The sequence below is a fragment of the Culicoides brevitarsis genome, chromosome 1 (assembly GCF_036172545.1).
Source record: "Culicoides brevitarsis isolate CSIRO-B50_1 chromosome 1, AGI_CSIRO_Cbre_v1, whole genome shotgun sequence".
NCBI lineage: Eukaryota > Metazoa > Arthropoda > Insecta > Diptera > Ceratopogonidae > Culicoides > Culicoides brevitarsis.
In genome coordinates this window covers 4,735,423-4,842,176 of record NC_087085.1, presented here as the reverse complement: position 1 = coordinate 4,842,176, position 106,754 = coordinate 4,735,423, and the positions used below count along the sequence as shown (strand labels likewise).

Sequence of the window (106,754 nt, the reverse complement as noted above, 5' to 3'; positions counted from 1 at the left end):
TTTTTCCTCGTGATTTATGAACTATCGATGCATATTATGCAAATGATTGTCACTCAACTTACTTTACGATGATGGCATGTCTGAGCTCTATTAAAAATGGAAAGTGCTTCTTCGTCACCGAACAATACTTAGAATGAAACGTTCCGATGCGGCAATTCAAGAAATAAAATTTTTTTTCGTTGATGGAAAATTATAATCGGTACCTACTGCATCAATTTTTGTGTTTTTAAATCACTTTTGGCACGTATTTTTATATTTTTTGCTTTTTTTTCTTTGACATTGATTGTTTTTGTAGTTTTTTTTTTATTTGGTGTTTTGAATGTTGAAATTTAAATCAATATGATGTGAAGTGCATGTTTGTAAATAATATTTTTTTTTAATAGAAGATTTTCAATTTTTCGAAAAAATTTCAAGAAAATGTTTTAATCAGCTAAAAAAAATTGAAGAAAAATTGAATATTGATAATTTCATGAGAAAAATTGAATTTTGTTCGACATATCGGTCGAATTTCATTCAAAAATTAAAAAGAAAATGAATGAAAAAGCAGTTTAAGGACATCTATTTAGTAGAGAGGGTTAAGATTTTCTTCAGTTTAATTTTTTTCTACAATTTTTTAATTTTTTCCATTGTTTTTTCGTATGAATAATTTGATTTTTTGTCACGCGTCAACATTTTTTTTCATTTTTTTGCGTCTGCGAAACCTTAAACTTGTCTTTTTCCTCGTGAAATATCGATGCATATTATGCAAATGATTGTCACTCAACTTACTTTACGATGAATGTCTGAGCTCTATTAAAAATGGAAAGTGCTTCTTCGTCAAAAATGAAACGTTCCGATGCGGCAATTCAAGAAATGTTGATGGAAAATTATAATCGGTATCATCAATTTTTGTGTTTTTAAATCAACGTATTTTTATATTTTTTGCTTACATTAAATTTTTTTTGAATGTTGAAATTTAAATCAAATTTTCATAAGTGCATGTTTGTAAATTTTTTTTTTTAAATTTTCAATTTTTTTTTGATTTGTTAAGCAAAAAAATTTTTTGATTTTCATGAGAAAAATTTTTTGTTCTTATCGGTCGATTTTAAAAATTAAAAAGTTGAAAAAGCAGTTTAAGGACATCTAAAAGACTAAATATGAAAATTGATTTTAAAATTTTCATAAATTTTTAAAATTTTTTTCTTTCAAAAAAAAAAAAATTATTTTTTATGTCGCATGAGGATTTTTAAAAAAATTAAAAATTAATTTTTTTTACTACTTTTTTGACGTTTTTGAACGTTAATCGTTGATTGAAGACATTAAAATAATTTTTACAAAAAACTTTAATATAATTTCACAAAATAAAAATTTAAGAACAAATAAAAAATTTCTTCACGTGACTCAAAAATTTTTTCATCAAATTTTCGATAGATAATGCATTTTTAAAGCAAGTTAAGTTCATATCTAATATAATTTTAATTTTTACTGGACATTATTATCGTTTTTTAATCAAAAAGTACCAAAAAATGTCAAAATTTTTCCTTATTTTTTTATTATTTTTATTTTTCCCCCTGAATTTTTTCGGCAAAATCGGAGGGGGGGGCGACATAAAGTGAAATAATTAAATTTAATGGCCTTATTCTAATTCGTTTAAAAGACTCCCAAAAATATTTTTCAACATTTTTAAAATTTAAAAAAAAAATAAATAATTTTTCTCATTTTTAATATAGAATAATTTTATTTAATTTTTTTTTAATTTTAATTTTTTATTTTTTTTATTTATTTATTTTTTTTTTTTGTATTTATTAATTTATAAATTTTTCAAGAATTTTCTCAAAAAAAATTTTTTTTTGATAATTTTTGATGAATAATTTTAATTTTTTTTATTAAATTTTTCTAACCCATAAAAAAAATTTTCAGGAAAATCCATTCCTCTCTAAAAATTCAACGGAAATTTCTCTCCAAACCGAAATTTCTACGAAAAATCCATCGTCGCTGATAATTCTTCTTTGAAACTTACAAAATTTCCCTTCTTCGTGCAAAAACGGAATAGAAACATACTTTTACACTATTTTTTTACGTTTCATACTCAAAGCCATCTAAATATGAACAACATTCATGTTTGATCAATACCTTCGAGCGCATAGAATTTCTCCCCCGAAAGAAATTCTCGATTTATTTTGCAGTGAAGCTTCGAACCGACACACGACGACAACAACGACAAACATTCTTTCGCAAGAATTTCACCTGATTTTGTGTCGCGCAGCAAATTCCTCAAGATAATTTGTCGAGAATTTTTAAAAATCCGTGCAAAAATCCCCTCATGAGAATGTCAGACGACGACGACGACGGTGAGCATTATTGTAAGTAGACCTAAATAGACTTTTTTTTGTCTGCAGGCAAAAAAAAAAGTTGCGGAAAGTTATTAACCCCATTATCTCATTCACATACCACACTCACTCACGAAAATAGTTTTACAACCAGTTAAGGGCTACAACATTGTCGAGAAAATCAAACTGGCGAATGAGCAATTGTACGAACTGGAAATTCCTTACAAGACGAATAAACGGTCCAAAGTTCAATTTCGCGAAAATTTGGTAGATTTTGAACCTGATTGTTCATCGGATGATGGGTGAGTTATTAATTTTTATGAAAAAAGTGAATTAAGTGTTAAAAATTTTTAAAGAAATTAATATTTTTTTTTAACATATCAAAAAATGAAAAAAAAAATCAGAATTAAAAAATTTCTTAAAAAATAAATAAAAATAAAAAATTATAAAAAATAAAAAAAAAAAAATAAACAAAATAAATAAATTAAATAAAAAAATAAATAAATAAAAAAAATTAAAAAGAAACATTTAAAAAAATTAATTTTAATTTTTAAAATAATTTTAAAAAATATTTTTAAAATTGCAAATTAAAATATTTTTAATGAAATGCAAATAAAAAAAAATTAAAAAAAATTTAAATAAATTAAAAAAAAATTTGAAAAACAAAAAAATTAACTTAAAATAATTTAAATGATTTAAAAAACAAATTAAAATATTTTTAGTGAAATGCAAATAAAAACAATTAAATTATAAATTAAAAATAATTTAAATAAAATTAATCTTTTTTAAACAAAAAAAAATATTTTAAAATCTAAAAATAAATGAATAAATTTTTAATTATGTTGAAAATTATTTTTTAAATTTTTAAAGAATATTTAGAGTCAATTTAAATTTAATTTAAATAAAAATTAAATCTCAAAATACTAAATTTTTATAAAAAATTATAAATTTTATCAAAATTGAAGCATTAAAAGCCTTTTTTTTCAAAAATTAAAACTTCTCATTAAAACTTTGTGTCAAAATAATATTTTTTACAATTTTTTATGAAATTTTTCAGATATGGCGAATCAGCTACAAGCACATCAGATCACGAACCAAAGAAAAAAGGAAACGACAAACGCTCTTACGACGAACCATGTGACTTGGAACGAGAATTAGACAATTTACGATGTCCCAATAACAATGACAGCAGTAACTGCAAGAAAAAAATCATCCAAAATCCCGAAAGTGACGAAGAAAGCTCCGTCGAAGAAGAAGAAGCTTGTACAAAATGTCTCTCATCAGACGACGAAATCCCCGACGAAACAGTTTGTGACTCAAATTGTGAAGAAGAGGAAGACGACGAAGACGAAGAAGACTTTGAAGAAGAATGTCACGGCGAATGCAACGAAAAAAAATCAAAACCCCCGTCGAAAGATTGTTCGGAATGCGAAATGGTTGAAAAAGTCGTTGCGAATCTCGTGTTGGAACAAGTCAAAAAAGACGAGGAAGAAGCGAAAAAACCGCCGCCTGAACCGCCAAAGAAGAAAAAACCTTTGTACAAATCGAAATTCGGGCGATACGGCAGAGGCAACAACGAAAACGCAACTTTTGAGGTAATTGAGACGGAATTTGGGCGTTTTCGAGGATGTTGTCGACACAAAGTTGAACATGTCGAAGGAATGCCCGGATATCAAGGCGCCCGATCGTTGTACGGATTGAGTGAGGAGCAATATCAGAAACGGGAGGAAAAATTACAAAAGCTGGAGTTGCTTGAACAACAAAAAATCGCCAAATTGAAGGAGGAATATGTGAAAAAGTCGAATGAAACGGAAGATGCGTTTGCTCAATGGTTGAAACAAAAAGCCAAAAGCAAACCGAGTCGCATGAAAAACATGTACGATCAAAAACCGCAAGTAAAAACGACACAAAAAGTGCTCAGAAGCCAAAAAGGACCAAAGAAACTTCTTCCTAACAACAATAGTTCAAAGATTAACAACAATGTTGAAGATACTGCATCGAAAAAATCCTAAATTTTGTTGTAATTTTACCACATTTCGACGAAAAATACGGTTTTATGCTTGAGGAGTACAAAAATGTGAAATTTGTGATGATTTCAAATTATGAGAAGTACGAAAATGTGAAGCTTGATACATTTTTGAGTACAATTCGACATGAAAATGGAAATTTTGAGAAGTTTTAAGTTAATTCATTCAGCAAAGAATATCAAAATTGTACAAAGAGGAGCACAAAAATGTAAAATTTGAGTGTTTTGAGATAAAAAGTTTATGAGGAGTACAAAATTGTAAAGTAAGATGAATAAAAAAGCTTGAAAAAAGACTTGAAAAAAGTTAAAGTTTCGAGTATGAAAATAAAATTATATGAATTTGTGAAAATTTTTCATATTAAAGGTTTTTAAATTCCGTAAAAAAGAAAAAATAAATAAAAATGAGGAGTAAGGAATTGAGAAAAAATTTTAAAAATTGATATGAAAGTTTTAAATTATAAAGTTGAGAATTAAAAAACATTTAAATTTTGTTTAATTTTACTTGAAAAACTTTAAATTTAAGAGAAAAAATGGAAATTCTTCGAGAGGAGTATGAAAATGTGAAATTTTTGGGGTTATGAGGAGTAACAAAATGTAAAATTATAAAAAAATGGGTCTATAAAATCGAAATTTGGTTTAGTTGGTCAATATCGTTTTTTGTTGTACAAAAATTAAATAAAATAAATAAAGTTTGACTAAAAAATAACGAAATATCACAAAATTTTTTTGTTTGCTGAACAAATTTTTGCTTAACAAATATTTAATAATAATTTGTCTAATTAAATAAAATTTTAAATATTTTAATTTTTGTTTAATTAGGGGATTCAACTAAACAAGGAAAGTTGCAAACGGTTGGATGGTAAACTTTTTGAATGAAAAAAAAAATCTGGCAACCCTAATCGAGGAGTAAAGCACAGTAAAAAAGCAACATCAGTCTCTTTCCTTCATGAGAGTCTCACAGTTTTCATCGCAAAATGTACAAATAGCGCTTCGAGTGAGGCCAAAAAAGCAACTGTAAGTACAAAAAAGTGGCGTACGAGTCAAAATTTGACGAAAAACTCTTCGTAGAGGAACAAAATCCGATCTAGATTGGAGGTGAAAGTTTTTCCATCGTCCACGAAGGCAAAAAAAAACAACAAATCGAGTACAACAACAAGCAGAAAAAAGTCCAAAAATGAACAATAATTTCGAAGATCACCTGAATTTGGGGAATGATGTGCATCCGTTGAAGCTCGGATCTTCTTTTAGTAATTCACAGGCGCGAGAAACTTTCCATACAATCAAATGTGAGTTTTTTCCTTGCTGTCAGTTGTTGACCTTTGTGACGTTCGTCAAATTTTCCCTTTTTTCAGACGATTTCAAGCCAGCAAGTGTCGATACGAGTAAACCGGGCAAACTGGATGTCAGTTCAAATTATCAGGTAACAGTAACGGTGCCGCATCTCGATGGCTCGGGCGTTCCAAATACCGTTTTCAAAGGCCCGACACGCGATTACTCGAAGAAAGACTGCCTGCTGATCATCAATCGAGACACAAATGAAATCACGTTGGAACGACTGACGTGCAATGTGAACGTTAAAAAGACCCGGAGCGAAAATACGAGCAAAACGACGGGAAATCTTCCCGTGCCACAAAATAACGCAGTACAATCGAAAATGCCGACGTCGTCATCGATGGGCTTCGAGAACAATACGCAACGACAGAGTTCCAAGACGAAAGTTTCGACGGGATCTCGCAAGCAGGCAATCAGTTTCAGGCCGAAACACTCACCGATCCAAAGTTCGCCGTCGTATCCGCATAAAAGTCCGTCGAATGCGAGTGCAAGTACGTCGTCGAACAATTCGAATACGGCGCCGCAGTGGCAACCGAACAATCATTTGCAAACGTTGCCGAGTATTCCGATCATTGGAGATGACTTTGAGCCGCTTCCGTCGAGCAAAACGGCGAATAATAGTTTACCAATGTCGTTGACGCAACCATCCGCAAGTCTTGGAGGACAAACAATGCAAAATAACTCACATAACAGTCATTCAGAGGTGAGTTTTTGCACGAAAATTTCATTTCTTTTAAGAATTTTTGATTTTTTTTTTAAATTAGAAGTTAAAAATATTTTTTTTTAATTTTTATTTTTTTTGAAAAAACTAATTTTAATTTTTAAAATAAATTATTTTTTTATAAATTTTATTTTTAAGTTTTTTTTTAATTTTAATGGTATTAAAAAATAATTTTTTTTTTAATTTAAAAAAAATTAATTTTTTTTTGTTTTTAAAATTCTTTTAAACATAAAATTTATTTATTTTAATCAAAAATTTTGAAAAAAAAAAATTAATTTAAAAAAAAAATTTTTTTGAAATTTTGTTTAATTTTTTATTTATTTATTTTCAAGCAAGGTTCAAAAATTTTTTTTTTAAAATTAAAAAATTATTTTTTCAGAATTTTTGATTTAAATTAATAAATTTTATAGTCGTCGAGAAAAAATAATTAAAAATTAATTTTTTAATATTAACGATAATAAAATTTAAAAAATTAAAAAGTTTAAAAATGAAGGAAAACAAAAATTACCGTAATCTACATAATGCTAAGAGAATTTAAAAATCTGTTCTCTTAACGAAAATGGAAGTCAAAATTCGTTCTCTTAAAATTTTTTTGTTTCAAATTCTAATTTTTGAAAATTTTTAACTAAAATATTTGAAATTTCAACTAGTTTTGTACTTTTATGTATTTTTTAAAAATATTTAAAAATACAACTAAAATTTGTTTAAAAAAATATTTAAAAATGTTAAAAATTTAAGAGAAATTGTTTTCTCTTAACTTCAAAATTAGCCTTCTCTTAATTTATCTACATTTTTTCGTTTCATTTGAATTTTAACGGTTTTTTTTCTCTTAGCATTATGTAGATTACGGTAATTAAATTAAATCATCAATAAAATTTAAAAAAAAAACTTAAAATAAAAAAATTTAAAAATTAAAATTATTTTTTTCAAAAAAAAAAAAAAATTAAAAAAAACTTTTATGCATTTTAATACCTAGTTTTTTAAATTATATTTTAATTTAAATTATTTTTTAAATATTTTTATTTTATATTGAATTTTTTTTAAAAGAAAATTTTCGATAAAATTAAACTTTTTCAACAAAAATTCAACTTTTAATCGAATTTTAACCAAAAATTTTTTATTATTTTATTACAGGTTGGTGTCTTAAGCTCTTCCGACTCCTCATCATCTGGATCTGATTCGAGCGGATCTGACAGCGGTTCAGATTCTGATAGTGACGATCAACCAACTCCTGTTCAGAAACGTAAATTTTTTCTAAAAATCGCATAAAAATCCATTTTTAATCTCAATTTTTTTTCATTTTTAGAGCCTGCCCCAGTTTTCTCCAACGGAGCTGCCTTGTTGAACGAAGACTTGCGATTGTCTGATTCAAATTCATCAGATGACTCTGACTAAACTCTCTAACCTTGGCTGTTACTTTATTCAATTTTCATTCAAAATCGACACATTTTTTTATATAATTATACCGCAGAAGAGAAAAAAACCCCGATGATGAATGATGACCTAACTTATTCTTATTGCAACTCTTATCAGCACACTTTTTGTACATAATTTTCTACATAAATGGCATAGAAAGGGCAATTTGCTTATATTCTTTGTAGAAATATTTGAAATAAATAAATAAATGAATTTGTTGTAATATTATTAAAAATTATTATTGTCAATTTTTTTCTCTTAAAATCTAATTTTGTTGGACAAAGAATGAAATCAGGAACGTCAAAAAGACGAAGAAACAGTTTGTGCGGAGAGATAAGGCAGCGTTGTCATCGTATAAAGAGGATTCTTGGGGCGATGAGTCGAAATAATTTGTCTCGATGTCGTTATATTGCGAAATTTCTGTTGGATATGTCGATGGTTGACCTGAAATTTTAAAGAAAAAAAATTGTAAAAATTTTTAAAATTATTTTTGAGTCAAAAAATAAATAAAAATGTTTAATTTTTAACAAAAACTTAAATAAAAATTATTTAAATAAAAAAAAATAAATTTTTCTTCAAAAATTTTAAATTTTTTTTTTTGTTAAATTAAATTTTTTTTCATAGGTTTAATTTTTTATATATTTATCTATTTATTTTATTTTATTTTATTTAATTATTTTTTATTTTTTGAAATACTTTATATATATTTTGAATGATAGTAAGAAAAGAAATTTTTGTGTATCAATTTTCACACAATAAAAAATATTTTTTTTTTCAAAAAATTTAAAAAACCAATAATAAAAAGTGAAAAATTTTCATAATTACTTCGAAACAATAACAAGAAAAATTTTTTACCTTCATATCCCGTGTGAAATTTAATAATTTTACTGATATCACTCCATCCAAAACGATTTCTGGAAGCAACTGCCGCTTCATAAACTGTTCCCGCCATCAATCCTCTCAACGTATAGCCGATACTGTGTAATGGACCATCTGTCGTTTCTCCCGGAATCGTAAGTTCTTTCCATTTCGTGTCATATCCGCGATTTTCAGGTAAAATATTGCCACTTGGTATCTGACGGAATTTCAAACTGTACTCAATTATGGGCGAAAATGACTCCGTTCTGCAAAAATTAATTGATTAAAAATAATTTTTTGAGATTTTCATCAAATTTTACTCACGTCCATATCAAATTGTGCGTCGTAGGTAACGAAGCAACAGGCGATTGTTTGAAAATCGAAGGCATTGGTCTTCCTGCGAGTTCAATATGTGCACTTTTTAGCCCAATTTCATTCTCTGCCTTGCATTCGTACATCCCGAGTTGCGTTTCGTGAACATTTTTCAGTGTCAACGTGTGTTTTTTGTGCGAATGATAGTAAGCTGCTGTCCGATTTGGATTCAAATCCGCTGAAGACATGGCAAAATTGCGCGAATCTGCTGTCACAGGAGCATTTCGATGGAACCAATAGACTTTTGCGGGAGGCGAACTCGTAACTTCACATTCGAGAAAGGCGCGCATTCCAACTTTTGTGTGAACGAATCGCGTAACGGCACGAACAGTTGGCTCAACTAAAAGAGAAAAAGTCGTAAAAAATCAAAATTCGTGGAAAAAATTATTTTTTCGACTTACAAAGAACAACAAGGAAAATTCCCGCAACAGCTGGCTCGCCAACTCCGTTACTCGCAACACATTCCAAAGGTCCCGAGAGACTATTGCTGTTCACTTCCATCATGTAACGCGGCGTATTTTTGAATTTTTCCGTCACATTGTGATCTTCGCTGCGTCTCCAGTAGATCATGGGCGGCGGAACGCCACGTGCTTCGCACACAATATCAAAAATCGAGCCAATTTTCACTTCTACCATGCCCGACATCGACGAAATTACGGATGGGGGATCTGTTTAACAACAAATAATAAAGAAATATCATGAAAAATACCGACAAATTCCCGCTAAACGAATTAATTCTCAACTTCCTACACACAAAATTTCTTTCTATATATAGGAAATTGATGAACTCCGTCAAGTCATTATGTGTCATTTAAGTCTCTTTTTGTTACAACTCGCGTTCTCATCAATAAAAATCGTTAATTGATACATTTAAGAATGAGAAAATAAATATTTTGAACTCATTTGTAATCATTTACTTACATTGCACTTCGATTGAATGGAATTGTGAATCGAGCCCAGCATCTGTCATTACTGAAAAATAATTTTAAAAAAAATATTAGATTTTGATTTTTTTTTTAAGAATTAAATTTTATGAATTTGGAAAAATTATTATTAAAAAAAAATTAAAAATTTTATTTAATTTTTAGTAAACTTAGTCAATAATTTTTTTTAATAAAAAAGAAAGAAATTATTAGAATTTTTTCAATAAAAAAATATAAAAACTGATAAAAATTCATTTTAGGCAAAAATATTTTTTATTTTTAAACTTTTTTTATAAACTCAAATATTCAAGAATTTTTTTTAAATTTTTTATTTAATTAATTATTTTAATTTTTCTTGAAAAAACTTAATTTAAAATAATTATTTTCTCTCTAAAAATTATTTTATAATTTAGGTATTTAATTTTTTTATTTATTGAAATAAAATTAAAAATTATTATTATAAAATTATTTTTAATTAAAAAAAATATATAAAAAATTTTAATTAAATTTTAATTTTTTAAATATAAAATTGAAAAAAAAAATTTTAAATATTAATAAATTTTTATTTTTTAAAGATTCAATTATTCGAGAATTTCATTAAAATTACATAAATTATTTTGTAGTTAAAAAAATTTTTTTAATTAATTAAAAGTGAGCAATTCTTGCCTTCTAAATTTTATTTTAATATTTTTTTTATTTATTAAAATAAGGCTTATTTTTTTTAAATTCAAAAAAATATTAAAAGTTTAAATTTAAAAAAAAATATGAAAAATTTACCTTCGCACACATATTCTCCCGCATCGCTGGCTTTCACATCGTTAACTTGCAAACTTCCATTTTGCCAAATTGCATATTTCTCTGAACTGGATTCGTCGCGTGAGTCAGCAATTACTTCATCTTCCAAAAACCATCGAACATAATGAGGAGGCACTGAAAAGAGAGCAAAAAGGTAATTTTCCGCTCGTTTGACAAATGTGCTAAATTCGTTTTCATCTCGAAACCTCAAAAACACAAAGTCAACTCCCAACTCGAGAAGTTATTGGAGTATGAAAATTCTTTTTTTCTACTTGATTATCATTTTTATCAACTTGTTTTGAAATTCAAATCTCAAATTTTTAGTTTTTTAATTCCACACAAGACGAAATTCACGGAAGTCCGATTAGCTTCGCTGTGAACTTTTTTCTTTTGCTCTCTCCTTTTATGTTGATTGAACATGATTCAGCATAAATTTCCTTTTTTTCTTTTGTTGCGTAAGACGACGTGTGACAATAAATAAAAAAAAAGATTGATTGTTCATTCAAATTATTTCAATATATTTAAATGTGAGTTTAATCAACTTAGAGGGCCATGCGAAGTTAACTGATGAGAAAAAATAAGAAGCATGTTACGGTTCAATGTAAGTAAAGTAAATTTTTTCGAAAAAAAGAAATTTTTTTTCCTTGATATATATTTTAATTTGAAAAAAAAAAATATTTAAAAATTCTGAGAATAATAATTTTTTAAAATTTATCGATTTTTTAAGTTTTTAATAAAAATTTCGAATTTATTTATTTATTTTTTTATTTATTTAATTTAATTTTGTATTTATTTATTTTTTTTTTAAATAATTTATTACTTTCAATTTTTCGAACTAATTTAATATCCCAATTAATTTTTTTTTTCAGAATTTAAGAAAAAAAGATTTTTATTAAATCATTTTTATGCTTTTCCATAAAAAAAATATTTTATATTTTTTTTTTTATTTTTTTCAAACATTGAATTTATATTTTTAAAAATATTTTGCAAATTTTTTCATTTTTAAAAATTATTTTAAATTTTTTTTAAATTTTTAAAAATTATTTTAAATTTTAATAATTTTTTGTTAAATTATTTTTTTTAATTTTCACTTTCCAATCTTAAAAAATATTTTTTTCAATTTTTTTAAAAATTATTTTTCATCACAAAAGATTTTTTTCTGTAAAACAAAATATTTTTGTTTGTTTTTTTTATTTATAATAATGTTTCCTGTTAATTTATATCCGTACAAAAAAGTCAAAAATCTTGACTTCTCAACTGACAAAAGTCACTCATAAATCACCGAATTTCTTTAAATTGCCGTTAATCACATTAGAACACTTTTTTGTCACTTGTTCTTTCGAATTAAGTCACTTGTTAAACTTACAATAATATTCGCAGGGCAGAATTACGCCTGTGTCATTTTCCGAAGCTCTGACCGTCGTTGGAGGACTAAAAAAATTACTATTTCTACTACAACTAATTAGATCACAACTTAACAAACTTATTAATAAAATGATTAAAATTGATGATGATGAGTCACTTAAAATTGACGCGATTTTATTTTTTATCATATTGTTTCTTTTCCACATTTTTTTCTGATTTTTTATTTTATTTTTTTTTTAATTTATTTTTTTTAATTGAAATTTTTAATTTTTTTACATTTTTATTTTTAATTATTTTTTTAATATTTAATTTTTAAATAACGGCAAAAATCGCGCGCAGTTCCAAATGCAATGTTAATCCGAACGAACGACAAATCTAACTGACTGTACGATATGCGCGTCTCTTCTCCCGGAGGCATGAAAGAAAAGGCAAAAAAATACAATAACAGACAAAAAAACTGTATAAAAAAATACCACGACAATAATATGATTTCGGTTAATTGAATTAAATATTTTTATACGCTGTGACGTGTGTTTGGATGGAGTGTCAATATCTACAGGAGAGAAGAACGACGACGAAGAAAGATATTTTGTTGTGTTATTATTACATCAATGATGTCGTCGTAGAATTAGAATGACAATAAAAGAGCATACATCGTACCAGATGGCACGTACGGAGAACGGTAAAGCACATAAAGACGACGTCGAAGGGACTACCTCATAAAAATATTTTACACAAACACACAAAAGAAAACAATAAATACTCTTTTTATGCAGTTATTTATTTTTTTCTGCTTAGTTGCCTCGATTTTTCTTCCTCAACCAGAACACACATATCAAGTTGCACGATCACGTTCGCATCACGAGAAGAAAATTCTCAGAGATAATGAACCGCCAGACGATTTTTCGGACACTAATTGCTCGATAGGGGCGATCAAATATGCCAAATAATTTCTAAAATAACGAATTTTTTTGTATAAAAAAATAAATTTGTTACTTTGTTTCACGACAAGGAACCCTTATGAGCTCAATCAACCGTGAAAGAGACAATTTGTTTAGTTCGAATTTCCCGTAACAACGTGAGGGCACGCAATTCACAACGACGACAAAAAGACCAAAAATGCACTTTGCGAACGACCGTTGATGAAGTCAATGAGCAAAGTCATCAAAAAAATGTCATTTAATTGACGATAGATTAACCTCCGATGGCCTTTCTTTTGAAATTTAACAACTTTATGATGAGATGATTTTTTATTATTGATTTTTATTTTTAAATTATCGTTCGCTTTCAGTCAATTATAAATTCAATATGACACCCATTTATGGAAACAATTAAAATCTAATCAACGAAATATGCTAATTTTATGAGAGAATCAGTCTAATTAGTGATAATTTAATGACCATTTTAGAAAAGGGCAGATTCCGCAATTTCTCTCATTTATCTTCATTTCAAGTGCATTCTAAAAATTTAAATAGAAGTACAATGGAAGAAGAAAATTTTTATTTTTTAAAAAAATAATTTTTTAATCGAATAAAATGAATTCTATTCTTCTTTAGTTTAAAAAAGCATCTTCACTTGTTGACAATTGGCCTTAAATCTAAGTAGTGAAGAACATGAATCTGGTCTGTTGTTCGTCATTTATTATTATTTTTGATGATTTTTTGGGCATTCTTAAGGAAATTTGAACTCTATTATGGAGTTGTTGTCTGTCTGTTGAGTATTATGAAAAAAATCGATATAAAAAAAATTTTAAGAACAGATTTTGTTTCAAATATTGACGGGACATATTCTAAAAGTTAGAAAAAGTTAAAAATTATTTTTAAAAAAAACTTCAGAAAAAGATTTTGTCTAAATATTTATAAAAATTTAAAATAATCGGTAACTCCGAAGGTTAGAATAAATTGAAAATTCTTAAAAACTTCTATATTTTAATTTTGATTCTATAAAAAAACTAAAGGTCAATATGAAAATTGTAGAAAAAATTATAAATTAAAAATTTTTAGTAAATTAATAGAGGAACTGTCAATGAAAAGATCTATTGTCTTTGGATGAGACTTTGTTCAGAAGAAAATTTCAAATCAATGGTAGATGATTCATGTAAAAATGTTCGTATTTTAAGTTTGACTATTTTCTTAAGAATACCTTAAAATGAAGTAAAATATACCAATAATTTGTTCTTTAACAAAACAATTTTTTTGATCCATATATTTGGGCGAAACTTTTAATAATATAAAAATCCGAAGGAAACTGCAATAGCGTTCAATGTTCAGGATCATATGTGCTTTTTAAATATTCATTGCTGAGTAAAATAAGAAGAATTGCCATTCATTTGTTAGAGAATGTTCGATAGAAGAAATGGCTCTGGTTAAAAAGATAGTTTGATAAGATGTTCAGGAACTGCGATTGTGTTATCTGAAATTTACCATTAACCACAATTTAGTTTAGTTTGGTTTTCGCTGATTTTATCGATGAGTAGTTGTAAAAGCAGCAGCTTAATAGATTATTGAATGCTCTGAGCTATAATTTATTGATACTTTCCCAAATATTGTAAGACTTCGAGTATGTAACTTATTTCAAGGCAGATGAAAGCGTTGTTAGATAGTCATTTAATCCATAACTTTGTTTTAATATTCGATTATCTTATCTTAAAACGTTTTGCAAGCTAAAAAAACGAAATGAAATAAAATTTTCTTCCTTCAGGCGAGGTTTCAGGCTTAAAAGCTAAAAGTAAAATCTGAAATTAAAAAAAAAATACATAAATAAAACTTACCTTCTTAAAAAATTTTTTAAGCTTTAACTTTCATCAAAAATAATTTTGTATTCAAAATGCGCTCTCATCGTTAAAATCTTCATGTCAAGACAAGTTTCATTTTTAATTCTAAACGTGTGAACAATTTTCGGGGCTCCACACAATTATCAAGTAACATATTCTTAAAGTAGTAAATCGACATCAACAACTCACAAAACAATCTAAAAAATTAAAGACGTTCTACTAATGTAATTGTAATGGCTCATTAAGATTGTTACAATGGTGCGTTAACGATCATCTCCCCTTAACTCGATTGTTTGCTTGATAAAACCTTAAAGTGAACGACAATAGCCCGAGATTCTATTGATAAGAACTTGTGCGAGCGAATGAAACGATGAAAGGTTTTTTAAAACAGATTTTTTTTTTGCTCTCAATTGACATTCATAGGTACATCAGCGACAAACGTAATAAGGGCAGTGAAATGGAGTGTATTTGAGCGTCGTCTTCGTAACATCGTTCCAGTAGTTGCTTTGCTCAACCACTGTTAGACGACGGTAATGACGGAGTGTTCGGAATAATTGTCAGCTTCTTTTGTAGAAATCTCTCAAGACAGCGCGAAATTTGCACGAAACATTTTTCGAAACTTTCCATGCCAACGTCCTATAAAAGAAAAAATTAAAAAAAAATGTTTTTTGAAAAAAATTAATTTTCTCACAAAATAGGGATCCCGTATAATGCCTTCGTTCAATGGATCGTACTTCCATAACATCTCAACTTTTGCTTTTGTGTCTTTCGGAGCGCGTTCCTGCAAATCCCGCATGTTCGAATGATCCATACCAAAAATATAGTCAAATGTGTAAAAGTCATTTAAGCAAATTTGTCGCCCCAGATGATCTGAAGTCATGTTATTTTGCCGCAAAATTTCTAAACATCGATCTTCCGGCGCATATCCGACATTCCATTCAGCAATTGCTGCACTATCGATTTGCCATTGAATTTCTACATTTTTTTCTTTTGCCGCTTCTTCGAGTTGTTTTTTCAGAATTGCTTCTGCCATTGGGGAACGACAAGAATTTCCTAAAAAAAAAATTTTTTTTTCATTAAATTTAAATTTTGAAATAAAAAAAACTCACCGACACACACAAACAAAACCCTCAGTTCGTTCGTTTTTCCCAAAGTGGTCATTTTAATTGTTTGCAATTGTTCTGTGACAAGACAGATGATGAATTTTTTTGTTTTCAAACCAAATGATGTGTAAGTAAAACATTCTATTTTTAGAGTTTTTCACGCAACATCTGACGCTATGCGCATGGCTTTCAAAAAATTTAACGGTTTCTTGTTTCAATCAAGCCTTCAATTGCGAGAAATGAGCGGCAGAACGAAATTGATGGACAACTTTATAAACAAAAACATTCTCACGCCCTTTAATAAAAAAGTATCCATTGATCTTCTTTTAATTTTTCGAAAAATAACAAATTAATCGTTCATGAGACCATTTGAAAAAAAATGAGAAATAAAAGAAAGAAAGAGTTGTAGACCTAAAGTTAACTAATTAAATAATTTTTTTAATTGAAAAATTGGTATTTACGTTTACTTTATGATAAATGAATGGATGACTCAATCAAACATGATCATAGAGAAGTTTTTGAAAAATATTTTGTTTTGTTAATTTTAGGCTGTTTCAATTTTTTTTTTTTAAGTTTTTGTTCACTTTTTTAATTTTAAAAATATTTTTTTAAAAAAATTTTGAAAAAAAATTTTTTTTTTCAAATTCAAAATTTATTCAAATATTAAAATTTTTTTATTTTAAAAATTTTTAAATTTTTTGTAATTTTTTTTGTTAAAATATTTTTTTTTTTTATTTTAAAAAAAATTTTTTTTAAATTTTTTTTAATTTTTTTTTTAAAAAAATATTTTTTTTTTTAAAATTTATTTTATTTATTTAAAAAAAAATTTAAGATTTTTAGAAATTTTTAAAATGAAAATTTTAAATTTAAAATTCAAATTTAAATTAATAAAAAAAATTGAAAATATTTTTTTTTTCGTTAAAAATTTTTTTTTTAAATTTATTTTTTTTTTAATTTAATTTTTTTTTACATTATTTTTTTTTAATTTCATTTTTTTATTCAATTTTTTTTAATTTTAAAAAAAAATTTTTCAAATTTAAAAAAAAATTTTTTAAATTTTTTTTATTTTAAAAAATTTTTTTGTCAAAAAAATATTTTAAAAAAAAAAAAAAATTTTAAAAATTAAAAAAAAAATATTAAAAAATTAAAACTTATTTAAATTAATTTTAAAAAATTTTATTTATTTATTTTTTTTTAAATATAAATAAAAAATTATTTTGATGGAGAAAAATTAAAAATAGAAAAAACACTTGAAAGTTAATTTTTATCACTAATTTTACTTTATTTCAATTTTATTAAATTTAATCCTTAAAGAGACAGTTACAATCAACAATTTTTAATAATTAATTTCCGTTTCTGTCCTTTTTTCATGAAAATATTGATTGTGAGATGAGAATTTCTTTTTCCAAATTTTCTGATATTTTTTTCATTAATTACAATATCTTTCAAGAAATATTTTTTTTAAAGAAAAAAATACAAAAAATATTCAATTATCACTTTTATATTATTAATTATTTTTATTCTTTCATTGTTTAACGTTGTAATTATTTTTTTATATTAAATATTTATTTATCAACTTACATTTACAATTATTATTTATTACTTTATTTTTTTAGAGGACCAGAATTTTGACAGAATTTAATTTTTTTTATAGTTTAAGAATTTAAGAGCTTTTCCAATCTTTTATTTATATTTAGATTTAAATGCATATTTCGAAAAATTTTCGATTTAAAAAATGGACTAACTCAAAAAAGATTTTTTTTATGATGAGGGATTGTTTGTTTTTATTATTTTATTAGTTTTTGGTGGATTTCTTGTCTCTCACGTTTTTTATGTAAATTAGTAATAAACAAATATTTTTATAATATATTTATAAGTAGATGGGATAAAAAGCCTTATTACAAATAATTTTGTTTGCTAACTATGATTTCGTATTTTTTTCTGTTCTAATCGAAAAAAAAAATTCTAATGACTAATTTTTGTTCACTACATTCAATGTAACGTAATTTTTTTTTAATTTTTATATAAATGTACAATAAATAAATAATAATAATAATTAATTCTTGTATACCGAAGAAAATATCATTTTATATTAAATATTATTATTAATTAATTAGGCAAAATTGTTTCGATCATCTTTTGCAAATATCGTTTTTTTTTAGTAACACCGTGCGACAAAACAAACAAAAAGTTTTCAAAACTTGTAAAGGGAGTAATTTGGTGATGTTGACAGAAAATTTGGGGATTTTTCATAAACGAAATGGCAACTTGCACCATTTTCATCGTCTAATTGCTACAAACTAAAACTACAGATATTTCTACATGGGATTGTGATTTGTTGTTGGAGGGGAACTTAGCAAGTTAATGTTGTTCGTATGCGACTCTCAGAGTGAATTTGTGTCGGAATCTCGTTCCTGGATCACAGAAATACTCTGTTGCAAGGCATTTGGCGTCAACCATTCTCTGAAAAAGGTAAAAAAAAGTTTTTTAGTTAAAATGTTTAAAATTTTTAAAGAAACAAATTAAAAGATTAATTTTTCACAGTTAAAATATGTTTATAATTTTTTTGAAAAATTTTTAAATTTAAAAAAAAATTAAAAATTTAAAATTAAAAATTAAAAATTTAAAAAAAATTTAAAAAAAAAATTAAAAATTTCAAATTAAAAATTTATATATAAATATTTTTTTTATTAAATTTTTAAACTGCTATTTTTTTTTAAAATTTTTTTAAATTTTAATTTAAATTTTATTTCAAATTTTTTTAAATTTTTTTTTTTTTAAAAAAAATAAATTTTAATTTTACGGAAGTTTTTAAAATTTAATAAAAAATTTTTTTTTTAAAATTTGAAGAAAAAAAAATAAAAATAATTTTTATTTAATTAAATTTTTTCAAAATTAAAAATTTATTAAAAAATTAAAAAAAAAATATTCCTAATATTTGAGTCAAAAAATATTTTTTTTTAAATTAAATTTAAAATTTTCTTTCTTAATATAATTTTTGAATCTGTTATATTTTTTTTTATTAAAATATAAATTTTAGAAAAAAAATCAATATTTTTTGTTAGAAAATTCATGAAAATATTAAAAAATTTAAAAAATTTTTTTTTCTAATTTTTATCAAAAATTACTCTTTAAGGTTCAAAATTTATCTAAAAAAAAACTCACTTTGGTAAACACCTTTGCAAAAATGGCACGCACGAGCTAAATTGCGCTAACCGATTAACCCAACTTGGAATCTCCTTTCCGCACAAAATCTAAAAAAAAAAAATTCATTTTTCAACAAATTTCATTAAAATTCAAAAAAAAAAAAATCTCTTACCTGTGTGACGCCTTGTGAGAAATGATTACAATTATTATTCATCAAATGATACTTGTCGCCCCGAAATTGATTTCCCAACTCTTCGATAATTCTCCGCACCTCCTCATCCGTAAAGTCTGTCGTTCCAATTTGAATACTTTGTCTACGAAAAAAAAACACAAAAAAAAATTTATGCGATAAGAAACTTGACTTGCGTGTTGACTTTCTTCGCCTTCGCTCGATGACTCACCTGAATTTAAATTGTTCTCCGAGTTCGACGTCGTCACGCGGAGCAATTTCGAAAATTCCTGTAAAGGGAAACGGATGTCCTCCGTAAGCGTATTCGACGCCGTAGATTTCGACACCTGAGTGATAAACGCCTAACCCGAGCGAATTTGTGTAATCATTGATCCAATACTGAAACATACGGAAAAAAATTAAAAAATTATTTTTTTTTTTTTTTAGGATTTTCAAGAAGAAAATCTTACCATATCGTAAACATTCAAGATGACAGGCTCCTGATTTCCCATCTTTGGCAAGAGTTCGTCACTGCCACTGTCTTTTGGTATGGAACGGAAACAGCTGGGAAATGGCAAGTTACATTGTATGCCGTTCGTGAACATCGTAAAAACGCAGAATTAATGCAGGAATCGATAAATGATAAAAGGTAGTGAAGGTTTCGTGCGAAAAATACACAAACATCGATGCAGCGCAAAGTTAATTTTTCCTGAAAAGCGTCTTTTTCATCTTTGGTCTCGTTTTTTTCTTATTTTTCCTCTTGCGAAAATCTTCGTTCTTTATTTTTCTTGCTGAATTTCCTCCTTTTTGCTTTTTTAGAATGATCTCGAGGTTGATGTCGGTTGAAAAATGGACTTGAAATGTTCGAAAATTTCCTTTAAACCTGATAAAAAGCTTAAATTAGGCTTAATTTTCCCGATTTTCACGACTTTTGTTATTGTGATACAGTGAGACGAATGAAAGTGATAACTCCAATGCACATTTTACGAATTTTTAAAGCCCAATGCGTAATTGGAAATGTGTCTCGGGTCATTTTATCAATTTCATTCGTCTCAATGAAGGAGCGCATAAAAAGGAAATGCGGCAAAAATCAGAACTAAAATTCGAGTATTTTCGTTTTGACAGCTTTTGACATCACTAACACATTAAGCAAAAGGGACGCCAACTTGTATTAATAAAAAATAATATTTGTGATTAAAATCCAGGCCAAAATCAGAGAAACTCCCCGAAAAAGCGTGCGCGTTCCCGAAAGACGTCACACGGATCGAAGAAAAGTGCTCAAAACTGCAGCAAAAAGTGTGAAAACGTGAAAAAAATCAATCCCCTCAAGTATAATAATTGATGGGCAATGTTATAAAATAATAGAGAGAGAAAAAAAAATAAATTTTCCTGATTTGCGGTAAAGGCGGCGAGCGAATTGCGGGATTGCAATCACGGAAAATTGCACAATAGCGGAAAAGGCAGAAAAAGCAGGAACGACGAAGTAGCGGAAAAATTGATCATCGTTTATCGATTTTTGTTGATGATATTTTCATCGCGGTGTGTGCTGTATTGTTACAAAATTACTGATTCGCGTCAAGTGTTTGTGCAGCAACAAGCCGAAGAATGGTCACACTGACATGGTAAAGCGATGTTGAGCCGTGGATTATGCATTCGAGGCGAATCTAAGGGCTTTCTATCTCAGATACCGGGAAAAATATGTTAGGTGAGTGCCAAAAAGTGCAAATTGTTGATTCTCCATTGCCATTCGTCGTCGTGCGACGAGACATTAAGCATGCATGAATAAACAAAAATTTTTTTTTCGCAATTTTTCTTTTTTTCAGGAATAAGTCGACGCGGAGTCAATACAGGACCATCATTAACACTGGAGGATCCAGCGGCAAATTGGAAGGGCACTCCCACGGGAGGCCCCGAATCTCAAAACAACGGAAATGTCAATAATTTCGGCAATAATGCAAATCCCAATTTTAGCGGGCCCGTTTTTCCGCCAGCAGGCACAGGATCGCCTGCGCCAACGGGAGCTCCGAATTATCAGCCAGCGCCCGGTTCAAATACGCCACAATATACGGCATCGCCGGCGCCATCGGGATCATCGACGCCGGGACCTCAACAGAATGTCGGAAATGCGGGATTTCCGCCGCCAAATAATAATGCGGGTCCGCCGTTTCAAGGAGGCCCGAATGCGGGAGGTCCTCAAATGTCATTTGGATCGCCTTCGGGCGCAAGTACACCTTTTGGAAGACCAGGTAGGTTGCGGAAAGTTATTTTGAAGCATTTGCGATGAGCAGAAATTTTTCATTTTTATTCGATTTTTTTTAAATTTTGAAATTTTCAAAAAAAAAATTAACAAATGATTTTTTTGATGAAAAAAAAAATAAATTTTTAGTCGTCGTGAAATAATTTTAATTAAAAAATGAGGAAATTAATTTGATTTAATATTTATTAAAATTAACATGATTTTTTAAAATTTAATTTACATTTTAAAAAATCATATTTTAGGCAAAATTCATTCAAAAATTTTTTAAAAAATATTTTTTAATATTTTTAATCATAAAAAATTTTTATTCACTTTCAGGAAGCAAATTTTTTTAATTTATATTTTATAAATTAATTTTTTTATATTTTTTTTTATTAAAATTTTAAATTAATTAATTTTTAATTTAATTAATTTTTAAAATTAAATTGAATTAATAAAAAAAATAAATCTATAAAAAATCTTAAAATATTAAATAAAAAATTTATAATAAATTAATTTAATTTTGAATTAAAGAAATTTTAATTAAGAGAATTTTTCAATCGAAAAAAAGAAATTTATTTGTTTTTATTATTTTTTTTTAAAATTACAATTTTAAATAAAATCATCAACAAATAATTATTTAAATTTATTAAAAAAAAATAAATAAATTAAAAATAAAATGATCAGAAATTCAAGAAAAAAAAATTTTATTGAAAATTTTTTAACCAAAGTTATCAAAATAATAAATAAATTCTTTCTCTTTCAGGTCACTTTCCATCTCCGGGCCCAGCAGGTCCGGGCAATTTCGCCGGAGGACAATTTGGAATGCCGCCTGGATCGCCGTTTCACGGACCTGGACCTCATCCAATGCAAGGAGGTAAAAAAAATCTCAAAATTTTCAATTTTCTGATGTTTAATGGATTTTTTTCAATTTTTTTAAGGAATGGGTCCCGGTCAAATGATGGGAGGTCCTCATCCTGTAGATAGAATGGATCAAGGGTAATATCTTCTTGCAATTTAATAGTTTTAATAGATTGTAATCGAATGAATGTCGTCGAATGATACAGTTTTAATTACAGAGGCATGAATGTACCGCGGAGAAACACGTATTTCGGACAACCCGATTATAGAATCTACGAGCTCAATAGAAGGTTGCAACAGAGATCAGAGGTAAATTGCGTCATTTTTTGATTTAAAATGATTTTTTATTGATTTTTGTTTCAATTTTTTAGCAGGAAAGTGATAATTGTTGGTGGGATTCTTTCGCAAATGAATTTTTCGAAGATGATGCGACACTAACTCTGTCATTTTGTCTTGAAGACGGGCCTAAAAGATACAGTAAGTGTCATTTTTTTCATGAAAATACTTAAGGAAATGATTTTAAATTAAATTTTTTGTTTTTTTCAGCAATTGGAAGAACTCTAATTCCCCGATATTTCCGCAGTATTTTTGAAGGAGGTGTAACAGAGCTGTATTTTACAATGAAACACTCGAAAGAATCATTTCACAACACATCCATCACATTAGATTGTGATCAATGCACAATGGTGACCAATCATATTAAGCCTGTGTACACAAAAGTAAGAAATTTTAACATTTTTAATCATTTAAAAACAAAATTTAAAAAAAAATTCAATTTAGGTCTGTACCGAAGGAAGACTAATACTTGAATTCACATTTGACGATTTAATGCGAATAAAATCATGGCATTTGGCTGTGAGGGCACATCGTGAATTGATACCGCGATCAGCTTTCGGCATGCATACGCATCAACCTGGCTCAGATCCGACAATGTTAGAGCAACTGTCAAAAAATATAACCCGCCAAGGCATTACAAATTCAACGTTAAATTATCTTCGCGTGAGTTGGTGATACCGATATCTTAAAATTTTTAAGATTTTTTCTCGAAATTTTATGCTAAAATTATTTTTTTCTTATTTTTTGCAGTTGTGTGTAATATTAGAACCCATGCAAGAGCTCATGTCAAGGCACAAAGCTTACGCGCTGAGCCCCCGAGACTGCCTAAAAACTACTTTATTTCAAAAGTGGCAACGAATGGTAGCTCCTCCAGGTAAATTTTTGCTTTTATTTAGTTAAATGAATCAAATTAGGATGAAAAATTTGTAAAAAAAATGTTCTCGACTTCAAAAAAATTTTTTTTCGCAATTTCAAAATTTTTTTTCAAAAGTTTTAATTTTTTAGATTTTTAATAGAACGCATATTTTTTAATTTTTTTAAATTTCAAAGAGAAGAAATTATTAATTTCTTTTAAAAAAATTTAAAAATTTTGACTTTTGAACTTATTTTAATGAAAAATTTTATCATTTTTTAAAAATTATTAATCAACAAAAAACAAGAAATTTTTAACAAAATTTTTCAAAAAAAAAAAAAAAAAAAATTAATAATTATAATTTTTTAAACAATTTTTGAAATGTTTTTGAGAAATTGTATAAAAAATGATTAAAAAACATTTTTTTAAAATTTTATCGAAAAAAAAAATTTAAAAATAATTATTATAAAATTTTTCATACACTTTCTTAAACTTCAAACCCAAAACAAAAAAAATATTAAAAAAAAATTTTTAAAAAATTGATTTAAAATTTTGAAAGTTAAAAAATTTTGTTTATACTTTGAAATTAAAAAAAAATAATTAAACGATAATAAGATTTTTTATGAATTTTTTTTTAGATAAATTTTTGCAAATGATAAAATTTTACGAATTTATCGCAAATTCAATTCAATAATCTTAAAGAAAATTTAATAAAAAATATTTGAAAAAAATTGAAAACATTTTTATTTACTTTAAAACATTTTAAAATTTCAAAATTTTCATTAAAAATAATTTTTTGTTACTTTTTCAGACACACAACGACCTGCCAATAAACGACGCAAACGAAAAGGTTCAAATTCCGGAGCAAATGCAATTCCCCCCGTTCCGAAGAAACGATCTCCCGGACCAAATTTTCCCCTTGCGTCGCAAGTGACTGTAAGTTTCCTCTTCAAACCCCTTTTTTCAATCAAATAACTAAAAAAATTTCCATAGGACGTCATGGTTGTCGGCGAACCATCGTTAATGGGCGGCGAATTTGGCGACGAAGACGAACGCCTGATAACGCGTCTCGAGAATACGCAGTACGATGCAACAGCAGCTCTCGACTCCGAGGGCCACACAAACTTTGGGCACGCAGATTCGCCAATGACAGGAGGACCCGGACCGAGTTGGCAGATGGATCGCAGCGGAAACGGCGTTGGCGGAAGCGCAGGACCCTCGAGTCAAGATTCTGAAAAGAAAAGTCCGAATGTGTCGCAGTGACATGCATAATATTAGGTTCGCCATTCGCCATTTTATCGACAGAATCGCAGAAAAAGTCACAATTTTTGCCAATAAAATGGAGATTTCGTGAACCGAGAACGTTTATAGTGACAAATTACTTGATGATGATACTTAAAAAGAGAAAAAAATCGGCAAATGACTTGAAATATCAATTATTCGTATGATATGACGACCATAAATTTATACAGAAAGTGAAGAATAAGCGTGAAATTTTATATAAATGTGAAAATTTTGATTGTCGTCGTTGAAAAAAAAAATGAGAGATGCACCAATAGCTTATTATTTTCATAGAAATTAGAAAATTCCAATATATTCATTCAAGATTCGCTTCCGTTCACTTCCATTGATTTACCATTCAATTTTTTTGATAATCATAAATAAGCCATAGTTATAGAAATTTCCAATATAACTAGGTAAAGAAAAAACAATCACGTGTCATAAAATATTGCAATTTTATTGCTAATTATCATTTTTTGTTTGATCATAAAAAAAAGTATTTATTTTTGGCCTTCTCGTGATAAATTACTCGTATTCCTATTTAATTGCATATTTTTTACTTTTAGTTCGGACCTTTCACTTCTGTAAATATTTATAAATAAAAAAATATAAATTTCGACAAAAAAAGGTGCAAATTTTGTGCACTTTGTTTGAACGAGAGAAAGAAGATGGAAAGAATTTACTTAGATGTCCTTGTGAGTTTAAGCGCAGAAAAAAAGGAGAAAATTAAAAAATTATAAAAAATAAGTAGCAAAAAAAAACAAACAAAAAATCTTTAAACTGTAATTGTACTATATTAATGTATCAGTTGTGTAAGGTAAAAAAAAAGTAAAGATATGTAATCTATTATTATTATTATTATTGATCGATATGATTGTATCCTATATAAAAAATAATCTAGTTTATTATAAAAAGTAAGAATTTGTAAACGTAAGTAAAATAATGAGAAAAAAATCAAGGATATTCATTTCTTAAGATAAAAACTTAAAATAATAAAGAAAAAATTCAAAAATTTTACAAAAATATTTTCATGTTGAAATATTTTCAGGAAAGTATTTGAAGCTGTATGAAGTATGAGAAGCTAAATGAGGAAAAAAATCATCAAAAAATGGATCAAGAGACATTTGGAAGAATTCAGAAGACAAATGGCGGAGATACTTATCGATATACTAACACGAAATTTTTAAAAAATAGAACATATCTTTTAAGATTTGTTCGATTTTGGGGCGCAAATTTTTTTTAAAAATGATTTTTTTAAAGCAATTTTAAGTCTTTGAGTATTAAAAAAAATATTTCGACCAAAATTTTTTAATTTTTGAAAAAAAAAAATAATAGAAAAGACATTGAAGACAGCTTGTTGAGTATTATAAATACAAATATTGAAGAATTATTCAAAAATTTCAAGATTTTGGACATTTTTAAGCTCTCAAATAGAAAGAATTTAAAAAAAAAATTCGACGAAAATTCGAAGAAATATTTTCAAATTTTATTTTCGAAAAAGAAAAAAGTTCTAAAAAAAATTCAATTTTCTTTTAATTTTAAATTACAAAAATTCAAGAATTTTTTTAATTTTTTAATTTTTTTCTTCCGGAATTCCGGCTGCATTCCGGCTGCATTCCGGCTGCATTCCGGCTGCATTCCGATATCAATTTTCAAAAATTTTATTTTTTTTCTTTCGTTTTTAGCAAAATTTTAACATGAAAAATTTTCTTTTTTTTATTCCCATTTTATTAAAAGTTTTTTTCAAAAAAAAAATTTTTTGATATTTTAACGAAATCAAATTTTTTTTTCTGATTTTAATTTTGTGATTTTGTAAAAAAAGTTTTTAAAATTTTTCAAATTTTTTTTTTTTGAAAAAAAAGTTTAAACGGCCTTAATTTTAAAGAAAAATTTTTTTTTAAAGAATTTTTTCAATTTTTCATTAAATTTTTAAATAATTTCAATACCTCTTCGACACTCAAACTATTTTAAAAAATAATTTTTTAACAAAAAATATCATTTTAAATTCATTAAATACGAATTAATTTATTTCCTACTAAAAACTTTGTACATCTAAGAATTATTCCTTTTTCCTACCAAACGGATCTGACCAAACTCTCATATCTAAAAAAATTAAAAATTATTCAAAAATTCAAATTTAAAAAAGCAAAACTCACTTCCAGGCTGAATGTCTTCTTGTTTAATTCCCGCTCTGGTTTTCTTTTGAATTTCTTTATATTCTTCGGGATTCATCATCTAAAATCAATTTAAAAAAAATAAAGCATGAGTTTTGATAAAATTCACAAAAAAAAACTTACAGGATAAATAATTATTGGATAACATGCCAATCCAATGAGTCCCACTATTGATCCAACGAAAACCCCAAATCGCCATCCAACTAATTTAGGTCCTTTAACTATTTCTAAATTAGGATCTCTCATTTTTGTGTAATTTTTTCCTTGATTCATAACACCGAAATCCAAATGTTGACAAAATTTCCGTGTTTCGATGAATAAAAGTTTCAACTAGATTTGTATTCGATGGAATTCGACAATTGCTTCAAATCCATTGATTCATAAAAATAAAAAATGTTAAAATAAATTTAAGGAACAAAATCAGTATTTATTCAGAATTTCAGGGAAATTCAGGTGAGTTCTTTAGATTTCAGAATTTCTCGTGATATTTTTCTAATTTTTTGGTTTTTTGTCATTTTAGCGAGGAAATTTTCACTTTCTATTCCGTACCTACACGAATACACGACGAAGCACAAGAAAAAAAGACGAGATTTAAACATATTCAAACATATGGACATGCACTTCCTGTGTACTTCACAATCATCATCGTAAGCGACACACAATGAATTTCGAGACACTGAGTTTGGGCGCTGGCATAAGTGCCATGGATCGGATAATTTGCATTCTCGAGCGCGGAACGCTAATAAACAAATTCTTTTCACGCAAAAAGCCCGAAAACAAATTTTTGATTTTGCGACGTGAAACGAGGCAATTGCTGTGGTCGAGTGTGAGTCAAGACAATCGTTCGAATCACGAGGGATGCATGGAGCTGCGAGAAATTCGGGAGATTCGTGCGGGAAAGCAAAGCAAGGAATTTGACAAATGGCCCGACGAAGCGAGACGAGTCGATGTGAAATGTTGCTTCGTGGTGTATTACGGGAGCGAATTTAAGCTGAAGAGTTTTTCGGTTGCGGCGATGACGGAGAAGGAATGCGATTTGTGGTTGAAGGGATTGAAGCATTTGACAGCAGATACGATCAATTCGCCGTATCCGCTGCAAATTGAGCGATGGTTGCGGAAGGAATTTTATGCTTTGGAAAATTCGAAAGACACGTAAGTTCAATTTTGAGAGAAATTTTGATGAAATTTTAATTTTTTTCGTTTTTAGAGTGACATTGAAGAACGTAAAAGCCTTTCTCTCAAAGGTAAATTGCAAAATTAACACCGTCAAATTGAACGAGCTGTTTCAGGAGGTAGATAAGCGTCACCGTAATGAATTAAGTTTTGATGACTTTGCAAAATTATATCAAATTATCATGTTACCATCAACTGTAAGTAACGAAATTGTCAATTTTTTATGTTCAAACAGTGACGGAGGTACATTTTTTCAACCCAAATTCTAAAAAAAATATTTTTCGTTGAATTTTAAGCTAAATTTGGATCATTGAAGTAGTTTTTATGGAAATTTTATAAAAAATTTATTTTTTTTAATATTCGGGACCTAAAAATTGTTAAATTTTATGCTTGATTTGGATTAATTGAATAATTTTTTTAAAAATTTTTTAAAAATTTTGATAAATTTTCCTCTTTCCAAGGTCGGGACCTGAAAAAATGTAAATTTGTCACTATTTTCACATCATATAATTACTCACCCCATTGATTATTTGCAGCTCATTAACGACACATTCGGCGAACTTGTGCAGAAATATTCGAAAAATCGTGAAATTGTGACGTTACAGGAATTTCAACGATTTCTCTTGGATGAACAAGCGGATCCCATGGCAAAAAATCCGTCGGTTGTTGCAAATTTCATCAAAGAATACGTTCAGGATGTGCAACGCGACATCGCCGAGCCCTATTTAAGCGTACAGGAATTCATTGACTTTCTCTATTCTAGTCAAAACCAAATATGGAATAAGAATAAATCGAAAATTTATCAGGATATGACGCGCCCGCTCTCTCACTACTGGATCGCATCGTCGCACAACACTTATTTGACGGGCGATCAATTCTCCAGCGAATCTTCGACGGAAGCGTATGTTCGTGCCTTGCGTTTGGGCTGTCGTTGCATCGAACTTGACTGTTGGGATGGACCTGACAACATGCCGCTCATCTTTCATGGACATACGTTCACGACAAAGATCAAATTTCGCGATGTGATTCAAACGATCAAAGAACACGCCTTCGATGTCTCCGAATATCCCGTAATTTTGTCAATTGAACAAAACTGCTCGTTGGCACAACAACGAAAAATGGCACAAGCGATGCAAGATGTCTTCGGCGATATGCTGTTGACGCAACAAATCGAGAAAAATGAGACGCAACTTCCATCGCCGTACCAGCTGCGACGAAAAATCATTTTGAAACACAAAAAATTGCCCGAGGGATGTCGAAATGGCGCCTTGACAGATGATAATAGTGCAGGAACTATTGATCGGAGTACTTTGGTGAGACAGGAAGACAACGAATTAGACATCCGTAATACGATAAAGAATGGAATTTTGCATTTGGAAGATCCCGTTGACAAAGTTTGGAATCCGCACTTTTTTGTCTTGACGCAACAGAAACTTTTTTACACGGAAAGTCACAAAGCTGAATGTGAAGAATTGCGGGATGATGATCAAGATACGGATTCCATGAAGGAAAATGCAACGCACGAAGAACTGCATTTCGGGGAAAATTGGTTCCATGGCAAACTGAAAGGAGGAAGAGAAGAAGCTGAAAGGTTATTACAGGTGAGTTTTTATTTTAAAATTAAAAAAAACAATAAATTTTAAAATTTTTTATTTTTCAAAAATATTAAGAAATTTTTTTAAGATTCTGACAGAATTAAATAATATTTAATTATTTTTATCAAAAAAAAAAAAAAGATATAAAAAAATTGCTAAATTTTAAAAAGAGAAAAATTTAGAAAAAAAAAATTATTTTGAAAAATTTATTTATTTTTTTTTTTTTATTTTTTTATTAATTCAATTTTTTAATATGATTTTTTTGTAATATTGCTTTAAAATACAAATATTTAATTTTTTTTTTTTAATAATTTTTTACCTTAAAAATTTCTTTCTCAAAAAACATTTATATTAAAAAAAAATTTTAAGTTAATTTAAATTTTTAAGTTTCACGAAATTAAAAATCATAAAAATTAACTTCCAAAATTTATTAAGTAAAAAAACAATTTGAAAAAATATAAAAACAAAATTTTAAAAATTTTTATGTTTTAATATTTTAGTTTTTTACTTAAATAAATAATTTTTAATAAGAAAAAAATCTCTAATTTTAAAAAAGATATTTTTGTCTAAAAAAAAATTATAAAAATTAAATATTAAATATATATTAAGTCAAAATTAAAAAAATTGAAGAATTTAATTTTTTTTAAATTCTTTTTTTGCCTTAATTTTTTTCAAAATTATTTTTTTTTATAAAATACCTATTTTTTTTATTTTATTTTTTTTTGTAATTTTAAATTTCACGAAAAATATAAAAAAATTAAATTCAAAAATTTTTAAAGTAAAAATTAAAATTTAAAAAAATATGAAGTCTTAAAAACTATCATAAGTTTAAAAATTAAAAAAAAATTTAAATTTTAAAAATTATCTAAAAAATTTCAAAATTTTTTATTCTATTTTCTTTCAGATATTTTTTACTTTTAATTAATTTTTAAAATTATTTTTTGTAAATTTTAATTGTTTTTTTTTAACATTTTTTTAAAATTTTAATTAGGTATTTTTTAATTTTTTTTTTAATTAAAAAAAATTTTCAACTTGATAAAATTCGAAAACTAACAAAATTCATTCTCTATTTTTAGGAATATGCACATTTGGGCGACGGAACATTTCTCGTACGCGAATCCGTAACCTTCATCGGGGACTATTGCTTGTCCTTTTTGCGACATGGTCGTCCAAATCATTGTCGAATCAAGCTGAAACACGACAACGGAGCGACAAAATATTATCTCATCGAGAACGTGATGTTCGACAGTTTGTACAGTCTCATTATGCATTATCGGAAAAACGTTTTGCGCAGCTTCGAGTTCACCATAAGTCTCAAAGAGCCCGTTCCGCAGCCGAAAAATCACGAGAACAAGGAATGGTATCATCCGACAACGACACGCGAACAATCCGAACTGATGTTGCAACAAATTCCGCAGGATGGAGCCTTTTTAGTGAGACCCAGCGACAATCGCCCGAATTCTTTCGTGATTTCCTTCAAAGCGTATCAACGGGTGAAACATTGCAGTATTCGTGTCGAAGGCAGATTATATCTCGTGAGCGGCATGGAGTTTGAAAGTTTAATTGATCTGATTACTTTTTACCTGAAACATCCGCTGTACAAAAAAGTCAAGTTGCAATACCCGGTTTCGAAGGACATGTTGAAGCGCATTAACAGCATCATGCCACGCGGCGGCGTCGTCGAGAGCGATTACAATCATTCGAGTTACATGGATCCGACGGCGACGCAATCTCGGGTCACGGTAAAAGCTTTGTACGATTACAAGGCGCAGCAAGATGACGAGCTGTCGTTCTGTAAACACGCAATTATCACAAATGTCGACAAAAAAGGCGCTTCAATGTGGTGGTCTGGCGATTATGGAGGCAAAAAACAGCATTATTTCCCCGCGAATTACGTCGTTGAGATTTGCAATCCGGATCTCGAGAATGACGAAAACTCGAGTGAATGTCTCATGTTGGGCAGTTTACAAAAAGGATCCTTGGATTTGCGAGGCGCCGTAGTTGATATCGTTGCGGGACAAATTCCGGGACAGCTAAATGGACATGATTGGTTCCTCCGGATACAAAATCCCTTTATGCAAAACGCTTTCGAGATTGGCATGAGTAGCAGAGAAGAAGCAATTGAATGGATGAAAGCCGTTAAGCAGGCGGCGCAAACAGCAAGTGTGTTGGAGGATGAGAGGAAGAAGATGGAAAGACATTCGAGAGTTGCGAAAGAAATTTCTGACTTGATTATTTATTGTCGCAGTGTTCCGTTTCACACTTCCGATTGGGTTTTCTATGAAATGTCGAGTTTTCCGGAGCAAAAGGCGGAAAAATTATTTTTATTGCAGGATTCGCAGCTGTTTTTACGATATCATCGTAACCAAATTAGTCGCGTGTATCCCAAAGGACAAAGGCTTGACTCGTCGAATTTTAATCCTGTTCCGGTATGTAATTTTTTTAAATGAATTTTTTGAATATTTTCGATTTTCAAGACATCCAAAGGTATTTTCCATAATTTTTGATGAATTTGAAAACCATCAAATGAGCTCTCAAGAAGAAAATTACGTATTTTTTAAATTTATTTTTGCGCAAAAGGCATTCAGACCTATTGTAATTTGTAGCTTTGAATCATATCTTTCAAACGAATGTAAATTTGACCCTGTACGATAAGTGCAAAGCTAAAAATATCAAATTTTAGGATAGGTATAAAATACGTAAAAATACGTAAAAAATACGTAAATTTGTTTTTGGGCTCCTATAAATTTATTTTTGCGCAAAAGGCATTGAGACCTATTGTAATTTGTAGCTTTGAATCATATCTTTCAAACGAATGTAAATTTGACCCTGTACGATAAGTGCAAAGCTAAAATTATCAAATTTTATGATAGGTATAAAATACGTAAAAATACGTAAAAAAATACGTAAAAAATACGTAATTTTGTTTTTGGGCTCCTGTAAATTTATTTTTCCGCAAAAGGCATTCAGACCTTTCTTTTGTAGCTTTGAATCGTTTTTTTATTTTTCAAAGTTTTTCAAATTTTAAAGGTATAAAATACGTAAAAATACGTAAATTAAAAAACGTAAACTAATTTTTCTTTTCTTTTTTTTTTAATTGACAGTTTTGGAATGCTGGCGCGCAAATGTGTGCCCTCAACTATCAAACGCCCGACAAACCGATGCAAATAAATCAAGGAAAGTTCATGGACAACGGCGGTTGTGGTTACATCTTGAAGCCAGAATTCCTCTTCAAGGAAGATTTTGATCCGAACGACACTTGCACACTGCGCTGCGAGGCAAAAATGATCGAAATTCGGATAATTGGTGCTCGACATTTGTATCGATCAGGTCGAAATATCACGAGTCCCTTGGTAGAAGTTGAAGTTTTAGGTGCTATTTACGATTCAGGCGTCAAATTAAAAACAAAAGCTATTGGTGAGACAAATTTTGCATGAAATTTTAACAAAAATTAATTTTTTTTTATTTTAATTTTAGCTGATAACGGTTTCAATCCCATTTGGAACGAAAGTGTCGAATTTTTCGTTATAAATCCCGAATTTGCCTTATTACGGTTCGAAGCTCTCGACGAAGATATCTTTGGAGAATCGAATTTTATTGGACAAGCAACGTATCCTGTAAGGAAAAAATCTAAAATTTTCTCAAAAAAATCGATTTTTATAATTTTTTTTTAATTTTTAGATAAATTGCCTTCGAACAGGATACAGAAGTGTTCCATTAAAGAACAAATATAGCGAGGATTTGGAGTTGGCAACGTTATTGGTGCATATTAACGTTAAACAAAACTAAAAGAAAATCATTCCATCGGTCAATTTGATGCATTTCTATTCCTCTGACGTGCATTTATGGCATGAAAAACGCACAAAATACCCAAAATTCTGAAAATTTTTTCCTTAAAAAGTGAATTTTATGAACTCGAATGAGAATTTTCGAGAAAAATTCTTAAAATTTTCTTAAAAAATTTTATTTTTTCCCTCAGTTTATTGAATTTAGAGGAAAAATTTTAAGAAAAATCGCACAAAATATCAATTTTGAACCCGAAATTCTGAAAATTTCCTTTGAAAAGTGAATTTCATCCCAAATTTTATGAATTTTAAGGAAAATTCTTAAGAAAAAGTTAAAAATATCAATTGTAAAGTCGAATTTCCTTTAAAAAGCACTTCCATATCACACCACAGAGCTTCTACGGACAAGAGACAATCAATGTGCCTTCAATTTTGATCCTTTACTACTTGAAATCAGGTGACAGGTGTGCCTAAAAGTATAAATTATATAGAAAAATTATGTGTGTTACTATAAAAAAAATATTAAATGTTGGAAAATATACTAAAAAAATTATATTTCGTGACATTTTTGCTTAAAAACACATAATTAATGATAAGACACGGAGTTTAATGTTTTTTTTTTAAGAAAGAAAACATTTTTTGGTTCGTTGTTAGAGTCTCGTGTTATCCGGCGGCATCGAATTCAACATTTCATCAACATCTTCGAAGCTGATGTTACGAATTGTCTCAACCAGCTCCCCGTTTTGCTGCAATAAGGCCTTAATTTCGAGCAAATTTCTCGAAAGAACGTTCAAATCACATCCATAATTATTGCTTTGAGGTCCATTTTTGACGTCGGCACTTTGCGTTTGACTCGTTTTCACTTTTTTCCGCAAACGAAGCAGCACTTCCTTAATTTCCAACACAGATTCCTCGTACACGATCACATCTTTTTGCAAAATTTGCGTTTGCAGGTACAACGTTTGCGCCATTTTGTACCAATCAGCCAGCGCTTCGGCTTGCAAATGAATCGCCGGTCGAACATCGTCAGCCAGAAGCGATTTTATGCGTTTTCCGACTTCGGCAGCTTTGATTTTTTCCAAGGCGTGAAATTGTTCGTCGTTGTAGGTTAAAGAGCGCGTCGCTCGATCACGGAGTAAATGTTGCCACGAATCCCGCAGACGATCAACGAGATGTTTGGCACGGAAATTGCTGCGACTCTCGAGAGGTCCGTTGATGGTTCGTGTTAAAGTTTGCCATTCGCGCGTAATGGAGTCGTCGATGATGCACCGGTTGTGAAGTTGCAAAATTGCTTCGGAAATTCGCGTGAATTCGCGATTGTGTTGCATGAGATCGGAATGTGCTTGTTTGAATTCTTCAATGTGAGCGAGATTTGTGTCGATTAGCATGTCGATGGAGTCAGCGAGATCGATTACGGTGCTTCCCAAGTCGTCTAAATGTTGCGATTTTCTAAAAAAAAATGAGAAAAATTGAAAAAATTGTAAAAAAAAATTTTAAGGTAAGTTTTTAAAATTGGAGAAGAAATTCTTTGAAAATTGAGCTTTAACCAGTTTTGTGTTCAAAAATGTAAAAAAAATCACTTTTGACTTTAAAAAATTCATACGATGAACAAAAAATCAATTTTTGAGGTTATGAGAGGAGGGGGTAAATTTCATTTTTAAGCAAAAATTTTACAAAAATTAATGTTTCTATGAAAGTTTAAGATTTCAATCAAAATTAAATTAAATTTAAATTATTTTTGTATGAAAAACATTTTTAAAAAATATAATTTTTATGAAGATTTTACAAAAAAAATGAAAATTTCCTCCCCCCATTTCATAACCTCAAAAAATGTTTTGTTCGTCAAATCTTATTTTCTTAAAATAAAAATGTAAAACTTTTACATTTTTAGATTCAAAAGCATGAAATTTTAATTTTAGAAGAATTTTTTCACTCCAAAGTCGAATTAAAAAAAAATAAAGCAAAAGTAAAAAATATTAAAAGGTTAGTTTTAAAAATAAAATTTTGAGAAAACATTTTTAAAAATTATTTCAATTTTTGCCTTTTTATAATCAAAAATGTAAAAATTTACACTTTTGACTTTAAAAAAAATATTCAACGAACAAAAAAAATATTTGAGGTTATGAGAGGAGGGGGAGAAATTTCATTTTTAAGCAAAAAATTTACAAAAATTTATATTTTGTGAATAAGTCGAAGCAAAATTAAATTTTGATTTAATTGTTATGAAAAATATTCAAAAAATTATTAATTTTACTGAAATTTTTGCTCAAATAAGAAACTTCCCCCCCTTTCATAACCTCAAAAAATTTTTTTTTCGTTAAATCTTATTTTCTTCAAATAAAAACTTTAATTTTTTACATTTTCAAATTCAAAAGCATAAAATATTCAATTTTAGAAGAAAAATTTCCCTCCAAAGTTGAATTTCTAAAAAAAATCATGTCAAAAATCAAAACTTACAATAACAACTTCGCAAGTGCCGTATGTAAAAGCTTCGTAAATTGCTTCACGCCTTTCCCATTGAGCTCATCAATCTTCGTAAACGTTTCAATTCGTCGTCGAATCTCGTGTCCCACGCTACAAGCGACTTTAGCAAGACTTGCATCCGCTTCAACTGTCACCGCACTCGAAAAACTCGGAAATTTCGGAAGATCGAGCTCCGTTGGCAACGAAACGTTATTGTTATCAATACTATAGAGCATTATCGGCTTCAATTCTGACGTTTCCGGATATCCACGAACGGAAGAATTTGCTCCCACGCGATCTTCGAGCAATTCGTGATCGAGCAGAAGTAATTGTGCTTGTGGTTGAACCTCCGTTTGAAGTCGCAAATGTTCCTTGAGGTTATCCAGAGACTCGTCAGGATCCATATAAACTTCAATACTCGTTGCTTTGTTGATGTAATAAAAGTGCAAGACGCGTTTCGTCAAAATATTCGTGACTTCGTTGAAAAATCGATCAAAAGACCACATTCGCTTCTGACTTTCTTCCAATAAACCTGCGAGAAGAGGCGTTACGAGATATTTTAGGCCCGTTGTGAGCTGACAATGCGGCGGAAGTTGACGAGACCATTCAATTGGCCCATTTTCTGTCGTTTGAATCCCTGAAATTACGCCGGGTTGCTTCTTCGTCGTAATCTGATGCATGGTTTCTTTGTTTTTTCTGCCTCCAAATGGGCGAAAAGGGAGATTTCCCGTCGCGACGTGATATAAAGTCACGCCAATCGACCACAAATCGACATTTGCCGTAAAACTTCGATTAATTGGCTTTCGCAGGACCGCTCTTTCATACATATCGGGATGTAAATACTCCTCGGTGCCATATAACGAGACAAATTGTTGATTTTCATCCAATTCTCGTGCTGCCCCGAAATCCGTGAGTTTGTAAATCGTTTGTCCGTCTTCGCTCAAGTACTTCATGATGTTGCCGGGCTTCAAATCGCGATGCACCAAATTGTTGTCACGCAAATGTTTCATTCCCGCCGTCAAATGTTCGAGCACCAACAAAAATTCCTTCTCCGAAAGGCCATAAGTGTTCTCCGGATCATCGAGAATGTTGAATAAACTGCCGCCCGTACACAATTCCATGACAATAACTTTTCCCCGGCCCTCTTGATCATCCTCGATGGCGAGCAATTTGACGATATTTTTGTGTTTGACCTTTTGCAGCACCTCAAATTCGCGCATTTGCACGTCATACGGTCGCATATGACTCACTTGATTGAAAGTTTTTACCGCAACAGCTTCGCCATTGTGCTGCAAATTGTCAAAAGTTAGCGTCGCACGAGAGATAATTCGATAAATATTTACCTTGTTAACGCCTTGGAACACAGCACCCGTAGCGCCTTTGCCCAAAACGCTCGTTGTGCACCACACGTAGTTCAGGGAACCGCGCAAAAGAGACATTTTTAGTTGCGTTTCGGAGAAAATTCCTTATCTCAATGCCAATTCTGAGTATTTTTCAACTGCAGTGTGTCAATGTCTTGCCTTTTCACGTTTTTAACACGATTTATTTTATGATTTTTATGCAATTTGCACTCTTACATGCATTTCTTTATCTTATCTCGACAATTTTTTGTCTTTTTTGTTCGTCTTTTGTTCTCTGAAGTAAATAAACAAATGGAAAAAGTGAGTTTGACAAGTTCAGCTTGACGTTTGTTTGAAGAATTTTACGATTTTTGTTCAAATATTTTTTTCTCTAATTTTACGGTAAATAATTTTTTCTGCATTTTTTTTTTGTTTAAAGCTTCGTTAAAGAAATTTTTGCTATAAAAAATAAAATTTTCAACAAAATTTAACGAAAAATACTTTTTTGCTATAAAAATGAAAATTTAAAAAAAAATTATAAAATTTTGAATGATAATTTTAATGAAACTTAACAAAATTTTTTTTTTTTTTTTTAAAATTAAAATTTTAAATGAGATAAATAAATTTAACAAAAAAATATGTTTTGCTATAAAAACTTTAAACTTAACGAAACATGATTTTTTATATAAAATTAAAATTTTAACTTAACGAAAAATTTTTTTTTAAATAAAAATTTTCCAATCAAATTTAAGGAAAAAAAAAATTTAAAAATAAAACTTTTAAAAAAATTTTGAATGAAAAATAAATCGAATATAAAATTTACGAAATAGATATTTTTGCTATAAAATTTTTAATTTTGAATGAAACTTTTATAAATTTAACAAATTTTTTATTTGTTATAAAAATTAAAATTTTAAATAAGATTTTAAACTTAACGAAAGAAAAAATCCAATTTCAAAATACAAAAAATTTCTTGTTCGTTAAAAAAATTTAAATATTAAGTGAAAAATTTTTTTTTGCTATAAAAAATAAAATTTGCAATTAAAAATAAATTTAACGAAAAAATTACTTAAATTAATTTTTGAAAAGTTATTTTTTTTACTATAAAAATTTTAAACTTTAAAATGTTTTTTTTATTTATATAAAATTTCAACTTAACAAAAAAAAAAATAAAAAAAAAAAATCTTAACGAAAAATATTTTTTGCTATAAAAATATATAATTGAACTTCCTATAAAATTAAAAAGAAAAAAAATTTGCTATAAAATTTTTTTATTTTGAATGAAAAGTCAAGGAAAAAACTTAAGGAAAATTTTCATGAAATTTAGAGAAAAATATGTTTTTGTTATAAAAAATTAAAATTTTAAATAAGATTTCAAACTAAACTTAACGAAAAAAATTTTTTTTTGCTATAAAACTGAAAAGTTTAACAAAATCATAAAGAAAAAGAGAATTTTTGCTATAAAAGTGAAAATTTCAAAAAACATGTAAGAAAAACTTAACGAAAAATTTGAAAAAAAAATTTTTTTTTGTAAAATCTTCCAAAAAGATTAATTTTTATTATTAAAAAAAACAATTTTTTATCTAAAAAGTATTAAACCGATCGCTTGATTGAAACATTTGGTCAACCATCGCAATTCTTTGCTTCAACAAAGTCTGCGTTTCTTCATCTAACTTTTTAACATTCGATTGCGCCAACAGAAAATGATGAATGAACAATTTCATGCTATCTTTAAACGAACTCAATTTCTTACTGAGTGCAACTTTACTGAAAACATTCTGAAAAACTTCATCTTTTTCAACCAAAAGCAGTTCCATCACAATTTGTTTCACGAATTTGTGCGTAATTTTATCCAATTCCGAAAATTCAATGACTTTCAACACCGATAACGGTTGCCCTCCTTGCTGCACGACATAACTAATGAACTTTGCGAGATTTTTGTTACTTTCCTTCGTTTGTGACGGCAATTCTCGAATTCGATCCCACACGGCGTATTGCACAGCAAGTTGATATTTTCTATCGGTATCGCAGAATTTTTGTGTCAGCACGGCGTAATACGGATTGAATTGTTTCTCGGCCAGACAACAATGGATAATGACTGTGATAATAACTCGCGGGTCTTTTATCGACAAATGCATGAGTTTTTCAAAGGCATCCATGTAATCTTCGGCACTCATGATGATACAAAAAGTTTTGCGACGATCATCGGTGTTCATGCGTTGTTTGCTTGCCAATTCAAGTAGTTGGGCGGAAAATTCACCCTCAGAACTCACAAGTCGGGCATTTTTCTCGCCTTTTAGATCATTTCCGGCCCATGCTGAGCCAACCAACCACCATTTTCCGCGTTTATCGACATTTAAAAGGTCATCCATGGAGATGTTTAATGTAGCTACGTGCTTCCCATCGTGCGTGAGACTCTTCAAAAGCTTCCCAAAATGCTCCGTGAGACTTGGATCGTAGTTGGGGATCTTCGTCATGTTATTATTTTTGATTGCCAACAGGATATCGAGCATAAATTTCACTCTGACGTCATTTTGTAAGTCTTTCGAAGCATCATTTGCCTTTTTTTGTATTTTTAGGATGAGATCTTTCAGTGCCAAGGGATCATCTTTTCTCAATTGGAAGCCAATTGAACGTAAAACTAACAAAATACACTCGACCGACTTCTCGTTGAACTCTTCACAGAGCTTATCCAAGATGCTGTAGATCAAATTGTGTTGAAAAAGCTTAAAAGTGTACATATGACAAAGCATAAAAACATAATTGTCCAAAGTTTTGTCCTCAACTCGTAAATTTTTCAAGTCCTGAAGCAAATTATTGAACTTTTGGATCAAATTTTCCAAGAAAAAGGCACCTAAAAAATTTTTTTCATTAAAAAATCGTAAAAAAACAAAAAAAAATGGATTTACCGATTTCACTTCCGATATTTGCATGTAAAACAGCAACAACGAGCATGTGTTCCAACACCATTCGTTCCTTGGCGATGACATTACTGACCAGGGCAGAGCATATCAGCTCCGATAAAGTCGTGTTCATGTCGTATCTGGCATTTTGCATGTAAAGTTTCTCAATTTCGATGGTAATTCTTTGTACATTTGCTTCCGTTAAACGATTAATTTGACCTTTTAACTGTTTTTTCAGGCGATCCAACTGTTCTTGCTTCTTCGGATCGATGGAAGTTGATTCCGCGAGCAGTTTGGCGCGCAAATGGGGAGGCACATATTTCGTTTCTGTGGATTTTTCTTCGATTATGTTGCCTTTTGCGTCGCGTTTCCTTCCGTAAATGTCTTCTCGTACTTTGTCGACTTTCGGGGTTTTGGATTTTTTGTTTGCAAATAATTTGGCGAGTTCGTCATCGTCATTTTCATCAGAAAAATCACCCGTTTCAGCATCCTCCTCGTCAAAATCATCTTCTTCTACTTCGTCATCTGAACTTTTTGGAGCTAAAACGAAGTTTTTACGTTTTTTAGTTGATTTTTCTTCATTTTCTTCTTCTTCTTCGTCACTTTCGTTCGAATCTAAGATGTCAAAATCGCTGTTTCCGTCAGAATCGGCCTCTTTAACGCCTTTGAAAGACACTTTTTTGTCTGTTTTTGCCTTTTTTCGTGCAGGTTCTTCTTCTTCATCCGAATTTTCTTCATTTTCATCGAACTCGGAGTCATCGCTGTCGCCAATTAAGTCCTCCAAGGCGATCGTTTCCGGTTCTTTATCCTCCCCAAAGTATTTTTCCTCGATTTTTTCCAATTTTTTGTTCTTCAAACTTTTTTTCTTCTCCTTGGCTTTGCCTTTTTTCGTTAATTCTTCGATTTCATCGTCAGAATCGTTTTCGTCGTTTTCGACTTCAGCAGCTTCCTTTGCCGCGTTGTACATTTTTTCGATGCTGTCTTTTGTACAAAGCTCTAAAATGTAGTCCAAGCCGTCGTTGAAGTTCGTTAACGAGTCTTTTTTGCCCTTTCGCTTGTTAATTTTCAAAAGTTTCTCGTATTTGCTGATAATTTTGTCCTCTTCTTCGTTCGCTTGTTGTAATTGCTCGATTCGACGTTGTTTCAAGCCGTCTTCGTATCTTTGGAGTTTGTTGTTTTCCTTTTCGCGGGCTTTGGCGAGTTTATCTTCGTATGCGGGGACAGGATTTTTCGCAGGTTTTTCTGTTTCAGACTCATTTCCTGACAATTCGTCGGAATCAATTTCTTCGTCTTCGAAATCTGAGGCTTCTGGATCGAAATTTAAGAGTTCAGGAGAGATTTTTGAAGGAAGTTTGAGCTTTTTGTTGCTTTTGACTGAAGATTTTTTGCCATTTTCCGGCTTTTCGAACTTTTTTTGGTTATTTTTTCCATTTTTGAAGGGAAACTTCTTGTCGAATTTCTTAAATCCGTCGTTTGAATCGTCCTTCGAGTTTGAATTTTTATTCTTCTTGAACTTATTTTCACGCCTTTTTTGCAGGAATTCCTTTTGTTTGGATTTTTTCTCCATTCGCATCTCTTTTCGCATCTCCTTGCGACTTTTTACGACATTTTTTGGCTTTTTTCGTTGAACACCCATCGTGTTTTTGTAAAAATTTACTGAAAATCACTCGAATTCGAACTCACGTTGGTTTGTTTTGATTTTTTGCTTTTGACAGTTCACTGACAGTTTTATCAACAAGCGAAAAATTGTTTGCCGGATGAAATTGAATCCTGAAAAATCCTTGAATTTACGATGATTACGGAGCAATTAGTCACAGGATTGGTAATTGTGGCATGTTTGGCGGTAATTCTTCAATTGTCACTTCACAAAGTTGAAGAAGGTAAGAAAATTTCCAATTTTTTGTCAAAAAAATTATTTTTTTTTCGATTTTTTTAGGACATGTCGGCGTTTATTACAGAGCAGGAGCCTTACTTCCTGTAACTTCGAAGCCCGGAATTCATTTGATGCTCCCTTTGCTCACAGTTTTCAAGAGTATTCAAGTTACTTTACAAACTGACGAGCTAAAAAACGTTCCTTGCGGCACTTCAGGCGGCGTAATGCTCTATTTCGACCGAATTGAAGTCGTAAACATCCTAAATGTCGACTCCGTGCTCGAAATTGTCCGAAATTACACTGCCGACTACGATCGCGCGTTAATTTTCGACAAAGTTCATCACGAATTGAACCAATTTTGCAGTCGACACACGATGCATCAAGTGTTCATCGACCTTTTCGGCGAAATCGATGACAATTTAAAACTTTCCTTGCAACGAGATTTGACCGAAATGGCTCCCGGCTTGAGAATTCTCTCCGTGCGCGTCACAAAACCCAAAATCCCGGAAGCAATTCGACGGAATTACGAATTAATGGAGTCTGAAAAGACAGATTTGCTCATTTCCGTGGAACATCAAAAGGTTGTGGAAAAAAATGCGGAGACCGATAGGAAAAAAGCCGTTATTGAGGCGGAAAAAGTTGCTCAAGTGTCGAAAATTCAGTACGAACAGAAAATCATGGAACGAGAATCGCAGAAAAGGATTGAAGCGATCGAGAATGAAATTCAGGCGGAAAAGTTGAAAACTCAGACAGACACGGAATTTTATAGAGTTCAGAAGCAGGCGGAAGCGAATAAGTTGCTGTTGACGCGAGAATATTTGGAGCTCGTGAAATATCAGTCGCTGTCGAATAATAACAAGATTTATTACGGCGAAAAAATTCCAAATATTTTTGGAACGTCATTTTTGAGTGATTTGAAAGAAAAGACTCCCAAAGACTAATTAATTTAAATAAATGTAAAAAAGTGAATTTTTGTAAGAATTTACAAAATTGTCAAAAAAAAATTTTTTTTCTGAAAATAAATGTGAACGTACTTATTTATGATTTTTTAGTTTGATTCGATTTAAAAAAAATTTAAAATAAAAAAAAATTAAAATAAAAAAAAAAATCATGTTTAATTTAATTTAGGTAATTTGAAATTTAAAATCTTTTTTAAAGCAATAAAATTTTTGAATTTTAAAAAATTTCTTTAATGTTTTTCACCAAAAAAAAAATAATTTTTTAAAATTTCAAAAGCTCAAATTTTTAACTGAAAGTTAAAAAAAATAATTATGAAAAATTTTCAAAATTTATCAAAAATTTTGACTGAAAGAAATTTTTAGTCTTTATGTAAAAATTTACAAAATTATCAAATGAATTTTTTTTGCAAAACATTTTTAGTTCAATTCGTTTAAAAAAAATTTTTCTTATTTTTTTAAATTTTAATCTAAAAAATAATTTAATAATATTTTATTGAAAATTTCATAAAATTATTTTTTTTTATAACTGCAAATGCCATCATTTTAAATTTTTTGATTTAAAGTTTTTAAATGGAAATTTCATAAATTTTTTTTAATCTGAAAAACTTAAAATTTTTAACTAAAAATTTAATTTTCGAACAAATTTTAGCTTCAAAAAGAGATTCAAAAAAATTTTCATATTTTTTGAGCTCAAAATAAAAATAAATAATTTTAAAGCTTTTTTAAATTTAAATTTTGAAGCCATTTAACTTTTTTAATTTGAATTTCAAAAAATTTCGAAAATAAAAATTTTCAACTGAAAAATTTTTTTTTATGAAAATTTTGTAAATTCTTATAAAAACTCACAAATTTATAATGAAATAAAATTTATTTATCTCTCTTTTTAATTTAATTTCAAAAACAAAATTTAAACTTCGACATGTTTTTTGAGCTCTTTCCTTCCAACTTGTCGATAAATTTTCGTTTTTTGATGTTCCTTATTCATTTTCTTGAAATATCCCATGCCACGTTGTCCCGCTCTCCTTTCAGGCTCCTTGAATTTGTGTCCCATCTTCAAATCCATCGCGGGCGGCGACGTAAATCCAAAACTTTTCGCTACTTGCAGCAAATCGAGTGTGCTAATATTGAAAATATCCTTCAAGGCATGCGAGTCATAAGCCCGCACATAAGCCTTAAACGCCTCTTTCGCCGACTGATGCAAGAAATAATTTTTTGTTATCAAATTCTCAAGTTGCAACTGAATATCGGCGATTTTATTCCACGAAAACTCAAATTCGTTCAACGGCACTTTGGCGTGCTTCAGATATCGCAGAAATCCTAATTCTTCGGGTCGGAGAATGAGCAAAGCGTGACCTGAGGTGCCTTCGCCGCGAGCTGTTCTGCCAACGCGATGGATATACTCTTTGGGGTCATCTGGCGGATCAAATTGCACAATCCAGTCGACAGCGGGAATATCGAGACCTCGAGCTGCGACATCCGTACACAACAAAATCCCCGATTCAGCATTGCAAAATTGGAAGAAAGTTGTCGTTCGTTTGGTTTGTTTTTGCTTTCCGTGGATCGAAGTGACAGGTAAGTCGATGTAGTTGAACAGCTCGTGATGATATTTGACGGACATGCAACTCGAAAAGAAGACCATGACCTTCTTTTTGCGATTTTTCTTCAAAAATGTGAAGAGAACGAGCAAACGTTTGTCCGACGGGCAAACAATGTAACCTTGTTCGAGTCCCGAAACTGTCGCTTCTGCCTTTAAATCGTCGACTCCGACGTAAATTGGCTCCTTTTTCAATGCAAGCTTCGATAGAGCTTCAGTTTTTTCGGTTTGTGTCGCCGAAAAAAGCATCGTTTGACGTTTTTTGGGCAACAAATTGATAATTTGCTTCATATCTTCCTCAAAACCGATCTCCATGATACGATCAACTTCGTCGATAATGAGACACTGAAGGTTTTTGTACAAAAAATCGTTCGTATGTTGCAAATGATCCAGCAAACGACCCGGCGTAGCAACCACAATATTCAATCCTTTACTCAATTTTTCTGCTTCAACGGTGCGATTCGCGCCTCCCATCAACAAGCCGTATGTGTGATGATGATGTTCCATCAATTCCTTCAAAACCCCGAAAGTTTGCATCGAAAGTTCGCGCGTTGGCGAGATTATGATGACACCCGTGCCGTTTCGCGGCATGAATTTTAGTTTGTTAATCAATTCGATTGCTGGAATGAGAAACGCAAGAGTCTTTCCGCTTCCCGTTTTTGCTGAACCAACGAGATCGCGACCTTCGAGCAACGGAGGGATGGATTTTGCTTGAATTTCTGTCATTTTTGTGAATCCCATGGCTTCAATGGCTTTCAAAGTTTCGTCGGAAACTCGTCCTTTCAACGAAGAAAAGCTGTGATCGCCTAATAAAGTTTCCAAAACACCCGAAGATCCCGGAAGTTGAGCTTCGACTGACGTTTCTTCTTCATTTTCGTCATTTTCATCGTCTTCTTGTTCAGATTTTACTTCATCTTCGGGTTCAACTTTGGATTTTTTCTTCTTTTTAGGTTTTTCGACTTGGTTTTCCTCATCTTCGACATTTTCTTCACAGGCAATGACTTTATTTTTCTTGTTTTCTACAAAAAAAATAAAAAATTTTGGTTAAAATTTTAATTTTTTGATGAATTTCGAAGAAATTTTTAAAAAAGACTATCAGATATCTGTTCAAATGTCTTCTCATTTGAGCAATTTCGAGACTCAACTCATTATTTTTTTTTAAAATTTGAGGAATCACACCCAAAGCATCTCAATTTCGCCTTTGAATCATCATTCAGTCAACATTTGAAGCATTTTAATGCTTTGAAATACTTACTTTTTGCTTGTTTTTCTTCTTGTTTCCGTTTTTTGTTCACTCCATTTTGAGTTACGGGCATGGAAACTTCTGGAATCCAAAAAAAATGTTTGTTAGAAAATTTTTTTGGTGAATTTTTGATTAAAAGCGTTTACCTTCATCCTCTTCTTGCTCGTTCAAGCTATTTTTACGCTTCTTCGCTACCAATTCTTTACGTTTTTGCTCCCGTTTCTTGATTTTTTGCATCAAGAGTTGCTCGCGAGTCTTCAACATTTTCTAAAAATAGGGAAATTAATTGAAATTTTAATGAAATTAATTTTAAAGATGAAAATTCTTACCTTGAAATGTTTTTCGCTGCCAAATTTGAATTGATTTCTTTGAAATTTATCAGAAAAACGAGGAGGAATTGTTTCGCAGGCAACAAGAACACACGTGAAACTGTTTACGAGTGAAACCAAGCTGATTTGAGTTGATTCGAGCGGTTTACTGTCTTTCACTGAAAAGAAACTTTGAGGTTAAGTTTTAATTTTTCATGAATTTTTATGAAAAAAATATTTTTTGAACAATTTTTTGTTGAAAAAATATTTTTTTAAGGAAATTTTAAACGAAAAAATTTAATTTTTAATAATTTTTTTTTAAATTTCCAGATGATGTGTGTTAATTTTAGCGGAAAACAGTAAGCCGCGCCACACCCCGCGGCGCGAGTCGACTAAATCGGTCCTTTTTGTGAGTTCTTTGAAAAGAAACACATGTCGTATTAAAATTCTCCGCAATTTTAGTCAAAAAAGCCCGTAAAAATGTTCATGCCGAAAGCTCACCGTGTCGCAATCTACGAATACCTGTTCAAGGAAGGTGTTTTGGTTGCGGAAAAGGACTTCTATGCGGCAAAACACGCTGAATTGGAGAATATTCCAAACTTGCACGTCATTAAGACGATGCAATCTCTCAAATCGCGCAACTTCGTCAAGGAACAATTCGCCTGGCGTCACTATTACTGGTATTTGACGAACGAGGGCATCGAATATTTGCGCTCATACTTGCACTTGCCGCCAGAAATTGTGCCCTCGACATTGAAACGCGCCACAAGATCCGAAGCTCCTCGTCCCCGTGGAACAAGTAAGAAATTTTTTGACATTTTTCGTGTACGAGAATCCATAGAAACTCACGTATGAAATTTTTTTTAGCTGCCCCAAGATCCGACAACAAGGGAGGAGAAGATCGTCAACAATACAGACGTGCTCCGGGAGCTGACAAGAAAGCTGATGCCGGTGCTGGCGGAGCTGATGTTGAATTCCGCGGAGGATTCGGACGTGGATCAAGACAACAACCTCCTCAATAAGCGAATCGCGTTTATCAAAATTCAAGTGAAAACAGCAAAATAAATCGATAATTTTCCAAGAGAAATCCCGTTTTTGAGATTTGCATCCAAATTTTATCCTGTCAATGAGTTAATTTACGTTTTTGAGGAGAAAAACTAACAATTTATTTAAAAAATTGACTTGAAATTAAAAGTTTTGAGCAGAAAATGAGAGAAAAAAATATTAACAATAATAGAAAAATTTAAAAAAAATATTTTTTTTCAATGAAAATTTTTTATGAATTTTTTTAATTCACATTTTTTACTTTTTTCAAAAAATTTAAAATTTTATTAATTTTTTTCTTTTTAAAAATTAAATTTTCATTTTTGACTTCTAAAAAAAATTAAATTTTTTTTTTTCAAAATTTGCAGAAGTTAATTTTAGATTAAAACAAAAAACTCTAAAAAGTTTGAACCAAATTAACATTTTTTTCGAAAAAAAAGTTTCAGAACTTTCAAAAAATTTCATAAAAATCAACTTTCAAATTTTTTTGTACAATTTTAGTCAAAAAATTAACTTTAAATTTCTTTAAAATTTAGGTCTAAAATTTTTTTCTGGATTTCAAATTTTTTGTGAATTTTTTTTGAAATTTTATTTTTTGTGAAATTTTTTAATTTTCACAAAAAATTCTCAACTTTTCAAAAAAAAAAAATTATTCAACAATTTTTTTAAATTTTGAACGAAATTTTTTTAAAAATTAAATTAAAAAATTTTTTTTCTTTAAAAAAAATTAATAAAAATTCAACTTTTTATTTTTTTATAATTTTCGTAAAAATTAATTTTTTTTTTCAAAAATTAAATTTTTGACTTTTAATTTTAATTTTTTTTAAATTCATTTTTGAAAAAATGTTTTTGTCTTAAAATTAAATTTCTAACAAATTTAAAGAATTTTCAAAGCTAATTTTAAAACTAAAAAATAATTTTAAAAAATTTTTTAAATTTTGTTTAATTTTTTCTAAAATTTTACCTTTTTTCTTTATTCAAAGAGAAATTCAAAAATTTCAAACTCAATTTTTAAGATTATTAGCCAACTTTTTATTGTTTTTTATTGAGTTAATTTTTATTTTTTAAGGAAATACTCATAATTTGGTTATTTTTTTAAATAAATTAAACGGCGATCAGTGATGTTGGGCCCGAAACGAGTGACGCGGGTTGCAAACTCGGCGCCTTTTTCTCAATTTCGTCAAATTCATCCATTTGATTCATCCGCAATTCGTGCAGTGTTTGTGAAAAGTCTTGTTGATTGTTCGGATGCGCGAGACTATCGGCAACATCATACACGTAAATCTTTCCTGCTTCGTCACCAACAACCAAATGAAGTCCCGAGGGAGTCCACGAAACGCGATTTAATGCCGGAGCGCCATCAACAACTAACGAAACTGTCGGCACTTCAGTGTCTTGATTCAAATTCCACAAATCGAGTCTTCCGCTGCCATCGATGCCAGCAAAGAGAGCGGGATTAATGGGCGACCATGCCACATCCATGACGTAATCGGAGTTGTCTTCGAAGGAATAAATGGGTTTCGTGTCCTTCAAACTCCACAATTTGATGGTCCAATCGATGGAAGATGTGAGGAACAAATGCCCGTATTCGTGCATGGGATGCGTCGAAATGCCCGTGACAGGTCCGAGATGCTTTTCGTACGTTTCGCCGATACCTTGACGATTTCCGTGACGCGTTGCCGAATGAACGTAACCATCTTCGCTGCCAAGCACGAAATTGTTCACTTCGTTATTGGGGAAAGTCATGCAAGTAACAGCAATCGGCTTGGATTGACGTTGTTGCAATTCGAGCGTGTCTTGAGGCTGCGACAACATATCCAAACTCCATGAACACAGCTTCCCATCGGATGAAATCGAGATGACGTTATGGGCATTTTGGGTGCCAACCATCGAAAGTGAGTAAACGGGATGCGTGTGAGCCGAAGCACTCAAGGGCGAACGTTGAATGGGCGTTCGTTTCTGTACACGATTGTCCCATAAGACAATTTGCCCGGAATACGTGCCGCCCAGAATCAGATTTGGATGAAATTTGGCAAAGCACGTTGACATGACGGCACTTTGACAATGAAAAACATCTTCGGGCGTTTGTTTGCGATATTTTGTGTTCCAAACGATGACGACGCCATCAGGTTCATTGGGGCTTTCTTCGTTGTTGTGATACGAGGCGACACACAACTCGGGGAATTGCGTTGACCAATCGAACGAAGTCACACAACGATTTTTAGACCAACGATCACAGTAAAAAGTACGGTTTAGCGATAAACGGGCGCCGGATTTGTCGTCACTGTAAAGAAAAAAAAAATAATTTATTTTAATAATTTTCTTAAAATGTTTTTTTAAAAATATGTTTTTGAATTTTTCTCTCTAAAAAAATAAAAATAATATAAAAAAAAATTAAAATTATATTTGAAAAAAAAAAATTTGACTTAAAAAAAATTAATTTTTAAAAAAATTAAATTGAATTTAATTTCTCATATTTTTTTTATTAATTTTTTATTCAAAATTGAAATTAAAATTATTATTATTATTATTATTTTTTAAATAAAAAATATTTAAAACAATTTCTATTAAAAAAAAAATTATTTAAATAAAGAAATTGAAATTAAAATAAAAATGAATGTATTTTTTAATTGAAATTTTAAAAAAATAAATTTTTCATAATTTTTTTTAATTTTTCATTTAAAATTAAAATAAAATTTGAAATAATTATTTTTTTAAATAAAAATAAATTTTAGGTAATTTCGATTGATAAAAAAATTAAATAAAGAAATTGAGATTTAAAAAAAATAATTTATTTTAATTGAATGATAAAAAAATTATTTGAATCAAAAATTTTAGGTTTTCAAAAAAAAAAAAAAATTAAAATAAAAAAAATATTTAATTAAATTTTTTTGATCATCTTTCAAAATATTTCATATTCAAGTTGATAAAAACTGCAAAAATAGTTTTTTATAAATAAACTTAAATTAAAAAAAAAATGAAAATTTTTAAAATTGAATTTTAATTTTGGAAAATTTTTGTTTTTATGTAAAAATTTTGAAAAAAAAAATTATTTAATATTTTACTTACGATGTTTCATCTGTATCCCCTCCGCCAATATAATCAGTATAAATATCGACAGCTTCACATAATGCACGTTCCATGATTTTTCCGCTCCGAATAACGAACTTCTGGAAGTCTTCTGACAAGATAATCATCTGTTTTTGCTCCTCCGACAATTCCTTGACTGCAATTTTTCATTATTTCAAAAAAAATTCATCCAAAAAAATTAAAAAACCTTACCAATTTTAGCTTCATCCTTCTTCTGTTCTTGCGGCGTAACAGCAGGAGCAACAGCCTTCAATGTTGGCAGTCCCGGAGGTAAAATGCCCGGCGGAAGCTTCGATTGGAATCCGTGATCCAAATGCGTCAACGAGCTGTCTTCATCGTCACCTTGACCATCCCCAAAAGTAAGCACTGTATAAGTAATGATAAAACCAACAAAGATACTAAAAGGGGTCTAATCACACAAAAAATAATAAAAAACGAAGTTAACTATGAACTAAGTAGTAAGATTAGCACATAACATTCTTTTTACATCTACACAAAACTACAGACAATATTTTTTTTTTGGAATTCGGAGAGGAAACTTGGGAAAAATTTTTTTTTTGTCTCTTCGTGCTTTTATGAACGGGAGTTTTTTTTTTAAAGAAATTTGATAGTTGAAATAATTTTGGAAAAATTAAATATTTTTTTTTTTAACAAAAACTGACAAGTTTTGATAAAAACTAACATTTTTATCTAACATTTTTTTTATTTAACAATTTTAACAAAATTTTGATAAAAAATTTAAAAAAATTATCAAAATTTTGTAAAAATTTAAAATTTTTTAACAAATCAATGAATTTTTCATAAAATTTGACAATTTCTTAGAAAATTTAAAAGTTCTAATAAAAACTGACAACTTTTACCAAAAAACTGACAAATTTTAACAAAAATTGACTAGTTTCTAATTAAAACTGAAAATTTTAAAATAAAAACTGACAATTTTCGAAAAAAATTTGAAAAATTCTGACAAATTAAAATTTTATGAAAAAAAAATTAAAAAATCAACTATCAAAAATTCTTTCTTCAGACTCAGGACCTTAAAGTTAATTTTTTTTGACATGAATTGTGTTATTTTCACTCCATTTCCGATTTTTTTTTGAATTTTCCTCCAAAAAAAAAAAAAAAAAATCGGTATTGAAGTTCTTCCTTGCAAGTAATCGACAAGGTATGTGCTCGATGTCTAAGTAGTAAATGTTCCTTATTCATTAAATTAATTCTATTTTTTAACATTTTTTCATTTTTTTTTTGATCTTTTTCTCCACCCAAAATTCGGATATTCGTCGAACGTCGTTCCTGAATTGATCGTTTGATTGAATGATGCTTGATGAGGTAAAATTATGGTTAAGACTCCCGAGTTTCTCCACAAAAGTGTTAGAAGCGAAGCATGAATTCACACTCGTTAATTGAGTTATTTCACAGAGACCTTTTTTAATGCATGATGAATAAGTAGCCGTTTTTAATTTTTTTTGACTTAAATTCTAAGTTAGAACTTGATTCGATAGGTTTAAAAAAAAAAATCGAATCAAGCTTTTTTTTAGAAAATTATTTTTTTTTTATTTACAACAAAAACCGAAAATTTCTAAAAAAAAAATTCTAAATTTTGAATACATCAACAACAAAAAACCAAAAAATAATGGGATTTAATGTACAAGATTTTTTTCTCATTTTTTTTATTTTAACGACTTTCTTTTTTTTTTTTTTTTTTTTTTTTTTTTTTTATGGGGACCTACCTGTAAACTCATCCTCCCATTCTAAACCTGGGTTTAAATTGTATTCATCTTGAAACGAAAAGAAAATATTGGGAAGTTTTAGCTCTGTAAATTATTTTCTCGCTCGCTTGAAAGAAAGCACAAAACTGAACTGAAAGAAATTCTTTTTTTTTTTACTTTTTAAATAAAAAATAAAAAGTGCATTTTTAAGCAAACATAAATTTTTTAAAACTAAAAAGTGAATCAAGCGTTAAATTAATGAAGAAATCACACACAAAAAATAATTAAATAAAAATTAACTACAAAGTAATGAAGATGATCTTCACACTGGAAGCAATGATCCACTTAATCAGCATGCATTTTCGAAATTAAATTAATGACAAACAATGAATTTATATGAAAATTTAAAAAAAAAATTAAATAAATAATTTTTGAATAAAAAATAAGTTTAAATAAAACTCCTGAGATAATGGGTGGAGAAATATTTTGTAGATATAATAATAATAATGAAAAATTAACATTTTTTAAAATTAAATTAAATTAATTAACTAAATGGAGACAAGATTTACAAAAAAAAATTAATAAATATTTTACGGATTTAATTCAAGAGAATTTTTGACCATTCAAAATTTAATTTTTTAATTAAATTTTAAAATTTTTAATAATAAAAATTATTTATTTTAAATAAAAAAAATTAAATAAAATTTTTATTTAAAAAATAATTATTTTACTTAAAAATTTAATTTTTTTTAAATAAAAATTTATTTTAAATAAAAAAAATAAAATAAAAATAAAATTTTTATTTAAAAAAAATTATTTAATTTAAAAATTAAAATTATTTCAAATAAAAAATTATTTTAATTTTTTTTTTATAAAATTCAAAAAATTTAAATTTAAAAAAAATTAATTTTTAAGAATCATTTTTTTTAATTTTAAATAAAATTTTAGGTATTTAAAATTTTTATTTAAAAAAAATCAAAAAATTATTTTTTTACAAAAAAAATTTTTTTTGAATTGTCAAAATTCTTCTAAAAACTCAAACCCTTAAAAAATGAATAATTTCTAAAATAAACGGGACTCAAATGCTAAAATAACATAATTTAATCATAATAAATAATTTGTTAGTACAGGAAGGTGCTCCGTAATTCAACGTGAAATTTATTACTGAACTAGAATCTAACACTTACCGTAATAATCTGTCGCATGAGCTACAAGAGATGAGGGAAAAAAACAAAGAAAAAATTACTTTTTAGTATTTTTCAAATCGAATTATCATTAATTTATGATTAAAATGGACATAAAAGGTACAAACAAAGCTAATTTTTAACTTTTTTTTATGATTTTTTGTTAGTTTAGGTCACTCAATTTTTCGAAAATGCATGATTTGATTAAAGCAGCGATTTGAGCGAGAAATAAGCTGAAGCGTGATTCTCAAAGAAAATAAAAATTTGTTTTTATCTTCCTTAAAATGTCCCTAAAAGCTTTTTTTTTCGTTGTTTTGATTTTTTTTTAGATTTATGTACAAAGAGAGAGAGTTTTCATGTCATTTAAGGTTTTTTGTTTGTCAAAGTCAAAAACAATTCTTAAAATAATTGGAAAATTTAAGATTTTTCGTTTTTTTAAGAATTTTCTCATAGTAATGACATTTAAATAATAAGTCGATAAGTTCAAAAATTTTTTTGACAATTTTAAATTTGACAGCTGTCAAAATTTTAGTGAAAATTGAAATTTTAAACAATAATTTTTGTGATTTTTAGTGAGAATTATAAAATTTCAAAATCTTTTTTGTTCAGAAAAAAATTTTTCTATTCAAAATATGCTTAGAAATATTTTTAAATGAATTTTTGACAGCTGTCAATTTATTTTTAAAATGTCAAAATTTTTAAATATTTCAAATTTTTAATTTTTTTAAATAAAAATGACACAATTTGAAGTAAAGCTTCAAAAATTTGAAATTTTTCAAAATTTATTTTCATATTAAAAATGACAGCTGTCAAATTTTTATTTAAAATTTATTTTTTTATGATAAAAATTTTACAAATGTCAAAAATTTTTAATTTTAACGAAATTTTTTTGACATAAGTCAAAATTTAATAAGTGTCAAAATAATTTTATGAACTCATCCTTTAATAAATTCAAATTTTTCTAATTTAAAACATCGTACAATACACAAAAATACTTTTTACAGATAGTATGAAGAGTTGGAAGAGGAGAGGCAAATAAGCGGTTTAACAAAAATTGTATGTTTCTGTTCTGTTCCAATAAATACTTTTTTTTTCAACTCGTGTACGATCATTACATAAGCATTTACCTTTCCTTGGACGCCACCAATCTTCCAAATATCCTGACAATGGTGAGGAATGGCAAGAAAGAACTGTATTTGTTATTTTTTTTCATTAAATTATTTTTTTTTGTTTCAGCTTTTTTTTCAACAACAAGTAATTTAATGAAAAAGGGACGTTTGTTTGAAAAAAGTTCGAGATCACGGCAAAGAAGATGAAAGTTTGTTAGTAAAATGAGGCATAAAATTGATTGTAGAAATTTTCGTGTATGCAAAAAAGTGGCCTAATGTCGTCTACAATCGATTTTAAGGAAGATTTGTTTAGTAAAAGTTAAACAAACAGGGCTGATGCTGATGGATTCTTGTACAAAACATGACGAAAGACGTGAAAATGACGGGAAAAATGCTTTTAGAAACGTTTTTCTTACCATCTCGCTCGTGTCCTGTGCCAGCTTGTGTCGTTTGTGTCTGTTTCGTGTACACAACAGTCTCTTTTGGGGGAATGTCTGTTGCCTGCACAGAGACAACCATCAAATTGACGGGTTTGCGTTTGCCGGCGCTGAAAAAAAACAAATTTTTATTGAAAATCCTCAAAAAATCGAATAAAAATCGGTTACCTTCCCGTCGTTGCAGTCTGTTGACTCTCGGCATCGAGACTCTGTGGTCCATCTGTCGAGTTCGATTGCACGGAAGAATAAGATGAAAGAACTTCTGATACTGGAGCAACTCCCAATGATGAGAGCATGTCATCCAAGTCCCTAAAAAATGAAATTTCGTAAGTAAAATCCTCTTTAAATCGAAAAAATTGATGATTTACTTTCTTAAATCCTTTTCTCCAGCTGTTCCTGCTTTGCCGACAGCATCTTCCAAGTCAGATTTTTCCTTCTCTTTTCGACGACGTTCCTTTTCTTCGCGGATTGCCTGTAATTTGGCCTTTTTCCGCTCCAACTCAAGCTTGCGATCGCTCATTTCTTTCTTTTTTCTTGCGATTTCCGAAGGATCCAGATTTGCTGCCCTGTAAAAAAGTGAATTTTTATAATTTTAGATGACATCATATGCGAGCAACTTCTTATAAGAGGCATAGAGAAAGAAATCAATAACTCCAGATGACGTCATCACACAGAAATTTTCTAATAAGGAACAAACATTTATCAAAAAACCATCAAATCTACTCAAAATCACATGCAAAGTGTTCGCTGAGGTTCAAAAACTCGAATTTTCCAAAAAATTTTGGGTCAAAACAGACAAAAAAACAAAAAATCAATATTCAAGTAGGGCGATGGCTTCCGTAGAAGCTTTCAAAAAAACTTGAAATCGCCGCAAAACTTGTGTTAGTCGGAAAATTCTTAAGTCTACTGTTAAATTTACTTTATTTTGACGGAACCAACACCAAAATTAACTATTAACTCGGGCTAGAAATGCAAAAATACCCTCGAAATGTTTAGGGACTGCTTCTCTTCGAATATTTTTCACTTTTTTGACGTTTGACGTTTATGTCGCACAATGGGTTGAATTTTAATTTTTTATGTTCAAAAAATTTTTTTTTTAAAAAATTTTTTTTTGAACTAAAATTTTAAGAAAAATTAATTAATTTTAATTTTTTTTAAATTATTTCTTAAAATTAATTAATTTTTTCTTAAATTTCAAAGGAAAAAAAAATATTTTTAAAAAAATAATTTTTGACGATAAAAATTTCAAAATACCCCATTGTGAACGACTCTCTTTTGGTTTCGCTTTTCAGTTGAAATCGTATTTCGTTGCGTTCAGTTCAGTTTTGTTTGTATTCCGTCTCCGTTGTCGGCAATAATTAAATACTCGTTCGCAAAAACATCGAATAATTCTACGAGAGAATCTTGTAAGAATTTAAGAATATATTAAAAATAGAAAAGTGAATAAGCAATTTCGGTGCATACATAAACATAAACATCAACAAGCGATCAATAAATCAAAGCTTGCAACTGCAATTTTGGATGCAAAATAACCGAAAATTGTTTTGAGAGGCGGAAAGACGGTTTTTTTCACGCCACAGATAATTGAGTGATATCGCACAAAGTAAACAAAAGGCAAAAAATTACAAAATTTCTGCTAAAAAACAAAAATCCATTCACAAATTGTAGAAAATTGTTAAGTGAAGCGATAAACAAAGTACAAAAAAAAATTCGTTATCAGCAAATACAGCTGTAGTGCGATAAAAAATTAACAAGAAATATAAAAAAAAATCCAACAAGAAATTTTCTGCTGGCTTGAAATTACGAAATTCGGATTATTTACATTGCAGCTGTTGTCCTCGGCACCCCTAAAATCATTTTCAGGTAAATTTTTAATTTATTCCAAAATTTTATTTATATTTTTTTTTTAATCTAAAAAACATTAGCAAGTCAAAATTATTTATTTTTATTTATTTTTTATTATCCGTTTGTCTGTTCATCGAAACGAGCGCGATATGCTTTGGTGCTATGGCATTACGCGAAATGACGTCATCTTTGTCTGTTGATTTCGTGTTTTACTCAAGGAAACGGTAAACAAGTGTTTTTTGATAATAATTGAGTTAGCTTAGAACGACAGATGTCGAATTGTTTTTTTGGTTAAATAATATGAGAAAATCAAAAAAATACATAATTTTAGTTCATTGAAAGTGAATTGCATAAAATAATTCGACCTTGGACTTGATCATTCGTTATTACATTCATTACTCACTCTGTTATTATTTTTTTAGTTGTATTGGAGAATAATGACGTCGAAGTGACGGTTTTTATTTCGCAAAAGCAATTATTTATCTACCTTTTTATTTATTTTTATGTTCATTGTTATGTAAGTTGAAGTGCAGCTACTTGTGTCATAAAAACATAAATTCGTTTAGCAAATAATTTGTTAAGCGTTTTTTATGCTTGGAGGAAATAAAGGAGGATGTACTTGAACGAGTGTTAGGAGTAACAGAAACAAGTGAAAATTTTGACTCTTCAAATCTTTTGGAGAAACGGATATCCTAACCATTAGACAATATGGGAAAAATTCAAATTTTGCTTACAAGGAAGAAATTTAACATCAAAAAAGAGAACAAATCATCTTATGGAGTAATTATTGACGATCGCTTTAACTCGAAGAAAACCTGAATCAAACAAAATATCACAAATTTTTGGATTGCTGAACCAAAATAAAAAGAAATTGCCATCACAAATAAGACTGACTCTCTACAAATGCATGAAAAAATCAAACTAAACCTGAAAAAAACTTCTCTTGAAACAACTTTGAACCATTTTTGCTATGAAGGAATTGAGACGTAGATGTTTTTCATATAAAATGTTATTAAACATATCAAATATGAATACCTCAACAAAATTTTCTGTCACCCCTTTTAACAGAAAATCCATATAAAAAGGAAACGAGAACAAAGGACGACGTACTTAACGTCAAAAAAGTGGTTGATGTTTTCCCTCTTATGGAATTTCCCATTACTCTAACGTTCTTTTAACATGTTAATGAAAAACATTTTCACTTAAACATGAACCAAACCACTAAACAAAACGTTCAACTCACAAAAAAAAAAGTTGTCAAAGAGTATTAATTATTTTTTTTCCATGTGTTTTCCCTTGTGACAATTAAAAACCATTCAAACTCCTGAACAAAAGGGCTAACAAATGCATCAAGATGAAACATTTTAAAGCAGGTCAAAAATCTAGGTTACATTCAGCATAGGTATTCATTAAATAAATAAATAAGAGGTCAACCTTTATAGCTTTTATGGGTCAATTGCTCAAGTAGTCTAACAACTGAAATGCTTGCATCAGCTCGTTTTTCTTAATTATGTCTCTTCAGACAAGAATCTACTTATTTTTATCAATTTGTTTTGTATCGAATTGCAAACCGGCGAATTTTCTGAAAACAAGAATAAAATTCACACTATTTTTCATGGAGTTAAAAATAGATTGCGTTGGCATGCAACGATCCATAGACGCCAAAACGACAGAGACACAAAAGAGTTTAAAATAAAATGAAGTTTTTTTTTGTTCCAGTTTTGAAATTGTTATAAATTGACGGGAAAAAAGTGTGCCTTCAACTCCGTTTGTTATGAGTTGTAATTAAATGAAATATAAAAATTTGTGACCGTAAATAAATTGTCTCGAGTTATCTGATCGATCGACGACTTTTCAAAATAGTTTGATTTCACCACTTACTTGGCAATTAAAAAATAAAAATGTGAAGCAAGACCGCAAATTTTTTTAACATACCATCTATTAACTGGATATCAGACATGAAGTTAATTGATTGATGATTTGGCATCGAATCAAGAAAAAAATGTAAACGATGAAAAATGAAAGTCTTTGGTAACCACGTTGGTTTATTGCTTGAGAAATTGTATTGTTGATTAGAAACGAAAGTAATTAAAAATAAAAAATGACTCATCATGGATTTCGACTCGTAAGTGTTATGACAGATATCTTACCATTAGACAATATGGGAAAAGTTCATTGGAGTACAATACACGTTCTTGCTCGAAACGTGCACAAAATCGCTCGAAGGCTTGAAGACAAAGAAAGATAAAAACTTCAATCAGAAACAGAACAAAAACAAAGAAAGAAGTAGAATGACTTTACTCAAAATAATTTCCCTTTGTCTTCATTCCCTTTTATGCCATGCTCTATCGTTGAATAAGTAATTACAATTCTTTTTAGTGACAATACTTTCCCGTTCTCCAAAAACAAAAAAAAGTTCATTCAAACATGACGAAATGGGTCATAAAAATTCTTCATTGAGGGGCGCTTTATTCCTCCGCGACATATTTTGTCCTACTTCTAATTGATTAATTGTGTTTACCATCGCATCCATGTGTTTTATCGCCCAAAGTAAAAACAAATGGAAAAACACACCTTTTTCAATGTAAAATGGGCGAAATGTAGTTTCGTTAGTTTCAACGGTTTGATGGACAGACAAGCGATTGCGGAGCAAGTGAGTCATCAAATTTCGTCATGTTGGCGTTCAGTCAATTGAAATAGAACGGATGCAGTTTCTGTTTATGTTGTAAATGGAGTTTTTTTTTGCCATTGTTGTTTTTTTGAAAGATTGATCAGGTGAGAAGGTTTTTTTCGTGAACCTTCAAAAAATTTAATAACGTTTTAATGCTGAAAGAATATGCATTTTTATTAAAAATACATAAAATAGCTTCACAAACAAGTTTTCAACAATTTTAAATCCAAATCTGAGATTTTGAAAAAAAAAACCTCAGCGCCATCTATCGTATAATTTTTTGAAAAAATGCATTTTTATCAACTTTTGACCTAAAAAAACGCAACGGAAACCAAAATCAATCACAAAAACATTAGAACTCCAATAACTTTCGTCGTTCTGTCTGTCGGAATGTCTCCAATGATGACAAACACGTAAATCTGACACCATTCAAATATTTGTCTATATATTTTTAGAGCAAACATTCATTCACAGAAACATCAGTCAACAGCTGTACGTTATCTTGGTTTCCCTTCTACATTTCATATCTCAGAACTCACAGAACTATTTCTTGTTAAGTTTGTCGTAAAAATTAATAAATATTATCTGACAAGAACACAAAATTTCCAAGAAGGGGGGAAAACGACAACTTTTTAAATTAATTCCGTTAAATTAAATCCATATTGCACAATTTTGAAGAGATTCACTTTCGTCTCATTTTTTTTAATGACGAACTTTTGTCGACAGTAGCACTTGTTTAGATGTCATCTATCATCTTTTTTGTGTACAGAACAAACACACCGCCTTAGTTTTCATTCATTTTATTCAAATTTAGCACAAAATAATTCTCTTTCCGTCTCTTTCTCGACATACATTGTGGTTGTCGCTATAATAAATGTCGGATCATAACTTTAAATTATCATCGTTTTATGACATAATTCAACCGCTTTATTTTTTTCGCTTACTAATGATTTTATTTTCTGTTCTGTGATTTTGTCGTTACATATTTTTAAAACTAAAACAGAGGTTAATTGGAGTTAATGTTATCAAAGAATCGAAAAATCATTTAAGGTCAAATTTCAGAAACTCGAGACACATAAGGAACAAGTGTCGAATCGTCTCGTTCACCTTGCTACTCGATTATTCAATAAAATCTGTAAGAATTATTGAAATGACTAAAAAATCAAGTTCACGCGAAACGAAAAGTGACTAACCAGTTTAAATTACGTCATTTTTGTGACGTCTTCGGTTTGTATTTCGTGCTGTGATATCATTTGAGTGAATTTTTCGAATGCATGAAATGGCATCACGTTTCTCGGAATTTTGCGTTTACTTTTTAAGAAACATTTTTTGAGCTATTTTCGTGTCAATGAACCACTAAATTAACGAAGAAACCCCCACAGAAAATCTGATTAATTTAAATAAAGCGATATTTTGAGGAAAGTTGAAACAATTTGTGAGTCGTGAACTTTTGCATGGGCTAGACGCTATCCAATTAGTGTTTTTGTTCATAGTTCAATGTTACAATCTCCCTTAGACTGTAATTTATTCCGCCTTTCAATGTATTAATTCCATTATATGCAAATGGAAACAGAGGAAACTCACGGTTCGACAATAGCATGCAATCAAGTGGGCTCTATTGTTCGTTTTTCGGCTAAATAGTATTGCGAGTTCATGTAAAATGATGCAAATTGAAATAAATTGATGATCGCATTTATTGATTGAAATTCATCTTTAAATTTTATATGCGATTTTGTGAGAAAATCAACCAAATTTTTTTAAGAAAATAATTTCGAAAAGTAAAAAATATTTTTTAAACAATTTAAAAATAATTTTCAAAAAAAAAATTATAATAATTTTTAAAAAATTAAAAAAAAATTCAAAAAAATTTAAATTTTTTTAAAATTTAAATTTTTTAAAACTTCATAAATTTTAAAAATTTTTTTAAATTTCATAATTTTTCAAAATTTTAAATTTTCAATAAAAAATTTAAAAATAATTTTTAAAAATTTAAAATTTTTTTTTAAATTTATAATTTTTTAAATTTTCATAATTTTTTAAAATTTTATAATTTTTTAAAATTTTATAATTTTTTGAAATTTTATAATTTTTGAAAATTTTATAATCTTTGAAAATTTTATAAATTTTGAAAATTTTATAATTTTTTAATTTTTTGTAATTTAAAAAAAAATATAATTTTTAAATGAGATAATTATTGTTTTAAAAAATATTTTTTTTTTATTTTAAAATTTTTTTATTTAAATAATTTTAATTTTTTTTTTAATTTAAAATTATTTTTATTTAAAGAATTTCGAATAGAAAAAAATTTTTCAAAGATAATTTCAAAGAAAATTTTTAAAGAAATTTCTTTTTTTATTTTATTAAAATATTTTTCTTCTCAACCCGTTATTTAATTTTTCTTAAGCTGCAAGTAGTCTGCAACTTCTCAATCGTCTAGAACATAAAAATACATTCCCGCTGATAATTACCTTGAAAAAATAATTACGTGACATGCCGGAATTATCTTGTTTATTTTTCTTTTTCCATTGTAATGACAATTATTTATATCGAATAAGTCGACATTCTTATGGGTTTGCTTGCATTTCAAAGAATTTCATTTGGAAAAACGATAATCGTAAATCTCCCAAGGCGGACACTTTCAAAAATTGATTTTTCCCTGTTTTTCTCATTATTTAACCGACAAAAATAGAATCTCGAAGAAAAATTTAGAACAAAATTCGTTCTGAATGCATTTCGTTGGAGACTCCGTGAAGAACAAAGAGAGCAAGTGTTTTACGGTTTTAATTGAATTTTGCATAATTTTATGTAGGATGACCAATTTTAAGCGAAATGGATGGAAAATTAATGAAATTTCTCGAGAACTCGGACACACTGATTTAATATTTAATCGAAAACGTGCCAACTTTGTAGCATATTATGAGCATACAAGTGTAAATAAACAGCACGGATGTCGAGAGAACGAGAGACGAACGAATTTATGGCACAATAACCTCGTCTTTCATGCGATTATTTACGTTTGGTACAATAGTTTGTTTGTGTTTTCGCTAGATTTTAATGTTTTTCGCATTAATTAGTCGCTTTTTCATCAAGAGGCGTTTGAAAATTTGAAATTATACATTTTTGTCTGAAAATTTTAGTTAAAAAAATTATAAATAAAATTAAAAATCATTTAAATTAAAAAAAAAAAATTAAAAAAATTTTTAAAATTTTCAAAAAAAAAATTTTTTCAAAAAAAAAAAAATTTTCAAAAAAAAAATTTAAAAAAAAATTTAAATTTTTTAAAAAATAAAATAAAAATAATTTGCAACAAAAATTTAAAAATAATTTTCAAAAAATTAAAAAAAAAAAATTTAAAAATAATTTTTTAAAAATAATTTTCGAAAAATTTTAAAATAATTTTGCAAAAAATTAAAAAAATAAAAATTTTCAAAAATTTAAAAAAAATTTTCAAAAAATTTAAAAATAATTTTGAAAAAAATTAATTTTCAAAAAAAAAAAAAAATTTTTAAAAAAAATAATTAAAAAAAAATTTAAAAAAAAATTAAAAATATTTTTAAAAATTTTTAGATAATTTGAAACAACGTGAAATTAATTCAGATATTTATATAAATTTATTTCAAACAAAATTAATTTTTTTCTATTAATTTACATTTTCTTGTTGCGATTTTTATTTTTAACATTCACGACGTCATAGAAGTTACTTCCAACTTTCTTTGGTTTCGCAGCTCGTTCCATCGCACGTCTCTGTTTCGCCGTCAATTTCTTCTCTTGCGGTTTATTTTCTTTCACTTTTTCCGTTAACTTCACACTTGGTCCTGATTTTTGCTTTTTCGTTGGTTTTTCAACATTTTCTGTCGATTTTTTCGTGTCTTTCGATTTCGTTCCTGCCGGTTTATGCACAAGTTTTTCCAAATTTTCATCATATTCGTCTTCGGAATAGAAATCACTCATTTCCGACGAATCTTGCTCTTCATCCTCATTATTGCGTCGTTTCTTGCCTCTTGGATTTTCGCTCTTTTCCTTCATATGAGCTTCGATCGCTGCAATGTCATCCGGATCCAATTCGCGCATCTCATCATCTTCAAAGTCGAGATTGACTCGAATTTTGCGGTAATCTTGTATCTGTTGCAATTGTTTGCCCTTTTTGACGGCTTCGGGTATCGTGACGACAGTTGTTGTCGTACTTTCGACCTCAGCTGCTTCTGAAGTTTCGTTTTCGCTGCGAGATTTGGGCACTTCAAAACCTTCGGGGGCAACGTAAAATGGTAATTTGCCGCGTTGCCAATCGTTGAGCATTTGTTTGGCGACTGTGTTAATGTCAGGTTCGCCGCCTTTGATGAGTTTTCCCGTCTTTTTCGCCAATTGTTCCAAGAAATCGATATGATCGGACCACGAAACGATCCCGTAAGTCTTTGCGATGTACTCTTTTCGTACGCGTTGAAGCACCGTTTCGACATAATCTTCGGGCGAAGTCACCAATTCGACACGAACGACGCCTTTGAGGACTTTTTCTGTGTCAGTTTCTGCCGTCGGATAAACAACTCCGGGACAATCGATCAAAAAAATGCGTTTCATCAAGGTAATGTACTGCCAAACTTTCGTTTCGCCGGCGATCGGGGCAGTTTTGCACACTTTTTTGCTCCGTAAGGCATTGATGATGGAAGATTTTCCGGTATTTGGATATCCGATGAATCCAACGCTAATTTGTTTCTTGTCGACATGCAATTTTCCGAGTTGTCGAAGCAAATTTATCAAAGCGCCCTTGCCAAAGGGATGTGTAAGTGACGCATGAAAGGCAATTGTGGGATATTCTTTGCTCAAAATGGCAACCCAACGTTGCGTAACCCAAATCGGGACCAAATCAACCTTGTTCAAGACAAAAAATAAATGTTTGTGCGGTTTTTCCTTCCGCATAAACTCCTCAATGTGCTTCGAACGAGTCCCCATCGGGTCACGAGCATCCAAAACTTGCAAAATTACATCCGACGAGTCAATTACTTTGTGCAACTCATTCCAAATTCTCTTACTTTGACCTGCGGCGAAGACCCAATCACGCACAGCATTTTTCTCGCCCGTGTCTTCTTGCACCAGCGAATGATCTTTCGTCGAATCGTACTTTTCCGCACTTTCTTCGGCATTTTTTGACAAATCTTCTAAATCCTTAACTTTCAAATTCGGTCTTTTTCGCAATTTTTTGGGGCCGAATGTCGTTTCGAACGATTCTGTTTCCAGCAAATGCATTCGTTGGTATTTCGCTCGTTCATTCAGCAGTGTGATGGGTAATCCCGTTGGTTTCATGATGACTTGATACGGATCCTTCATCGCTTTTCCCATTTCGTCTTGAAACTTTTGCAGCGCATTTTGTGAAATAACACGCGAATTGCTGAACCATTTTGGGCTTGGTTCGACGCGAGAAACTGTTCCGGAATTGACCCAACCTTGAAATGGGGCGGGCGTGAGAATTTTTCCCTTGCGATCTCGTTTCGCCTTGAAGTTACGATACATCTGAAGGCGCTTGATGGTTCCCTTGGAACGCGGTTTGCTGATGCCTTTCAAGCCCTCCGTCGGTCTGTCGGGATTCATGGAATGGTTGGCTTTGTTGACGCCTTGTTTGCGGGGAGGACCCGTCGTTGAACGCACTTTTGGCATTTTTTGCGTGTTTTTTACGGATTTTTAAAGAAAAAATATCGGAGAACGACTTGAAACACGACTTATGTTTACACGTGCGATTTTTTTTTGACATTTTTGACGTTTTCAAAGAGGATAGTGACTTTAAAAATCCATGGAAATCCAATCACGTGCCTCTTAAAATTTATTTTGGTGTGAATTTCGATTGCGGCGATTAATTTTATCATTTCCTGCTGAAATTAAGGCGTAAATGTGATAATTTTTTCGCTAAAAAATGACAAAAACTGTCGTGTAAGCATTTTACAGTCGAATTTCTTGCAATTATTTGATAATTTCTTCAATTTTAGCGAAGTAAGTGTTCCTTTTCCATCAAAGAGAATTGCTGAAATCGTTTATGACGTTATTCGAGTGGATCCGGAGCCAAAAAAGAATCAAGTAGACAAGAAAATTACCTTAAATGAGCAGAATTTGAACATGTATGGTCCCTTTTCCAATGAAATTTTCATTTTTTGACGTTATTTCTTTTGTAGAAAAGTCGAAGCTGACCAACCAAAAGTAGCGAGAGTCGTTTTGAACGGAATTTTCGACGCAATTATCCTCAGTACAGAGACAATTGATCAATTTGGACCTCCGACATCGGATTCTTACGATCATTACGATGCCTGAACACACTCCAGCTCCGACGCCATCCCGCGCTGTCTACGGATTCGTCTTATTTTTGCTTTTTAAAACACTTTTTGTCGTTTACGTCATTTGGGTTTACGTTCCCCAACGTTTTTTCGAAGATACGCTCGGCTTGACTTACCTTCCCGACAAATATTTTGCACTTTTTATCCCGATTCTCTTGATGGTTGCCTTATGGATCTTCGCTTTTTGCATTTACCCCATGATGGGAATCGCGAAAACGGCGAAAATTGACTCGATTGAGACCATTCGAGATGCTCACACGATTCGTTTGTGCGAATTTCAAGACGCAGCTGGTAGGAGATGCAACGGAACAATTTCCAACAAACAAGAAGATGGCTTTTATTTTAGACGAAAGTGTGAAATTCACGAAAATGGAGCGATGGATGACGTAAAAACCAATGGAAATCACATCACAGACTTTTGCGATTGTCCGAATGAGGAAAATTGTTTGCTGAAAACGGATCCAACGTATGTCGATCAACTGAGATTGAGGAAAAATGTGCCGAGTGCGTATGATTTGGACATATCTGATGTGTGTAAGAAGTTGTATGGCGGTTCTTGAGTGAATTTAGATGTAAAAAGTATTATTGATTTAATAATAAAGAAGAAAAAATGAAAAAGTAGAACGAATTTTATGCATTTTTATCGATAAGTTGCAGGTTTTTGTGTCACGAAAGAGATATTTTGGGGCATTTCTTGATGATTTTTGTCATGCAATTTTAAATTTTTCATCGAAAGTAACATTTTTTGCTGCATTTTTAAGATTTTTTTTTAAAGAAAATATGAAATTTTGTACGTTTTCATGTCTGTCTTTAATATTTAAATTATTTAAATAATTAAAAAAAAATTATAAAAAAAATTGTTCTTTGGCAAAATTTCAAAAATTAAAAAAAAATTAAATTAAAAATTTTATTCAGAATTGAAAATAAAAATTTAAAAAAATGTAAAGTAAAACAATTAAAATTTTCTTAAAATATCGAAAAAAAAATTTTTTTTGAAAAAAAAAATTTAGATTTTAAGTCAGATTTAGGTAATTTTTTATTTAATTTTTAAAAAATTATTTATTTAAAAAATTTATGAAAATAAAAATCAAAATAAAATATAAATTTAAAAAAAATTCAAATTTTCAATTTAAAATAAATTTTTATAAATTTAATAAATAAACAATTAAAATAAGCAATAAATAATTAAAAAAGAAATTATTTTTGTTTTAATTTTCCTATAATAATTCTTATAAAAATTAAATAAGCAATTAATTTTTTAAAAAAATTTTCCTCAGAATCAGAAATAAATTAATTAAAAGATTTAAATAGTTAAAAAAAACTTGAACAAAAATAAAAAATTAAGTAAAATAAATGAAATTTTATATAAATAAAAATAAGGTCAAAACTACTTAACAAATTTTAAATTAAAATTTTGATTAAAAAAAAATAAATAAAAAATTTACTTAAAAAAATTAACTTAATTAAAAGTTTGAAAATAAAAAATATAATAAAAAAAATATATGTAAAATTCATATAATTTTACACGAAATAATAAAAAAAATTAGATTTTTCAAAAATTTTAAATTATTTTAAATTTTCAACAATTAATTCAAAACTACAAAACAAAAAAAAAATTAAATTAAAAATTTGAGATAAAAAAAAAATAAAAATTTTTGAAAAAAAAAATAAAATTAATAAAAAATAAATTAAATTAATAAAAAAAAAATAAAAATAAAAAATCTGACTTGCTAAAAATTTTTTAAATTAAATTTAATTTTCTTTAACGACAACTTTTAACTAAAAAAATTTCCCTTTTCTTTCTCATTACAGCAAAAAACACACACACGAAATAACAAATCCTTTTTGTAACAATGGCAACGCGCAGTCCTCCGCCAATTCCCCCTCCAAAGCCAAAATATAAAACAGAAAGCTCCGACTTGAACAGCAACAATAACCATTTGCCCACAAACAACAACACACTTCCTCCCGAGAATGAACAAGTAGTGATGACTCCGCGCGGCAAAACAAGTAACTCCACGGTGCTGCTCATCGAGCGCAAATTGGTCGAAGAAGTAAACGATCGCACGCATGTCGCAGGCGGCGAACACAAAGGCATCATCATCAACAAAGATCAAGTCAAAGATCAAAAATCCCAAAAAACTCCGCCGCAATTGAGTTTGGAGTTTCGCGTTTTTCTCGTAAGCGCAAATACGGGAAAGCATTCGCAGGAATCTCGTACGTTGCGATTTTGGTTCCGTAGTTGGATCACAAATGGCGAGGAACAAGCCCATGTCGCGCAAGATTTCTTCCGTGAACTCGTTCAACCGCAAGAATTTCCGCGAGGTAAGTTTTTTTTTTTGAAAAATGCTTGGTTTGGATTAATTATCTTGAAATTTTGACAGACTACGTTGGATTCATCAAAAAGATCATGAAATTGTTGCAACATGGCTACAATGAGATACAAGCTGTCGAAATTGAACTTCGCATACTCGAGCAAACCTCTGCTCCGCCATCAAGGCCACGTAAGTTATCGACAATTCCGTATCAATGTTATCTATTTTTACAACAAAACCATGAAAAAAACAAAACAAAACACATTTTCAGTCAATACCATCATCTGCTTGTTACGAATATTATTTTTTTACTTACTTTTTTTTCACGATAAACATGCAAGTACATCACAAACACCCCTGAAAATACAAAAAATAAGTTAATGTGAGAAATTTCTACTAATAAAAAAATATTTCACTTTAGCGAGAGCGGGCCATGCGATTTTCATTTTTAAGGATGAGCCGCCTGCGTTGCCAGGTAGTGATGAGGTTATGAAAAATATGTGGCTTAAGTTCATGAAGTAACGAGTTGAGATTAAATCAATAAAAAAACTAAAAAAAAAAATGTTGAAGAAATTTAAAAAAAAATGTTGAATGAAAAAAATTTTGAAAAACTAACATTTCTTTGTTTGTGTTGTCTGTCCCGTTTTTTGACTTCCATAAAATCATTTTCTTGAAAAATTTCGTGTTTGTTTCGTCCTTGAATTCACGCATTTCGTCAATAATTTTTGCCTGAAATTTATTTGATGACAACAAAAGTTTTTTGTTACTTTATTGGCATGCGTTGTCAACGAGTTGTTTTGTTAAAGTTCCTTTTTTTCGAGAACTTTTCATTTTAATTCATAAATTCATTCATGTCGAAGAAAAGGAAGCAACAGGTGACCCAAATTTTGATGAGGAAACGCCTGGTTGTTTTTTTTATTGCAATGTTTAGGGATTCAGCAGATATCTGAAATGAAATTTGACGTTTTGAATTTTTTGACGTTTATGAAATTTGTTATTCAAATTTTCATTTTTGAGAAAAATTTTAGGTTTTAAAAATGATTTTTTTTTTTCATCATAAAAAATAAAAATTTTTTTTACATAGCTTTAATTTTGTCATATTAAAAAAAAATAATATTTTAATTTTTTTTTGTTTCAAAAACAATTTCGAAATTGAAAAATTTTTTTACAATCTAAATAATATTTTTAAAAATTTTTTAAATTTTGATATTTTAAATTTTTATTTTTTTTCATAATTCTTTTTTCAAATAGGTATGATTTTTTAATTAAAAGTTAAATTTTTTTTTATTTTTTTTAATTCTTGAAAAGTTTTTTATAATCTAAATAAATTTTTCAAAAACTTTGAATGTATTTTATAAAAAAAAATATCTTTTATTTAAAATGTTAATAAAAAAAAAAATAAATTTAAAGTTTTGACGTTTTTGAAATTTGTTATTCAAATTTTAATTTTTTGAAAAAACTTAGCTTTAAAAATAATTTTTTAAAATTAAAAATGAAAAATATTTTTTGGGCAATCATAATAATTTTTTTTAATTATAAAAAAAATTAAATTCCTTAAAAATTTTGACAACTTTCTTTTTAAATTTTGTCATTTTTTCAAAAAAAAAAATAAAAAAAAAATAAAATAAAATAATAAAATTTTCGAAAATACTTAATATCTAAAATTATTTTTTTTTTTAATTTTTAACTTTACTCAAAAATTTTGATAAAAAAATGATTTTTTAAATAATAAAAAATTAAAAAAAAAATAAAAATTTTGACGTTTAATTTTTTAAAAATAAAATTTGAATAAATTTTCATTAAAAATTTTGAATATTTTTTAATTTTTTGAACTGAAAAAAAAATTTTGTGAACTTACCCGTTAAATTTTTGATCTCAAGTTCGATTTTTTTTTTCATAAAATAATTTTTTTCGACACTTTCTCACATTAATTAACACAAATTTACTTAACCAGCATGCGAATTGTTCTTCAATTAATTAAAGTGCTTGTCTCTACTGACAGCATGACATTTTTTTTGTTAATTTTCACTTTTTTAATTCAAAAAATTAATTTTTTCCATTTTTTGTCCTCAGTTTCTTCCGAAGACTCTCAATTCGAAGTTGTTCCATTGACACCCGAGAAAGTTTTGGAGTTTGTCGAACAAGCATATCCAAACCCCGTCAATCCAGAAGACTTGGCACGCGATTATGGTTGGTCCGAAGAAGAAGTTCTCAAAGTATTGATTGCTTTGAAGGCACGTGGCTTGATCAAATCCATGGAATATAACTCGTTCACGCGTATCCATCACGAAGACAAGGAGATCAAAGTTGTCAAGCAGATGCCGACGATCGCTTCAAACAAACAACCCACAATTGCAATTGTTACCGCGCAATATTGCGAAAAGCTCGCCGTCGATGCCATGTTGGAGAACAAGGAAACGTTTGTGCGTTACACGACTGTCGGTAAGTTCAGTAAAAATTATTTTAAAGAGACTCATGGTTCATGGTCCTTCCGTTCGACGCGATTTTTTTTCTCAAATTTCGGTTCAAATTTAACTTTAGGAACTTCGCCTGAGATAAATATGAATGGCGGATCATCGTCTCCAACTCAAAATGACCCAAAAAATTCAAAATATCGACGGTTCGGTAAGAAATTCGACAGAAATTGGTTTGGAGTGACGCAATTTTAGCACCTTTTGTTGCCTTTTGTGTTTTTTTTTTGTACATCACTTGTAAAAATTTCCACAAAAACCCTTGTTGTGTGTCTAATTTCATCCTTTTTGAGCTTTAAATGTTGTCTTTTGGCTTCACTCAGTTCAAAAATTGTTTGCTGACACGACTTTTGTATTGCTTCGTTACTAAAAGGCGAAAAAATTTAATATTTTACATTAAAAAATTTTTTTTTTTAATTTTTAAAAAATAAATTAAATTTATAATAAAAAAAAAAAAATTTGAAGATAAAAAAAAAATATTTAATTTAAAAACTTTAAATTCTTATTAATTAATTAATAATTATTTTTTAGTCATTTTTATTAATTTTCAAAAATTTTATTTTATAAAAATAAAATTAAAAATTTTAATTTTTTTTTAATAAAAAAAATTAGTAAAATAAAATAAAAAAATAAAAAAAAATAATAAAAATAAAAAAAAAATTAATTTAAAAAAAAATTAATTAAAAAAATTAAATTTATTTTAAATAATTTTTTTTTTTAAATTTTCAAAAATTTTTAAAAAAAAATTTTAATTTTTAAAAATTTAAAAAATTAAATTTCATATAAAAAAATAAAAATTAAATTAAAAAAAAATAATAAATGAATAAATTTAATAAATAATTAATTATTTTTTCTTTTAACATTTTATTAAAAATTAAATTTTTTGTTAAAATTTAATTAAAATTTAAAATTTAAATTAAATTCAAAAATAAGTAAAATAATTAAATTTTATAGCCTAAAAATTAGAAAATTTGAATTTTTTGTAGATTTTTGGTAGAAACTGTAACGAAGTAATACAAAAAAGACACTTGACACATACTCACAGTTGCTTTTTATTGTTGTTTAATTTGGATTTGAGTGTTTTTTGCCCCAAAAATCCTTAAAAAATCAAAATTTTAACAATTTCTTTCGATTTTAGGTGAATCCAATGTCTACACTCTCGGAAATATCGGCGCCCATCGCATTGTAACCACAAAATTGCCTTCCGTTGGCAACTCCCGCGAAGCTACAACCGCTTCTGGCAATACAACAACCCGTCTTCTCGGCACATTCCAAAAAGTCGATTACGTTTTTGTCGTTGGCGTTGCGGGAGGCGTTCCCCATTACACGGATTTCCGCAAACACGTGCGTTTGGGCGACGTTGTCGTATCCACAGCACTCGCAGATCGCAGTAGCTCCATGCAAAACGGGCAAATGAATGGCCAGAACAAGCCCTATTGCTACGTTTACAGCAACTCCGAAGACGGCGAAGTGAAAAAATATTATCCCGTCAACGCTTGTTTGCAAGAAATCGCTGCGAGTTTGCAAGAACACTCGGATAGTCGAAAACCATGGGAGCTGTATCTCGATGATGGCTTGGCAGAGTTACGGGAAAAGATTGAAAATGATTTTTCACGTCCTGCAGCGAATACGGATAAGCTTTATATGAATATCGGCAATCGAGATGTCATCGAAGTTGCTCATCCCGTGAATCCGAATGCAGAAGATGACGTCGATGCACAAGGAAAAGTCACTTCTCGCATCCATTTGGGTCCAATTGGCTCGGGACGAGATTTGGTAAAGTCAGATACGCGTCGAATTGAGTTCGCACGCGAATATTCGTTGTTGGCGACGGATTGTGAGATCAATACTGCTTTGGATAGCATCGTTGGAAATTGTCGTGATAGCTTCATAATCGTCAAAGGTAAAAAATTTAATTTTTTTTATCAAGAAAATTACTGAATTTTTACCTTTTTTAGGCATTTCCGATTACAAAGACGGTCTTTCGAACAAAAAATGGCAAAATTACGCTTCCCTCGCAGCTGCTTCCGTCGTTAAATCCATCATTTGTGCGATGGATGCCCCAACCAACGTGTAAATCTGCGGATTTTTTGCACTATTGTCACATGTTATCATCATCACGATTGCCATTTATTATTATTTTTAAGGGATTTCGATTCTAGTGACGACGTAAAGAAAGCCAAAATTAATTTAGAAGAGTTTTTTTTAAGCATTTATCAGAAACGTACTTTATATTTATTTTGTGAAAAAATATATGTATGAGCTTAACTCAATTTCTTTATTTGAGGAATGAGTAGAAAAATTTAACCAGTAGTCGATTTATGAAGAAAAAAATGCCTTGAAACATTTTTTGTACCAAAATTCACGTTTGTTTTAGAAAATAATTATTAGGAGCTTGAGACAACGATAAATACATGCTGATGCTATTTAAAATTAAGGTTCTAACAGTTTTTCAATGTAAAATTATTAAATTTAAATAAATAAATTACAAATTCTTGTATGAAGTAATCGATCACAAATGGATTTTTTTATTTATTTAATTTTATTTAGTTTATTTTTTTTATTATATTTTTTTCAATTTTTAAAATATAAAAATTATTTTAGAAAGTGAAAACTTCAAAAATTTTTTTTGCTATTTTTTTACATTATTTTTTTTTTATATATTTTTTAAAATTTCTTTTAAATTTTTTTTAAAAAATTTTTCATTTTTTGTTTTATCTTAATGCATAACATTTTCTTTTTCTTTGTGACACATCATTCTTATTTTTTTTTTTATTTTTTTTTTTTTTTTTGAATTCACGCCCAATGTAAAAATTTGACCTTGAATAAAGAATAAGAGAAGAAGAAATTTTATGTGAGTATAAACTTCATATTTTTGCTTTTAAGTATCAACTTAAAAAGGTGAATAAAATATTTTTTTCGTTTTTTTGTCCCATGAAAATTTATATTAGAAGAAATAATTATTTTTGAAAAATATTTTTTATTTTTCTTTAAATAAATTTATTTTATAAAATATTTTAAAATTTGAACTTAGGCTGCTCTAAATTTTTTTTTGAACTTTTTGTCTCATGCCCCAAAGCTAAACATCCCATGGGACAATATTAAAAAAAAATAAAAATTTTATCAAAAATGACCTTTTTTTAATCTATTTTCATATTTTTTGAAAAAAAATTTTTAAAAATTAAAAAAATATATATTTTTTTAAACTTCTGTATTGAAAATGATATTTTTACAAACATTTTTTTCTCTCATTTTTTTTTTTCGAAAATCATTGAACTTATATTTGTAATATTTTTTTAAAGATTTTTTTTATGAAAAATTTTTTTTTTTATTTTTTTAGTTGAATTGCTCTAAAATCAATTTTAAATAAAAAATTCTCTAATCTCGAAATTTTAAAAATAGGTATACCTAACTATATTTTTTTCTATTTTTTTAAATTTTATTTTCATCAAAAAAATTCATTAAGCAATTTAATTCAATTTAAATACAATTTTAATTAAACTTTATTAAAGTTATTTTTTATAAAAAGACAAAAATTGTAAAAAATGCAAAAAAAAAACGAAAAAATTATCTATTTTACAATTTAATTTTTCTCTGCATTTTTTCGAAAAAACCGAAGGGATATTAACTAAAAATGAAAATATTAAATTTATTCGCCTATAAAAAAAGTATTAAATTGTCCCCATCAATAATGTTTTATTTTTTATAAAAAGCCTGTTTGGATGCAAATATGCAAATTTTTTCAAATGCACCAAAATCATATAAATTTTGCATTCGTTCTTCAGACACCATAAGACACAGTTTAAAAGGTTTTTTTTTTTTATAAAAAAAAAATATTTTTCAAGATCTCAAAATGCAAGAATGGCTTCAAAAATTCAATTCTGGAGCAAGTAAGTTTAATTTTTTAATTTTTTTCAAAATTTTGTTATGATTTTTAATTTCTCAAATTATTTTAAAATATTTTTTTATTAGATCCCGTCTTGGATAAAACATTTTTATTCAGTACTCCATTGCTTCCCGTTGCAATTTTAACATTTTACGCGAGTTTCGTGCTGCACTTCGGTCCAAAATGGATGAAAAATCGCAAACCGTTCAACTTAAGAAGCGTAATTGTGGCTTATAATTTGATGCAAGTTTATTTCAATTTGTGGATCACCAAAGAATTAATTATCAAAAGACTTTCTTGGAACACCGAAGAGAATTTGGGATGCGGAGCGACAATATCTGAAGTTGATCATGCTCGAGGATTCTGGTTTTATACGTTCAACAAAGTTTTGGATTTACTCGACACAATTTTCTTCGTGCTGACCAAAAAAGACAGTCACATTACTTTTTTGCACGTGTATCATCATATCATGATGGTTGTTTGTTCATGGATTTCCGGAAAATATATTTTTTCCAGCGAGGGAAATTTTATGGCATTTTGCAACTGTATTGTTCATAGTATCATGTATTTTTACTTCTTTCTTGCCGCTTTGGGTCCCGCTTACCGAAAATATCTTTTTTGGAAGAAATATTTGACTCAAATTCAAATAGCGCAATTTGTGGCAATTACTGGCTTTAATTTCTTTGCGATGTGGATGTGTAATGGCAAAGTCAATTATCGCTACAGTTTGTTGGTAGTTAGTCAAGCAGTGATTAATTTTTTTATGTTTGTTAATTTTTACATGAAATCTTACAAAAAATTAGAGAAGAAAGTGCAATAAAATATTAGATATGAAAAATAAAATAATAAAAATAAATTTAAAAATTTCGCTTGAATTTTATTTTAAATTGCAAAAAAAAAATCTATTTCATATTAAAAAAAATAAAATTTCATATCTAATTAGTATCAAACTGATATCATTTTAATAAAAATATTTTAGATTTGAATGTTAAATTTAATTATTTTTATAATAAATTAGAAATATTTTTTTTGTTTTATTAAATTATTTTTTTTTTAATTTTAAAAATAAAAAAAATTTTTTTTTAAATTAAAATATAATTTAAATTAAATTTTATTTAATTTTTTTTTAAATTTTAAATTAATTTTAATTTAATTTTTTTAATTTAATTTAATTTTTATAATTTAATTTAATTTTAATTTTATTGATTTAAAATTTTCACAATTTTTGTGTAACAAGCTTACATTTTTGGCTTATTCTGTTTCTTCTTTTTTGTTCTTTCTTATTTTTGATTTTATTTTATTTCATAATTAATTTTATCTTTTGTGACATATATTATGGGTGTACTTTTAATGTAAAAATTTGATTTGAATAAAGGAGAAAAAAGGAAAAGAAGAAGAAATCGAAAAAATATTTTTTACAAAAGCCTGTTTGGATGCAAATTTAAATTCCTTTTAAAGTGCAACAAAATTGAATAAATCTTACATTAGTTCTTAAGACACTATCAGTTACAGTTGAGAATATTTCAAAAGTTTTTGTGTAAAAATAAGATGCAAGAATGGCTTCAAAAAATCAATTTAGGAGCAAGTAAGTTTGATTTTTAATTTCTTGAATTATTTTAAAATATTTTTTTATTAGATCCTGTATTAGATGAAACATTTTTGTTCAGTACTCCATTCCTTCCCATCACAATTTTAATATTTTACGCGAGTTTTGTGTTGTATTTCGGTCCAAAATGGATGAAAAATCGCAAGCCATTCAACTTAAAAATCATAATTTTGGTTTACAATTTGATGCAAGTTTGTTTCAACTTATGGATGATCGGATTTTTCTGCCTCATGAGAATAAATTGGAACACCAAACAGAATTTGGGATGTCTAATTGAGATGGAGGGAGTTGTACTGACCTTATCTAGAATTCAACACGCTCGAGGATTCTGGTTTTTTACGTTAAACAAAATTTTGGATTTACTCGATACAATTTTCTTTGTGTTGAACAAAAAGCAAAGTCACATCACTTTTTTGCATGTGCAGCATCATATCACGATGGTTCTCAGCTCGTGGTTCTTCGGCAAATATTTATTTTCTAACGAGGGAAGCTTTACGGCATTATGTAACTCCATTGTACATGCTATCATGTACTTTTATTACTTTCTAGCCGCATTGGGTCCTGCTTACCGAAAATATCTCTTTTGGAAGAAATATTTGACTCAAATTCAAATTGCTCAATTTGTCGCAGTTTTTATCTTTAATATTTTTGCGTTTTATGTTTGCAACGGCAATATCAATTATACCTACAATTCATGCGTAATTGGTCAAGCAGTGATCAATTTTTATTTATTTGCTAAATTTTATACAAAATCTTATAAAAATTTAGAGAGGAAAGTGCAATAAAATTAATCAATCAATAATGAGATTTTTTTTTTATTTTCATTAAATTTAATTTTTTATTTTATTTTTATTTTAAATTTAATTTAATTTTTATTTTAATTAATTTCTTACATAAAAACGTCTTGATTTTTATATTAAAATTTTTTTACGAATAAAAACACAAAAATTTTTAATTTTTTTTTGCTAATTTTTATTTAGCAGCAAAATAAATATTAAAAATTTTTGTGTTTTATTCGTAAAAAGATTTCTTTCACTTGAAATTAAAAAAAAAAATTGTGTGACACGCTTAAATTTTTTACGTTTTATTCTACCTATCTGTTTCTTCTTTTGTTATTCTTTCTTATTTTTGAATCTTTGTTTATAAATATGCACTTTTTTGTACAAGTTTGAACAAAGAAAAGAAGACGAAATATTAGTTGAGTATTTAATGAAAAAAAAACTTCAAATTTTTAGGTGTCAATTTAAAAATAGGCGAATAAAATATTTTTTTTTTGTTTTTTGTCACATGAGTATTTTTAAGGGGTGTTTTTTTTATTTTTATTTATTATTTTTCTCTTTGACATTTTAAATATTTAAAAAAAAATTAAAATAAATTTAAAAATAAAATTTAAAAAAATGCAATGTTTTTTTTTTATTTTATTTTTAAATTAAAAAAAAATAATTTTTTCACCTGCATCTAAATTTTCATATGTCTTATTAAAAGCAAATTTAGTTCGTTTTTTTTTTGAAAACATAATATTTATTTAAAACTATTAATAAAAATAAATTAAAAATGAGATAGACAAAAATTGAAAATATTAAATTTATTCGCCTCAAAAAAAAAAAAAAAAAAAAAAAAAAATTAAAAAATGTCCCCATCAATAATATTTTTTTTATTAAAAGCCTGTTTAGTTTAGACGCAAATTTGAAGACCATGCAACAAAATAATAAATCGTACATTCACTCGTTAGACATCACAAGATACAGTTGAGAATTTTTCCATAATTTTTGGTAAACAATATTTTTAAGAACTCACCATTAAGATGCAAGAATGGCTTCGAAAAATCAATTCAGGAGCAAGTAAGTTTTGATTTTTAACTTCTTGAAACATTTTTTAATATTTTTTTTTTAGATCCTGTCTTGGATAAAACATTTTTATTCAGTACTCCATTGCTGCCCGTTGCAATTTTAACATTTTACGCGGGATTTGTACTGAATTTTGGTCCAAAATGGATGAAAGATCGCAAACCATTCAACTTGAAGTACATAATTTTGGCTTACAATTTAATTCAAGTTTATTTCAACTTATGGATGGCAAAGGAATTCATCGTCAAAAGAATTTCTTGGAATACCGAACAGAACTTGGGATGTGCAAGTACAGTCTCTGAAGTTGATCACGCTCGAGGATATTGGTTTTACACTCTCAACAAAATTTTAGACTTAATCGATACAATTTTCTTCGTGTTGACCAAAAAGCAAAGTCACGTCACTTTTTTGCATTTGCATCATCATATCATGATGGTTGTAGTTTCGTGGTTTTCCGGCAAATATTTATTTTCCAACGAGGCGAGTTTTTTGGCGTTGTGTAATTCCATTGTTCATTCTATCATGTATTTTTACTTCTTTCTCGCCGCTTTGGGTCCCGCTTATCGGAAATATCTTTTTTGGAAAAAATATTTGACTCAAATTCAAATTGCGCAATTTGTTGCAGTTTTTGTCTTTAACTTCTTTGCGTTGTTTGTTTGTGGAAATGACGTCAATTATGGCTACAGTTTGGTAATTCTTAGCCAAGCGGTGTTACTTTTCTTTTTATTCGTTAATTTTTACAGAAAGTCTTATAAAAATTCGGAGAAAAAGGTGCAATAAAAGGAATTTATATTTAAAAAAATATTAAACTAAAAAAAAATTAATTAATTTTAAAAATAAAAAAAATAAATTTAAAAAATAAAAAAATAAATAAATAAATAAATTTAAATATTTTTTTTATTCATTTAAAAAATATTTTTAATTTATTTTTTTTTATTTTCTTAAATTTTGTTAGTTGAAAATTCATTTATATAAAATGAAATTGAATTAAAAAATAAATAAATAAAAAATACTTATAAAAAAATTATTTTTTAAATAATACTTTGATTCCTGTGAAGTTTTTTTTTCAAAATTTTTAATTTTAATTTTATTTAATTTTTTTTTTTAAGTAAATTTCATTTTGAATAAAATTGATTTAAAATTAAAAAAAAAAATAAAAAAAAAAATATTTTAATTATTATTAATAATTAAAAAAATTAATTAAATTTAAAAAATTAAAAATAAATTTAATTAAATTTAAAAATAATTAATAATTTAAATAATTTAAATAATTTTCAAATTATTTTTTTTAATTCATTTAAAAAAATATTTTTAAATTACCTATAATTTTTTTACTTAAATTTTTGAAAATCCATTTTACATAAAATTGAATAAAAATAAAAAATCTTAAAATAAAAAAAAATATTTTTCGTTTTCATCTCAAGCTTTTTTAACTTCTATTTTAAATTCTAAAGTTTTCGAAACCAATTTTAAGATTTGTCGTCTCATTCCGATTGATGGATTGAGGAGAGGTCATTATTTGATAACTATGACGCAAAAAGTAACAAGCGAGCAACATTTCGTAAGAGGGTTTTCTTAATTTTTTCGATTTTTTGAAATTTTCTTGATAATTTTTTAAATTTTTCATGAAAATTTTTCAAAAAATCTTCAAATTTTATAGAAAAAAGTCGAAAAAAGAGAAAATTCGTAAGTAAAACTGCGCGTTGAGCATCGCAAGCTGACACCGCCGACGATAGAAAACGTATCAGCTGACTGTCAAAACAAAGAGCAACTGATGACAATTCAATAAAAGGAAAAAAATCGCGTAAAAGGCAAGACGACACGACGAAAAAAACACAAGAAAATTCCTGCACAACATCTAAACTCATCCTAAATCCACAAACACAGCAACTAACTAATTATTTATTAAGAAACGACACTTAGCAGTTAAGGTTAACAAAAAATAAATAAAAAACGAAACAAGAAAAAAAATGTCGAACGAACAAAATATCGATACGAATGCGAGTAGTATGGAACATTGCTTCGAGAATCTCATTCTGATCGATTGCGGCTCAAATCTTGCGAACAAAAAGTATGCGAGGGACTTGGATCAAGTGCTGAAACGCGCAAAAGACGCTGGTAAGCCTCGAATTTCTTGGGTGTGGTTTGAAATTTTTCAAAAATTTCAATTTTTTAGGCGTTCAAAAGATCATCGTCCCGGGCAACAGCGTAAAAGCGAGCAAAGAAGCCCTTCGATTGACCCGAATTTATCCCGGAGACATTTATGCGAGTGCCGGGATTCATCCGCACGACTCGAAATCCATTGCTGAGGAGCCCGAAAGTTGGGAAGACTTTGAAGTGATTGCTGCGAATCCAGAAGTTGTCGCAATCGGTCCGTGCGGATTAGATTACCAAAGAGACTTTTCCGATCCGGAAACGCAAAAGGAGGTGTTTGAGAAGCAAATTAAGCTGGCAATTAGTTTGCGAAAGCCTCTTCTCATCCATGAACGCGCTGCACAAAATGACGTCGTCGAAATACTCAAAAAGTAGGCGATTCGTGTGTCTGTGTGGGGAGATAAGAATAAATTAATTAAAATTCTTGACATTTTTTTTGTAGATATTCGAATAATGTTATGCAGATTGTGATCAGAGGATTCATTGGAACTGTCGAAGAGGCACTCAAATACATCGATTTAGGATATTACATCACTCTGAACGGATATTTGTGCAAGGTAAATTGATTTTCGGAATTTTTTGAAATTATTTTGAAGGAAAAATTTCAAAAATGTCAATTTTTTGAACAATTTTAACAATATTTGAACAAAATTTAATTGAAAATTTAATTTTAATTTAAATTTTTGAAAAATTTTATGAAAATTTAAATTAAAAATAATTATTTTTTAAAGAAAAACTTAAAAAATTGTTAAATTTTGACATCTGTAATTTTTTGACATCTGTCAAAATTTTTTTTAGAATTTTATTTTTTGAAAAAATAAATCTAAAATTTAATATTTTGATTAATTTTTATAAAATTGAAACTAAAAATAATAATTTTTTAAGGAAAAGTCTGAAAATTTTGACATCTGTCAATTTGACAACTGTCAAAAATTTAATTAAAATTTTATTTTTTGAATCTTTTGATATTTTGTACTTAAAATTGTATTTACAAAACAAGTCATTAAATATTCCAAAAATAAAAATTTTAACAAAAATTTTGACATTTCAACTGACAGCTGTCAAAATTTTATTATAAAATGTCAAATTTCGAGTAATAAGTTTCAAATTTTGAACTTTTTAGTAAAATTATTTTTAAAAATTGTTCAAAAAATCTAAATTTTCATCAAATTTTTTGACATCTGTCAATTTTTCACCTGTCAAAATAATTTTATGCAATGAATTTCACACAAAATTTAATAAAAATTTCATTTTTCAGGATAAATCAGACGTCGGTGTTCGTAAACTCCTCGAAGATGGTCGTCTTCCGCTGGATCGGTTAATTGTGGAAACCGATTCGCCCTTCATGTACCCGAATACGCGTGCTTCCAAATTGCCAAATCACGTGAAAGCGGGTCTCACGGAGAAATCCATGATTTTTCTGCATCGTTATTGCACGTTTCAGCGCAACGAGCCATGTAGTCTTCCGGCAACGGTTGAGATGATTGCCGCTTTCATGAATAAGGGTGCCGAGGATGTTGCACTCGCGACATCTTTCAATGCCCTCAAGCTGTTTGGCTTGTCGCAATAAGCGATGCACGAGGGAAAGATGAAATTTTTGTTGCCATCCATCACAATTGTTGAGGTCTTGCCTTGTCTTGCGCGTCGCGTCGCGTGAGAAACTTCAGAAATTCTATGTGCCTTTAAAAATTATTTAAAAAAAAATATGTTATTTAAATGTAGTCGAGATAATTTCTATTCTGTTTATTCTTAAGAGATATCAAATATTTTTTGTAACACAAGTTGAAAAAAAAAATGAAAAAGAGATACATATATGAACAATGCGAATTATATGAAACTGAAATTGTTTTTTTTTTATTTTTTTGAGAAATTTCATCAAAAATTAGGAAAATTTACTTTTTTCGCTTTTGAGGTTTTTATTTTGTTTTTTCTCACAAGAGTTCGAATCAAAGATTTTTTTTTATTTTTATTTTTTTTTTGAAGTTTGAAAAAAAATTAAAGATTCAAAAAATTTTTTTAAAGAAATTTGAATCAAAAAAGACATTTCTTGCTAAATTTTGTTTAATTTTTAAAGAAATTTTAAATTTTTAAAGAAATTTTCAATTTTGACGATAAATTTGGATTTCACATAAAAACCCTCCTTACAATTTCTGATCTCCTGTTAATTATTCCACATTGTTCGAATAGAAGCCGCACCTCACGATTGTGGCTCGTGACGTTTGTTGAATGGGCAAAATTTGATTTTTTCGTTTTAAAGCCTCAAAATTTGCTTTCAAAAATTAATTTTTTTAGCTCAAATTTTAAAATTTTTTAAAGTTTTTGAATTTTTTATCGATTATTTCTTTAAAAAATGTCTTTAAATTATTAAAAATGTAAAAATTATAAAAATAAATAATTTCTTTTTGCGTGACTTTTGGAACGTTATGTTCCTCCTCATAATTGGATTTCATGCAATTTCGTGCCGAATTTCCAATTTTTCTCATTTTTGAATCTGTTGAAGTTATTTCATGTTTTTTATAAAATTATTCGATAATTTTTTGCAAGGTTTAATTCAAGCTTAATTTTATTTCAAAAATTTATAAAATCTTAATTTTGAGCAATTTTTTAAAATTTAAAAATTTATTATTTTTTTTTTGAAGAATATATTTTTTTTTGAGTTTTACGATTTTTACCTCTTTAAATCGATTTTTACCTCGTAAAACTAAAAAAAAAAATATTTGAAAAAAAAAAAATTTTTTTCTTCAAAAAAAAATTTGAGATTTCCTCTTCAATCCATAAATTACTTCAAATAGAAGGCGCAATAATTTTATTTGAACTTTGAAGTATCTTTAAATTTAATTTTTCGATTTTTAATGATTTTTTGAAGAAAATTAAAGTAAAAAATTTAAATATTCACATTAAAAAAATTGAAAAATTAATTTTTTATGAACTTTTTATAAAAAATTTAATTTTTTACCAATTTTTTATCAAAAAATGTTTCTAACATCTTCTTCACAATTTCTGTTCTCTTGCTTAAAATTGAAAACTTGTTCGAATAGAAGACTCACTTGATAATTTTGGTTCATGACATTGACCGAATGGTTCAAATTTTCGTTCTTTACACTTTCAAATATAAAAAATTTCTTTCAAATCATAATTTTTTCATCTAAAATGAGAAAAAAAATAAATTTTTCTTATAAAATTCTATTAAAATTACATAAAATCTGAAAATTAAAAAAAATAACAAGTTTCAAGTAACCTTTCCGAACGTTATGTTCCTCCTTCTTATTGGATTACGTGCCGAATCTCATCTCGAACAACTACTTTCTGCTTCTTCTTCTCTTCTGTGAATTATTCAAAACCGGCTTTTTACTTTATTGTTCATGTAATTTGAGAGAAATTTCGGCATTGAAGCGCGAAATTTTCAATTTTTGGTGATTTTTCATCAAATTTTATTCAAAAATTTTCATTTTTCATGAAAAATTTTATTAAAAAAAAATTATTTTTGAAATTTTTTTCATAAAAAAATAAAATTTTTGAATAAAATTTTAACAATACTTAAAAAATTAATTAAAAAAACCTTCCTCACATTTCATGATTTCTTGCTCAGGTCTCGAAACGAGTTCAGATAGAAGGCGCATCCTTCCCCGGCGGACTGAACTAACAAGCGGCGAATTGCAAAATCCAAAAATCGTATCATTCGGATTCGATTCTCTCTGCTACGAGGAAATCATAAAATCGAAGAAGAAGACATAATTAGTACGTCGTCATTTGCCTCCTCTCGTTACCCGCAGCTTTTTTCCGAGTCAATCAAGCGAAATTGACGAACGACTTCCATTTCTCACGAAATTGATGCGATAATTGGTCTAATTGGATTTAAATTAGTGAGAAAAAAGATGAATTATGACACAAGTGTGAAGTAATTTTATCGTTTCGCGTGAATTTTTGTCGCACTGTGCGGCGTAGAAGCACGTTCCGTGTGTGAAATCATCTGTTTTTGTACGGAAAATTTCATTTATTTGCCGTCGCTCGGTGTCGTTCGTGAGTCATTTGCTGTTTTGGTGCACAACAATTCACTCACATGGTGATTTTCGCTCGGTAAACAAACGAAATTCGGAAAAATGTCGATACCTGTGTTGCCCAAAGGCACCATTTTGTTGGAAAATCAGGTTGCGGGACACACTTTTCAGGATTCCGCGCAAGCCATTGGGATGCTAAAGAGCTCCAACGAGGGTTTTATCTTCAAACCGCTGACAAAACCGGATTGTGCGGTGCGTGAAAAGGCATTTTACGAGCAGCTTGAAGTCGCCGAAGACCAAACATCGAAAGAATTGAGACAAATGGTCCCCAAATTTCACGGAGTTCATGTCATGAGTGTTCGAGGACGTGATGTAAGTCGCTTATCTTCTTCAATTTTTTCGAAATTTTATCATTTCTTGTTTGTTTTTAGGTGCAATTCGTCAAATTGACTGATATCACGAGTGGCATGACGGAGCCGTGTGTCATCGACATCAAAATTGGCAAACGCACGTGGGATCCGACAGCTTCGGAAGCCAAACGAATGGTTGAATCGAGCAAATATGTGCGTTGCAAGGAAAATGTCGGCTTTTGTATCCCCGGATTTCAAGTTTTTAGCATCTCCGCCGGGAAAGTCAAGCGTTATGGCAAGGAATATGGCAAAAGTTTGGATGAAAATTCCGTTTTGGAAGCTTTTAAACTCTTTTTAAATGCGGATACGAAGCTTTATCGCCCTTTAATACAAAAAATCCTGCAAAATTTGAGACAAATTCAAAGCTGGGCAGTGCGTCAAAGGAAATTTTTGCTTTACAGCAGCTCAGTATTAATCGCGTACGACGCGAAACGACTCAAAGAGTTCATTTGTAAGCACGATGAGTTCCTCCAAAAGTTAAAAAGTGACGAAATGTTGTCTTTGAATGAAGATTCGCAGCCCGATTGGGTTCAAGTAAAGATGATTGATTTTGCGCATCAGTTCCCGAATGAGGAGAGAACGGAAGATACAAATTATACGCACGGCATTGGGCATTTGGTTCAGATATTTGAAGACATTCTGCAACATTGTTGAACAAATTTTTTAAAAATTTTAGTTTTTAAGCCATTTTTAAGATGAAAAAGCCACCAAAAATGATTTTAGGCATAAGTCCGAAGAGTTTTTTGACAGTTAAAGAGATAGAAGATGCTAGAAATTTGAAATTTTAAAACATTTTTGATATTGATTGTACTGAAAATGAGAGAATTTAATCAAAAATTAACATTGAAGGAAAATTTTGACATTTCTCATTTTGACAGCTGTCAAAATTTTTTATTAAATCAAAATTTTTTTACGAAAGAAAATTTCTAAAAATTAAATTTCAACTGAAATGTACAAGAAAATATAAAATGTTGAAAAAAATTAATTTTAACAAAATTTTTTGACTTTTGTCAATTTGACAGCTGTCAAAATTTTTTATTAAATCAGAATTTTTCAACGAAAGAAAGTTTCTAAAAATTAATTTTTAACTAAAATTTATTTACAAGAAAAATTTAAAATATTGAAAAAAATTAATTATAGCAAAAAAAATTGACATTTGTAAATTTGAATTTGTCATCTGTCAAAAATTTTTATAAAATCAAAATTTTTCAACGAAAGAAAGTTCATAAAAATTAAATTTCAACTAAAATGTACAAGAAAATGTCAAATTATGAAAAAATTTTAAGTTCAACGAAAATTTTTAACATTTGTCGATTTGACAGCTGTCAAAATTTTTTATAAAACTTAAACTTTTCATTCAAAAATTTTTTCTAAAAATTAAGTTTGAACTAAAATTTACAAAAAAAACTTAAAATGTTGAAAAATTTTTATTTTAACGAAAATTTTTGACATTTGTCATTTTGACAGCTGTCAAAATTTTTTGTTAAATCTCATTTTCAAGCAATTTTAAAGTTTCTTATGTAATTTATAAGGAAAAAAATAAATTTCGAGTCTAAAAATGTTCAAAATTTAAATTTTTTTAAAAATATTTTGACATCTGTCAAATTTTTAACTGTCAAAACTCAATTTACCATAAATTTATCATTTTTTAAACGAAACTTGTACTTTTATACACAGAAAGTTATCCTCAAAACCAAAAAAACAAAAATAAATGAATAAATTTTTTATTGGACAACTTTTATTTGAGTTTTAGTTCTGTGGAGGAGGCGGCGGCGGAGGTCCAGAGAACAAATTTGGATTAAATGGCGGATAATTGACGGTTGGGGCATAAGCAAAGGGATTCACGTAATAACGCGGATCGACTTGTTGCTGTGCGAACGGATTCGGATAAACATTTGCTGAAGCTCCGGGCGGCGGATAATAATATTGAGGTTGATGGTGCATGTGATTCGGCATCGGCATATGATGATGATTGGGACGAGGATAATTGAAGCTTGCATGATGCGAATTTCCTCCGGATCCGCCTCCGCGACGTGCTCGATTGTACGTGTGATTGCCCGGATGCCCGTTTCGATGGTGCGACGGAATGTGTTGCGAATGCGATTCTTCTGTGCCGTTCGTTTGTTCTCGGGTTGCGCGACGTGCTCGACTTGCCATTCGTTCTTCCTCGTCGTCGGAATACTCGATGAAACGAGCAGGCGGTTCGATGTCGTTCTTCCAACTGGCGTCGGAGCCTTTGTGCTTCATGAGTTCGGGCAAGATGACAATTTGAGTGCAGGGAGCGGAAGGTGCGCAATAAACGTCTTGCCCAACTTGGATGCCTTTGTCGATGATTTCTTGATTTGTGTTGAAACGAACGCAGTAGATGGGACAATGGATTTGCCCCATTACGTCGAAAACTTTTCCCAAAGCACGTTGACCTTTGTCCAAAAATAAAATTGTATCGAGATCGAGAGGAACGACATTTGGCAAAGATTCCACTAAAACTGAAATTTAAACGAAAAAATAATTAATTTTTTATTTAAATAAAAAGATAAAATTCAAAAAAATTATTTTGACAATTAAAAAAAATGACAGCTGTCAAAAAAATTTAATTTTTTCATAATTTTTATCATTTAAATTTTTTAATTTTTTTTCCTCAAGAATTATTTAATTTTTTTTTAAATATTTGATAAGCAATATAAACTGAACTTATTTTAAAATTCTTAAGAAAAAATGACAGCTGTCAAAATTTTTCAAAAAAGTATAAATTTTACAAATTTCAATTTAAAATGACTTAAAATTGTTATTAAAGATTAATTTTTAAACAATTTGAAGTAATTTTTAAAATTAATTTGAAAAAAATTGATTTTTTTGAAAAATTTTGACAGCTGTCAAAAACATTTTTTTTAATTTTCATCATTTAAATTTTTCATTTTTTTTTCAAAATTTTAGAATATTTGATCAGCAATTTCAACTAAAATGTTTTTAAATTGTTTCAAAAAGTTATATTCAAAAATATGACAGCTGTCAAATTTTTTCCAAAAAATTAAAATTTTTAAATTTAATTTGTTATGAAATGTCAATATTTTGAACATTGTTAAGTAATTTTTAAAATAAATTAAAAAAAAAATTTCTTTTAAACATTTTGACAGCTGTCAATTTTTTTTAAATGACAAGTATGAAATTTTTTGATGAAATCTTAATATTGATTTGAATAAAAAAATTAAAATAATTTTTTTTGAGAAATTCGAAAATTTTTATGAACATTTTTTAAAGAAAAAAATGACAGCTGTCAAAAAAATTAAATAAAATTAATTTTTGAATTTTTTTAAAAGCAAACTTAACTGAATTTTTTTATTTTTGATAAAAATTTACATTCATTATTTAAAAAAAATATGACAGCTGTTAATATTTAAAAAAAATAAAAAAAATTAAAAAAATTTATTTAAAAATTATTAAAAATCAAAATTTTAAAAATTTTTTTTAAATCTCAAAATAATTTTTTTTAAACATTTTCGAACAAAAATCTTACCTAATTGATCTACAATTGACGTGATTTTTCCTAATAAATTGCACTCTTTTTCTGGCACGGTAATATACAAGTCTTCAATTGGCGGGAGATCCTCAATGCCAAGTTCCCCAATCGCTTTGATCGGAGCTTGGTTCTTCTTTTCGCCCGTTTCATCGTCATCCTCTTCATCATCTTGAAACTCGTCAATTTTCTTCTTTATCGCTTCCAAGGACTTTACGCTCGAAGACGACGAGGAACTCTCACTATCGGCACTATCGACTTCCATTCCGCTGGATTCGGTGTCAGATTCATCGCTCGACGAACTCGAGTCTTGACTGTCGTATTGTGCGAGCAAACTTAACGAGTTATTCGCTGCTGACGGGGTTGATTGTTGTTGTGTCTCTTCCGAGTCGGGGGCTTTTGTTGTACTTTGATCATCATTTTTTGTTGCAATTTGTGCATTTTCGGCATTCGTTGACGCGTTTTCTTTGGCTTCGGGTGATTTGTCGACAATTTGTTGCAATAAACTATCTACGGGAAGGTCATCTGCAGATGCGGCGACCTCGTTGTTGTCCTTGAACTCGTCATTTTTTGTCTCTGAGGCAGTTTCTGTCGCGGGATTTGTCGTTTCTTCATGTTTTTCCGGTAGAGAGTCGTCTTGGTTCGTGCTTTCACTCATTTTTGTACAAAATTAAATGCTTCTTTGTAATGAAAAACTAAATAAAAAATTATTTTACTGCTCTCCCTCACACCGATTCCCATATGTTTGAGTAACTCGTTCTCGAACATCTCAAAAATTGAATTAGCAAAGGCAATTTTTTGTACTTTCCGCCATCAAAACAAACGAATTTCTTGAAAAATCTTCAATTTTAATTAAAAATCTGACCAAAAATGACTTCAAATATATCTTTGGGCTTCTTGGAGGACTGTCACTTGTTCATGCAGAGATTCGCAAACTTAAATTCCATCAACTTTCAGGACTTTTGCACAACTTGGAATGATTTGAACTTTCATTGCATATTTTAGTAAGTAGAAAATTCTTCAAAAAATCAAATTTTAATGAAATTTCTTTGTAGCGGAAGACAATCCGTTGACGATTTGAACAATTTTGTGGAAGAAGCTCTCACAATAGTCAAGAGAATTTTCGTTCGCAGCAGTAATATGAACGATAAATGGTAAAAACCGGCTTTTTAACTCAAATTTTTAAAATTAATTAATGATTTTTCGCAGTTGTTGTCTTTATTTGATGTATTCGATCTATCAGAAGCAACCGGATAAGGGAGTTGCGAAGATTCGAGTTACAGAAAATGATTGGAGTGCCTTCAAAGACTTTTATTCGAAGCTTTCTTCCGAAGAATATCAACATCCGTTCATTATTTGGTGGAAATTGTTGCAAGATGATGCCTATCAGTAAGAAAATTAACGATTTTTCATCGAATTTTTTAATTTTTTATCAAAAATTTCTTTTAGTTTCTGTCTTTTTGAGTCGAAATACCTTCTGGATGGTCAATCGAAGAGCGAAAATGACAAAACCGAGTCAGGAATTGAGACTCAATTGCAATACAAACCGATTTCCGCCTCAATTTTGCACGAAGTTGAAGGTTTGCAGACAAATCATGGCATCATGTCGGCATTAGAAGCCCTTGAAATCGCCTACAACGAGATGAAAGAGAATTTGGATCAACCTGAGGAAGGGGAATGTACTTTGGCGCCAAGTACGTTGGTCAAAGACATCAACGAAGCACTTCAGGAGATGCAAGATTTGTTCACGCACAGCAGACCTCAACGCGCGAAACGCAAAAGAACTCGTCGAACGACGGAAACGAGCAGAAAAGACTCCGACGAAGAGGTTGAAAGGGAAAAAGGCGAACGAAAAAGTATCAAAGACAAGCGAAAATCCATCAAAGATCGCGCTTTTAAGGAAATCAAGAAGGAACGAGGCTCTGTAACGGATAGCGAGAAGCCAAGTTGCTCGAGTCAAGAAGAAAGTCCCGTAAAATCAACAAAATCGAAAACCATAGTTGACCAAATTCACTTCAAAAAGATCACCGAAGTACAAAAAATCTTCGAAATGAATTGTTTGGAAAGTGATTCGACCCAATCGGATGCTCTTCCGTCGCCGTCGCCGAAGAAAAAACCCAAATCCGCTAAAAAATAAATTTATTTACCATCTAAAGTAATTTTCGTTTGAGCTACAGTCGCGTGATGATCCGCACCAACTTGTTTGTTTCAACGCGGGACACGGCAATCCGCCTCGTTTTGGATGTTTCAAGACTTTTCGCGTTCGAAATGTTTCTCCGATGCCGCATGCCTTTGAACACGCGCTCCATGCACTCCATTCGCCAACTTGACAATCGGGCGAAACGTATGCCTCGCGATTCGGAACGCGACGCTTCACGGAACGCATTGTACTGAAAATGAAGAGAAATGGGATCAAAATGAGGAAGGACAAGAAAATGATGAGATCAACTGACGTCGAAGTTAATTTCTCCGAATATTCGTCGTCTGTTTCAAAGTCAAAATCGAAGGATGAAAATCCGCTTGATGCGCAATGATGTTTTAAGTGTTCGGAATTTATGAATTCAGCGATCTAAAAAAAAAAAAATTAAAAAATTAATATTTTTCATTTTCAAAAATTTAGAAGAGTTTCTTTAACATTTTTTTAATTTGAAGCTCAGAAATTTTCTTTTTCATATTTTTCGAAATTAAAAAAAAAAAATTCACAAAATTTTTCGAAATTTTTAATTTCGAAAAAGATTTTTTTTAAATTTTCTGAAAAATTTTTTTATCATTTTTCGAAATTAAATTTTATCTTTTTAATAATTTTCATTTTTCGAAAATTTTAAAAATTTAGTAGAGTTGTAAGAAATTTTTCGAAATTAAATTTAGAACATTAATTTGTAAATTTTTAATTTTTGGAAAATAATTTCACAAATTTTGAATTTTTTCGACCATATTTTCATAATTTTTCGAAATCAAAAGTCACTTTTCAGAAATTTTTTCGAAAATGTGAAATTTTAAAAAATTCGAAATTAAATTTTTTAAAAAGTTTCAAATTTTCGAAAAATGTTCTTATCTAAAAAAACATAATATTTTTTATTTATCGAAAATTTTAATAATTTTTTAGTAAAGTTTTTAGAATTTTTTTTTTAAATTTGAAGCTCAGAAAATTGTTTTCTTACATTTTTCCGAAATTAATTTTATTAAATTAACTTGAAAATTTTTAATTTAAAAAAAAATTAAATTAATTAGGTAATTCATGTTCGAAAAAATTTCAAATTTTCGAAAATTTTCTTATGAAATTCGAAAAATGTTTAAATTTTTTGTGAAAGTTCTTAAGCTTGAAAAATAAAAAAAAAGTAAAAATTTTTTGAAGGCATATTTGATGGTTTTTAAGCTTGAAATTTATCAAAAATTACGGAAATTTTCTTTTAATATTTTTCAAATTTATTAAAAATGTTCGAAAAAAATCTCTCTTTGAATTTCGAAAAAATTTTTCTCTCGACAAATCTTCATAAAAAATACCTTTTGAAAGTGATAAAAACCCATTGGCGGCAATTCATCTAATTCCGGATAAAAGAAACTCGACGCTTCATGCGAAGGCTCTTTATGCGTAATTGCTTTAACGGGTCCTTGAGGAGTTGTTTGCCACACAGGCGCTGTAAAAGTCAATCCTGATTCGAATCCGGCATCATAAGGTTTTGCCTCAATTGTAAGTCTCTCAATCCATCGATCATTTTTACAAAGCTAAAAACGAAAAAAATCATTAAAAATTCAATTTTAACCTAAAAAATTACAAACCATCAAACTATCAACTCCCACAAACCAATCCGGGGATGGAATAATGTTCGAAAGAAGCGAAACAAGCGGATGCTCATTGTCGATTAAAAATTTGCCGGATTCAAAACCAACTCCTTTCGAAATCGCCGGAATGGAAAAGTCATTAAAGATGTCTTCGTTTGTCGCTTCTCTCTCTAAAATGTCGGAATTTCGTTGATCGACGAAGTTTACGATGCCTTTTGATGCTCGTTTGCCCAATTTGAAGAGAAAATGATTTGAATTGTGAATTCGACCTGAAAAAAATAAAAAAATTTGTTATTTATTTATATTTTTAAATTTGGAAAAACAATTTTGTAATTTGTTCAAACAAAAGAATTGTGAATTCGACCTGAAAAAAATAAAAAAATTCGTTAATTTTTAACGGAAATTATAAAAATTAAAATTTGAACGATTTGAACGTTTCATTTTCATGTCAGGGAAACCAAATTAAAATTGCATTTTCCTAAACAAACGACTTGAATTTCAAAGAAAATTCATTAAAAATTAAAATTTTTGGGAATTCTTTCAAAAATTTACCATCAAACAGTACAAAAACTCAACTTTAAAGGCTGTGAAGCTCAAATCTCATCAAATTCTTTCGAGAATTTCCCAAAAAATGGAAGTAATTGTGACAACAACAACCACAACGAAACCCGAAAAGCCCAAACCAAAAGCGAAAAAGCCAAAAACACGCAAATGCAATCCCGAAGCATGGAAAAAGAACATCCGCAAGTCGGCAATTGCTCATGGAAAGAGTTATCAACGTCACGATGGAACAATCGCTCCCCCAAAAACGATCGGAGATACATGTCAAAATTGCCGCATGAAGTGTCCCGATAGAATTTCACGCGAAATCCGACAACAATTCTTCGACAGATACTACAATATCTCGTCTCTGAGCGAAAAACGGCAATTTATCCTGCGATACGTGCAAACAGTCGACGTAAAACGTCATCGAGCAACCGACAGCAATCGAAAAATCTCAAGGACGTACTTTATTGGGACCGGATGTTGGGAAAATGGGATCGAATCGCGCATCCAAGTGTGTCAAGTGACCTTTTTGAACACTTTGTGCATCTCCAATAAGGTTATTCGATGTGCCTATGAACGAATGAGAAGCACAAACGGGACGTGTTTTGAAGATTTGCGAGGAAAATTTCTTCGAAAGACCTCAGAAGATGTCACGGAGAAGCAAATTACGCTCGTTAAGGATCATATTAAGCAATTTCCGTTGGTTGACGAGTTCATTCCTCGGATGTACGATCTTTATTGTGACTCAATGCGGAAACAAAGTGCAAAACCCGAATATTATGTCTCCATCGAGCAATATAAAGAGCTTTACGACAAAGAATTAGAGCTAAAACTCAACCCGCCGCCCAAGAAAAAGTCTCCCGTTACTCCAAAAAAGACAATTCAAAAAGTTGAAATCATTGAAGTTGCGAAATTCGACCCAAAATCCGATAAAATCATGACTTTGGAGGATTATAACGAAAGTATTGGGCAACAAGCGTACTATTATAACGCAGAAACGATCGAAAGTCCCAAAATAATTTACGTTTACCAAAAACCCCTCGGCAAAATTGAACTTTCAGAAGATGCATTTATCGAAACTGCCCCAAAAACGGTCGAAATCGAGATAGAAAAGCCCGTAAAAAAATCTCATGCCAAAAAATCAACCGCTGATCCAACGACTTGGGCAGCAAATCGGCGAAAAAACGCAAATTTACACGGCCTAAGTTACACAAAAGCCGATGGAACGATCGTCCCGGCGAAATCTGTGCGTGAATATTGCGTCAATTGTCGCATGAATTGCCAAGATCGAGTCGATGACGGCTTGAGACAACAATTTTTCGATAGATATTACCTTTTGTCGTCCGTAAATGAGAAATATCAATTTTTATTGAGATACACACAAACCGTAGACATCAAAAGTAAACGAACCGAGAGAAGTAAAAGGAAAATTTCGAGATTGTACTTTATTGGTACGGGCGAATGGCAGAACGGGAGTGAAGTGAAAATTCAAGTTTGTCAGACTTTATTTCTGAATACGTTGAGTATTTCGGGAAAAACTGTGAGAACGGCGTACGAAAAACTTTGGAGTACGAATGGGACGTCATTTGAAGATCTGAGGGGAGCTTATAATAGAGCGAATAAAAGTAAAAGAAGAAAAAATTCAAAGCCAGAAGTGACGGAAGAGGATTTTTCGACAGCAACAATTTTGGCGAATATGTAAAAAAATGTAAATTAAAAAAAATATATATAAAAATGTTGAATAAAGACGAGAGAATTTATATTTCTGAACAAATTTTAATTTTTTTAATTAATGATTTCTTTTAATTTTTAAAAAAAAAAAAAAATAAAAAATAATAATAATAAATAATAATAAAGCATTGGAAAAAAATTAAAATTTAAAAAAAAAATTAACGAAATTTCTTTTAATTTTTATTTACAAAAAATAAAAATAATATTTAAATATAAATAATTTTTCGAAAATTTATGAATTTTTTTTTTAATTTTTACACAAAAATTAAAATTTTACACATTAAACAAAAATTAAAAATTAATTAAAAAATTTTTTTCGAAAAAAATTAAAATTTAAATTTTTTTCATTTTTTCGAAAATTTATTTTAATTTTTACAAAAAATAAACATTTTAAACATTGAAAAAAAAATTAAATAAAATTTTTTTTTTGAAGATGCAAGAAATTTTTTAAAAATTTTAAATTAAATAATTTTTTTTTAATTTAAAAATAAATTTCTTTTTTTCGAAGATTCAAGAAATTTTTTCGAAAATTTTAGAATTTAATTAATTGTATTTTTAAAAGCTGAAAAATTAGCTTTTAATCGAATTCTTAAGTTAATTTTAATTTCATACAATATTTTACAAAAAAAATTAAAAAAAAATTTTTTTTACTAAATATTGTTAAATTTTCTCTAAAAACATAAAAGTTAGCTCGCGAAGAGCTTAATTTTTTTTTTAATTTTGTAAAATTGTTGACATAAAATTCCTTTTAGATGATCTTCAAACCAAAATTTTAAATAAAATTCAATTTTAGACCTTTAATTGTTAAAATTTGTCTTAAAATCTAAAAGCTGAAAAGTTAGCTCTTGATCTTATTAAGCTAAATTTAATTTTTTCAAGTCAGTTTTTATTTTTTTTTACATTTTTAGAGAAAACTGACAAAAACTCAAATAATAAACTAAAAACTGATTGAGTTTGTTAAAAAAAATAAAGAGCTGAAAAGTTAGCTCTTTAGTGCTAAAAATAAAATTTGAGCATTTTAATTAAATTTTTCAAGTTAGTTTTTGTATTTTATGAGAAATTTAAAAAATTTTTATTTTATTAAAATACAAAAGCGAAAAGTTATTTTTTTTAAATTTTTTTTTAATTTAAATTTATTTTTTTCTTTCAGTTCCTTTTCTTCTCAAAAATCAAAGTAATTAATCAAAAATCCGCTCCAAAAGTCATCAAGGTCGAAATAATTTCCCGTTATCAGTTCATCGACTCCTCCTCAATGCTCTCAACGTAACAATAAAAAGTTGTAAATACCAACAATAACATGTAAATTGCAATAAAATTCATTTCGCACAATGAAGAGCACGACCTTGTCTTGAATCATCATTTCACATCGTACTGCACTCTTTTTCCTTATATGCGGCGCTATGTCATACTTTTACTTACAATGTACTTAAAAAAGGCTTTGCTCGAGGCAAAATTACTCGCGTTATGTAATTAAAAAGATTACGATGCACTTGCAGCGGTGTGAAAATTTGCACAAAAGTACGAACGCACGACGAAAGAAGAAAGACGACGAAGAAGAAGAAACAACAAAAAAAGAAGAGCAGGTTACTCACAGCGATCAATTTCACTCAAACAGTTTGTTTATTTATTTTTTTTCAGCATTTTGCGTGCTTTGATATCAAGACGAATGGCGGAAATAGACATTCTCACGCCTCGTGTTGGAGTCTAAATTTGTCTCAAATGCATTTTTCGGTCTCCAATGATGTAATGAGGAAATTTTTTTGGTTGCGTAACTCTTTGATGACATCAATTTTTCTGACGACTGACCGAGTAAAAAAAAAAAATAAACAAATATGTCAATTAGTCGGAAGTGTGCTCATAATTATGGCTTTGATGGACTTTTATAGCAAAGTTGAAGTGAAAATTGACTTAAATTTCATGAATTTTAATGATTTAATGAGCTTTCGACAGTTTTTTGAGTTCACATGACACGACAACGTCAATTAGTTTGTGGAAAAGTCGCCCCGAAAAAATGAAAGATAATAAAAGGGAAAGGCGTTTAATTTAACGCACTTTCTTAATTGTGTGTGTGTCAAGGTCTCCGTTTTCGCATAAAAATTAAAAGTGAGTCGAAGCAAAAAAATAAAATGTTTCATTTTTTTGCTTCAGCTTTAAATTTTGACTTTTCAGCTCTTAGTTTTTAAATTTTTATTTTTTAGCTCTTCAGTTTTCAAATTTTTACTTTTTAGCTCTTCAGTTTTTCAAATTTTTACTTTTTAGCTCTTCAGTTTTACAAATTTTTACTCTTTAACTCTTCAGTTTTTAAAATTTTGACTTTTCAGCTCTTCAGTTTTTCAAATTTTTACTTTTTAGCTCTTCAGTTTTTCAAATTTTTACTTTTTAGCTCTTCAGTTTTTCAAATTTTTACTCTTCAGCTCTTCAATTTTTAAAATATTTACTTTTTAGCTCTTCAGTTTTTTAAATTTTTACTTTTTAGCTCTTCAGTTTTTCAAATTTTTACTTTTTAGCTCCTCAGTTTTTCAAATTTTTACTCTTCAGCTCTTCAATTTTTTAAATTTTTACTTTTTAGCTCTTCAGTTTTTCAAATTTTTACTTTTTAGCTCTTCAGTTTTTCAAATTTTTACTTTTTAGCTCTTCAGTTTTTCAAATTTTTACTTTTTAGCTCTTCAGTTTTTCAAATTTTTACTTTTTAGCTCTTCGGTTTTACAAATTTTTACTTTTTAGCTCTTCAGTTTTTCAAATTTTTACTCTTCAGCTCTTCAATTTTTAAAATATTTACTTTTTAGCTCTTCAGTTTTTTAAATTTTTACTTCTAGGCTCTTAAAAGGTTCAAATTTTGACTCTCAGCTTTTCAGTTTAACAAATTTTTACTTTTTAGCCTTTCAGTTTTTCAAATTTTGCTTCTCAGCTCTTCAGTTTTTCAAATATTTACTTTTTAGCTCTTCAGTTTTTACAAATTTTTACTTCTAGGCTCTTAAAAGGTTCAAATTTTGACTCTCAGCTCTTCAGTTTAACAAATTTTTACTTTTTAGCCTTTCAGTTTTTCAAATTTTGCTTCTCAGCTCTTCAGTTTTTAGTTTTTGACTTCAGTTTTTAATTAACTCAGTACTCGGGATTTAATTTCTCAGTTTTTTTAAATAAACTTTTAAAGCTTCATATAAATTTAAACATTTTTTCTTCATTGTTTAAACCTATTAACCATTAAATTTTTTTAAACTCATTCACAAATTCAGTCACGAGTAAAATTTAATCGCATCTGGTAATAATATTATGATCGCCCACTGTCTTTTCTTAATTGCCCTCCGTTTTTGTCATCATACGCAACCTTATGTAACAATCACATTTTTATTAAAAAGAAAACTTTTCTTCAGACCAAAAGTCGCCCATCAATTAGGATTCTGATCAAATTTGTTCAAAACGTTGTAAAAATTTGCACCTGTCGTGTTTTTTTGCAGCATTTAGTGAAAGGTTCAATTACTGTCCAATCCTATTTTTTTAAATTCAATTCCATTTAAACGTTCGCATGTCTCATAATTTTAAATATTTACAACTCTTTGTCAAAAAAAGTTTCTTTTATGTTTCTCCTTTCCTTCGTCATTCGTCCGGTATTCGCGCAAAAAAAAATTACATTTTATGCTCTACATTGCAGTTTCTTGTGGGAAATTATATAATCGGCAATAAGTGAGTAAGCAGACTTGATGACCTTGCACCTTTTTTCCATTTCTTGGCACCCTTCATGTTATTGTATTAGCAAAAATGTCGAAATTGCCAAAAAATATTTTTTTAAGTAATGTCTCGCGGCGACATTATTACAATTTTATTTTTTTTTGCCGTTCGATTTTTTTTTTGCGCGAATTGTATTGAATTAATCAACTAATGGCACGTTACACACTCAACTTACTGACAACTTACAGAAAAATATTGTAAAAAGAGATTGGGTGTCTTGTCCTTCTTTCTCTTTCCCTTTTATTCGGCGCGCACAAAAAAATTACATGTTAAGAATTTTAAGCGTCAAAAAAATTGGATCAAGGACTTTCGGCGGTTTTTTCCATCGTAAAAAGAAAGGCTTTACATAACGGACGACCTTACGCCAAAAAATAAAGCGTGACATAAGAACTTACCGAAAGTTTTGCTCCATTGGGCTGGCGGGCGAAATTCCGGATATTGCTTCGGGAACAAATCAGGAGACCAATTTCCGACAAAAGTTACGTTGTACAAGGCGAGGCGCGGATTTTTACATTTTTTTGTTTGACCAGAGGCTTGGAAAAAACAAAAATATGAGAAAATAAAAAATATTTTGAAGAAATTCATTTTTTTCTTTTTTTTTCAGATGTTCTTTCAAGAAGACACAAAAGTAGACTGATTCATTGATTTGACTGCGAGTTGTCTGGAAACCTCTTTGACATGGTCAAAAAAAGTTTTTGATCGATTTAGCAGAAAGTTGTCATTAATTTTGCTTCCTGTGATTCATTCATGAAGAGGAAAAAAAATTAAGTTGGACTCCAGATGGTCGATAATTCGGGGAATTGTTTAATAATAAAAAAATTGGAGTAAAACTCAGCGGGTTTAAAATTAATTAATTTGACAATTTTAACAAAAGTTAATAAATTTTAAGAGCTGAAAACTTGAAGAGCTAAATATATTAAAAACTTTAAAGTTTTTTTTAATAATTAATAAATTAAATAAATAAGTTAAATTAATAAAAATTTAATTTATTTATATTATTTTGGTTTAATTTATTTAATTTTATTAATTAATTATTTTATCAATTCAAAATAATTTATTTTTTAAATTTTCTTAATTTATTAATTTAAAAGCTCACAAATTAATAAACACTTTAAAAATAATTATTTCAAAAATAATATTAAAATTAATTAACTTTTTAACTTTAATAATAAAAACTTCAAAAATAAAAAAAAAATTAATTAAATAATAAATAGCTAATTAATTAAAATAAGAATAAAAATAAAATAAGTAAAAAAATTAATAATAAAAAAAACTAAATTTTTAAAATTTAATTTAATTAAAAATAATTAATATATGAATATTAACAAATTAAACTAAAAAATTAATTATTTTATAATTTAGTTTATTATTTTATTTTATTTATGAAAAAATAAATAAATTAATTAAAATATAAAAAAAAATATTTTTTTTCCGTTTACTTAATTGAAATTTAATTTAAAAGTTAAAAAAATTTCAAAATTAAATAAAATACTTTAAAAATAATTTTTTGAAAAATAAAATAATTAAATTAATTGAAATTTAATTTTTTAAAGTTAAAAAAAATATATTTTTTTTTTAAAGTAACCAAATAAAATGCTTTAAAAATAATTTTTTGAAAAATAATTTAAATTTAATTAATAAAATTAATTTAAAATAAATTATTTAATAAAAATAAAGTTAATTAATTTTTTTTTGAACTTTAATAAAAATAAATTTAAAAAATTTAAAAAAAATAAAATAAAATTATTATTAAAAAATAAAATTTTCAAAATAATAAAACTTAAAATAATAAAAAAAAAATAAAAAAATGTGAGAAATTAAAAAAATCAAAATTATAAAAAATTATGAACTTTAAAAAAAAGTTGAAATTTTTAAACAAAAATTGATTTTTATCATTTTCTTAAAAAAAAACGTTAATTGAATCTCTTTTTCATTCATAAGATAACAAACTACAAGTGCAAGTAAATTTACGACTCTTCATACCATAACAAGTGGATAATGACACAGATTTCGTGTCGAACAAACGATTGTTGTCGATATGTTGGCGAAATTTCGTTCTTTCTCTCGCTTCTCTTGAATGAAATCCAACCTATTATTAAAATATTATTTATTTCACTTAAAACGTGATAAATTGCCGGTCAAGCGAGCCCAGAACAATTAAACTCGACTACTATTTATTACATTAATACACTTTAATAATGGTTATAAACATCATAATATATGACTTTGAACTTGAAAGTCTCTCTTTCTCTCTATGGCACGAAAAGTGTGAAAATATGAAAAGTGTGTCTTTTGTTTTAATTACTGACAAGACAATTTCTTCACACCTCGAAGCCTTTTCGAAGCGACAACACGCGATTGACAATAAAAATACTCAATGTCGCAGATCATTCAACTGGACGAGTAAAGTGATGATAAACAGGTATTAAACGCCCATCGCTTTATTTAATCAACGAGTGCTTTTAATTGATGTGATGCAAAAATTTATGCAGAGAAATGCATGCGATAATAACGTAATCGAGAAAAATGTCAAAGCAAGTTTTTTTTTTCGTAAATCGTTACACGTGAATGGACAATGCAGAATATTAATGAGAAAAAAAGTGAATCTCTGAGATGAACATGAATGTTGTAACAGTATTAGTCTTTTTTTTCTCTTCTTTCGTTATAAATTCATTTCATACGGATACTGCGTGATAATACAAAAGAGATAAGTGCTTCGGGCAAAATTTTACTTTCATTTGCCTCTTGCGTCGAAATTCATCGAAGAAACGCGATAAAATTAAATTTTATTTTTGCTTAATGATGTTTTATGATGACAATGATAAGCACGGAACGGAACAAAATGATCTTGAAAAAAGAAAAAGAAATAAAGAGCAAGTGAATATTCTTTTGGAGATATGAAAGTTTTTAATAAATGATCAATAAAGTTGAGGGACAGACATATTTTTCGTAAACAAAATTGTATGAAGAAAGCTTTTGGAACTACCTTCTGTTGAAGAAAATACTTTAAAAATATTAAAATTAAAAGTTGGAGGTCTAAAAGTCGAAAGTTAAAAAAAAATAAAATCAAAAGCTGAAGAATCAAAAGTCTTAAAAACTGAAGAGTTAAGAAATTTTATATGAAGTTGAATTGAAGTACAAGAGATAAAAAAAATTCAAAAGCTGAGAGAGTCAAAAGCTGAGAAATTTGAAAACTGAAGAGCTGAGAGAGTTAAAAGCTAAGAAAATTTGAAAACTGAAGAGCTGAGAGAGTCAAAAGCTGAGAAATTTGAAAACTGAAGAGCTAATATTTTAAGCTTAATTTAAAAATTTTAAAACTGAAGAGCTTGTAGAGAGTAAAAGCTGAATTTAATTTAATGAAAAAAGAAGAGAATGAAAACTGAAGAGCTGAGAGAGTCAAAAGCTGAAAAATTGAAAACTGAAGAGCTTTCAGAGTCAAAATGACTGAGAAATTCAAAAACTGAATTGCAAAAAAAAAAAAATTTGAAAAAATATTAAGAAAAATTGAAAAAATATCAAGTTTGAAGACTTTAAAAGCTTAGAGCTTCAAAATCTGAAAAGATTAAAAGCTAAAAAAATTAAAAATCTAAAAAAAAATAAAAGCTGAAAAATTAAAAATAATTTTTTTTTCAAAAAAAAAAAAAAAAAAAAAAAAATAAAAAAAAAAAAATCTAAATAAAAAAACTAAAAATAAAATGAAATTAAAAACAATTATAAATTAATAAATAACAAAAATAAATAAAAACCTTTCGTGATCAATCTACAAATCCTATCACACAATTTTGCACTAATGCTTAATGAGAGACTATCAATATCATTACCGACAATGAATGCTCATTCAACAAGATTTTCATTTTGGTTTATTTTTTTTTTATTCAAAAACCTATCATATATCATTGTTTCTATAGTTTTTTAACCATATACAAGACAGAAAACCATAACGAATGAACCTAAAACCAAAAATGTATTAAAATTGATATCTGTGTGGTCAATTCGAAAAAAAAAAATGTTCAAATATAGAAAGCTCTCCCATACATTGTTTAAACAATTAGAAAATCGCGTTCAATTTGCGGTTCAGGCCTTCGAGACTTCAAGATCTCCGCTGATAAAAACTCTTACGTAATTAATTTCTTTTATTGGAATGTTAACATGGTTTAGTTCAAGCTAAATAAAAATAATCGGCTTTGCTTTTTAAGACCTTACTTTGTGTGTCACTTTGCCGGAACACATCTGACATACCCATAAAGCATCATTTTGCACGCAATGCATAAAAATAAGTAAAAATCGCGTAAAAAAGGAAATAGGAAGTGATTCGGATCCTACTTACTTTAAAAAGTTGCTATCTAAGTAGTTTAAAAGTTTGTTTTTTGCTTCTTTTTTCACATCTATCAAATAAAATGTTTTTCAATTTTTATCGATTTATTTATTGAATCAATTTCAACGTGTCTCGTTCGCACATGTTATAACTTTACCGCAAAAATGCATCTTTATTCATCTCTTGGCTGCAGAAAAAGAGATTTTACGTGAAAATTCCTGTTCAGTCGATCATTGTTGATCGTGTGGAAAAAAACGAGGTAGTGCATTCGGATTTGTTTGCAAAAATAAATAAATAAGTGTAAAAAGCCAATAATTTATCATCTAATAATAACGAGTTGGAGGCAACTTTAAATATATTAATATTAATATTTTGAACAAAATATCACAAGTCATGCGATTTTTTTGTGTTTCTTGTTACCATTATAAATATTGACAAGCAAAAACATGTTATTTGTAACCATATTTTATATTTTCTGTACTCATAATCGTAAAATAGTAACGATTAACAGCGTGGATTAAATTTTATTGGCATGGGGCTTTTTGGTAAAACAAGCGCAACTAATTTAAAGTGTCAAAATTCGCGAAAAATTTGCAATTAAAATTCAGACCAAAAAAAAATTTTTTTTTAAGGATAAAATTTTTTGCGCAATTGTAACACAGAAAAAAATTATCTAAAGTCACACGAATGGCGAACGAGTGAATTGCCTTCATCTAAATGTCTATAATTATTTTAAGAAGACCGTTTTTGCTTTCATTCATGCATTGAAGCTGCTTTACATGGCAAATAATATCGTGAAATTGGACGAATAAACGTTGCCATATCCGTTGCTAACCGCGCGCGCAATTCACATTCTTTGGACAAAAAAAGAGATTTAAATCCGGTGTTTATGACAGGTCATATTCACATGTGAGTAACGCATATTTGTGTGAATTGAAAGAGAGTTGTCGCCAATTAATTAATGTACAATTTGAAAGCGTTATAATTATTAAAAAGAGTTGTGACACGGTCTGACGTGATAATTTTTGTGTTTTGACTCGCTGAAGACGTAATCGATGTAAAAGGGCGATGCACTTGTATGACGCCCTTTTATGACATTTTTTTTTGGTTCGGATTTTTATGTAACTTTTGATGTAAGTTAACGAATTTTTTTTTAAATTCAAAACCTTTTTTTAATCAAATTAGTTTATTTAAAAAATTGATTAAAAATTGCTTAATTAATGTTAATTTTAATTTAATTTATTAATTTTATTTTTAATTTTAATTTTAATTTTTTAAAAATTAATTTTAGGTTCATTTTTTAAAAATTCTAATTTAAAAATAAATTAATAAAAATTTTAATTAATTTTTTTATTATTTTTTTTTATTTTTGAAAATATAAATAATTAAAATAAATTAAAAATTTTAATAATTTTTTTATAAATTAAAATTAAATTAATGAATAAAAAAATTTTTAATAAAAATTTAAAAAATTTTTAAAAAATAAAATAAAATTTTTAATTAATTTTTTTTTTTTTTAAAAAAAAAAATTTTAAAATTAAAATTAAATTATTTTGAAAATTAATTAATTAATAATAAAAAAAAAATAGAAAGAAAATATTTTTAATTAAAATTAATTTTTTAAAACATAAAAAAATAATTTAAATAAAATAATTATATTAAATTATTAAAAATTAAAGATTTTCAAAAATAAATAAAAATTATTTTAAATTGAATAACATTAAATAACAAAAACAAATTAAAAAATATAAAGCAGGAAATTTTTAGTTTACAAAAAAAAAAAAATAATTATTAAAATCTGATAAAATATTTATAAAATGTACAAAATTTTATTATATCATTAAATTAATTTTTTTCCTTTAATTCTTTCATATAGTCATTATTTCATATTTTTTAGTTTTTTTTTGTTTAATTTATTATGTAATAAAATTTACCATAAATTCACTCAATAAAGCAATAATTATTAAGCGAAATTCAATTCAATAACGAAATTAAGTCCATTAAACCTTCCTTTCACGTAAACTCATGTTTCATTTTTTTAGCCTATTTTTTAAAAAATGTTAAGGGCAATAAGTAAAAGGGAAAATGTCAATTAAATTTATACTTGTAAGGAGTAACAAAAAATGTCAAAGTCCAAATAAAATAAAAAAATTAAAAAAGTGACCAATTAAAAAGTGACTTAGTATTAAAATTTTTATGAATATGCAAATTATCTCTCATGTAATTAAAAAGTGTATCAAACTATACAATCGTTATACTTTTCAAAAAAAAAAACACTCTTACCAAAAGTTACAACTTCAACGAACAATCTGCAAAAAGAGAAAAAAAAATTACGACCTTGTGATAAAACAAAAGTAAAAGTGTTTCGTCTCGTACGTGTGACAATATTCTCTTGTCTGGCAGTAAATAAAAAAATTGTGGTTATTATTCCTTATTACTAAATTATGATAAATTATAAGGTAAAACATGTATGCTTGCATAAATAAAGGTGAGTTGTCTCTTTTTTCGCTCTCTGCAACATAATCACATATCGTCACAAAAAAAAACAAACAAATAACAATGTGTTTTGATTGCACTCTATTTGCTGTTTTATGCATCGTTTATTGTATTATTATTATTATTTATAAGTGTAGCTGATAGACTGCTTATTATGTGTCTGTATCTCCCGCTGGTTAGTAAGTTGAAGTATAGACAGATATGCCAAAATTGGTATGTTTTAATACAATTTTTTTCACACAATAAAACAATTAGCATTTTCAATGAGATTCTTTTATCATATGCATTTCATCTCCATTGTATTCAAATAGATCAGCATTTTTTTTTTTTTTTTGTGGCTAAGATAAATGTATCGCGAAAAAAAGTAAGAGTATGTTAATTATTTGTTTGTATTTTTTTTTGCTAATATTTTTTTTCTTTTCAGCGAAGTCATTTTGATCTACCAGTTTTTTCGGCTTCCTGGTTGAATTCTTATGTTTTATGTAGGAGGTTAACGCCTACATTTTTATCAATTTTTTTTTCAAATGAAAAATATTTTTAACTGTTAAACTGATTTTTTTTTCTTTTTAGGTTCGATGGTTAAAATTTCATAGAATTAATTAAAATAGAATTTTCTCAAATATCGAAAACTTTCGAAAAATAAAAATTAAAATTAATTAAATTAAAATATTAATTAACTAAAAAATAAAATTTAATTAAAAAAAAAATTTTTAAATAAATTAAAATTTTATTTAAAAATATTATTATCGTAAAGTAAATAATGCTAAGAGAAAAAATGGAATTAAAAATAAAAAATAACGGAAAAATTCAAATAAATTAAAAGAATTAATTTTTAGAGTTAATTTTAATTTTTTTCTAATTTTGAAGAATTTTCTTTTTTTTTATTTTTATTTATTTAAATTAATTATTTTTAAAATTTTAATTATATTTTCAAATTTTTTCGTTGCTAAAATTATCAATTGTTTTAAAATAAAAAAAAATTTGAAAATACAAAATTAGTTAAAATTTCAATATTTTCACTTAAAAAATTTTAAACATAAAAATTTGAAATAAAAAATGAACGTACCTAAAATTTTGTATTTTCATAATTTTTTATTTTAAAATTATCATTTTATTAGCGTAAAAAAAATTTAAAAATATAAATAAAATTTTAAAAACTTAATTTAAATAAATAAAAAAAAAATTATTCAAAATTAGAAAATAATTTCAAAATTAACCTTCATAAAATTTAATAAAAATAAACGAAAAAATTTTTAAAAATTATTTAAAATTAGCCATCATTTCGAAAAAGTTAATAATAAAAAGAAGAAGTTTCGAAAGATATAATTTGTAAATTCTCTTAAAATTATAAATTTTACGGTAATTCAAACCAAGCATTTTACAATTTTTTATGACATGAAGGTAATGAAAAATTTTTTTTTACATTTCTGAAGAAAAGTTTTAATTTTTTGAAAGAAAAACTAAAAAAATATAGAAAAGTGCGAGTTAATTACTTAAAATCGAAGGAATTACCTCAAAAGCTTCCATACAAGGGTTATCAAAACTGACCTCTGTCTTATCAAATTTCCTTTCAAACAAATCTTAATTACCTTTACTTACTCCAATTAGTGTTCAACAACGCAAACAAACAACTCCAAGCAAGAAAAGAAAGCATTTCGTTTGTATTTCGCACAAAAAAACGAAACGAGATTAGAGGCGATTAAAATAAAATTCAATTAAACACAAAAAATGAAAGAAACTAATTTATCTGATATCACGACATATTTTGCAAAAAAAAATTACAAACCAGTTGGCAAACTAAAAAAAAAAATTTCATCAGCATCCCTCGAAAAAAATTGGGACAAACGAACCTTGAAAAGAAATCATTGCAAAACAACATCCTGACCTGCAACTGAACCGGCTTTTCTAAAATATTTAATTAATCGTCATTGTTTGGTTTTTGAACAAACATGACCATCTGACGTGTGTTCACTTGAATTGCTGCAAAGAAACAGTAGCAAAGTGTTTTTCAATGTAAATTTGATTAATATTGTTGGTCATGAATATCGTGTGCTTCTCTATGGCTGTACTTGCTGTCAATTATAATGAATACGATTTTTTTCTTTCGTCGTCTTTCTAAATATATCGCGACGAATGGATGAAATCGACAGTAACAAGTCACATGTTTGTTCGAGCAACTACTCTCAATTAGTATTTAGCCGAGTAACAACATCCTTTAGCTCGTATCACGTTCTTGTTCGGAGATACACGTTTTATGCAAAAAAGAA

General features: G+C 28.3%; 22 protein-coding genes across 44 annotated transcripts; 11 read left to right on the top strand and 11 right to left on the bottom strand.

The window, feature by feature from the left end:
* Nucleotides 1-2,308: 2,308 nt before the first annotated feature.
* LOC134837343 (transcriptional regulator ATRX homolog) lies at nucleotides 2,309-4,321 on the top strand. Its single transcript, XM_063852718.1, has 3 exons — nucleotides 2,309-2,342; nucleotides 2,452-2,611; nucleotides 3,367-4,321. The coding sequence occupies exons 1-3, from the start codon at nucleotides 2,309-2,311 to the stop codon at nucleotides 4,319-4,321; spliced, it is 1,149 nt and encodes a 382-aa protein (XP_063708788.1).
* Nucleotides 4,322-5,252: 931 nt separating this feature from the next.
* Nucleotides 5,253-8,097, top strand: LOC134828954 (ell-associated factor Eaf). Of its 2 annotated transcripts, XM_063841956.1 has the most exons (5): nucleotides 5,253-5,349; nucleotides 5,404-5,621; nucleotides 5,688-6,370; nucleotides 7,523-7,631; nucleotides 7,695-8,097. In XM_063841956.1, exons 2-5 carry the CDS (start codon nucleotides 5,510-5,512, stop codon nucleotides 7,781-7,783), a joined length of 993 nt encoding a protein of 330 aa, XP_063698026.1. In that variant the 5' UTR covers nucleotides 5,253-5,349; nucleotides 5,404-5,509; the 3' UTR covers nucleotides 7,784-8,097. The 2 variants fall into 2 exon arrangements, with proteins under 2 accessions (XP_063698026.1, XP_063698017.1); XM_063841947.1 differs by having other exon boundaries at nucleotides 5,270-5,621.
* On the bottom strand, nucleotides 8,024-12,351 carry LOC134828943 (hemicentin-1). Its single transcript, XM_063841936.1, has 7 exons — nucleotides 12,119-12,351; nucleotides 10,735-10,887; nucleotides 9,956-10,006; nucleotides 9,436-9,702; nucleotides 8,987-9,374; nucleotides 8,660-8,928; nucleotides 8,024-8,248 (listed from the first exon to the last, which is right to left on the bottom strand). The coding sequence occupies exons 1-7, from the start codon at nucleotides 12,321-12,323 to the stop codon at nucleotides 8,070-8,072; spliced, it is 1,512 nt and encodes a 503-aa protein (XP_063698006.1). The 5' UTR covers nucleotides 12,324-12,351; the 3' UTR covers nucleotides 8,024-8,069.
* A 2,992-nt stretch (nucleotides 12,352-15,343) lies between these two features.
* Nucleotides 15,344-16,051, bottom strand: LOC134837290 (low molecular weight phosphotyrosine protein phosphatase-like). Its single transcript, XM_063852662.1, has 3 exons — nucleotides 16,000-16,051; nucleotides 15,582-15,943; nucleotides 15,344-15,526 (listed from the first exon to the last, which is right to left on the bottom strand). Exons 1-3 carry the CDS (start codon nucleotides 16,049-16,051, stop codon nucleotides 15,401-15,403), a joined length of 540 nt encoding a protein of 179 aa, XP_063708732.1. The 3' UTR covers nucleotides 15,344-15,400.
* Nucleotides 16,052-17,878: 1,827 nt separating this feature from the next.
* LOC134837006 (deubiquitinase DESI2) lies at nucleotides 17,879-20,251 on the bottom strand. The gene is made up of 5 exons (XM_063852311.1): nucleotides 19,780-20,251; nucleotides 19,542-19,708; nucleotides 19,313-19,454; nucleotides 19,159-19,247; nucleotides 17,879-18,456 (listed from the first exon to the last, which is right to left on the bottom strand). The coding sequence occupies exons 1-5, from the start codon at nucleotides 19,912-19,914 to the stop codon at nucleotides 18,378-18,380; spliced, it is 612 nt and encodes a 203-aa protein (XP_063708381.1). The 5' UTR covers nucleotides 19,915-20,251; the 3' UTR covers nucleotides 17,879-18,377.
* Nucleotides 20,252-20,464: 213 nt separating this feature from the next.
* On the top strand, nucleotides 20,465-25,819 carry LOC134827917 (LIM domain-binding protein 2). Of its 2 annotated transcripts, none has more exons than XM_063840806.1 (11): nucleotides 20,465-21,014; nucleotides 21,133-21,555; nucleotides 22,312-22,422; nucleotides 22,487-22,544; nucleotides 22,625-22,715; nucleotides 22,778-22,883; nucleotides 22,953-23,125; nucleotides 23,187-23,405; nucleotides 23,493-23,616; nucleotides 24,407-24,531; nucleotides 24,589-25,819. In XM_063840806.1, the coding sequence occupies exons 1-11, from the start codon at nucleotides 21,008-21,010 to the stop codon at nucleotides 24,856-24,858; spliced, it is 1,707 nt and encodes a 568-aa protein (XP_063696876.1). In that variant the 5' UTR covers nucleotides 20,465-21,007; the 3' UTR covers nucleotides 24,859-25,819. The 2 variants fall into 2 exon arrangements, with proteins under 2 accessions (XP_063696876.1, XP_063696877.1); XM_063840807.1 differs by having other exon boundaries at nucleotides 22,613-22,715.
* A 1,009-nt stretch (nucleotides 25,820-26,828) lies between these two features.
* LOC134827524 (small integral membrane protein 20) lies at nucleotides 26,829-27,398 on the bottom strand. Its single transcript, XM_063840202.1, has 3 exons — nucleotides 27,174-27,398; nucleotides 27,033-27,111; nucleotides 26,829-26,979 (listed from the first exon to the last, which is right to left on the bottom strand). Exons 1-3 carry the CDS (start codon nucleotides 27,321-27,323, stop codon nucleotides 26,936-26,938), a joined length of 273 nt encoding a protein of 90 aa, XP_063696272.1. The 5' UTR covers nucleotides 27,324-27,398; the 3' UTR covers nucleotides 26,829-26,935.
* A 10-nt stretch (nucleotides 27,399-27,408) lies between these two features.
* Nucleotides 27,409-34,147, top strand: LOC134827521 (1-phosphatidylinositol 4,5-bisphosphate phosphodiesterase gamma-1). Of its 2 annotated transcripts, XM_063840199.1 has the most exons (8): nucleotides 27,409-27,503; nucleotides 27,571-28,202; nucleotides 28,258-28,420; nucleotides 28,760-29,824; nucleotides 30,895-32,247; nucleotides 32,923-33,235; nucleotides 33,296-33,435; nucleotides 33,500-34,147. In XM_063840199.1, the coding sequence occupies exons 2-8, from the start codon at nucleotides 27,712-27,714 to the stop codon at nucleotides 33,605-33,607; spliced, it is 3,633 nt and encodes a 1,210-aa protein (XP_063696269.1). In that variant the 5' UTR covers nucleotides 27,409-27,503; nucleotides 27,571-27,711; the 3' UTR covers nucleotides 33,608-34,147. The 2 variants fall into 2 exon arrangements, with proteins under 2 accessions (XP_063696269.1, XP_063696270.1); XM_063840200.1 differs by having other exon boundaries at nucleotides 27,453-28,202.
* Nucleotides 34,133-37,705, bottom strand: LOC134827522 (inhibitor of nuclear factor kappa-B kinase subunit epsilon). The gene is made up of 3 exons (XM_063840201.1): nucleotides 37,410-37,705; nucleotides 36,061-37,355; nucleotides 34,133-35,052 (listed from the first exon to the last, which is right to left on the bottom strand). Exons 1-3 carry the CDS (start codon nucleotides 37,503-37,505, stop codon nucleotides 34,254-34,256), a joined length of 2,190 nt encoding a protein of 729 aa, XP_063696271.1. The 5' UTR covers nucleotides 37,506-37,705; the 3' UTR covers nucleotides 34,133-34,253.
* Nucleotides 37,706-38,926: 1,221 nt separating this feature from the next.
* Nucleotides 38,927-41,982, bottom strand: LOC134830335 (nucleolar MIF4G domain-containing protein 1 homolog). Its single transcript, XM_063843786.1, has 2 exons — nucleotides 40,316-41,982; nucleotides 38,927-40,260 (listed from the first exon to the last, which is right to left on the bottom strand). Exons 1-2 carry the CDS (start codon nucleotides 41,943-41,945, stop codon nucleotides 38,990-38,992), a joined length of 2,901 nt encoding a protein of 966 aa, XP_063699856.1. The 5' UTR covers nucleotides 41,946-41,982; the 3' UTR covers nucleotides 38,927-38,989.
* A 42-nt stretch (nucleotides 41,983-42,024) lies between these two features.
* On the top strand, nucleotides 42,025-43,213 carry LOC134827520 (erlin-1-like). Its single transcript, XM_063840198.1, has 2 exons — nucleotides 42,025-42,189; nucleotides 42,246-43,213. The coding sequence occupies exons 1-2, from the start codon at nucleotides 42,102-42,104 to the stop codon at nucleotides 43,121-43,123; spliced, it is 966 nt and encodes a 321-aa protein (XP_063696268.1). The 5' UTR covers nucleotides 42,025-42,101; the 3' UTR covers nucleotides 43,124-43,213.
* A 777-nt stretch (nucleotides 43,214-43,990) lies between these two features.
* LOC134836973 (probable ATP-dependent RNA helicase pitchoune) lies at nucleotides 43,991-46,407 on the bottom strand. Its single transcript, XM_063852272.1, has 4 exons — nucleotides 46,308-46,407; nucleotides 46,125-46,245; nucleotides 45,991-46,059; nucleotides 43,991-45,754 (listed from the first exon to the last, which is right to left on the bottom strand). Exons 2-4 carry the CDS (start codon nucleotides 46,240-46,242, stop codon nucleotides 44,049-44,051), a joined length of 1,893 nt encoding a protein of 630 aa, XP_063708342.1. The 5' UTR covers nucleotides 46,243-46,245; nucleotides 46,308-46,407; the 3' UTR covers nucleotides 43,991-44,048.
* A 275-nt stretch (nucleotides 46,408-46,682) lies between these two features.
* LOC134832645 (small ribosomal subunit protein eS10B-like) lies at nucleotides 46,683-47,373 on the top strand. Its single transcript, XM_063846781.1, has 2 exons — nucleotides 46,683-47,085; nucleotides 47,154-47,373. Exons 1-2 carry the CDS (start codon nucleotides 46,767-46,769, stop codon nucleotides 47,306-47,308), a joined length of 474 nt encoding a protein of 157 aa, XP_063702851.1. The 5' UTR covers nucleotides 46,683-46,766; the 3' UTR covers nucleotides 47,309-47,373.
* Nucleotides 47,374-48,417: 1,044 nt separating this feature from the next.
* LOC134827911 (cytoplasmic dynein 1 intermediate chain) lies at nucleotides 48,418-55,905 on the bottom strand. Of its 16 annotated transcripts, none has more exons than XM_063840783.1 (10): nucleotides 55,838-55,905; nucleotides 55,225-55,422; nucleotides 55,025-55,165; nucleotides 54,836-54,966; nucleotides 54,438-54,500; nucleotides 53,314-53,334; nucleotides 52,148-52,195; nucleotides 50,613-50,786; nucleotides 50,400-50,556; nucleotides 48,418-49,614 (listed from the first exon to the last, which is right to left on the bottom strand). In XM_063840783.1, the coding sequence occupies exons 2-10, from the start codon at nucleotides 55,374-55,376 to the stop codon at nucleotides 48,435-48,437; spliced, it is 2,067 nt and encodes a 688-aa protein (XP_063696853.1). In that variant the 5' UTR covers nucleotides 55,377-55,422; nucleotides 55,838-55,905; the 3' UTR covers nucleotides 48,418-48,434. The 16 variants fall into 16 exon arrangements, with proteins under 16 accessions (XP_063696853.1, XP_063696856.1, XP_063696858.1 ...); XM_063840786.1 differs by having other exon boundaries at nucleotides 50,613-50,762; XM_063840788.1 differs by having other exon boundaries at nucleotides 54,438-54,470.
* A 280-nt stretch (nucleotides 55,906-56,185) lies between these two features.
* On the top strand, nucleotides 56,186-72,948 carry LOC134838354 (uncharacterized). 3 transcript variants are annotated; one of them, XM_063853867.1, is made up of 8 exons: nucleotides 56,186-56,552; nucleotides 56,686-56,719; nucleotides 67,502-68,014; nucleotides 68,074-68,193; nucleotides 70,078-70,446; nucleotides 70,546-70,629; nucleotides 71,614-72,378; nucleotides 72,434-72,948. In XM_063853867.1, the coding sequence occupies exons 3-8, from the start codon at nucleotides 67,543-67,545 to the stop codon at nucleotides 72,550-72,552; spliced, it is 1,929 nt and encodes a 642-aa protein (XP_063709937.1). In that variant the 5' UTR covers nucleotides 56,186-56,552; nucleotides 56,686-56,719; nucleotides 67,502-67,542; the 3' UTR covers nucleotides 72,553-72,948. The 3 variants fall into 3 exon arrangements, with proteins under 3 accessions (XP_063709937.1, XP_063709936.1, XP_063709938.1); XM_063853866.1 differs by having other exon boundaries at nucleotides 56,186-56,719; XM_063853868.1 differs by lacking the exon at nucleotides 70,546-70,629 and having other exon boundaries at nucleotides 56,186-56,719; nucleotides 72,434-72,945.
* Nucleotides 62,967-65,100, bottom strand: LOC134828426 (nucleolar GTP-binding protein 2). The gene has a single exon (XM_063841407.1). It carries the CDS (start codon nucleotides 65,019-65,021, stop codon nucleotides 63,018-63,020), a length of 2,004 nt encoding a protein of 667 aa, XP_063697477.1. The 5' UTR covers nucleotides 65,022-65,100; the 3' UTR covers nucleotides 62,967-63,017.
* On the top strand, nucleotides 65,172-66,308 carry LOC134828437 (phosphatidylinositol N-acetylglucosaminyltransferase subunit P). 2 transcript variants are annotated; one of them, XM_063841426.1, is made up of 3 exons: nucleotides 65,172-65,291; nucleotides 65,348-65,476; nucleotides 65,531-65,872. In XM_063841426.1, the coding sequence occupies exons 1-3, from the start codon at nucleotides 65,275-65,277 to the stop codon at nucleotides 65,664-65,666; spliced, it is 282 nt and encodes a 93-aa protein (XP_063697496.1). In that variant the 5' UTR covers nucleotides 65,172-65,274; the 3' UTR covers nucleotides 65,667-65,872. The 2 variants fall into 2 exon arrangements, with proteins under 2 accessions (XP_063697496.1, XP_063697488.1); XM_063841418.1 differs by lacking the exon at nucleotides 65,172-65,291 and having other exon boundaries at nucleotides 65,531-66,308.
* A 6,643-nt stretch (nucleotides 72,949-79,591) lies between the features above and the next one.
* LOC134834587 (3'-5' ssDNA/RNA exonuclease TatD) lies at nucleotides 79,592-81,802 on the top strand. The gene is made up of 4 exons (XM_063849318.1): nucleotides 79,592-79,932; nucleotides 79,991-80,339; nucleotides 80,411-80,525; nucleotides 81,227-81,802. The coding sequence occupies exons 1-4, from the start codon at nucleotides 79,785-79,787 to the stop codon at nucleotides 81,536-81,538; spliced, it is 924 nt and encodes a 307-aa protein (XP_063705388.1). The 5' UTR covers nucleotides 79,592-79,784; the 3' UTR covers nucleotides 81,539-81,802.
* A 2,055-nt stretch (nucleotides 81,803-83,857) lies between these two features.
* LOC134834174 (inositol polyphosphate multikinase) lies at nucleotides 83,858-86,109 on the top strand. Of its 2 annotated transcripts, XR_010162149.1 has the most exons (3): nucleotides 83,858-84,338; nucleotides 84,398-85,105; nucleotides 86,054-86,109. XR_010162149.1 is itself a non-coding variant. In XM_063848749.1 (2 exons), exons 1-2 carry the CDS (start codon nucleotides 84,069-84,071, stop codon nucleotides 85,028-85,030), a joined length of 903 nt encoding a protein of 300 aa, XP_063704819.1. In that variant the 5' UTR covers nucleotides 83,859-84,068; the 3' UTR covers nucleotides 85,031-85,407. The 2 variants fall into 2 exon arrangements, 1 of the variants encoding a protein (XP_063704819.1); XM_063848749.1 differs by lacking the exon at nucleotides 86,054-86,109 and having other exon boundaries at nucleotides 83,859-84,338; nucleotides 84,398-85,407.
* On the bottom strand, nucleotides 86,085-88,624 carry LOC134834166 (H/ACA ribonucleoprotein complex non-core subunit NAF1). Its single transcript, XM_063848737.1, has 2 exons — nucleotides 87,891-88,624; nucleotides 86,085-86,862 (listed from the first exon to the last, which is right to left on the bottom strand). The coding sequence occupies exons 1-2, from the start codon at nucleotides 88,546-88,548 to the stop codon at nucleotides 86,126-86,128; spliced, it is 1,395 nt and encodes a 464-aa protein (XP_063704807.1). The 5' UTR covers nucleotides 88,549-88,624; the 3' UTR covers nucleotides 86,085-86,125.
* An 88-nt stretch (nucleotides 88,625-88,712) lies between these two features.
* LOC134836820 (snRNA-activating protein complex subunit 1) lies at nucleotides 88,713-90,423 on the top strand. The gene is made up of 4 exons (XM_063852053.1): nucleotides 88,713-88,894; nucleotides 88,946-89,044; nucleotides 89,100-89,279; nucleotides 89,340-90,423. Exons 1-4 carry the CDS (start codon nucleotides 88,761-88,763, stop codon nucleotides 90,025-90,027), a joined length of 1,101 nt encoding a protein of 366 aa, XP_063708123.1. The 5' UTR covers nucleotides 88,713-88,760; the 3' UTR covers nucleotides 90,028-90,423.
* LOC134837235 (spondin-2-like) lies at nucleotides 90,034-101,913 on the bottom strand. Its single transcript, XM_063852607.1, has 6 exons — nucleotides 101,880-101,913; nucleotides 98,072-98,209; nucleotides 91,671-91,942; nucleotides 91,395-91,616; nucleotides 90,344-90,459; nucleotides 90,034-90,280 (listed from the first exon to the last, which is right to left on the bottom strand). Exons 1-6 carry the CDS (start codon nucleotides 101,911-101,913, stop codon nucleotides 90,034-90,036), a joined length of 1,029 nt encoding a protein of 342 aa, XP_063708677.1.
* Between the last annotated feature and the right edge of the window lie 4,841 nt (nucleotides 101,914-106,754).

Excerpts from the sequence above, each read along its gene's own strand:
- LOC134827911 (XM_063840783.1), bottom strand. The coding sequence starts at position 55,376 with ATGAGCGATCGCAAGCTTGAGTTGGAGCGGAAAAAGGCCAAATTACAG. Across the intron at positions 54,967-55,024 it reads CAGACTGCAACGACGGGAAG|CGCCGGCAAACGCAAACCCG; the intron begins GTAACCGATTTT and ends GTTTTTTTTCAG. Across the intron at positions 52,196-53,313 it reads TCATGCGACAGATTATTACG|ATGAATACAATTTAAACCCA; the intron begins GTAAGTGTTAGA and ends TTTCGTTTCAAG.
- LOC134827917 (XM_063840807.1), top strand. Across the intron at positions 22,716-22,777 it reads GGTTGCAACAGAGATCAGAG|CAGGAAAGTGATAATTGTTG; the intron begins GTAAATTGCGTC and ends TCAATTTTTTAG. Across the intron at positions 23,617-24,406 it reads ACGAATGGTAGCTCCTCCAG|ACACACAACGACCTGCCAAT; the intron begins GTAAATTTTTGC and ends TTACTTTTTCAG.
- LOC134837235 (XM_063852607.1), bottom strand. The coding sequence starts at position 101,913 with ATGTCAGATGTGTTCCGGCAAAGTGACACACAAA. Across the intron at positions 98,210-101,879 it reads CCGGCAAAGTGACACACAAA|CCTCTGGTCAAACAAAAAAA; the intron begins GTAAGGTCTTAA and ends GTTTTTTCCAAG. Across the intron at positions 90,281-90,343 it reads TCGGAGAAATTAACTTCGAC|TACAATGCGTTCCGTGAAGC; the intron begins GTCAGTTGATCT and ends CTTCATTTTCAG.
- LOC134837006 (XM_063852311.1), bottom strand. The coding sequence starts at position 19,914 with ATGTTCACGAACGGCATACAATGTAACTTGCCATTTCCCAGCTGTTTC. Across the intron at positions 19,709-19,779 it reads TCTTGAATGTTTACGATATG|TATTGGATCAATGATTACAC; the intron begins GTAAGATTTTCT and ends CGTATGTTTCAG. Across the intron at positions 19,455-19,541 it reads GGAGAACAATTTAAATTCAG|ACAAAGTATTCAAATTGGAA; the intron begins GTGAGTCATCGA and ends TTTTTTTCGTAG.
- LOC134837343 (XM_063852718.1), top strand. The coding sequence starts at position 2,309 with ATGTCAGACGACGACGACGACGGTGAGCATTATT. Across the intron at positions 2,343-2,451 it reads CGACGACGGTGAGCATTATT|TTTTACAACCAGTTAAGGGC; the intron begins GTAAGTAGACCT and ends TCACGAAAATAG. Across the intron at positions 2,612-3,366 it reads GATTGTTCATCGGATGATGG|ATATGGCGAATCAGCTACAA; the intron begins GTGAGTTATTAA and ends GAAATTTTTCAG.
- LOC134836820 (XM_063852053.1), top strand. The coding sequence starts at position 88,761 with ATGACTTCAAATATATCTTTGGGCTTCTTGGAGGACTGTCACTTGTTC. Across the intron at positions 88,895-88,945 it reads AACTTTCATTGCATATTTTA|CGGAAGACAATCCGTTGACG; the intron begins GTAAGTAGAAAA and ends ATTTCTTTGTAG. Across the intron at positions 89,280-89,339 it reads TTGCAAGATGATGCCTATCA|TTTCTGTCTTTTTGAGTCGA; the intron begins GTAAGAAAATTA and ends AATTTCTTTTAG.
- LOC134838354 (XM_063853867.1), top strand. The coding sequence starts at position 67,543 with ATGGCAACGCGCAGTCCTCCGCCAATTCCCCCTCCAAAGCCAAAATAT. Across the intron at positions 68,194-70,077 it reads TGCTCCGCCATCAAGGCCAC|TTTCTTCCGAAGACTCTCAA; the intron begins GTAAGTTATCGA and ends TTTTGTCCTCAG. Across the intron at positions 70,630-71,613 it reads TTCAAAATATCGACGGTTCG|GTGAATCCAATGTCTACACT; the intron begins GTAAGAAATTCG and ends TTTCGATTTTAG.
- LOC134827521 (XM_063840199.1), top strand. The coding sequence starts at position 27,712 with ATGAATTTCGAGACACTGAGTTTGGGCGCTGGCATAAGTGCCATGGAT. Across the intron at positions 28,203-28,257 it reads TTGGAAAATTCGAAAGACAC|AGTGACATTGAAGAACGTAA; the intron begins GTAAGTTCAATT and ends TTTCGTTTTTAG. Across the intron at positions 28,421-28,759 it reads TTATCATGTTACCATCAACT|CTCATTAACGACACATTCGG; the intron begins GTAAGTAACGAA and ends GATTATTTGCAG.
- LOC134836973 (XM_063852272.1), bottom strand. The coding sequence starts at position 46,242 with ATGTTGAAGACTCGCGAGCAACTCTTGATGCAAAAAATCAAGAAACGG. Across the intron at positions 46,060-46,124 it reads CGAGCAAGAAGAGGATGAAG|AAGTTTCCATGCCCGTAACT; the intron begins GTAAACGCTTTT and ends TTTGGATTCCAG. Across the intron at positions 45,755-45,990 it reads AGAAGAAAAACAAGCAAAAA|AAAACAAGAAAAATAAAGTC; the intron begins GTAAGTATTTCA and ends TTTTTTTTGTAG.
- LOC134828943 (XM_063841936.1), bottom strand. The coding sequence starts at position 12,323 with ATGTGGAAAAGAAACAATATGATAAAAAATAAAATCGCGTCAATTTTA. Across the intron at positions 10,888-12,118 it reads TCTGCCCTGCGAATATTATT|TGCCTCCTCATTATGTTCGA; the intron begins GTAAGTTTAACA and ends CTCTCTTTTCAG. Across the intron at positions 8,249-8,659 it reads ATTTCACACGGGATATGAAG|GTCAACCATCGACATATCCA; the intron begins GTAAAAAATTTT and ends TTAAAATTTCAG.
- LOC134828954 (XM_063841956.1), top strand. The coding sequence starts at position 5,510 with ATGAACAATAATTTCGAAGATCACCTGAATTTGGGGAATGATGTGCAT. Across the intron at positions 5,622-5,687 it reads AACTTTCCATACAATCAAAT|ACGATTTCAAGCCAGCAAGT; the intron begins GTGAGTTTTTTC and ends CCCTTTTTTCAG. Across the intron at positions 6,371-7,522 it reads CACATAACAGTCATTCAGAG|GTTGGTGTCTTAAGCTCTTC; the intron begins GTGAGTTTTTGC and ends ATTTTATTACAG.
- LOC134834166 (XM_063848737.1), bottom strand. The coding sequence starts at position 88,548 with ATGAGTGAAAGCACGAACCAAGACGACTCTCTACCGGAAAAACATGAA. Across the intron at positions 86,863-87,890 it reads GTCAATTGTAGATCAATTAG|TTTTAGTGGAATCTTTGCCA; the intron begins GTAAGATTTTTG and ends TTTAAATTTCAG.
- LOC134837290 (XM_063852662.1), bottom strand. The coding sequence starts at position 16,051 with ATGACCACTTTGGGAAAAACGAACGAACTGAGGGTTTTGTTTGTGTGT. Across the intron at positions 15,944-15,999 it reads GGTTTTGTTTGTGTGTGTCG|GAAATTCTTGTCGTTCCCCA; the intron begins GTGAGTTTTTTT and ends TTTTTTTTTTAG. Across the intron at positions 15,527-15,581 it reads TTATACGGGATCCCTATTTT|GACGTTGGCATGGAAAGTTT; the intron begins GTGAGAAAATTA and ends TTTCTTTTATAG.
- LOC134834174 (XM_063848749.1), top strand. The coding sequence starts at position 84,069 with ATGTCGATACCTGTGTTGCCCAAAGGCACCATTTTGTTGGAAAATCAG. Across the intron at positions 84,339-84,397 it reads TGAGTGTTCGAGGACGTGAT|GTGCAATTCGTCAAATTGAC; the intron begins GTAAGTCGCTTA and ends GTTTGTTTTTAG.
- LOC134832645 (XM_063846781.1), top strand. The coding sequence starts at position 46,767 with ATGTTCATGCCGAAAGCTCACCGTGTCGCAATCTACGAATACCTGTTC. Across the intron at positions 47,086-47,153 it reads TCCTCGTCCCCGTGGAACAA|CTGCCCCAAGATCCGACAAC; the intron begins GTAAGAAATTTT and ends AATTTTTTTTAG.
- LOC134827522 (XM_063840201.1), bottom strand. The coding sequence starts at position 37,505 with ATGTCTCTTTTGCGCGGTTCCCTGAACTACGTGTGGTGCACAACGAGC. Across the intron at positions 37,356-37,409 it reads TGTTCCAAGGCGTTAACAAG|CACAATGGCGAAGCTGTTGC; the intron begins GTAAATATTTAT and ends GACAATTTGCAG. Across the intron at positions 35,053-36,060 it reads GCACTTGCGAAGTTGTTATT|AAAATCGCAACATTTAGACG; the intron begins GTAAGTTTTGAT and ends ATTTTTTTTTAG.
- LOC134828437 (XM_063841418.1), top strand. The coding sequence starts at position 65,659 with ATGCCTGAACACACTCCAGCTCCGACGCCATCCCGCGCTGTCTACGGA.
- LOC134828426 (XM_063841407.1), bottom strand. The coding sequence starts at position 65,021 with ATGCCAAAAGTGCGTTCAACGACGGGTCCTCCCCGCAAACAAGGCGTC.
- LOC134827524 (XM_063840202.1), bottom strand. The coding sequence starts at position 27,323 with ATGAATCAAGGAAAAAATTACACAAAAATGAGAGATCCTAATTTAGAA. Across the intron at positions 27,112-27,173 it reads ATCCAATAATTATTTATCCT|ATGATGAATCCCGAAGAATA; the intron begins GTAAGTTTTTTT and ends AATTGATTTTAG. Across the intron at positions 26,980-27,032 it reads AGAAGACATTCAGCCTGGAA|ATATGAGAGTTTGGTCAGAT; the intron begins GTGAGTTTTGCT and ends TAATTTTTTTAG.
- LOC134830335 (XM_063843786.1), bottom strand. The coding sequence starts at position 41,945 with ATGGGTGTTCAACGAAAAAAGCCAAAAAATGTCGTAAAAAGTCGCAAG. Across the intron at positions 40,261-40,315 it reads AAATATCGGAAGTGAAATCG|GTGCCTTTTTCTTGGAAAAT; the intron begins GTAAATCCATTT and ends AAAATTTTTTAG.
- LOC134834587 (XM_063849318.1), top strand. The coding sequence starts at position 79,785 with ATGTCGAACGAACAAAATATCGATACGAATGCGAGTAGTATGGAACAT. Across the intron at positions 79,933-79,990 it reads GAAACGCGCAAAAGACGCTG|GCGTTCAAAAGATCATCGTC; the intron begins GTAAGCCTCGAA and ends TCAATTTTTTAG. Across the intron at positions 80,340-80,410 it reads GTCGTCGAAATACTCAAAAA|ATATTCGAATAATGTTATGC; the intron begins GTAGGCGATTCG and ends TTTTTTTTGTAG.
- LOC134827520 (XM_063840198.1), top strand. The coding sequence starts at position 42,102 with ATGATTACGGAGCAATTAGTCACAGGATTGGTAATTGTGGCATGTTTG. Across the intron at positions 42,190-42,245 it reads ACTTCACAAAGTTGAAGAAG|GACATGTCGGCGTTTATTAC; the intron begins GTAAGAAAATTT and ends CGATTTTTTTAG.